The sequence below is a fragment of the Serinus canaria genome, chromosome 1, assembly GCF_022539315.1.
Source record: "Serinus canaria isolate serCan28SL12 chromosome 1, serCan2020, whole genome shotgun sequence".
In the NCBI taxonomy this organism is placed as follows: domain Eukaryota; kingdom Metazoa; phylum Chordata; class Aves; order Passeriformes; family Fringillidae; genus Serinus; species Serinus canaria.
The window spans coordinates 35,106,797-35,250,975 of NC_066313.1; positions in this window are offsets into that span (position 1 = coordinate 35,106,797).

Genomic DNA, 144,179 nt, shown 5'->3' on the forward strand with positions numbered 1-144,179 from the left:
GTAGCTCTGTGTTTATAGAAAATACAAATGAAGCAGAAATAAAACAAAACAAAACAAGATCTGCAACAAAAAATTATAAATTACCTCAAGAAGAGAATTAAGACATTATAGTTGGCAGAACAAGAGAGAGAGAGCCAGAGGAAGAAATTTTAGAAGCTGTTGGAAGATTTAGAAGATGATATTAAGATAGTGGTCTAGACAAGTGTCTGGGGAAGCAGAGAGCAGAGCCAAAGACATGCATGCTTATGGCTCTTGCAAGGTGGCTAGGATGGAATGAGTGATACCATATGGGAAAACAGTGGAGAAATCTAGTGGGATGCCCAAAGAGAACAGGAGAGCTAAGAGCTGACACAGTATGCAAGACAGGGCAGCCAAGTTGCAAGGGTTATTAGAGGTGTTTCGTGCCAGAGGAAGGCAAAATGATGAGGGAGAAGACCTGAGCTATCACACAGCAGAGTTGTTTACATACAGCTTAATTAGCACAAGGACTTCAACAAATCTGAAGGAAACACTTCACCTCTGGGCTTGTTCTCATACCAAGGTTATCACACTGTGATGTGCTACATAAAATTAGCTATAAAGAGTAAGCTTGCCTGAGGTCCTATCCTGCTCTTTCCAGCAGAGTTTCTGTTACTCCTGTCAAGCTGACTAAAGATCATCCTCCTTTCCCCAAGCTTTTCCTCACCTTTTCTTATCCAGCCTTTCATAATCCCAGGGCTGTGCAGGTGCCATACATAATCTTCTGTGTTATCAGAAAACAGCACTGCAGGGTTCCATTTAAGCGGCACAAGCTGTCTTCTTCCATTGCTGCAGCTTTATAACTATAAAAAGACAATTATAGATATTGTGAGACTGCTAATGACTGCACCTTGGAAGGCTGAAAAAATTAGTAGTGACTTCAGTCATCTGGAGTTATGATAGCTTGAAGGTGAAAGTTTGCAGATCGGTGCTTAAGATATAGCCATGCTTCCCAAGTGAATTATTTTGTTATGTATTTTTTATGAGGAATGTCATTAAATTGTTGTCTAAATTTTGTAGATGTTGCTCTTGCTTTGGGATGCAACTCAGATGAAAAACTACTGTATCTCTTTTGTATTGTGGCTGATTGATCAGGCAGCTACAGTGAAGGACAAAACTGGAAATATGCAGACATTAGTTGCATTAGCTGTCACAACCATTGTTGCTGTTTTTCTTGTAACTACAAACTATGGATAAAGATCATAGTTACTCACATAAAATCACTGACATAACCAGAAAATAGTTAGTCTTCCCCTTCACGATATTGATAGATTTATTGTGTGCAGCCTTCAGATCAACTTCACAGATGTTGAATCATCACCTCAAGATTGTGGTCGTAATGTGAAGTAGAAATTTTTTATTAGCTTCACATTCTGTCCTCATATGTCTTTATATAATTATTAAATTTAGCTCCTAAAAGAAATAGTGAGACCTCAGTCACCCTTTAAATAATTGTTCTTATACATTACACATGGTGCCAGGTCTTCAAAAAGAAACTGAATCCAGATGAAATAAATAAATAAAAAATAACACCAGTCAACTGATCATGAACGTCCCACTTCAGGTTAATGCGTACTCAGAGAATTGAGTTCTTCTTTCTTTAAATGTCATTGGAATCTGCACTTACTAATTATCAAAAAGTCCCTGCCACAGTGGCAGTGCAAAGTACCTGGTTTTGTCTCGAGGCAGTGATCTAGCATGAGCATATGGATGCTGATTCCAGAAAGGATCTAAACATTGCTTTGGAATCCACTTTAGGTCTTCGTGCTGCTGGAGACACTTAGGAGAGAAGGGTCACACACTGGACTTCAGGACAGGATGAAGGAAATCAGTTTCCATCCCAAAAACCTAAAACAAAAGGTGTGAATGAATTATCATTATCATTTGGATTTTTGACAGTGTAAGTGAAAATCCTTGTGAAAGACTTGTTTTTTATGCAAGGCAGTCCTATATTCCCTAGGTACTCCCATACTCTAAAAGTAAGGAGTCTTATTTTCCTTTCATGAGCTATAACAACCATGTATTTCCCTCAGTAAAGGACATGCAGAATGTTGAATAGGTACATGGGCACATAAGATTTTTTCCATCATGATTTTTTCCACTATAAATCATAATAAAATGGATGAAGGGAATCCTTATGTTAATATTGCCCTGTTTGATACGGGCAAGGTCAGAATTTTTATGGTTTATGTATTTCATGAATGCTGTGCTTGTCAATTAAAACTGCCTGTAGGCAGATTTAGCCCGTGCACCTGACAGAAAAGCAGATTTGTTTGCATTGTAACCATGAATCGATGCATTTTGCTTGACTTTTATTAACTATTTCCTCTTCTGTTCATCTCTCAGGAGCTTACTAAGCAAAAGTTTCCTGTGTCTACTGCATCTCAAAATTCAAAGAACATTTATTTCTGCTGGCTTATACATTGTATGTATTATACATGCATGTTCAGACCAGCCTTTGAATGAATTGATTCATTTTCGGCCTTCTGGAATCTCAGTCCTGAGGCTGTATTCATGCATAATCAAGCTTTTTCAATTTGGGATCAGTGTATATGGAAGAAAAATCATCAACACATCATCTAAAATTCCCAAGGACCAGCAGACTTCTCTAGAATTCAGAGTAAAAATCTAATTTTGATTAATTTTCTAGAAGACCAGTGTCTCCCTGTTGGCTACAGAGGGAACATAGAAAGATCAGTTATCTATTTTTGGAATCTAATTTATATACCTAAAACAAGGTGATGCGATTACCCTCTGAAACCTGAATTCATCTACCATAAATTAGCCATCTGGATGTTTTAAATGATTAAGTACCAATCCATGATTCACACTGCCTAACCTCAGCCCTCAGTCAACATCAGCATCTGCTCTTCTTCCAGATTTAGGCAAATGAAAGTTTGCACCATAGATGCTTAAGCTCCTTATTTTGCTCATCTGCAGAACTTTTCCACCTCTGCTCAAATTAGACACCCAGCCTTTATTCAAGTCCAGTTCTGATTAATCCCCTTAAGGGCAGCTACCAAAATCCTAAAACTCCCTAAATGTGAGATAGCTCTTAATTCTTGCTGAACCTCAGACCGACATGAACACCCAGTAAGGGAGGGTCTCAGACAGAACCACTCACCGTGTTGTACTCAACCCTGACCTCTTCCTGCCCTCCTGACCTTGGAGTTAATAGGCTGTGAAATCAGAGAGGCAGAAGTGGTAGTGAGTCAATAGAGGGATATGTTTTTTCCCCTAGGAAAAAACCTTCTCTGGCCAACTGTCCATGCAGTAGATTAGATGACCTTTGTATTTTGATTAACTCCTTCTCTTTACATGATGAGACACTGACTTAAGTTGCTTAGAGAAGCTATGTGCTGCCCATGGCAGAGAGATTGAAACTAGATGATCTTTAAGATCCCTGCCAATCCAAACCATTCTATGAATTCCTAATCCTTTTATGGGCTTTGAGATTACTGCATTTTGACACTGGTAGTGCAAAATTCCAGGACTTGTTTAACTTTGCTACTATTCATTCATCTAGTGATAGAATATGGTGAGTAGTTAATGACTTGCCTTTTTTAATGCCCAGTCTAAAACAAGGAAGACTCTGGGTGAGAGAGGGGTCTTTGTTTGTGATAATCTTTGCTAGAGGAGAAGAGAGGAACATTTGCAATCATAAAAATCTTTTTTCTGGCCTTCAGCTGCCAACTGCACAGGTCAGACAAAAAGCCAGATGCCTCATTCAGTATGAAAACCTCCTGATCCAATGTATTGAAGTGGCTAAAGTGGGGAATTGGCTGCTTGGGCTGGGGAAGTGGCAGCGAAACAAAAACCAATCAGCTGCCCTTCAGGAGCTGATTTATTACCCTCTGGCCATCTGACTTAGGAGAAGTGAATCTAGCTCTGCATTCATGTAAGTTTTGTCTGATTATTTCTGGAATGATCAATTCCTATAAAATTTAATCTGACAAGTCTTAGGAATGTGAGATCATTATGTCACAAAGTCTCATAGCAGTATGCATGACATCAATTGGAGGGATCCAATTAAAATAATAAAATTCAGGTGCATGGTAAAGCAGAACACACTCCATCATAGTTCTGTGAAACTCATTGTTATGGAAACATGAGCAGACATCTTCATATCTCATCTACAGAAAGAAAAAGAAAAAATACTTTAAAAGCATGTCACAAATGAAGATCCTGGAAAATAACTTTGTTCTTGTGCCTTATCCTCTGAGCATACTTATGATAAGGGATTTCAGGTTATGAGGTGACTGTGTTTTGAAGTTGTTACATTATGTTTACCACACAGTCAATAAGAGCATAGCTCTGTTGCACAGCAAAAAATCTCCAGATGCACAGTTTTAAAACAGTGCATTTACATTTACCACTATCCCAACAGAAAAGACAGTTCTTAAAAATTTAAAAAAGTAAAATTACCTTGATTTTGATATAAGAAACTATTTTTATTTCAGGAAGAGATGCAACCATACGGTATTCAGTCAGCATAATCTAGATGTAATGGGACAGATGTGGAGAATGAGGGCATGATTATAACAGCAAAACTCTTCATGACGAAGTTTATAATGTAACCTGAATAAACTTTCCATAAAAAAAAATTACCTGGCAGCAAAACACTGCACAGATCTTTCTGAATCCTTGAGACCCTTTGTCTGGATTTTGCCCCTTTAAAGGATGGTAATGTTTAGGTAAAATCCTACCTAAAACATTGGTTGCATTCCTAGTCTCTTTTATGGGCATCAGCTTGTTTGCTGAATTTTTTCCCATGAGATAAAAAGTACCACCCTTTTTGCATGGTATGCACAGTCCTTGGGGGGAATGACAGTAGCATCTCTCCTTCAGAACCATTAGGTTAAAACTGCATTATGCAGTCTGAGTTAGCATTACTTTCTTTTTCTATAAAAGTAATCTTTTAAAAAAATCAGGTTGTTTTTTTCACCCTCATCAGTTTTATCTTTTTTTCTGTGATCAGCCAGAAGTTATACTTTCTAAACAACTTCTTTAAGAAACATGGTTCCCACTAGTTAAAATCATATCCTAAGGAGACAATCAGCAGACTGCTCTGTCTGAGGTTGTGCTCTCAATAAAAGTAAATGTGTGGAGTACTCCCCGTGTGCAAGATATGCAACATTTTTTGGACTTAGTATCTGTTTAAGTTTTTCATTAACTGATTTGCATTTGATGACCCTCGCTTTTTATTTTTGCCTCATTTGTCTGCGAGGAAAGAAAAAATACAATAAATTGTTCCACAGCATTAAGCTACCTTGATGTAATCAAACAAGTCTTTGTGTTTGTCATCCTGAGGGTTAAATACATGGAAAGAGAAGGGAGTTTTATTCAGAGAAAAGTTATATGCTTCATTTTCTTTGACCCACATATTGTTGTTCATAATAGTGTCAAGGTAGTGAGAAAAAGGAAGTGTTTGAGCCATGAAAACTTAATGAAATGCCTTTTTCTGAGCACTGGAACTAAAACAGGGACAAAATAGGAAAGAAGTGCAAACAATACTGAGTGATCTAGTGAGCACCAGTGCTTCCATGACTCAAGAGAAACTTGCTTTATGGTGGGAACTAAAAGAAGCACTTTCAAAGATAATTAGACATTTATTAAGACTGAGGACTGTGCAATTCATCCAAACTCAAACAGCAAGTGACAAAGGACTGAAGGGAAACTTCAGAGTTAAACTCCTTTATTTTGCTCTGGCTGCTAGGCAAATTCCTGGAGAATTATGCTGGAAATTTGCAGCCCAGAATCCAGAGTGAAAGCACAGCCAATTAGATAAGCAATATAAAAATGCTAGTATGAGTAAATTATATCTTGATCATGCTGTGAAACCAGGAACAGTGTTAGTTTACATTTTAAATAACATACATAGCTCAGATCTGTTTGTTTTTTTGGACAGAGAAACCCAGATTAAAAAAAATATAAATAAATAAAGAAGGGGAGCCTGTACTGTTGGCATGGCAAAGCACTTGGCTACAGTAAACCTCAAATTTCATCCCAAACTTAGTGTCAACAAGTCATCCAGATGATTAGATCCTAACTGGTACAAGACTGTCTAATAAACAGAGTGCTCCAAATACAATGCAGCTTCTCAAAGCTACACAATGCTGGTTCTTAACTACATGGCAGCCTGTGTGAAAGGCTTTTCAGTGAGTCAGAAATCTGGCAGGAGGCTTTGATTCCATTAGATGAAAACCAGAGGAGACATAGGAAACCTTGCAAAAAGCATATGAATAGATTTAAATATTGTCTCATAACAGGACACACGAAATTTTATAAAAAAATAAAATGGTCTCTGTCTACTCGTGATTTTTGTAGACACACAAAAATATATTTTATTGTAGTTTGCTTCATTCCAAAAGGTATCTAACAATCAAACTTAGGTTGAAGAGGTCAACATTTATATTTATCTCAAAGGGTTGTGAAACAATGGCTCTCTTTTGCAGCTGCCAAGCTCTGGGAAGTTAGGTTTTGCAGAACAATCAAGAATTGGAGTGTGTACCCAGTTTCTTCCAGTTTCTGCCAAAGATTAATCAGAGATCCCAGGTGCCTATGGCACAGAAATGAAACCATGTGACAACCCAGAATAGATGAGTTCACCAGAGCAGTAGGGTAGGGAACAGGCACTAGGTTTTCATTTGCTATGTCTGGATGGCCCAGGGGATTGCACCTAGCTGCAAAACAATTTTTCTTTCTTTTTTGAGGCCACAGGCTCTGGTTGGTCCTGTCTACATAGAGAAACTCTGAATTCTGCTGACTATTTCATGCTGAATGTCAATACATCCCCAAACCATCAGGCAGAAGGAATAGGACGAGTTGATACAATGAGGGGCAGCAGCCCTCATGTCACAGAGAACTTGCAATTAATCTCACACCTACATATGGATATGGATAATTCTTCCAGTGTATTGTTTGCACACCCAAATAGGAAACATATCTAACTGGAACAGGAGAAGACATGGTACTATTGAGATCTGCTCAGGCTGGGCAGGGAATCTTTCTTTGAATCCCAGATTGTTCATGCCAAGATCAAGTCTTGGAAAAGCGTGGAGAAAATTGTGTTCCTTTTTCAAGTATTTAGTGCTCTGGAGCTAAGAGAAAGATTCTGTCTTCCAAGATGATCAATCTGGCAGGTCTCACTTACACTTTATAAAGAATCAAGCTTGAAACAACTAAGTAATGTCTAGACATGAGAAATTGTACATCGACATCTTTTAAAGTGTCCTGAGGGTAAGGAACAAGAGTTAGGAGTTTTATGCCCCTTGATTTTTTATTTTTTCTTTTCCTTTATGGGGAAGTAAGATCACAGAGCTGAGAGACAGAAAACAAATATTCTCTTAACATGTAAGTGGATATTAAAAAAAAAAAAAGAAAAAAAAAGTCCTCCAACAAATATTATCACCTTGCTTGAATTCAAGAGTGCATTTCCTGACCTAAATTTAGCCAGATACATTTTGCCCAGAGCAAAGGTCAGAATGCAGGCATAAAATTTTCAACACAGGTAATTTCCACTGAAGCATTGTGAGACAGTCTTTCTTTAATATACCCCCGGTATCATGCATCAGAAATAAGTAATTCACTCAATGTATTTTTAACAAAATACCTGCCTTCTCCTCCTCTTTTTTTTTTTTTTCCCCTTCAGGGAGAGGGGCAGGCAAGGCATTGAATACAGCAATCAGAAGTAGTTACAGCCTTCTAGTACCAACTGAAGCACACAGCTAGCCCTGCTGATTAAGCCAGAAGCATCATGGGCAGGTTCCTGTTGATGCTATATTTACATGTTGGTTTTGGGCTCAGGGCTATATTTACACTCTCCCTTTCTGATATAAACAGAAACAGTATTGTGAAAAAAAAATGGCACAACAGAAGAGAGAAGGCCTCTGTGTTAATTAAAGTTCTGTGTAATTAGAGACCATGAAGATGAGGCTACAGAGCTGACACTATTCTGTCCTTCCCTTCAGTGCCTGGTGTGAGCTCACCTGGTGTACCTCTAATCTGAAGACCAGCTGCATCCTTGCTGCTTTTCCATTTACAACTTTGTTTCCTCCATCATTAAAACCTTTCATCCCAAGGAGAGTCGCACTTCAGAAGAGCATTTTGGTGTGAAAATTCAGCACAATTAACAGGGAACTGTAATACCACACTAATTTTGACAGTAAACTTTACTAGATAAATGGCCAGACTTTTCTCTCTCTCATTTTTTTCTTTGCTTTGCTTTATCATCTGCAATTGTACACAGAATACTTGGACCACTAATAGAAAAAGGGTTGGAACCCACTGAGCCAGAGATTTATTGCTCACCCAGTCTGTAGGAGAACAAAGCTCTAAGCTAAGTCACTGGGCTCTTCAACTTGAAAGGATTCTGGGTGTACTCAGATCCTTCCCAGAAAGGTGTGTGGGCCAGCTGGAAATAACACACACCCCCTCACTCTTTTCAAACAGGCACAGGCAGCTGGTAATAGAGTTATTGAGCTAAAGAGGGGAGAGAAAAGCCAGAGAGAGAGAGGTGGAGAGCAGGGATGTATCTGGCTACCCAGAGGAGCATAGGTCCAGCCAGCTACCAGGGGTTTCACCAGCAGGAACATCTCTGCTGCAGAAACAGAGTCTTTAGGGTACAGATTTCTTCCCCTGGAGAGTCTGGCTCCCTTTCTGTGCTCTGTGCCCCCAGTTCACACAGATAACCCTGAGAGGGAAGCAAGCACACACGCTGTCACAGCACTGGCATTCAAAATGTATGAACAAAGAAAAATCTGTAAAGAGAAGCAAGGCAAACTAATACAACTGGAAAAACAATGAAATAGAAAGGCTTTGAGTCATGCAGAGCCTTGAAGAACATTTTCTTGCCTAGAAGTTTTCTGCTTTTTTTCCCACCAATTTTTCAAACAAACATCAATTAGTTTAACATGAAGGGTTACCTCCCAGCACAAAACAGTGATTCTCTTAGATTTGGCAGCAATGAGTCAGTAATGGTTGGTAGACAGCTTAGATGGGAAGCCTATCTAGAGCACAGAGATATTCTCTGAGATCCAGAAATGAACTCATAATCACAGGACGGGACATTCTCATCAAATCTTGTATTTCATTTGCTTTGTAGAAAAACATTCATAATTACAGGTCTTCTAGAACCACATGATAATATGAAATCTAATAACAATAAAACTCCCCAAACAACTCTTTTCATTCTGAATCTCAGAATAAAAGAGGAATAACTTTAAGGAAAATTTATTCCACCTATAATATGCTGGTTTTATCAATTTAGTTCTGACAACTTCCTGAAAATTAATGAATGTCACTGAAATGATTTTCATGCTGACTTGGTGTCTCGGGGATTACCAGCCTGACAGAGAGAGGAAAAATGTAATACACACACTTCTGGGTACAGAAATTATTTTCTTTTTATCATGTATAAACAAAAAGCAGCAGTATTTTACATCCCAATAATTTATGAGCAAATATCTTCACTGACACAATAATTTTGCAGCTACCCACACCAGGAATGATGGCATGATGGGATTTCACTTGAGATGTATAAATTAGAATTTTTTCATAAACCCAGAATATTTAGCAAGGCTTTTTGTCTTCACTAGGGTTAGTTTATATATATTAAAAGAAAAACAAACAAACAAAAATAAGGATCTAAATTAAGGACTACATAGCAAAAAAAAAAAAAAAAACAAAACCAGAAAGGATTTGCAAGTATGGCTGCCTGGCATTACAATATAACTAAATTAAAAATGAGTGATAGAAGATCAGTATCACCTTATCCTGAGTCATGAAAGACTTCAAAGCAAAACTATGAGAAGCAAGAACACAGTGTGCATTTGTGGGTTTACAAATTCTGTCAGTGCTGTATGAAGTGCTGAATACACCATAAAGTGCTGGATTTTGTACCCTTGTTTCAATCATATAAGCCATTACATATTTCTTTGTCCATATTTGCTGCAAAGCAGAACCCACAGACTGCAGCCAAGAGATGGATACCGAGCAAATACAGTGAGAAACATCTTGACCAAACCAGATTTCAGCTTAAATACACAAAACACATGCTAGAAGTTTCCAACAGCAAGATCTTGAGATGGAAATGAGGTATTTTCCCCATACTGAGAGTGAAAAACCCTCCCAAAACATACAATCTTTAGTACAACCATTAAATTAACAAGATGTAGACAGATTTCACATTAGTTTCTCTGTTGGACATCAACAGCATCTTGAGGAGGTTTCTAGCCTTAGATTCATTCTGCCTGACTTCACACTGTAAATATCTACATCTGAGCATATATTCTCAGCTGCCCCTTTTGACAACAAGGAAAAATAAGGTGTTTTAGAGTATGATTCATCTTATCTCTTGCAGACATCTGCTGCAGGCTAAACTGAATTGCCCTGGCAATGACTCAGTCCCTCTGGAATTGCAAAGGGCATTTGGGAAGACCCAGTAAGGTGAAGGGATTTACAGAGGAGACATGTAAATCTGAATGAACAAATCTCCCTCCCTGTGTCAAAAGTGTGAACTGCCATCTCCCTCCCTACACTCCCCACTCCCCTGAAGCAAGAAGCAGAAACAAAGTGGGAAGTGATAATTTGTTTCTACAGTTCTTCTTTGCACAGGTGCCAGTGCAATGTTAAAAATGTAAAGCATAATTTACAGCACAGGTTTGGCCGGGATGAACTTCCTCTCATTTCTTCTGCTGAGGAATACTAGCAGTACATAACAGCACAAAAATGAGCTTTGGAGGATGAAATAAAGGCAATATGCAGGCTGCCCTCTTATTTCTGCTCTGCAAAGAAGCCAAGTTTGCTGTTTACCAAAAGGACTGGCACTAAATGTGATCCCCTTGCTTGAATTCGAGGAAGATGATTATTCTTAGAAGGGAGCCTGATGTTTTTTTTCTTGCAGAGCAAATGATAAGTTGACCACTACAGATTAATAACTTGAGGCTAATTGTACAGGTTTAGATGCTTAGTGGATAAATCAGAGGAGAAAGAACCTTTGCAAAGAGAAGAAATAAAAGCAGCAGTTCAAATTATGTACAAGACCACTAATTTTTTCCTAGTTCATTTGGAGAATAAGGGCAGGACAAAACAAATATATTAAATAGGAGGGAATTCGAAAATGAGTGTGAAGCTGTAAAACTTGTAAAACTTGTATAAAGTAAATGTTATAATGAAAGACATTAAAATTTGGTGAAAATATTTGCAGTAAATCATACTTCTCTGCCAGTTGTCAGTGGGTGGTTCTTCAGTTACGTACTTGGATTAGTCTTCTTATGATTCCTGTATATTTCTTTTTTCTTTTCTATTTTTGTGCTCACCAAGTAAGTTTTTCTGATGAAAAATAAAAGTTATAATATAGTTTGCATAGTAACAGGCTTCACATATCTTTTTAAGAGCCCAGAAGGCATGATAGCTTTCAAAATACATCACCGTATGTTTTTCCACATGAAACATTTACCTATGACTGAAGATAGTCTTCTTAACTACATTAGAGGCTAATTTTACAATTTTACATTCAACTAATCATATTTCTAGCTTCACCACTGTTGTAGTCATTAACTACAACTACCAAAATAGGAAGGAAAAAGCTGTTCAAAAAAAATGTACTCAGCCAGATACAAGACAATGCAGATTTGAGTCCCTGTGCTTTCAGAGTTCTCTCATGGCACACCACTGCCCATTCTCTTCCTCCTGTGCTCATAGGGGAAAAAATATTAATAGTAATAATGGAGAATATTTTAAAAAACATTAGGTAAGACCCGGTAGAAAACAAAACAAGAAAAATGGTTTTAGTCATAAATGTAACAAAACTAGTTAATCATGTTAATCAATAGGCATGCCAAGAACTGACAAAGTGCTGCACGTTTAAAATTGCAAGAAATTGTGTAAAGCTACAGTTCTGTTTGTGAAGCAGAAAGTAGCTGTGTCCAACATCCTCAAGAATGCAGGAGTGAAACTTACTCATGAACTGGTTGTGTCTAAGAAAGGATCTTTGAAAGGATTGCACAAAAAGATCTTGTAAGAGACAATAACTATCAAGAACACTAAAATGCCCCTCAAATGCAGGAGTCTCTTCTTGAGAGTACAGTGCCACCACTCTCCCAGCCATACCCATTGAACAGAACCATGTGGAGAAAATGTCAGTGTCAAAAAGTCTACTTGAGGTAAAAGGGGGTGTAAGGAGTGGAAAAAAACCCCCAAATGTATGACAGTTATGACTTTGATCACCATTCCTACACATTTCTAACATTGTAACTAATTTCTTATAGATTAGAAAAATGTAATGAAGACTCATAATTTCCTCAGAAATATCTTTAACATACTAGCCATTTTACACTGAGGATATTTTATGTACTTTTTTATTTGTTTAGGTCAAGTGGCTTAACATATTCTTGAAAAGCAGTTCACTGAGGACAAAATAGAAATCTGGATGGAGTAATGCATAGATTGTTTCTCCATCTCTGGAGACTCAGATTCAGACTCTAAGGGGATTTCTACAAAAGCATCAGGTACAATATTCGACTAGAAAGATATCTCAGGCCATTATTATTTAGATCTTTTAGGACCTATTCAATATGTTCTGTTGAATATCTTCATAATGCCAAAATCTTGCTGTTAATGGATTTTATAAAACTAGTGCAATATACAATGTCAGACTCAAGTAAAGTACAATGACTGTGAGATTTTCATCTCTAAAAGGGACACCCAAAGCTGTCTTTTTCTTCTTTTCTCTTGTGAGATTTGGAATGATTGAAATCCAAGTCATTAGCATTCAGGTTGTTTATGACACTACAAAATGATGAAAGTAGTTTGAAATGAATAGTATCTTAAAGTGTGAGACATTTTGTGAAATTATGCATCTGTTTCTTCCTTGGAAAATTTGTATGCCAGCCAAGGCATAGCAAGGCAGAGCGAATGCAATTAAATCAGATAAAATTTTATTATCCTGTCCAGTTCAGGGTCTCAGCAGTCCAGGTAAGGATTTTTTAGCATTCTCAGCATGCATAAAAAACACTTCGAAAATAAAAACAAAGTATAAAAAATCTATTATAATCTTCCCATATTTTATTAAAATAACTTGAATTTGTAAATTGACAGGCATTTGAAGGTATTTAGAAAAGGCTCCAAATATCTAATCTTGTGATCATAGTAATCCAATTATTATAATACTCACAAGACAAATATTTACCTGAGAGTCCTTAACAGCTTAACTAAACACAAAAAGGCTACTGTGCAAAATAGAAGAAATACCTTGTAAAAGATCCCAGTCATATTTTTGATTAATTAAAGATGACAGTCAAACAGATAACCATTTTAGACCACCTGTAAAAAGCTCTTCATTCAAACCCTGCCCAAAAAAAAGAAAAAAAAAAAAAGCTTAATTTCTGGGCTGGCAGCAGTCATAGTAGCAGTTTGTCATCTTTTTTGGGTCTTGGTTGAGAAATTAGTTTCCAGTGAAGGAAAATGTGCACATACTTACATTTAATTTCCAAGGCATGTTTGCATATACCTAAAATTAAACATGTACTCAGCTAATGAGATGAAATGCATCTTCAAGGGCAAGAGTCCAAAGTCTTGGTTTGCATATCATATTCAGAGTTGCCTAGACACAGTAGCTTTATTAAATATTACCACTGGATTTTTTTCCTCTTGCTTTCATTGCAATATCCACTTTTTTTCATGCATTTCAAGTAGCTTATCTTGGGTCAGGTATGCATCATGAAAATGCTGCTTTTGCCCCTAATTTTTCCGTGATCTTTATAAAGTCTTTGACTATCTGAACACTGGAAAATACAAAAATTGATACGTTTTAATACTTGAAAATAGAAGCAGATTCATATGTTAAGTTGAGCCATATAGTAAATTTTACAAAGTGTCAGTAAAGCTTTACATTTTTCTATCAAAAGCCAAAGAAATATAATTTACTGCTGATCAAAAACATATATACTACAGCTGTTTTGAAGGGACTCTGGAAGGTTCATACAGATTTAGAGAGACATTAATCAAGGAAAAGTGAAAGATACTGCTGCATTGTATATGTTCTTTGGCCAGAGGAAAATTAATAGGCTGAATTCAGCTGTGTTCCCAAAGGACAGGTCATAGCCAAGAAAAAAAGGACCCCCAAACCACATAATTCAGCAACATCAATGGAACAAAGATGTTAATGATAAATTAGGCTCATGTCCTCATGGCCTCAAGGAATGATTTGGGTTTGAAGGCACCTTAAATATCATGTAGTTCCAACCCCTCTATCATGGGGGACACCTTCCACTAGACCAGATTGCTGAAAGCCCTGTCCAGCCTGGCTTTGAACATCTCAAGGGTTAGATAAGTGCTACATGTGTGAGGCAGATCCTACACATTACATTTCATGGGATGTTCAACTTAGGAATGACTCACCGTATATAAACATCCACCTCCAGTACAGACAGCTCACTTTGCTGAGCTGTTTATTTTGTAAGCATGGGGAAGAGAGGAAAGTTTTCCTCCAAGGCTGGGGTTCACAGAAGTTATGATGACTGTTGGGACATGGAAAACAGCTGAGAGACACCAGATTGTGGCTGCAGAGGCATTCCCCCTGTTGGATTCTGCACATCAAAGCCTTTTGTTTTGTGACTTAGAGCACAAGAATACAATCAATATCGGAGATGAGTAGAATGAAGGTGACCTCCTCATTGGGTCGTTGGCTCCTTGTACCATTTCTAAGTTCTGGATGGTCATTCTAAAGAAAAATACATAAACACAACAAACTTCCCCCCTGCATATCCAACCAGCAGGCTACAGTTTCTTCCCATCCTGGCTATGCACTCATTCAAGTTGTGCAGGCAGTAAATTCTCTGTAGCCTCCTGTCCTGGAAACTTATGTGAGAAACCAGAGCAGTGTACTCACCTCCTGTTAATCTGCAGAAGCTGACTGCTCCAAGTACTAGAACAAAAGGTCTGCCAGCACTATTTTACTGCATTAATTATTTATAAAGTGAGTTAAGATCCAAGAATTTAAGTGGTCTCTTCCTGAAACTCAGGCTCATGTATAGCAGTTTTCACAGCTAGACTTTGGAAAATATTTGTTGATTGTTTAGTTTTGTTTGCCCATAGGAAATCAAAGCCATAAACCTATCCCTACATCAATCTCAGAGAAATTTACACACTTTTTCTCTAATTGTGTAAAGTACTTCATGCTTCAGCTAAGCATGAGGCAATTCAGCCCCAAGGGAGACAGCAGCACAAATGCACCCAAAAAAGCTTCAGAGATGTTTTGTGAAAGTGGAAGACATTTCTTTTTTAATGGTACAGGTGGATGAATTATGTGCTTCAAGCTTTGGAAACAGATCTGTTTTCTGGACTTGATGGGCAAGATATATTCTGGATTTTAAGTTGTGTTTTGATTTTTGAATGAATGGCAAGTAAGAAGTAAGCACTAGAAACAATGGGAATTTCAATTCTGATATTTCTGTGTCCATTTCATTAGAACCAGTTAAAAATTGAGGACAGAGTATCAGCATGTACCAGTACCTTCTATTGTATAATCATCCTGAAAAGATTAAATACAAGAAGAAAAAAATAGAGCTCTGTATCTTTTTGTTTTTAGCAGAGTCAACATATTTGGATCTTGGGTATTGCAGCAACCTCAAAAATGTCAGAACAGTTTTGTAAAATTTGGAAGGAAGTTGCCTAGATTTTTTTTCTATTTTCATTCTCTTTATTCCTGGCTGAAGAAATGATTCATAGCAAACCACTTTATGCATTTATTACAACCCTCAGCACAAGACAGATCTATTTAAAAGTGCATATTGGGTTGAGAGTGCAAAAAATATAATAATGGATCAAAATGTTCCATTTTTTGTCAGCAATTATTTATTATTGGTCAGTATTTATTTTTTTCAGTGTTTATCTTTAAAAAGATTCAATTGGTGTATGGTCCCATTAATAGCAACCAGTCTGTAGGAAGGAATGACACCAACAGCTTTGAGCAAAACAACATACAGAAAATCTGAGACAGAAGAACAGGAAGGTGCTTTTTGCAAGCTCAGGATTAACATCCCCTTTTTCCACAGTCATGATGGCATCAGGAAGGTTCACAACACAGATGTGGTGTGAGTGACAATAATAGAAAGTGGTGCAAAAAGCTCTCACCTATTCCCATTACATCCTCAAAAGGTTAATCTCTGCTCTCTCCTCATGTACTTTCTACTTCCTGTGAAATATTCCCAGTTCTCCTTCCCTTCCCTTCCCTTCCCTTCCCTTCCCTTCCCTTCCCTTCCCTTCCCTTCCCTTCCCTTCCCTTCCCTTCCCTTCCCTTCCCCTTCCCTTCCCTTCCCTTCCCTTCCCTTCCCTTCCCTTCCCTTCCCTTCCCTTCCCTTCCCTTCCCTTCCCTTCCCTTCCCTTCCCTTCCCTTCCCTTCCCTTCCCTTCCCTTCCCTTCCCTTCCCTTCCCTTCCCTTCCCTTCCCTTCCCTTCCCTTCCCTTCCCTTCCCTTCCCTTCCCTTCCCTTCCCTTCCCTTCCCTTCCCTTGGCAGTTCTGTAATTCCCAGGTTTTCTAAGCCATTCTGTTTCCACAGGAACTGCATGAACATGTCTGACCCCATTTCACAGTGGCACTGAAAAACTTGGCATGAAGATTAGAAGAAAGAAAAAAAAAAAGAAAAAAAATACAAACATTATACAATAGAAACCCTAATCATGTAGTTATAAGTTTAAAAAAAAATGTTTGAAAATCTGTTGCTTTTTCTTTCCCTTTTTGCATGGTCCTGCTGCTAAAAAAATTTCCCTGAGGTTCCTTTTGCATCTCTCCTATAAATGATTCACTTTGATCAGAATCCAGTGCAAGCAGGGCTTTTTTTTCAGTCTTACAGAGGCAATGATTCCATATCACAGCAGTGAAACCCTTGACAGCTCAGTGGGGGTGAGAAGAAGAAGCAGGATTATCTAAAAAAGAGAGAAAAAAGAGGAAGCAATTCAAAGTCAGGCCAAAGATGACAGGAGAATCAGGAGAGCAGCTGTACAAAATCATACTTGATCTCTGCCAGAGATGTGGTATGTAGGGGTGAATGACAACTTCTAATTAAAGTTGTGACTGATTACCATGTAAGAAATGACACAATTTGTCGAAGACCTGGATTGGAAAATGAATCACTTTTATTGTGGAAAATGCTAATTTAAAGTTATGAATTTTTAGAGGAACATCTGTGGCTTCTTTTATTTTTTTTTTCTTTTATAAATTTACTCCATAATTTAATCTTTCTGGTTTTTTTAAGAAATTTTAAATTGTCTTTTATCCAAGCACTGACTGTGCAGTACAGTAAGTAAGAGGAAGAAACACTGAAAACAAAATTTGGAAGAGACCTTGACAGCAATTCAGCAGCACTTATTTGAAATTCCAGGAAAGATGCAGTTTTAACATCCACTATCTATTGTTGTGTAATAAATTCACAGATCTCTATCAAGCAACTCAGGATATTGAATTTTTCAGAGATTTTGAATTGTTTACTTGTCACATATGCATGTGAACTGAATTCAAACCCCTTTTCCAAGAGACATAAAAATATGAGCATTATTCAAACACATATGCTGACTCACTTGAAAGCACATTGTGAAACTGGATTCACACTGAGATTAGCCAGCTTCTGTGAGGTTTTCTCTTGAGAGCTGTCTCAATTGTTGTCCAAAATGATATTTTACAATACAGAAGACTAAATTATTGTCACCTTATTTTGCTTGCTTCACATTGCTCAGGCAGGGCAAAACCCCTGGTGAAGAGTTTTCTTAGCATGAAGCCTTTGCATGGCCAGATTCTGCTTTGCCACCTGTTCCAATTTGATCTCACATGGCATTCTTCTCCATGTTATTTTTTTTATCTTTAAATACCTAAACATAGCGTTTAACATTTTTAATAAGATCAGTATCTTAAAACACAGTCACATGGATAAATATTTTCCAAACACTTCTCTTTATTGCCTTGCTCCAGAATTCAAATTACCTTTTACACTTATAGGTAAATCTGAATTCTGAGGCATTAATTATCACATTTTCATGCTATTCAGGGTTATTATATACCTCTAGGCTGTTGTCAGATGATCTTAGCTTTTAAAATGTGGGAATGGAGAGAAAAGATTTTGCATATTTGTTCATGCCACCGTTTATGCTTACAGTTAGCTTTACAAAGCTGAAAGTTAAACTGTGCTCTGATTTTGCAATTCTTTATACTTTGTCTTTATGTAAATCACATTTGGAGAACAGGCAATAAAATGTGAAAGTCAAATTTTATGTCTTTTTTAAAGTTACACATTATCATGAGTTGCCAATTAAGTTACATATGTAAACACCATTTTTCTCAGTGAGATTAAGGAAACAGGTAATTAAGTAATTCACTAATGATAAAAATAATATGTGATATAAAAGGAATTCTGCCGAGTTGTTTTCATTCCATTTATCATAGGAAGCATGGTCTTGCAGCAGTTATGGTTTTCTGTATCAGAATGGCTTAGAGCTATGGCAATAAGATGTGTTGAGCAAGGTTTGTACTGTGCTATTTTATGATACTAAAGAAAATTACAGGGGGAAAAAAAGCCTAGAAAATTCCCTCCCCCCAAAAAAAAAAAAAATCTGGCCAGAAAAGCAATGTGCCTTTTCATATCACAGAATCACAGAATGGGAAGGGTTGGAAGGGACCACAGTGGGTTCACCTCATCCAATTTCCCTGCTCAAGGAAATTTGTTTTTACTCAAGCATTAAAAAGCCCCAAGTGTTAGTGAAACCTACAGAGAAGAGAGAACATGAAATACTTTGTATTCTTAACTGACAGCTCTGCTAATTAGACCTGAATCCCAACTGCTAACTTGGGCTCATCACTGAGGTAGAAACTTCCTGGGTGAGTTACGAACCCCACCTCACACATTCCCCACTTTTCTGTAAGGTTTTACAGGTGCCTGTTTTGTCCTGCACTTCAAATTTCGTCAAGCAGTTCTGGTATGGTGATGATGGTGCACAACAACCCAGCATTTATAAATGTATGGATTTTGTGCTTTCTGCATTAAAGGCATCATTTCTCAGTAGTCCCAGCAAAGATTATTCTGGAAGCACATAGGGAAAAACTTTGCTCAGTACATTGGTGTAAGTTTTAGAGATGGCTTGCCCTTTAAATAGGACATGTGCTTTTGCTTATTGTTTAGCATTAGACTTGTTCCAATACTTTAAATCTTCAACTGAAGGTAAAAAAGACATCACTATGGAAAAAGACAATATTTAAAATGTAATGAATATGTTTCTGAGTAAATATTGAAAATAATATTTTTTAAAGGATAGTATTCTCTAAAAGCTGTGAAGTATTCACTTTTACAAGCATTAAATGCTTCTTTTAGGCTTTTCCTGTATCATAATTTAAATAAAATATGTAAAGCTGACATTTTATGTCATCACTCTACAAAATAAGGCAAGCTCATAAACCAGTCTGAATGCAGATGATAACAATATGCAACTTTGGTTCAGAGAGTACATACTCTTAAATCCAAAAGTGTCTTTTGAAGTTCAATCCCTTGTACTTTTCACAGCCTTCTTCTGCCCTTATGATAGAAGTGTCTCCTCAGTTCTATAAAAATAAGATGATGTGAAACACAATTTTGACACCTACCATTCTGGATGGCATCACAAGGAGCTGGACCTTGTGCAAAGGTAAGCTGAAGAGGACAGACAAACTCCCTTTAGTAGAACTGTATCAGGCTGTCTCCAGATCTGAGACAGGAAAAAACTCATCAGCTTCACTTGTTAATCACTTGCTTCACTGGTTTCATTATCCAGGGACATTTCAATTTCATACAACAGTTCCAGAGCACTTCAAATTTTTCAAACATGTTCTTCCAACTGGTCTCACATTTTCTGCTCCTTCATTTTCCACTGATGGAGGAGATTCCTTATGAGAGGAAAGATACAGTGTACCCCACAGCAACACATAAACACCAGGAATGTGAGAGGCTGGAGGCTGATGACACAGCTGCATCCACTACAAATATCCTTGGGGAAAACCACGAGTCCATTGCACTGACAAGATTCCCACCCAGACCCTCTGACCAGCAAGCTGGCTGATACAAATACTACTGCAGCAGAAAGGATAACCTCCAGAACAGGGTAGCAGTGGTTGGCCATCTGTCACCCACTAGAAGTTCCAATGTCTTCTGGGATTTATTTTGTTCACTAACATCTTGAAAGCAGGTTAGAGGTGATCAAGGAATAGTTTGATATCTTTCCTGGACCAAGATGATACTTTGCTGCTGAAGCAGTACTAAAGAGGCCCACCTACAGATAAGGGTAAGTTCATATCCAAGACAGTGATGGGAAAATATCCAGATTGTCATGAAGAAATGTTATGTTTCTAAATGACCTTGGAAAAAGTTCTTGTATCCCTTGATTCAGAGCTATTCTAAAGATTGTGCTCTCTGTATGAGCAGAGTTAAGGGCAAGAGCTCAGGACACTAGCAAAGAACCTCAGTTGTTGTAAACCAAAGTAACTGAAAAAGAGCAATTTGCAGCATATTATCAGTATGTGCAAGGCAAGAATAAAGGTTTTTAGTGAGATTTCCAGCTGGCCTTCTGTGACTCACATTTCCAGCTGGTCTTAAGCAAGCACTGCTGTCAGCAGAGGTGCATCACTTTCTGGTAGCTGAGAGTTTCATATAATAGCTAGTATTGATTTTCACCAGCTGATGACTTCAGCTACATATTTTTAGTTAATAAGAAGTTAAAGTCTATATTTATTATTATTATTATTATTATTATTATTATTATTATTATTATTATTATTATTATTATTATTATTATTATTATTATTATTATTATTATTATTATTATTATTACTACCACCAGACCAGACATGACAATGATAACTGGGAACTTCACCACTATCTCAGTTTCTGTTGTTCTTATTAGAAGTGGGTTACAATTGTTAGTGAAGTCTGTTTTCACACAAGCCTTCAGGTTTAAAAATGGTCTCATGTAAATGTAAAGCTGAGGTAGTATAAGATTTTATTTTCCTAAGATTAGGAAGTCAAACTAATGAACAAATAAAAGAATTTTGACATGTCCAAATAGAAGGCAGGTACAACCAGAATGTATCTTTTTTTCTCCCTAGCCTGGTCTCGCCCCACAACTTGTAATTATTCCACCATGTACACTATTAAAACCGCATGTTTTATTATTGTTCATTTTTATGTTTTCGGTTTAAGTTTTATAAATTTTTTAACAGGCAATTCTTACTTTAATGATCTAACAGGGCTGGTAAATGTTTAAGTCAAATTGACTGTATCAGGGAACTATAACCAAGCAAGAAAGTATCAGTTACAGCAAATATTGGACACAGATGTTTGTAGACAAAAGGGAAAAAGAGACAGATCTTTAAATAGGGTTAAGTTCATATTACATTTTATGATTTTTTTACAAAAGTTCAAAACACTTCAGGTAATTATTTACTCTGTAAGGCACTTGATCCTAACAAAAATGCTCAACAACTGAATGACAAGCAAACAGTTGTTCCAAAGCCACCAAACATTATTCCCAGATTACTATTCTGTTAATAACACTGGTTTATGGAATAGGACAAGAAAAAAAGCCATTAATGCATGCCTTAAGGGAATATGAAATTATGTTAATTTTGGTAGAAAGAAAAACTAGAATTTGTTATAACAATGAGGAAATCCATAGATTTCAAAATTGTCCAAGTATTCTAGCATAATAAAAAATGGGCTGTGATTATAACAATCTGAAGTGGTTTGTGGGGAAAAAAAAATTCCTCTTTAACACTGTTGCCAAGTATAAGAAAACTTACCCTGACCAAGCTGATTATAGCTGTTCTGAAGTCATTATCTGTAGTTACATTGCTGAGCAAAATAATATGGAGTTATGCAAAGATGAGCTAGTAGTAAATACGAACCAAATAATATCTTTGATATAACCAGTAGTTTAAAATAAATCCCAGAAACTGCAACATCATGTGGGACTCATTTGTATATGAATAAAACAGATTGCCCATAGAGGTGGGAAATGCCCCATTCCTGGAAACATTCAAGTTCAGAGACTTGGTATGGTATGAGGGTCCCTTCCAACCCAAGCTATTTTATGTTTTTCTGTGAAGGACAGACTGATGTTCTATTTTTTCTGTTCTTCTCTTTCATTTCAATTCATAAGAGGCACAGCATACTAGAGTCTATTAACACCACTTGAGTGGTGTTGCAAAGCAATGTGCACGTGTTCTAAAGGAATGTGCCAAAGTGGCCTTTCCTAAAATATACAGATTTAATGACAGCAATAAGAAACCTCAATTCTGTGACTGTCTGCTTATAATTGGGCAAAAACCTTCTATCTTTTTAACCTTAGTCAGAATCCATAAGGAGATACAAGGGAAAAAGTCCCTTACTTAAGTGTTAACTATACTTTGCTACTGTCCCTCACTATACCTGACCAAATCATCAACATCTCTGTAGCTCAAAGTTTGATCCTATTCAACTCATGAGAGAAGCTGAAGCAGATCCAGAGTAAAATATTATGTGTTCTCTTGCAAGAAAATATAGTGAAACAATCTCAAGATTAACTCACTGACTAGCATTTCATGAACAAAACTTTTTTCCAGTAACAGCTGGTTAGAAGAAACTGGCTTATCTTGACAAGCAATCCCTTATTATTTAATACATTAATACCATCTACTTTGGAGTATAGAAGAATAAACAGGAAGGAAATCTTCCAGACTCGGCAAATGCCATCTGGCCCAGGACACTGAAGCATGATTCCATGTTCTTGAAAGAGTATATTGCTTGCCTAAAGCTATCAGTTCAGATTCATGGTCTCTATCCTTATCTTCAAAGCCCACAAGATCCCAGAAGTACCATCTGAACACCAGGTATTCATTGTTCTTAACATAATGCTGATATAAAACTCATGCATGCTTATAAACAGGATTCAAAACAAACCTCTGTTTGCAGTGTGATTAGGAGAGAAAGGTGGTGAATTTAGGCAATATATTTAATGCTGACATTATAGGCAGCCCGGTAGTCTGCTGAACACCATAAAGCTCATGTAAAACAATTGACACTTACTATCAGACTGGCTTCACATGCGCTTGAAAATGATTTGGTCCTTTAAGATTTCCTTACAAACATAATAGCAGAGCATCCTGTCATATTCCCAAACCCTCCTCTTGCAAACATTATTCTGTAATTCTTGAAATAAATAGAGAAAAAAAACCCAAATTGAGTATTTGACTACTGTTGATTGTAGAATACATTTAGAAACATTGAAAAAAAATCTGCAGTACAATAATAGAAATGCCAACCATTAAGGAAGTATGGAGTAATTAATGGGACAGCAAAGAGTTTCCATTATGGAAAAAGACAATAATGACTACATATGTTCTACAGAAAGGATATTGTAAACTATGCCACTGAAGATTAAAGTTCCTGAATTTGTTTTGTTTGCTGATTGTTTTCCTGTGAAGTGTCATTTACACATTCTGTATTGCATCATAAAAATTTCCTGCAATGCAACACTTTCCTATTCAAGCATGACTTGCACTAGGGCAAACAGGGTACCAGTAAAGAAGACTCTACATTATTTCTTAATCAAAACCTTAATAGGTCTAATACAGATATCTTTTCTTAGGAAAGGACTGTCTACAACTCAGCACCTAGGGTGTTCTGTTGAAAAACAGATTAGAAATGGAGGTACAAATCCAAGTGTCTGAAAATTAAAGCATTCATGAGTAGTACTAATAAAAAGTAGATGACACCTGGGTATCTAGAATCACCTCTCACAGGTTAAAGACTGACTAATAGGCTGGAATCATTCTACAGTTTCCAGAGGGAAGTACTGGCCTTGCAGATTAGGAAATGTTGTCATCTCTCTGGAGCTCATTGGAGGCTCCTATTCTGTCGGCCCCTAAAGTGTAAATACCCAGTGGGCAGCATCTTTATCTCTAAGGTTCGAGCGCTTACATTTCAGTGAGGTATAAAAGAGTTAGGTAGTTTCTGTAGGAATAATTTGATTTTTCTGTCAGATGGTAGAGAAAGAGTAGTTTGCCCTGACAGCAAGGTTAGATAAACTGTATGACTCCCTGCTATGGTTTGCATAGGTTTTTATGCCTTAAATGCATGCATGTAATTTTAAAAACCTGAACTAAAATCTAATGGAAGTTATGGTTATGAAAATAATAGCAGCAGCTCAAATTTATTATGGTAGCATCATAATTCAGGCTGTAGGTCTAAACCCATCCTTCACTGATAAACTGTTTTCATCCTGTCACTGATGAAGTAGTAGCTCAATCCAAGAGAGGCTCATACCATCCATAGCACAATCTCATGCTTTAGGATAAAAGATACACAAAAACATAGAGGAAGGACTTAAGCCACAAGCTTTCAGACTCTTCATATCAGTGGTGGAATGCATTTCTCACAGCTGTCTGTGCAACTTTAGTATCAAACTTCTAACTGAAAACACTTTAGATGATATTCACATTCAACTAACATGCTTAAAGTGATTTTCCACAAGCCTCAATTGGAGAACTATGTTCTAAGCTACTATGCTCTCTCAAATGAGGAGTGACAGTAAGTTCATGCATGCATCTAGATAATTATATATAAAACATGAATTAGTGCCACACTAATTGACAACCTTCTCTAAAATTAAACCAGCAACAGTCCATCTCCAGCTGTACTTCTGCTATCTTGAACAGATTTGTGTTTCAGAGATGGGCAGCTCTGCTGGCTCCAAGACCTGCATGTTGAGCATCTCACCTCATCAAGTGCCACAAAGACATAAATGCCACATAACCGCAGAGGTGAAATATGGTGTAGTCTAGGAGTACTTCACAAACTGGAAATGACTGCCCATCTGCAGGGATCCTGGCATTCAAATTACAGGACAAGGACAGTGTAGGCAAGCCTGATGGAGCCAGCCAGCTGCGCCAACCCAAACAACCTCAGCTTGCTCCCTTCTCACAGCCAGGCAGTCCCTGCACCTGCTGCCTTGCCAGCACATGTTGCACAGTGTAACACATCTAATCATGGGTTTCTGTATTGCTTAAAACCCTCAACTTCATCACTGCTTTAATTTCTTTTTTCCCCCTTTCTTTCCTTTATGCCTGAAGATCAATAGAGTACTCAGACATACTGCCTTGCAACTTGATAGTGATCTGCCCTAAGGTGTGGTGGTTCAACCATTTTTTTCAGCCTGAGAGTCTCCATTAGCACCAGGATGTGACAATGATTAGGAGATCAAAGCCCAATATGGTAGAAGAGAATCTCTCTTTTACTGTCAGAGGTAAAAAGTTTGGAATTATAATGCATATTTCTTGTCATCCTCATGCTTTCCCCCATAAATAATTATAGCTCCTGTTCACTTATTCATATATTTAAAAAAATTCACTGGTTTATTTATTGTCTTTGAATTTATTTGCATGTACTGTGCCTTCTCATCAACTCAAATGCTAATAGAGATTCTTTGAATCATTTGCAATAATAATCATATTTTCATTCTTTCGTATTTATTGGTGAGCCTGCTTTGTCTACTAGATTATACATATAATTCTCCTCTATATTCACTAGTAAGAAACTATGGTATGATGAAAATGATGTTTATGAAAATGTAATTTACACTCTTTGTGATAGGGAAAGTCAGTCATACTAAGTAATATGCATTTTAGGAAATTTATCAGATACCCAGAATGGTATTCATGACTGAGAACTCCCAACTGGTATGCTGTGAAAGATTGTTTTGTATCATTTGCAGAATGCTGATTCCTAGGACTGGGATCTCATTTCTGCTATATCTAATATCATTTAAATTTTGGTGAAGGAAAAAAGGAAGTGATCTTTGCTGTGGAGTAATGGGACCAGGTGATGACTGATTTATTATGTCAGAGATGAAGCTTGACTCTGATCTTTTAAAATAACTTTTCCATGGAAAAATAACAGGCCTTTAAGTGCTCTATTTATCTGCTAGATACAATGAAATTGGCAGCACACTTCTGGTATTGAACAGCAATGTTCCCTTTAATCGATAGAGTCTCCATCTCCAGTTCAGTTAGGTCCTCCAATGAATTCTTCCTGCTAACGCTTATGTGGTAAACTGGTTACGCAGGCATCAAAAATTATGAAATTGAGCTGAAAATTCTTCTTTTCATAATAATTGCATGTTTCTATGAAATAACAGAGGACTGGAAGATGCTGCTCTGTCTGACCTTGAACTGTTAATAATAAGAGCTTGTAACCGTGTTTCATCACTCCCTGGCCTGGGGGATTATATCTCCTTTAGCATGCATCTTATAAAAAACCTAGACAAGGTTCAGTGTATGGTGGGTGTGATGGCTGGAAATTTTAGTTAAAAATACAGATTTCATCTAGTTAATATCTTCCTAAAAATGTAATTATAAAAACAATGCTCCTAAATAGGAAAGAAACAATTATTCTTTGCCTAGATTATTTACTAGGTAGGGAAAAGTTGGAAGAGACTTTTCTTAAAGAAATAGTCCTGTTTCCAGAAGAATAGTTGCTCTTATTTTCTCCAAAATAAACAAAGGAAACTGAAGAATGAAAAAAAAAAAATTGGATGCTAACAGATCACTGACAGAGTGTGAGGAATAAATACAGTGGTGTATGAAGTAATCTAAATATAGGATCTACATGTTATTTTGAAACTTATAAAGTACCTGCATCAACCCACATGCATATATGCATATGCAATACCTGGATGCTTGTTTTCACTATCATCACTATTTAAAATTTCTAGGCTTCGTTTGAGAAGTTCAACTACTAATACTCTTCAAGGAAGATGTGGCCATTGCTCTTGATGGAAATAGCAGCATTTCCCACCTCTGTGAAAGGCTTCACAAACACTTAGGGAGTCACTATTTCCCCGTCTCCTGCCCTAACATGTGCCCTTCACATCTCATACCAAACACATGGATCACAGTTCCATCTCCACACTTATTTTCACCCTCTCAGTTACCTGGTTTATTGGGTTTGTAGGGCAAGATCTTGTTAGCAAAGGGCTTGCAGTGTGTTCTGTGAGAAGCTGCTGGAAGTTTCCCCCATGTCCAACAGAGCCAAGGCCAGCTGGCTCCATGCTGGTAAGTCTGGGTGGAGGGAAGGTGTTTTAAGGTTTGGGTTTTATTTTCTCATTTTCTGCTCTAATTCTGATTGGTAATAAACTAATTTGCCCACAACAAATCTTTTTTTCCCATGGCAGTAACTGATAAGTGATCTCTTCCTGTCCTTTTCTCAACTCATGACCCAGTCAGGGTCAACCCACCAAACCTTCTCATATTCCACCCCTCTCCTGCTATGTACCATTCCAGTGGTACATCAACACTCTTCCTTCAACCATAAAACCAGACAAAGTATGGGTAGCAAGAGAAGGGAGGTAACAGGAAGGCATGTGATGATGCACAGCAAAGCTCAGATGATAAAACTTCTGAGTACTCAATCAACTCCAGCTGTGATTCCTTTCCACCCACTTCTCAGCAGGATAAGGTTAGTCAGTCTACCAGAGCCTGTGTTAATGGTTCCTAACTCCCACCCCCTGCATCTCATTTAGGAACTTGCACAGCTTGCAGGATATGGAGCATCATGTAGAGAAGGAGGATAGTTGATTTCATAAATCAGAGGGCAGTTTTGAAACTTGTCAAATGTCTACTACTCTTGAAATAGAAGTATTTTGAAAACCTAAAAGATAACTTAAAAAGACAAAAAAACAAACCAAAAAACAAACAACAACAAAAGCAAAAAACCCAACTACAAGACATTTAAAACAGAGACATTTGTTTTGTAAGGGACAGCAGTAAGAACACTGAAAGCCTTGATTCAGTTCTCAGACATGTACATGAGTACAACAGCCTTGAGGTGTTACAGAATGTAAAATGAACAGAAAGCAAGTAAAGCTTGTTTTTACTCTAATTTATGACCAACACCTAGCCCTGGAGGCCTTCATTCAGCCTAAATTCCACATAAGCTTTGGTACATCTTTGTTGGCTCTGGGCTTTAGGAGGCAGGCAGCCAATGGGAAATACCAGGCTCAGAGATTTAAGTGGAATTCAGGCTGGGGGAAAGTTGGCTGAAGTATGATTTTCATAGATTTGTTTTTCCTTGATATTAAGATAACTTTAAAAATATATCTTTTTGGACTGTAGAGTAGTTTTTCTCAAGTTTTCTCTATGGGAAATCCAACAATATTTTCACTCCTTTTAATTTATTAAAAAAGTCAAGCAACTCCTGTTATAATAATTAGAAAGCCATATGATGTATTTGATTGTTTTTTGAAAAGATAGCTTCAAGTAACAGGAAAGAAGGATTAATTTTTTTACTATTATTTCTAATAACATTTCAATGTGTGATAGAAGCTGCAAGGGGATTTTTATGAATTTCCAACCAGACTGCTGATAAATCCTGGCCTATACAAATAATTAATAGCCCAAACAAATAATTAATAGACATTTGAAATGTGCACAACAAGAAGAAGTCTTGGCTCTGGGAGTTTACTGAATGCTCAGTTTCAGCTTGTCCAGTGTATTGTAATTCTGAATCGAATCCTTAAAAAAATTCCCTCTCCAGTACCACCCTTATTCCATTACCACTGCAATTTAATGGCAAACACAACTCTGATTATGCTGATAACATCTCAACTGAAAATTTAGTGAAGTCAAAAACCAAAAGATGTTGACAATGCTTACTGCAGTCACTATATTGTTCTGAACATGGAAAAAAGAAGGAATTAAAACCCCATGATCTAAATTTCTTTCTGTAAAGTGAGTCCATGTAAGGTAACAGCAACTAGAAATACCTCAGATTGTTCAGACTTCAAATAGTCTTTTCTTATTTTTTTTAGACAATTGAAAATTTTGGGGTTGATCCAAAATGCCCCTTTTTTTTTTTTGGTGATGGATCAGCAACAACAAAAAAAATAATAATTCATTGTGCTGTGCTCTTAGGATGACGGGATAGTAGGGCCAGTTCACCACAAATTCTAATGTCTACAAAAGATACTGATTAAAAATGGTAAAATATTATTAATATAGCAAAATAGCTAAAATGTAAGGATCCAGATGAAATGAGCACTTGATCTTGGAGCAGTCTGGGAACACTGAACAATGCCTGAGAACCAAAATTCTAAAAATCACTTTAAAAGCTTTCAGGCTGTTGTCTTAGTTAGAAAAGCTTGTTTGAGAAGAGAATGATGTAGAGGGAAAATAATAAAGGTCACATTTTTCTGAAGCCTTACACAGTGTGTTTAACAATAACTGGGCCTCCAAGGATGTCAATCTTTTATTTCAGGCAATCAAATCAGTACAGTAAAAGTGAAAATATAGAAAATGGTTTACCCAGAACTGGAATTATTTCAGAAGCCAAAAGGGTAATGTTAGAAATTTTCTGTCTACTGTAATTACCCATATTTAAACACTTGGTAAATTATTTATAAACAGTTATGTGGGCACTCAGAGTACACTTTTCTGAGGAATCTGTAGAGGAATGAATGTCAACAGCAAATCTGGGGGAAGCTTGCTTGACTCATGTGTCACCACAAGCCACTAAGATAAAAAAAAGATGCTGAAACTCCAGAATGGGCTACTCACTCTCCCGTGAGAGATTTGATCATGGTTTGGTAGGAACATGCTCTAATTCCAAAGGAACCAAATAGGATCCCAGTTCCATCAACCTTTTTTTAATTTTCATTTTTGCAGAAAAAACTATAAATACTGGTGAGTGAATCACACAGGGGAGACCACATGTGAGCAACTGGAGGAGTTCAGCATTGTTGGAAATGGAAAATCTGTGTCACTGCCATGTGCATCTCAGTATGGATCATGGATGACTGGAGTTTACACCAGACTATTTTTAATCCATTATATGGCCATCTTCCTGCATTTTGTTTGATTTATAAAAACTTTTTTGTTCATTCATTTTTCCATAGTGGATATCACAGTCTTTATAGTATACAGTACAATAAGAGGTTGGTGAAAAAGAAGGTGGGGAGATAAATTGTGTCAAGGCAAAACATTCTTGGACAGTATTTGCTATCTATGAATGCACACTTTCTTCTCTGTAGTCCTACCAGTGTTTCCTTGCAAATGACCCACAATCAATCTCAAATGGACACTTGAAATACTACTACATTGTGGATTAAAGGACTATGACTCCAATAGGAATCAAGAAGAATTGCTTATCTAATGCATTCTATCATTAGAGGAGGAGATACAGAGGGAAGGTCAATAAAAGGAGCTGTTTGACATCAGTGAAATACTCAGAGCACTTCAAAAAGAAGCCCAAAGCTGTAAGACTAGTGTTAGTCAAGTGTTCAGTAGTAGCAAATTCGTTTTAAAGCTTGGTGTAACACAAAGATGTGAAAAATCCCTGAGATAAAAAAAATAAATAAATATTTATTTTAGGTATGAGAAAATTTTGTAGCAGCAGAGACCAGTCTCCCTGGGCTGCAAGGCAGCATCACATACATCTCAGCTTGTCCACATACAGAATTTCTCAAGTATTTTCCATATTTCCCTCCATTTGCCATTGAGGGCCGCGAATTGCTCCCTGTTTTCTGGGGAGTTTTTCAGTAAGATCAGTTACTGGAATACAATCACATTTCAGTGTGATTTCAAATAGTCATTTTTAATGTGAAATAATAAACTTGCTGATGAGTAATTTTTCCTTCCAAAGAGGTTTAATTATGCAGCCTCCCCATTCTCTTTGATGGATGCATATTACTTTCATTGGCTACCATGACAATGAAGAAATTAATGATGGGATGTAACAAAAACTTTCTGTTCCCTCAGGTATATAACTTTTCTCCAAGTTTTCTCTGAAGTAGCTGAAACAGCAGCAGAAAAAGTCTGCTGAACTATGTAAGTCAATTGTAGAAGTACTGTATTAATAAATACAATTTCATTGAATTCTGGGGAATGTCTGCTAAACTGATATGGAATTCTCTTTCCTTCTCCTAGAACCCTTTTAAACCACCTGTGTTGATCACCTCATTATTGTGTGAGGTTAAAAGAGGCCAAGTACCAGGTCCTGGACTTAGATCCCAACAACCCCAGGAGTGCTACAAGCTGGGGGAACAATGGCTGGAAAATTGTGTGGTGGAAAAGGTCCTTGGAGTGCCAGTCAAGAGAGGATGAACATGAGCCAGCAAGTGCCCAGGGGGCCAAGAAGGCCAGTGGCATCCTGGCCTGGATCAGCCATTGTGTATCCAGCAGGACTGGGACAAGTGCTGCTGGTGGTTGCCTTGGTGAAAAACAGCTGTGCCAGGCTGAGATGATTCTTCTCATTGGGGATTACTTCTGTTTTCAGAGGCTGATGTCCTGATTCCAGATCCAGCTTTCCTTTGAGCAAAACAGTTTTGTGTGTGTGATGCTCTGTAAGCACTGTAGAAATGAGGCTATCTCTTGTGCTGTAATGCAATACACAGGATTTCCTCTCTCCCACAACATACAGAGTACCAAGATATCTTTCATGATAAAATACATCACTGTCTTCTTCTGGCCAATTAGTCCTAGACACTTTCAAATATTCAGTGAAGCAAACAAAACCAAAAAAAAGTAGCAACGTTTTAAGGAAAAGTAACAACTTTCAGTTCCTGGTGCTGCATATCAGGTCATTTAAGATTTTTTTCTCTCCAGGACTTTATCCCCTGGTATTCTCCTGATCAAATATCTGAAGAATTCAAGGTCTACTCTCCTGAAGTCCAGGCCAGCTTGCAGTGTGCCCTCCTCACTGCCCCAAGGATCTCCATGACTTCATAGTCATTGTAGCCCAGACTGTTCTTTAGTTTCACATTCCCCACCCTTGCTGGTGAGAATAAGGTCCAGCGTAGTGAGGGAACAAAGTCTACCACAGCACCTCTCCTTCTTGGCTCCACTATTACTTGGAGAAGGAAGTTACCATAAAGCATTCCAGGAACCTTGTGGAATGCCTGTGCCCTGCTGTGCTGTCCCTCCAGCCGATATTGATTGAGGTGCTGGAAGTCCCCCATGAGGAAGCAGAGTTTGTGAGTGTGAGGCTGCTCCTAATCTGTCCATAGAGGTCCTCATCCACTCAGTCATCCTGGCAGGGTGGCTTCTAGCAGGCCCCACTATAATGCCACCTGTCCCTGTCCTCCTTTTAATCCTTTGATCTGATCTGGAAGATCTTGGTAAGCGTGATGTCTGAACCATTTAAAATTACTGGCATCACAGATTTAAGCCCTTCCAGCTTTATTATTGTGCTTTCTATTTCTGAAGAGGACAAGTCATGTTTCATGTCTGGGAAATGTTCTGCTGAGATTTTAAACCCTAATCCAACCATCTCAGCATGTTAGGATGAAGCAATAACTTTCTTATCTTTAGTTTTCATGGGTGAAACAGGTTATTAGATGAGGCTTTTTGGTCTGGTACAGCTGCAAGAAATAGAGTTTCTTTTCACTTAATACTTCTTGTTTTCATGTAATACGTCTTGTTTCAGTTTTCAAAACACTTAGCAGTGTATCCCAATTTTGTGTAGTGCAACGCCATATGTGAATGTGAATACAGCTGCTCAGTAAAAGCTGATAATTATGGTTAGTTTAGTCCCATAAACATTTGGATTATGCTCAGTCCTGAATCCACTAAATTCTAAAGCACATTCAGAGCTCTAAAGCAGCCGAATCTCCCGGTTTGCAAGTAGTCCTTTTGCCTGTGTGAGCCACAAATTTTGCTTACCAAAGGATGATATCGGGTGAAATGATTGATGTTGGCTCATACCAAAAATCATGCAAGCAATGGAATACATAGAAAAATTAATCTACTTCACCCTGTCACTTTATGTGCCAAGAGGCTGTTGCCAGCCTAGAAATTAAAATCATCCTTAAACAATCACTTTTGTCTGATTAACCCTTCATACACTTGTTTTAAATGATGCACCACTGCACAGCAAGTTGCAAAGGGAATTTTCCTGAAAGGCTGTATCTGTAACAGATACAGGAATTAAAAAAAATTAATGGTATTGCATATTTCCACTACCCTTTGACTCAGAACTTGACATCCATAGGAGAAGCTAATTCAAAGTGGTTTATATTATTTCAATAAGAGATCTTGTATGTCAAATGGAAAAATTTCAGTTGAGAGCTTGGTTTTTGATATCTTCTTTTGAGAAAACTCTGTTTTGTTCCAAAACTTTTAATTCAATATTTTTATTTTGTCTTTCAAATTACTTTTCTCTCAAATGTGTGATTTACTATGTAATAATAGAAATAAAATTTTGAAAGATGAGATAAAATTAATATTTTTTATATTATAAAAGATAAATGCTATCAATTATACAGACTGGAGGCAGAGCTTAATTGCTACGATTGCAGACTTTTCACTCTTTTCAGAAATTTTGCTTTCTTTCTCTGCCAAAAACATCTATTTTCCCACCTCTGCTTATTTTGGCAAGATCTCTTATGAACAAACACACAGAGAACATCTCAATAACTGGAATTTTCAAATAGTTTGTACTGCAAGAAATGCTATTTTTAATGTACTAAAAATGCAATCTGCTTCCTACTGTGCTGCTTTAATTTCTCTGTGTTTCATAACTCAGTGAGTTTCCAACATGCTGACAGTTTACCTGGTAAGGCCAATATATAATGATGTTTATTAAAAGTGTCTCTTTGCCATCAGATCAAATTCTAATGTTGGGCTTAATGCATCCAACTTCTCTTAATAGTTGGCAATGACATACACGTTTTCCTACAGTTCCCACTGGATTCTTACAACAAAGGCTCTTGAAGTGTCCTCTGAATCTACAGAAGCCTGGTTTCCCTCCAAGATAATAGATGTCTGCAGTGTGCTTGAAGAATTCTGCACCTAGACCCACAACACAATGCCCGATTTTTGTCTTTCACTCCCCTTTTATAAGCTGGGAGTAAAACTGGGTTCCCCATGGAGATGAAAGCTGACTTAAGTGTGTCACATGCCCCTATGTGGACAGCTCTCCCCATTGTCATCCCTCAACAAAACATCTTCCAGGAGGAAGATACAAGTGGCATTCTTTATTTTCTTTAGATGCCACATAAGAATGAAGTTGTATAAAGAACTGCAAAGAAAAAATTCTGTGTTTAGAAGAAATTTCTTCAACTGAGGCATCTTTTCAGGAATCAATTCCCTAAAACTAGACGGAGTGGGTAGAATTACCCAATCTTAGTTCCTTCAGGAAGTTTATTTATCTATTTCTTGAGATGCATGCTGTCAAAAATATATTAGAACATTAAGTTAATTAAAGTTCTTTTGTATTCCATCTAAATAAACAAAGATACCTAGCCATAAATTCTACAAAACAACCTCTAAAAGGAGCAAATATCATCTGATCATTTTGGGTTAACAAGACCACTGGATATCTAAGCATAGGGCCCTTTCCTGTTCCCAAATTTCAATAGTTCTTGCTTCTTTCTGTACTGTGTAAAAGCAGAGAGACAGAGTTTGATAGAGAAGTGTCAGATCTCCCTCGGATTCCCTGGAGGGACAGGTGCCTGCAGTAGGCACTCTGAAAACAGCTCAGTTCTCCCTTTTTCAACTTCCCTCGTGCTACATCTGTGAGACTGACAGACCAGCTCATGAGACCTGTGCTGGGACAGCTGGAAAACATTGCCCTGGGCTGCTAATCACAACTCCTCAGGCGAAGATGGTTTGCTGACCTAGTTTATGTTTGTACTGAAGTAGACCACACACGTTCCTACAAACATCTGTCACATCTCAGCTCTTGGGGCTGGCACCTCCTCCTGGAGGGTAAGGAGAAATGATTGAGACTTCTGCAGCGTTGACAGTGAATTGAGGTAAAAGCACCTTTATGGACCAGGGCCTGGAGAAGCATCTGGATGAGTATTTGAATTACACAAAGTGGTGAAGAAATAGAATTCTTGGGTCAGCAGTGAAGCCCTGTGGCAGAGACGCCTTTTTGCCTTAACATCAGTAGTGCTCAGGGCCTGGAGTTTGCAGTTTTGTACTCTTTCCCCTCACATGTCATAACAGTGGCTTTCCAAACTCCCTGTGGCACTTTCCCCTTGTTTCCCCCTTGCTTAAGTTCAGGTGCTGTTGCCCTCACAACATTGTGCCTGCCAAACCTTGATATTGCTGTTCTCATGGGAAACAGCTGTTGCCAGCAGAAGGAACACCAGGCTTCACTTCTCGCTTTGCAGATTTCAGTTTACACAAAAGAGAAACAAGAAAAACAGCACAGTAGATAATAGCCAGTTGTATATTTGATAAGTACTATCCAGGGCTACATGTGAAGAGTCTCAGCAGCCAATGGATGTGCAACATCTGTGCCCAATTAGCATGCTCCAGCCAGGGCTAATAGATTCACAGGCAGAAAAAAGGAATAGGAAGCTTCAGCCATCCCTGATTAAAAGTATTGTGATGCTGAGAGAGCATCATGGAAGTGTCTTCACTCTGTTTCTCATCAATCATCTTTGCTGTTGCTTTTTGCTGCACTGGAGAGAGCCCCCACCCAAGGACACTCATTCTGAGCATCCATCACTGTTCCTCCTCCCTGGCACTGGAGAGCTTCCTCTTTCCTGTTCCCTTCCCTCTTCCTTTACACCACAGCCTTTCATGTTCCCTTCTCTCCTTCTTCCTCCTTTTCCCTGAATGTAACTTCCAGCATTGGATTTGATGTGTGGCACGAGCCCAGCACCCTGCTCACACACCTTCATGCATGTGGATCTGTGTCACCTTCCTGTGAGCAGCAAAGGTTTGTGCAATTAGTCGTGGGCATGTGAACCTGATACCAGTGTGTATCAGCTGAGAGCCCATAAGTTACAGAACACCATGATCTAGAAGTAATAGAATGAGAATATGGAAGATTTCACTATGTCACAGACCATTCTGATTTCCAGTCTGTAAATCAAAGCTATCCTGTGAGCACCAAATTCACTTAATATGTTAAGATATACAGGTACACTGCAGTACTAGAACATTTATAAACTGCATTTTGAATGGCTTTTATTAAAATACCTCCACTATGTCATTTTTTTAAACCACTCTTTCAGCTATATCTCTTTTGTTAATTTAAAATATTCCCTAGATGCTTTTAAAAACAACCTGAAATTATTAACCTCTAGCTTTTCAAGCATGCAAAATCTTTTATTATGAGGCCCTTTGCACTTGGTGTTTGATGTAAGCCTTGATCAAAACCAACCATTTATAAAAATGTATTTTGAAGTTTCTGTAATTCAAATTCCATTGAGCTCAGAAAACTTGCAACAATTTTAAGATAGGAAGTATGGGAAGAAGCATCAAGAGGTGATAGTTTCAAGGTAAATATTTTTCTGGGTTTTGTGCAGCTTTGGCTTCATGTAACTCTTTAATGAAGTACCTGTACAATCCTGTTCCAGCTGTAGTGTGCACTGCAATGGTAGATTGCTACTTAGGACTTTACTTCAGATTTTTTACTAGTCATTATGTCAAGACATAGCATGACCAAATTTCTAAATGCAGATCCTTTAGCATCTGTCACATCTTTGTTGTAGCTTCCTTTCCCACCACACCAGTGTTTTCCACAGATCACCATAGGATCAAACTTGTTATTTGTGAAATCAATGAAGCCAGACTTCATTTCCATTTTTTTTTTCCCAGATGATGACTGAAGACATTAGAAATGGGGATAGGCAGGTTCTGATCCTGGTACTTTAGAATTTTTTTACTTTTTCTATTGAGCTAAAAAAAATTTAGAGATATAAATATTGATGAACTGAAAGTACATCTTATATTTGAAAATTATATTTTTTAATGATTCCTTGCCATCTTTCTCTCTATATTTTCACTAATTGTTTCCACCTCTAACTAGCAGAATCCTAATGCAGAAAAATAATTCCCATTTGATGATTCACAGACATTTTATATACCAGCAATTGAAAAATCATTTATACTTTCATTCTTAACTTATCTGTTGCTAGTTTGTTGCTGAAAAAGTGGGAGACACCTCAGTGAAGTTCTAGAAAAATATCTTCAATTCTTTTTATTGGGCTCTTACTTCAATAATAAGCTCTTTCTGATCCTTTGAAAGATATATCCTAAAATCATATAAAATACTCAACAGAAAGAAGGCCCTCATTTGCTCTTTTCATTTTGTGCCTCTTTTGGTTTGTTTTTTTTTCCCTAGTAAAACCTTGCAACATTTAACAGGCCCATTACATTACAACAGTGAACAGCATGACATATTTCCTTTATCTTAAAAAATCCAGAGGTATAGCTGTTGCTGCCCCTGGCAGCAAATTGTCTGAGGTAATTGATGCTTTGCAGAAAGTCTGGAAGAAATCTTCTTTGTCAGTTCCAAAGTGAGTCATGTATTTTGTACAAGAGAACATTTCTTCATTTGCTTCACGTTTTATGTTCTAAAAGAGCATTCCTGAGTAGTCATAAATGTATTGTGAATTAGCAAAGATGCAATTTACAACAATAAATCAGAAATCCGCAATGGATCTTTTAGGTTTGACTTTTGTATCCTCATTATCTGTTTCACAGTGATGTGTTTCTTCCAACCTCAGCAGGGCAGAGTGTTAGGGAAAGGTGATCCGTGTCCCATGTCTGTACCTATGCTAAGGGTCATCTACATCCACAAAGGCAGCAGGAGGCCATTTGGGACATGGTTCACATCCCTAGCTGTAGTGAGAAAATGGACCATCAGTTCCCTTGTGACACCTTCATGAAGATGCCTAAATTTAGTTATCTCAAACTGAAGCTGCTTTCACCAATTGCTTCTTACGGTGCTATGGGGCATCAAGCACCTGACAAGGGTGGACAACAAAATAAATTAAATTAGTTTTATTGTTTCATCAGGCTTCTCTCTTTCTCATGTCTTGTTTTATACTGAGATTTTGACTTTTGTCAACTATGAACCACTAGATTTTTTAAATGAACAGCACTGGCACAAAGTCTTTGGCTAGGTTTCCTAAGTGTGATAATAATACAATTATATTCTCTACTTTCCTGTCCTGTTACAAAGTGCAACAAAATAGTGCCCTTTTGTCAACTGAAAATAATCACTAGGAGAGAGGCTTTTGGTGCATGGATCAATCCAAACCTTGTGTTGTTCTCATGCTTTCTTATGCTCTGACACGAATTTTTCAGCAAATTATAGAGTAACAAGAATTTGTAGCAGACATCATTAACTGTAAGTAAATAATGGAAGATATTTCTAAAAAACATTTCCAATCAAATTTTATGGAGGAGTAGAGTGAAGCAAATACTTAAGGTTTGTTTCTGCATTTATGTTCAGTATTTGTCCATCTACTGATGAACACTTAATTGACAAAAGTTATATTGAGTGCAGAGCCTCAAACAGCCAGGAAAGTAAAACAGCACAAAGTAATTTTGTTCACCAAAAATGGAAGAAATTAGTGCCTTCGAGTGCCCCCCTTCAAATCCCTCAGCTCTCAGTGTCCACAAGTGCAGATATGGCTCCCTGTAAAAACTTGAGCAACAGCCCAGAAAATTGATTTGTTTGCACCACAAATCTCTCAGATGAATGAAAGGGATGGAAATTGCTGAAACAAAACAAAAAGACTGACTCAGAAAATATGGTAATGGAGTTAATAAAGTTCAGAGTCAAAGTGCAATTCTTTAAATGTCTGGCAAAAGAGAACAGTGTATTAAATGCAGCATGCAAATGAAAATCTTTTGGTTTCCTATGACCCATCCCACTGGCACAATACAATAGTGATTTCTTAGACCACATTCTAGTCGTGATATTTATAACCAGAAAATGCAGTTCTGAACTAAGAATTGAGACTTGGTGATTCCAAAATCTGCAAGAATCTCAAAGAAAGATGATTTTAAGTATCTCAAGACACAGAGTTTTGCTCTGAATATATTAGACTTAGCCTATACCATGTTTTCCAACTTCAGCAAATTTCAAGTAAAGCATACAAAGCATTGTAAAGGAATTGAAATGCTGGAAAATTGAAAATATTGATATTTAAGCACATGCTATAATCCTTCATGACAAAAATTTCTTGAAATTCTTATTCTTTCTGTAGCTGTTTGTTAGAATTTCTCTTCACCTTCCTTTGTTATAGTTTTGTATTATCTTCTTGTTCTGTTGCTCTAAGAACCTTCAGCCTTACAAATTAATATAGGCAGCTATAGAATTGAAATAGAAAATACTTTTACTTTCCCATGGGTAAGCAACAGCTCAAGAATGTTAGAAGTCCGTTTCCCAAATATCAAATGATTCTTACTGCCCTTTTATGAGTGATTTCCAAATTTCTTTTTATATTGTCCATGAAATTTGAGAATCAAGTCCACATATGACTTTCCAGGAACAGTTTAAATCGCTTTATCTATCCACTGCATACAGTAGAGGACTAAAGAAAAGTTAATTTTTCTTTCCTTTTCACAAATACTATGACTTCCACTATCTAGAAAGATGCATTAATCCCTCCTTACCACAAGTGACAATCTTTGCTTACTTATTTAAATTATTTAGCTAGTGGGACACAAGACCCAACTCAGTTCTAGCTCAGTTTGTAAATAAAAAACCTGCAAATAACTTCCAAACATAGACTTCTGCATGGAATTATTACAATTTGTGACTTTGGTCACCTCGGTAACCTTGTATCCTTTTCCCTTCTTTAGTTTATGAGTTGTGCACCAGAAAGAGAATCCTAAAATTATGCGTCTGTAGCAAATTTTCAAATGTTAGGTTCCCCCCCTCACAACTCCTCAGGGAAACAAGAAAAAGTCCTGTAAAACCAAATTATTGTCCCATTTCATTATGGCCAGTTTAGTCTTATTATTTAATTTTTTTAAAGTTGTGTTATAGAAGAAACAAAGAGATTACTATGTCTAAAACTAGCAGCCTGCTGATCCAACTTTTTTGTGCCCCAAAATAATGGCTGAGATTAGATTTTTCAGTTTCAATGATAAACTCTCAAAAACATGCATCTTTAGAGACCTCAGATTCTGATTCATCCTAATCTCTAGGAAGAATGGAATTTTTGGACATTGGTGGACTTTACTCCAGCATTGAATCAATTGTAAATGCCATGTTGTGTGTTGTACATTCCACTGCTATATCAGCCCTTAGACACAGCAAGAGGACTTCATTTCCCTCAGAGGTGTCACAATGAAAACAAAATTTATGCTCAACTTGCATGTTTTACAACACACAAACACAGCCTGAACTGCCTCAGAGCATTTCTCTCAGAAATGAGAATGAGTTGGTTCATCCCTTTTCTTTGGATTTGTTTATCAGTAAATATGATAGGGTCTTTACTCAAATCTGAACTTTTCATCACTAGAACTCACATATAGCTATGAAGAGGAACTCAGATTATCAGCAAGTAGAATGCATCCCTAACCCACTGAACTCTCTGAAATAAAAAATTTGGCCCAAACCTTTCATTCTGTTTCATCTTTATACAGCTTGGCAGGACACCTTCTCCCTGTAAAAAAGGGAGAAGAGATGTCCTTGATAGATGTCTAGAGATGTCCTCTCTAGACATCTATCAAGGTCTTTTCTTGGGTCTGTAAAACATGAAAATATTAATCTGACCATTTTTTAATTCAAAGGTAGTTATAAGAAAACCTGTTAAGTGAAATAGGGTTTGTCTTGCAGTCCTTTATTTTTATGTTGTACCTTTCTGAACATGCTGCACCCACTAAGCCAAGTGAATCATATAATTACAATTAGTGCTCCCAACAGCCCTGTCAGAAATGAAGGTTTATGTAGACACTCTGTGATAACCATTTATTATTTTTCTCTAGCTCACTTAGCTGTGAATTTTTATAGGAAGTATTTAAATAAGTGTTCCACTTGACAGAACTGACTATTTGAAATAAAACCCAAAACACGGAGGAAGCTCAGAGGGATTTATTAGAACAAAAATTTTAACCATTGTACAGCAAACACATCAGTTTTTATATTCTTGTACAACATTTTGTCTTTAATCAAGATCAGGTGTTACAAAATGTAACGTAGACAGAACTAGGTAGGTAATCTGAGACAATTATACAATAATATGTACCTAATAACCATACTAATAAAATAAAAAAAAAATAGCAATTGATGTTTCCCTCCATCTGTCAAGCTGGGTTTTGTATCTTCCCCTTTTCCTTTTCCTTTAGGTTTAAGGCCTCCAAGGGAGAGATTTTCCCCCTGCATCTATAAAATAATAGCACAGTCAAGCACAACTTCAGTTCCCTTTGCAATGTTTGTGTGTTGGCTAGAAATATTTGTATTGTTTTTCTTTTTTTTGTCATTATATTCTTTTTATAAAGTTAAGATTTTTATGCAGTTTTCTTTTAGTAGCCTGTAAATGTTACAGCAACTGTTTTAACGCTGGTCTTTGTTTTTTACATTTTACTTGTATTAAAGAAAAATATTTTCTAAATTTTTGTTTCCATCATGACTTTTAAGGGCAGAAAAAAAATATTTATCTCATTAAACCAAATAAACTAAAATGAAGTTTTAAATTAAGATATTGGAATTCCTCTAGTATAACACATCAAAATAAGTAACTGGAAAAAATATACTCCTTCTCATCATTAATAGCTTTCTAAGAGAAACATCTTTTTCCTTCAACCCATGCCATCTTTAACAGAGATATCAGGGAGTTTTCTTTTTCTTTTGTTTTAAAAATTCAGATTTTTTTTCTTTTCACTAGAAGTGGATTAAAAAAAAAACTAATTTCATGTGACAAAATATTTCAGAAAGTCTTTAGGTGCTAATCAAAACATTCCTGTTTTGATTTTGTTCTCCTAAGACATTTTGAAGTTAAGAATCAAAACATTTCTTTAAAAACACCAAAATGGGACTTTTCAGCACTTCAGAAGTCTGTCATTGCTGGGTTTGATTCTCAGAGTAATTTCCCAACCCACGGACTCAAGCACTGCTGAACTGGTGCACAGTGGTGCCCACAGGAGGGAGCAGTGTGTGCAAGGATCCTTTCCATCATATTTCACCCATAGCTTCATTCACATCCAGCAGGATCTTTTCTAAGAAGAGATTTCATTTTAAAATCATGTGCAGTTCAGTATGAGGCAGATGTTTAAGCATGTGCTTACCCTGCTCTGACCTCAGGAATACATGGATACAGGCTTTGCTGAGTAGGGATACACTTTAATTCCTCCCTAGCATGTCGCAGGGCTGAGGCCTCAAGTTTTTTATTAGGGATGCACAGATATGAAAAGGAAGAGCATCAACCATCATCAAAGGCTTGGATTTCTCATTCCATTGCTAACACATGAAAAAACAAGCGTTAGGAAGATCTGTATCAGGTTAACTACTTCAATGGTGAGATGATACTGATGTAGCACTATCTGTCTTCATCAGTTACAGAAGGCCTGAATTGATTTATAATACACTGCATGGATTCCTTTACAAACCATCAGATCTCTGACAGGGATTTAAAAGTGGGTCATTTCCAAAAGGAAAAGAAAAAAAAAAAGAGAGAGAGAGAAATAAAAGATTAAAAAGAAAAAGAGAATTATGTTTAACAAGTATTGTATGTTTAACAACAGGTGATTTCCAGGCAAATCCTTATTATCAGCTCAGCCATAGAGGTTTCTTTGGATTTGTTTTGTTGTGGTTTTTTTTTTTTTTTTTTGTTTGCTTTTGGGGTTTTTTTTTGGGGTTTTGGGTTTTTTTTTTCCTCTTTGTGAAAGGCTTTGCTTATCCAAAGGGGAGGTAAGATTTCTTTCAAAAAAGAACAAGGAACATGAATCCATCAAGTAAGACATCATGACAGTGTTACTTCATGCTGGTCATATTCCAAAGCTTAAACTGATAGGATAGTGGGTTAGATGGACCTTTAAACAAACTTGATATGGCCACTCTTATTGGATAAGTCATAGAGGAGGGATCTGACATGTTTCATTAGAAGCCTGTTCTTTAACCTTATTTTCCTGTTTAAGCCATTTTGAATGTTGGAGCTAGGGTTTTTTTTTTTTGTTTTTCTGGGTTTGCTGTTTGTTTTTTTTTCATTTTTTAAAAGAGAGGCTGTCACTGTTTGGTGAAGGCTCTCCCAAGGTGTCCTCGCACCTCATCCCGCACCACAAGCCAGCCCCACCCAGCTTGCAAGATGGAAAGTCAGTGCTGAAAGGCCTCTGTACAGATTGCTACTCATGTAACCCCTAACCTAAGCCTACAGAGACCAGAGAGAGACCACAGAGATAAATGAAAACTCCACCAGATACTAATAGAGAGGAGGGGTTCATATCTGTATGCATTGTCTAGACCTGAGTTCACTCTCCTCCTTTTTTAATTTCACTTCCTTTCCATTCAATTTTTTCAGGTGCACACTATGTCATAAAAATACCCACAGGATCAAAGTACTCACTATGCTGAACCCACCAGTCCCATTCCCAGCTTTTAACCAGACCTGGCAAGAACCAGGAAATTCAGAGAAGGTTTTAAACAATTTACATTTTACAAAATGGGATAATCTGGTTCACATTTATATCACACTCTAATAATTCTTCGTTGTTTTAAACACTAACTAACAAGATTTAGCATAATTTTTTGTTCTGCTTATTCTTGTCTTCCAAGAATATCTCCAAACTATTTCTGAAACTTGTGTAATTCTTTGTTTCAATAGCTTATTTTGACAGTGACTGCACAGTCTGTACCCTTGAGAAAAATATATCTTGTATTAATTTTGAGTTTGCCTTGGATAGCATCTATTTCTTAATCATGTCTCTATTCTTACAAGCTCTTCTGTTTTCAGTGTCTGATTCTTTCCACCTGCAAAGACCATGAAGCTACAAGAACATCTGAAAACCAAGACAGAGTGGATTAGGCTAGTAGCTGTCTCTAGTAATGGGAAGCACAGAGGAATATGAGAGATTTCTGCAGCATTTACAAGCCAGTAGAAATCTTCTTCTCATGGCAGCCTCTTTTCTGTTTTGTTTTGGGTTTTGGGTTGGTGTGGTTGCTTATTTAATTTTTTTTCCCTGAGACTTTTCTTCCATGTATTTGGCCCTTTCTTTTTTAACTCATGCATATTTTATAACATACAATATTCTGAGTTTCACAAGTTATGTGAAGTGCCACTCTAGTTTTGATTTTCCAGACATGCCACCTGCTAGTTCCATTTAAATCTCCTTAGTTTTTCTACTGGAAAAGACAGTAAATAATGATTCCCTTTTGGCCTGTTTCTTGACTCTCATCATTTTATAGACTCCTGGTGTACCTCCCTCAGTGCCAATTAAAGACTTGTGCTGACCTATAAGGAAGAAGCCATCATGCCTGGCCAGCTGAGCATAACCTCCTGGACCATTTGAGCTCCCACCCAGGATGGCACAGGGCCACCTGAAAATCAGGAGAAAACCAGATATATAAATATGTGCCTTCTTTGTGCCAGGTGGCTGTGCCAAGGCTCAGGATATATTTACTTCTCTAGAGTACTGTGCCCTGCATTCAAGGCTAAATTAAGTATCTTCCACTGGAGGTGCAACCCAAAAGCAATTTCTCTGAGAAAAGGACAAGCCCTACAATCAACATTCATGTCATTATTTCTGATTATATTTTTCCTAGAGAAAGAGAAAAAAAAAAAATCTATTTCTCTGGGCATTTTTTAAACCCCCAAATGCCTCCAATAAATGGAGATGCCTAGGGAAGATCAACAAATGTCATTGCCATTCTATAAATATGCAGAGAACATCAAAACCAATATGAAAGAAAAAAACAAGTTGTTTTTTTTCATACCCTGGACAGTATAATCCAATTAACAGCTCTGCTGGACAAAGAACTGAAGTGTGCTCCTGACTGACAGACTAGTCAGCTTTGGCTACCCTGGGTCTCATTTTACTGTCTGTGGTGTGACATGCCCCCTTCAAAAGACCGTCATTTTCTTCACATTTCTTATACTTTACTTCAATAATTTTTAAAGTTTGCAGATGTGATGGATCCCTACATGTGGATTGGCAAACCTGATGTGCTGACTGACATTTAATTCTAATAATCAACCTTTTTACTCTTCTTAATAGTAAAAATTGGATACTGAGACAAGTATAGCCACAGGATAGAAAATGCAAAGAGAATAAAAATCCCTGCTTTGGGTAGGGCTGAGAAAATGTTCTTTGTTTTTTTCAATTAAAAGAGAAATTCAATGTAAATTTTGTTTTGTAAAAAAAAAAAAAATTACATGTAGGATTTAATGTCAATCATTTTATTCTCTCTTTATCTTTAAAAAGGCATTTCAGTCTTTTTAAGCCAAAAATATTGGTTTGATACCAAAGAACTCACAGATTTTCTCAAAAGTGTGTTGAAAGTAGCATTCTCATATTTCCATGATAAAATACATCACTTAATATTAGATACTTTAAAAATGTCAAAATTAAATGATTCGGCATTTTCATTTCCCTCCCTCTTTATTTCTAAGTTGGAATTATTATGATTACATTCATTTCCACCTACTCTCTCCAAAACCTTCTTACTGCTAAATTTTCTGTTCCTCAAATGCTTCCTGATTGCATGCGGTAGAATGGGCTGTTCCAGCCCAGCCATCAGTCTCTGCATTGCACTTGGGAGTGGTGGTGCTTGGAAGGATTCCAACTGCAAATCCATCACACCAGCAGGGCAGTTTTAGTGCCCTACTGCATGGGACATCAAAATATCAGAAAATATAAGGAACTCTCTGACCACAGTAATTTTTCTCAGCTTCAGTTCCCACTGACACCAAAAATCTTCTGTTCTATCACTGTTTTAGTGAATGAGCACTTCGTTTCTTCAGCTGAGAAATCCAATTTAAAACTCATCAGGGAATACCGTTATCCTGTAAACCACATACAAGGGAGAAAGCAAGCATGAAAAAACTGCTCAGCCAGGGACTAAAGTAAATGGGTTATTCTGCAAGTAATCCATTCACTGATCAATTTTAGTGGGAGCTGTGGCTAAATCAGGACAGAAGGAGAAGTACACAATGGGTCTGAACCACCACCATCTGCATAGTAATGGTTCTGAAACAACAACCTCATAAGCTTTTTCCAGCAGCTGGAAAAAACCCATACAAGTAATTTCTCAAGAGATTTGTTCCAGAAATACTGCCTTTAATATGTACCATTCCAGTTACTACTGTCTGACCTTGCATATTTTGGGATCTCTGGCATATCCTATAACATAAAATAAATATTTCCCCCTCTAAAGTTGCTGTCTGTTTTAGATTTTGTGCTTTATTTGAAAAACTTTGCAGTAAGTGATTTTTCTGTCCTATTTTAATTTAACAACCTCTGCTTTCTTGGTGTATACCTTGTAATACAACTCCATCCACTTTCTGTGGGTTCAGGTAAATTCCTATTTTTGTCTGTCTTTAATAAGGTCATTCAGATCTTTTGCATTCCAAGGAGACCTTATGCCATTAATTTAAAAGGTTATTAAATCTTTGATTTCTCCTTTTGTTTTTTGTTAATGGCTTTTAAAATTACAGCTATTTCAAGTTCCTTTATTTGTTGCAACAACTCTGCCAGAATTCACTATTCTTTCCAGTAGCTAAGTGGTTTACTTTTTGCTCAACTTTTTCCCTGACTCTTGATGCCACAGAATCAAAATTCTCAAAGGAAATCTCCATCAGTTTTCCTTTTGGAGGGTTAAGCACTTTCTTCTTTCCTTCTTCTTTTTTTAATGCAAAGGCATGGTGAACTTCTGTTCTAGCTCTAGTTTCTTAAAGAAAATGATCAGCTTAAATTGTCTTTTTCTTTTTTTAATGTTCTCAATATTTTATGATGTCATCTTGAAAGACCTCATGGGTTTGATTGTCCTTCTTACAGCAATATTTATAGCAATATTTCTTATGGAGTACAGTCCAGAGCAACCTTCCCTGCTCTTGAGCGGGCTGGGGAACCTCTGCAATGGTCAGAGGCTCAGCCTGGAGAACTCTGCTGTGGCATCACAGGCAGACAGCAGCTCCCTGGCTAATCCTCACAACCTCTGCAGGTAACTAACATTTGTTCTAATCCAAGCTTTTATCCATCAGCTTTTGATATAAAATTTTATCCAATCGTATTACCTTGCCTTGATCTTTCCATCTTCGACTTGCAATCAAAGAAATTTCTACTTTGGCCGTGGACGCACCTCCTACTAAAATCCTTTCCCACCTGCCTCGTCTCTGGCACCTCAAACCAAAGTTACATTGGTTTGACAAAGCCGTCACAACACACCTTTCCCTGTTTCATATTTAGAACTCTGCCTCTGTTTTGCTCAGTTTCTGTGTCTATAAGTGTGAAATTTTTGCTTTCTTCATTCTGTTCCTCCAGGGCCATCATACTTGGGAACAGTTATCATATGTCTTCTTTGTCTTCCTCCCCATCCTCCTTAAGAGTCACTTATGATACCAAACCTGGCAGTGCTTATGCCTGTAGGACACAGATCTAGGACATGAATGCCGGACTTCTACACGTCCCACAATACTTATTCCCATTCACTCTTCATGCAGTACACTACAGCTAGATGGCATCTCTTACAGTGTTGTCATGGAGTTCCCAGTCCCAAAAAGCCCCTTTAGGGGTTATCTGAAACAGGAATAATATTATCTCAGTGCTGTTTATCTTTCCTCTTGTTGAATTTCCACTCCATGAACAATGAAACACAGTTCTTGTTTTCACCTAAGTGTTTATGTAAATTACATTTTATGAAAAACTATGTATATAAACCCATATATACTCAGAAATTATGAAAAATATTATGCAGATTGGACTGCCAGGAAGAGGCAAGCTCATGAACTTGTATGTAGCATGTATTGGTTCTTAACCTGCAGAACATTAGGACAAGCAGATGCAATTCAGCTGGAGATGATATTATTTTTATGAAAGCTTTGTCAAACAATTACTGGTTTAGATGACAGGAAGTAAGAGTTTAGTTATTTTTCTAATTAAATCAGTAATCAAGAATATGAGGTTGAAGAATTTACACTGAACTCAAATGTGTTTGGAGCAGTTAGCCTTGTGCGCTTTCAGCCAAGCCCAATAGCACCATCGGCTTCATTATCACAGAATTACAGATTGATTTGTGTTGGCAAAGACCTTAAAGATCATCAATTTCAAATCCCCCTGCTGTGGGAAGAGATGCCACCCACTAGACAAGGTTGCACAGTATCCCATCCAACCTGTCTTTGAAGACCTCCAGGAATGGGTCATGCAGCAGCTTCTCCAGGCAACGTGTTCTAGTGACTCATTACTCAGTTCTTTGGGTAAAGAATTTCTTAATAACATCTAATCTATATCTTTCAGTTTAAAACCATTCTGCCTTGTCCTATCATTATCTCTCTGTACAAAAAGTCACTCTCACTCTTTTTTATAATCACCCTTTAAGCACTGGAAGCTGCAATGAGGTCTCAGTGGAGTCTTTTCTCCATGCCAAACAATCTCAACTCTCTCAGCCTGTTTACACAGAAAGGGTTCCTCACAGAGGGGTTTGCCCTCTGATCATCTTTTTGACATCTTCTGACCCTTTGACCATGTTCAAACAGGTCCATGACCTTCTTATGTTGAGGACCCCAGAACTAGATGCAGCACTCTGGCTCTTGTGAGGCCAGGGTAGTCCGGGAAAAATAATCATCTCCCTCAGCCTCCTGGATGTTAACATTGTCACCAGCCAATAGTTTCATCTCTTTAGCATTTATGCACTGATGTTGAGCATGCTGTGCCTAATTTTTAATTCTGTGGTATTCCAGAAAAAAGGTATACATTAAAAATTATAAATTTCATTAATTTTCCCAGTGGAGGTCAAATATCATGGATAGAGCATGAGACACTCAAGGAGAGTTTAATAGATCTGGACTTTTTCAGCCTGAAGAGGAGAAAGTTGGGTGGATACCTAACTGCTGTCTTCAACTGCCTCATGGAAGAGTTATAAGACAGACAGACTCTTCCAAGACATGGCCAGTAAAAAAAAGAAAAGGCAGAAATCCAAAGCTGGAGCAAGGAAACATCAGCTAGGAGTGAAGATAATGCAAGTCACAATGAAATTTGTCAAACATTAGAAGAGGTTGTCCAGAGAGGCTGTGTGATCTTCATTTGGGGATTTCTAGAGCTCAGCTGAGGAAGCTGGAAGGCATCCAGATAGAAAATCAAAACCAAAGCTAATTATAGCTTTGAATTGTTTGATTTATCAAATACAATAACTAGTTACTTACACCTGATAGTTTAGCATAAAAAATTAATTTGCTTTTACCTTCTGTCTCTCTATCTCATAATAAGGGAGTGAATTCATGTTGATCACAGTGGCATCTCAATACTCCAGGACTGGTGATATTGAACACACCTACTGTTCCCACACTGTGATCAGGAGGCCCAAGGACTAGCTGGGTGCCTTTCCACAAAGTTGTGAGGGGAAGGAATTTTTCAGACTTGGTGATGGTGAGCATCCCCCAGGGCAGGCTCTGGCTCTCTATCCTTGCCTCACAGCAGCAGAGTGGGGAAAATATCCGTATCACAAGGGACTCCTCAGAAAATAACAATCGCCTTTTATTATTCACAGTATAAGGAACTTGTGAATCTTGGCCCATAAAGGGGCCTCTTTTGTTCTACAGCAGTAAAAATGACAATAAAAAGAAGATTGCTCTGCATCAAAAAGAAAAGAACATTTGTTGAATAAGCTGCTATACCAACATAAATAATGATGTCATGGTCTAGCTCTTTGTCTCTCTTTTGGCTCTTTTTTGATTACCTTAGTCTAGTTTCCTTCTTAGGTATAGAAAAAGGGTTTGGGTTTGGTGGTTTTGTTTTTTTTTTTATCTCTCTCTGTATCTCTTTTACCTGTTGTTGCCTTTGTTTTCTTTTTTTTTTTTAATCTTGTTTTGATTTATTTTATAATTTCAGGTGTCACTAACCTCCAGTGTAAATTCTATGTGTTTGATGGAAGGAGAAGGCAGGATTCTGTGCTCTGCAGGGAATCAACCCTCGAGACATCTATGTTCTCTTTCATTTATTTTCCTCTGTATTTAGTAGCTTTCCCAGACTAAAAATGATGAATCAGGAAAGATCTCAGTTGCTATCAGCTCATCAAAAAGATGCCAATGTTGGAAACACAAGACAGTTCTACCTTTGGGGATTCTGTGCAGAGCTGCACATATGCATGTGCAAGCATAGGTTTGGATACTTTCAAGTAAAGGAGAAGGCTTTGAAAACTGAGAATGCATTAAATCTAAAGCACTCCTTTTGCTTCTCAAAAAGAAAGAGAGAAATGCAAGGGACAATCCCCCCCCACTTTCCATGACAGTGCCCTGTTCTTCCTTTTCATGAGAATATTTTGCAGTCACATTCCTGAAAGCGGGATAAACTTTTCTAAAAACACCTCTCTAGTACTGTGACAAAATTCTGCCCATTAGCTGATCTGAGTGGCTGAACAACATGCACTCATATAAGAGACTTTTCTTTCAGAGAGCCAAAGATAAATGATCCTTACATCTGCTAATCTAGAAACAAAGGACCCTATCCCTGCACTTCGTAGTGCCAGAATAATAATCACCTGACACCACATAATGAACAAAACCTACAAAATGTCTCACTGCAGACAGTCACAGCACTCAGAAAAATTGCTCCTTCTAGCTAAAAAGCTAATAATTCCCATCTGTTTTTTCCATTCAATATTAGCAAAGAAATGTGAGAGTCCCATACATTTTATTCTCTCATTTCCACACTTAGACCCCATGAAAAATTGGACAGTGTCTGTGGCAAACACCCAGCACCCCTTCCCCCTCCTCAGTTTTGTATGATTTCTTGATCTATGGAAATTAATTGCAAGATGTCTTGACTTCTTCCTGCACAAATCTAAGTTCCTGCACATCAGAAAAAATGTAATGCTTTAAAACAAATGGTAAGGTTTGAACTGGATGACTTTGACTGATTATTCAGACTGATTCTTTCCTTACCAAGGCTTTTATAAAGTTATAATAAATTCTTTGGCTTCCCTGTATTTCCTTGAGTTTTACCCTGACTTGAAGAAGAGCAGGATCTCAGTGAGAAACTGATATCATTCTGGCATTACACCATATAACTCAGTTCACTGTAGGAGAGCAACACCTGGTAAGTCTGGACTTCACAACAGACCCAAGTTCAAACTGTTGATTAAGGTATCAAAACTGAAAAACAAGACTCTTACCCTGCTAGGCTATTATTATCCATTCTTTATTGACTTTAATCTCAAAAAAAATAAATGCTTTAGAAAATTGGAATAAAATTTCAATACATTTGCCCTATCATTATAAATTCTTCATCTGTTACAAACTGGAAAAATTACTTTATTTTTTTTGAATTTCAGATAAATGTGGGTTCAAATCTTCACATAAAAAAGAAAGTATTCTGTTAAGCCCCCAAATCTTTCAAGTGATAAGTATGGGTATAATATTTTATATTACATTTCTGTGTTCAGCCATGCCACAGATGGGACTAATTTGAAGTTTTAAAAGGTACATGATCCTGGCTGTCTTTATATTTTATTTTATGTTCTTTTTGAGTATTTTTGGGGAAAAGGTAGACTACAGGATTAACTTTCAGGAGACTGAGGATTAGATACCTCTGTGAGAATAAATCCGTGCAAGCAAGACAATAAATTTGCAAGCAAGACAAGACGTAATATTTTGTAAGTGAAAAAATTTAGGGAGAGAATTATATGCATAGAGGGTGCTGACTTGTTGAGTGCTGGGAAAGCCAAACTGCTCACTTTGAGACCCTATTTACTGTAGTGCTCTACATTTTTACTAGCTTGAGGCAGTAAGTTTCTTCTAGTCTAGGAAGAGCCCTACAGCAGGTAAGTGCCTTTGTCTGAGCAGGGTGGAGCACTGGCTGAGAGCTGGCATTGGAACAAGCAGGCCAACCAAGGGCATTTGCTTCCCAGAAGCCAGGGATACAAAGGACTTTTCTCATTTGGTGCTGGGTGGTAAGAAAGGCTGATAAATAGCCTGCAGTAATGCAAGAGAAGGTGCAGACAACTCCTTGCCCAGAGGGGAAGTCAAGACAACCTGTCCAGTCAGGAGAGATCCCATACTGCCTTTTTGACCACAAATATAAAGTTACCAGGCAGTCTGCATGACTGTTCCCTCATGAACATTCTTAACCTGTAACTAATGCCAAGTGTTCTAATTCAGCTTCAGATCAAAATCTGCCCCTGTATTTCCTGTCCAGAAAAACTCTGAATGACCAGCTTTCTTCTAGAAATGGAATGAACTGCCTGTTCACTCCTGAGGCATAGGGGACACCTACATAGGGGACTGATGCCTGCTCCTCACTGGCTCAACTATGTTGCCCATTAACACAAGGCTGAGTCCTTTTTTCTGCTCCTCTCTAGGGTACAGGCCCTGCAATAGAACATGCTGGGATCCATCCTGACACAGCTGTTTATCACCTAAACTGTGGCCTGTAATCATGTCCTTTGGAAACAACCCAAAGGAAACCTGCCGAAATTTCCAAAGAAGGAAAATACCCAGCCAGATTTAAGATAGGTGAGGTGTGGGTGCAGAGAGCTATGAGACACCTCCCAGAGAATTTTTGCTCTAACTGGTCTATTTTTAATTTGTCAAAAATATCTGCAGATGGTCAACCTCAAATGTAGGAATGCAGCACGTAAGCCCATTTTAAACTGCCTAAGGATACACGAAACAGGAAGCAAGCTTTAACAGCAGTCATGCCCCAGAGGTCACTTAGATTCATTGTGAGGAGTGGGATGGAGAGGGGCATGTGGAAGCAAACCAGGGTTCTCCTGAGAAGACAGGAAATTTTTTGAGCTTCTTGTGACCCCAGCAAGTTTACTGCAATCAACAGGGCACACCCTTTGGTTCTCAGTGTTAGCAGCAATCTAAGGAGCAGAGGGGGAAAGACATGTGAGTTCAAACACAAGTTATATTGAAACCAGTGTCAAGACTCTCAAAAGAGAACAGCTGAGTGGAAATGGAGAATGGACAAAAGGCACATGGAGAGAGCAGACAAAGGGAGGGAAAAGTACATGTTGGAAAGAAAAGAGAAAAACTCTTGAGAGAACAAAAAGCAAAAATGTAAGGTGGAGGTTTTTTATATATATAATGTAGAAGAACAGAGGCAAAAAATAAGCTTTCAGTAATGTCCTTTTGGTTAGTTGATCTAGACAGCACACAAAGGCATGAAGCAGGGCACATAGAGCAATAATATAATTACATTTCTACCAAGGAAGTAAACAAGGGAGTATTCTTCTATACAGAAGAAAAGGTATGGGTGTTCAATTTCGGTGAAGCAAGCTTTGTTAGAACTGACACCGTTGGGTAAAAGTGAAAGAGAATCATGAAAGGAAGGAGCAAGTGAGCGAAATTGGAAGGCATTCAAAGTAAAATTCACGTTTGCCTCAGGGAATTTTGTGTATGTGCATGCTACCTACCCAGTAAATATACTGTAAAGGAAAAGGTGTGCCAATGTGAATGAAAAATGCTCTGTACAAAGTAATCAAGGTTACAAAGGGACCAAATGTGAGAGATAAAATGGGGATTATGGAAGGGAGAGATGAGAAAGGGAAGAGAAAAGAGTAACACGTGAGGAGACAATAGAAGCGATAGAAATGTGTTAGGGCAGGAAGGTCATCCAAGGAGATTACAGAGGAGGATATTGTAAATGTAAGATATTATTAACTAAAAAATAGATATGGCAGTGACACAAAGTTAATTCCCTGCCTCAGTTTTCACGAAGTAAAAATAAAGGACAAATGTTAAAAGCAGACATGAAATTTCCCCAGGGAGGAAAAAGAAGTATTAGAAATAATACAGGAAATCTCGGTCATGCCAGAACAGGTAATCAAAAATAATGGTCAGGACCATATACATCAAGAATATATATAGAAAAAAAATCCCCCTCAAACTACCTCTACTCAAGTATACTTTACAACTTTCTTTATAACGAAGAAAAAAAAAGATGGAAAAAGAGGTTAGAGGAGAGAAGAATAAAAATTTCAACTCACAGCTCTCTTTTAAAACATATTGATGACAAGTTAAAAGCTGTATTTAAAATACCCAGCCCACCAATTCTTCCCTTTTCTGATGAAATAAAAGTCTCTGGAAAAGAACAGAATAAAACCATCCCTCAAAGCCTGTATGTCTCACTCTTTTATAATCCACATACCCATTAAGGACATAATGTTCTACTGCTGAAGCCAATGGAAGCATGTAGTGCTGATTTCACTTGGCATTGAGTCATGCCCCACCTAAGAGAACAATTGGCATGCTCATACTGGAGAAAAGTTTTGGGCCTTCACAGCCCTGTATGCTGACAGTGTCCCCACCACCAGTTCATGCATGTTCACTACTTCTCCACAGCTCAGACTTTCCAGGTGGAAAGTGGGATGTGCAATCGGTGCTGAAGGGTTTGAGACCAGTTGGTGACAACTTCCGGATTTTAGGCATTTGAAGACTGCCCAAAAATCTTCTTCTTGGGACATACAGGACAAGAAATGGCTTCTGTGTACCTCTGTGTTTCTCTGCTTTGGCTGTCCATCCTGTATAAAACTACAGGGCATAAGAGCAGCTGCCTCTAGGCTCCTGCACTTTCCCAGTTACTCACATTCCCTTGTGTGTACCAAAGTGCAGTTCAAAGGAGAGAAAAGTGCTACTTCTGTCCCCAGGTTGCTCCCTAAATTCCTGCTCTGCTGCCAAACAAGTGTAATGACATACTTCCAGTTCCTCAGGGAAGATTGCAACCACTGTGTTTTCAAGCAGTGCTGGGTAAAGATATCTAAGACTCATCAACATAGTAGTCTTAGAAGAATCAGCCTTGAGATGTTACCTCTTTGATGCTTTGACTGAGGTCCCTTGTTCTAAAGCTACAGGAGATTTTCTTACCCTTTTGAAAATGTTCACCAGTGGTAGGGCCTCTTCTCACAAAACTACAGCTGGCTCCTGTTCCGAGTTGTTTTGGAATCAATTCAGACATTTTCTTGACTTCTACATGCATGTAGAGTTGCTCAAAACCCCACCCAGTCTGGCCTTGAAATCTCCATGGATGGGGCAGCCACAACTCTGAACAACCTGTTCCAGTGCCTCACCACCCTCACAATGAAGATATTTTCCTAATGTCTGATTGAAACCAGCCCTCTTTCAGTTTAAAGTCATTCCCCCTGGTCCCTTTTACACGTTTCTTTCCACATGCCCATGTGAAAAGTCCCTATCCAGCTCCCTTGTAGCCCCTTTAGGTACTGGAAGGCTGATGTAGGCTGTCTCCAGAGCCTGCCCTGCCACGAGCTGAACAAGCCCAACTCTTTCAGCTGTCTTTTAGGCGAGATGCTTCAGACTCCTGATCATCTTGGTGAATCTCCTTTTGAATCACTCCAACAGGCCCATGTTTTCCTCGTTAGGGACCCCAGACATGGACCCTTCTGAGAGTATTTTTAAACACTAGTAACTGACTTTGCCACACAGAACTCTTTTCTGTCTCAGCTCCCTGGACTAGATGCCAGGCATAATGTGGCAGAAGCACAGGATGCAGTTTTTGCTCAGTTTTATCTTAAGCATAAATGGTGTCTCATATCTTGCTGGAAAGGAGAACAAATATGTGGAAATGAAAATATACATGGAAATGGGACAAAGAAAGCAGAAGGAATAACACTTTCTAGAGTATACTAGCTTCAAATTTCTACTGAATCCAGTGGAATTGCTGTCTTCTTTCTATGAGTATCAACAAGTTTTCTCTGATCCATCTAAGAATTTAACCAATGTGGTTTCTGTGGATATTTTCAGAGGTGTGAATCCCAGCCAGTGGATTCACATCGGCTGTAATAAAATTAGACTGATTTACACCAGATGAGAAAGATTAAGCAGCAAAGCAGGAAACAAGAAGCAGAATCCAGACTGCCTTGACTCACATTCCCACATGTATCTTTAAGGCCTTTAACCTTCCTGAGTGATCAGTAATACTGATTACACCTTCTGGTGTATTTACCTAAGTATCCTATATTTGAGACTATATTTAAGGCTCTACTGAGTCAGAAGATTCCAGCTTCAGAATAAGGAGAAGTTTTACAAATAAACCAGGCTTCAGTTCAAGAAGAGGAGGCAGAAGAAAGTGTTTTTCCATAAATAAATGACCTTTTCAGCTAGATTTGCAAACAGACAAACATTCAAGCTTTTGTAGCAGAGGCTTCCCTGCAAGAACCTTTTGAAACAAACTGAAGATTCACCTACAAGTGCTCAAAACACCAAAAAGCAGGAAAAGAGTATTTGCTCTGCATTTCAAAAGACAAATGAAGAAGATATAAGGAATTGATAGAACAAAGGGCCACAGTATGGGAGAACATTATTGAACATGCTATCCTGCTTGGGAGGAATCCAGATCAGCACCTGAGCAGCTGCATATTCTGGACAATCTGTTGATGATTATTGGAAGGAAGAGGGCAGGCCATTTACCATCATTTTTTGCCCAGTGCTATGAATGCAAAGCATAAATCAGGTTTTCATCATCTTTTTTAAAGAGCCTCTGTGGAAAACACAGAGTCACTCTCAGGCAGCAGGCAATAAGGGCGCTGTGGAAACTCACCTTCAGGCACAGCGTTCTACTGGGTCTTCATGAAGAATTCATTCAAAAAAGATATATTCATCTGGCAGTGAGCAAGAAGCTGAGAAACATTTGGAAAATCTTGCTGAAATGTTGGAGGAAGTGAATGAGGCCATTCATCAGCTCAGGAAGTCAGCATTTGCACAGGCCTATGACAAGCTATTTTGGCATCTCCAATGTAAGAGTCCATTCCTGACATCCAGGGTTTCTCTTGTTTTTACAGAAGAGGACATTTCTAGGATGTGTTTCTCTGACCTGTTCTAGTTGTCTATTCCAGGATGAGTTTAATTGTACCTAAAGGAGAGAAATGCCCATTTCTCTAATTGATTGGCAGTAAAACAATCTGAGTTCAGGATGACTGTGCAAATGTCTCATTTAGTCAGAGCACGCACCTTACAACCACCAGTAGGAAAAGCTCGCGTTGGGCATTGAATTTTTAGTTTTTAGATTTGGAATTGAAGTCTTCCATCCCAAATTGAAGATATTTGGGATGGAAGACACTGGCTGAGTTTCTTTCCTTCTCATGAAGGCTCTGTGGTTCCCTTTACACGGAGTCATGGAGTGTGATCCAGAGATCCCTCAGCCTGCAGAAGCAGCCCATGTGTGTGAAGGTACTCCCACAGCAAAGCCTCTGGCTTAACACCTCCTCTTCAGAAGTGATATAATCGTGCTGCCAAAGCCAAGGAACAATATGGACAAGAAAATACTGATTTGATAGCTCAGCATCATGCTTTCCAGATTGCTGGATCCCAGGGCAGGAAGAGCCAGTCTGAATTCCTCAGTACACAGGATGCAAAACACAATCTCATCCTTCATCCATTATTGCAATGACCTGATTATGGTCTCCAGTTCCTTCTTTTCTTCACTAGAATCTTGGCCAATGAGGACTTTGGGAAAAGCATGGATTATATAGTATATTCTATATTATATTAGGGGTAGAATTTAGAGGATATTTAAGGTCCTTTTCAACCCAGTGCATTCTACAATTTAAAGGGTTTTTTCTAGAATTAAATGATTTCTTTTAGCTTTATGTTTTAGTGACAGAATACTGGAATAGGAAAAAAAGGCAATATATAAAGATTAAGTTAAGTTTATCAAACAGTTAAGCTAAAGTGAATGAAGCAAAATACAAATTCTTAAAAAAAGTCTGGTTTAACTTACGGTTTTAGAGAAGCTTTCTCTTCCTAAATTTACATTGCATTTTTCAGATATTAAAAACAAAACAAAGCAAAACAAGCTAAATATTTTAAAAGGTAAGTGTTTACTCTGAAGTAACATATTTTTAAACTTTTAAAATTTAATATAAACATAATCATGCTTTTAATATGACTAATTCCAGTAAAAAAAAAGAAAAATTAATGTGAATGTCATCATATATTGAAGTTTCAGATAAGGGGCATCATAATGCAATTCTTTCTGTAGCTTAGAATAATATATATTCTTAAATAAATTTTTCACATGGTAGTGTTCTGATCCAATATTCCATCTGGAGAGGTTAATCACCCTCATGTGGTCTTCATATATATTTGTAAATATGTGCAATATATTTTAAATATACACACATATTTAATAATGTTTGAGGAGCCAAAAATTGTCATAATGGAAGTAAGCTACTAAAAACACAACACAATTCTTGTGTTTAGAAGCTGCCTAAACTAACAAAGAAAAAATTCCTGCATCTCTTCTCATATATTCTGGCTTTCTGACAACAAAAGTGATCTGCTGTCTATATCTAAAATCTGCTTGGTTAGGCCATACCAATATGACAGGGAAGAATATGTCTGAGATTCAATTATCACTTTGGATTTTAGTGACTGATCTTCTCAGATGCTGTACATTCTATCAGTGTCAGAAACTTATGTCCTGATGGGATTTAGATGCTACAAGTAGAAGATGAACACAGGAAAGGATCTGTGCATGCTAACAGATGTCAGTTGTGGTCACGAGTCTCCTTCAGGTACAATTAATCCTTAAGAGGTGAAAAAAAGAGCATCTTTCTCATGCACAATTTTGTTAGAAGAACAGAGCAGAACAATTGGAAGGCAGACCAAGCAAAGCTACTCAGCTGGCTATGCAGCCAAGAGATTGAGTTTAAAAGAGGAAAAGTGCACAATTTGTCTTCTGATTTCCAAGCTTGTAGGGTCCACTTGTTTCACATTGTCAGGATTTTCTGTACACCTGTGACCAAAGAAATTTAATTTTCTTAAACAAAAAAGAAAGCTGAGAATCATATTTAACCACATCATTTTGCAAGCTAGATATGGAACACATAATCCTTTCCTTCTAAGTATGTTCATAGGCTTTCAGGGAATGGTCCTGATTCTTAATGCAATCTCCTGCAGCACTGACTGCACTTGAGTGAGATCACCTTATATAGATCCCAAATCTCACCTTCAAAGCAGAGTTTTTTGTTTAATCTGCCTCACCAAATTTCTGACTGGCCCTTTCTAGTCTGATGTCATGTTCTTTAACTGCTCACATTCTTTCTCTTCAGGATGAATTATTCATCATTCGGACACACTCCAAAAGGCACAGACACTTTTAAAAGACTGGAGATAGTTCATGCCATTAAAAGTAACCATCTCTGGGAAACATGCTTTTGTTTCCTGACTCTGCCTCCTGCTCTCCTGCAGAAAATGCTTTCAGCTTTCAGAGTCTTTTCCCTGAATATGGTCTTCATTCTTCATCAAATTACCCATTCATTTCTCCCTACAAGCATGTGGTCCCACGTTGGTCTGGAACACATAGAGGGTTATTGAATTACATGGTTATTTGTGACCTGTAAAATTGATACCAAGTTTATTATGGTGCAGCTGACTCGGTTTCGGATTTCAGACGTTATTAATCATAATAGAAAAGAGTGTAACAGCAGGAGCAGGTCTGGTGGAGGAGACTTCAGACTGAGGTTTGTCCTATATGCAGGCTGCAAACCAATTAAAACTATACATATTTAAAGCAGAAATTCAAACTTGTGAGATCTCTAGTTCATTACATTTGCTTTTCAGACATTGAAACAGATAAGGTCACTTATGCCCTTGGAAGTTTGCATTGCTTTTATCTGGGAAAAAAATGAAATGAAAAATGGAGCTCAATATAGACAGACAAGAAAAAAATCCCAGTTCAGGTCTTCTTCATTTGCACTAACTGTTGAAATAGTTTTGCAAAATGAAAATTTATGAAATACTGAAGGATAGATTCTGATTTAAGTTACCATGGGGTAAACTTAAATTGTTCCCATGATGGGAGCATATCTATGTAAATGAAAACAAAATCAGAGTTTAGTGATATCAATTACCTAGACATGGTTTATATCCATCCCATTGGAAGTCATTAGTAAAAATCTAACACTTGAGCTGGAAAAAACCCAGGCACACATACTGTGGGAGCCATGGTTAGTTTGTCTTCCAATGCATTTACAGAAGTTGTTCAAAAAAAACTGTCTGAAACTAAAAATTATACTACAACAAGAAGTGCTTTTTCTTCTAAGTAAATATACATTCTTGTGACTTCTGGGAAAATCATCATGTAGGAAGTGTTTAAAGAGCTGTGGCTCACACTAGACCCCCATTAATGCTGTAGTGTGGGGCAACAGCTGTGCTTTTAGGGGCTATATGACCATTTTTATTGTGGGCAGCTGACTCTAGGAGACCTGTTTGAGCAGGGGAGTTGGTTAACATGACCTCTAAACATCTTTGGTGCTGAGGTGCATCAGGGAAACTCCTTGCTGCATAATGACATTGAGGACAGAAATAAGGGAAAGACTCACAAAAACCTTACTGGGTAGCCCCAGCTACTAGTTATTACAATATTGAAGGTGAGGATTTTGAAGAGAGAAAACATGTGATGCTTCAAAGGCACAGGCTAGCAGAAAGCAAGAAAAATTTTCCCAGATGGCGGATACCTTTAAAGCTGCATTCTTGACCCATGGGTTGAATTATGCAGTTCTCAGCATGTCATTCCAGGATCTTTGCACAGACAAAAGGATGTTGGTTACCATGAACCTGTTCAAAATACAGGGTGCTCATCACCATGCTGCTGTGCCTCCATTGAGTCAGTCACCATAAGGGGCTTCTGGAATGGGGACTAGTGATCTACCTCAAAAATTGTTTGGTGCATTAAATTAATGGCTAATTTTGAATTTTGGATTAGTTTTATCAAAGGCAGAAGGCAGAGTTTTACAGAGTATGTGAACACTCGATTGAAGAGACCTGAGGTTATTGTTTGCAGCTACCTGCAAACAATAACATTAAATTTATGTGCTGAATCACTAAAAATATTTGCCCAAGTCTTTTCAAGAGCTCAAAGACAATGTGTTGACACTACAAACACAGTTGTGAAGGAGAACATAACACAACCATTTATACTGTGTTTCTTTGCTCTGTCAGATCCTCTAGTCTGCAGAAGCTTTTAGAAACTGTCATTTTATTTTGGGGATATTCAGCTCTGATAGCAAATAATTTTGCATAAAGCTTAAAATTCTAGTACATACAGTAAGGCTAAATCCCCAGAGTACCTCTCAGCTTTGAACAGTGCTGCTTAGGAAAAGAAGTGATTGCACATGCAAAAGAAAATCAGAAATAAAACCTATCTATGCTGAAAAATTGAAAACCAAATGGGGAGATAAATAATATGCAACTTCAAAGTAAGTCTTGCCACACAAATCCTATAATCACTGTGAGAAAAAGGGATTATGTAAATACATTTGGTGATTATAAAAATTACATATTCCAAATTATTTAATTTCATTATACACTGAAAGTTACACAAGTAAATACCTACTCTACCTGCATTTTTCCAACCTGCCTTTTTGTAATTTTTGAGAATTATCTACAAGCCAGACAATGTATGACCCATGTGACAAGCTAGATTTTGTTTAGCAAATTATTATCATGCATGTGCCATGAATTATTTCAGAGCAGAAAAACTGATAGTGCATGAAAAACAATCAAGAAATCTCTTCACCTTCTTGCATAACTTTTATATCTCATCTTTGAGCTATGAATGATGTGCTGAGTGCCCAGCCACAGGTCCTCTTGATCAAAATGTACTACATAAGATACAGTGAAAGTAAGGTACCAGGAAGATACAGGAGAAGGAAGAGAAGATAATGAAAACTGTGAGGTACAGTAATAATGATGTTTGATGCATGCATAGCCAGATATCCAAGGCCAAAAGGTGAAAGGGACACCATTGGAACATCCCTTTTTCCCTCAGGAAAAGGATGGGCAAGTATAAATATTGAAAGACACTCAATTAGCCTCTGGTGAAGCTACAGAGAGAGAAATAAAAAAGGCCTGGACACCTTGTACATCAGTGTGGGTGAGGTGTTTTCTGTTAAGAAGGGATTTACAAATTGGAGAAAATAGGATAGCAGGAACAGTCTGGGTCAGATAGGTTTCTCTGCATGGATATGCACGGGTTGAGTGGTGACCCACGGGGGAGAATAACAACCTCCAGTGCTTGTATGAAGAATATATGGGATCCTAAGATGAAGAAGAGTCCTCCCTGGGAAGACAGAAGACAAAGAAAAACTCCACTTGGAATCTGTAATGTGAGTGTCTTAATTCACAATTATTTTTTTTTTTTAGAAAATAACTACTTTAAGGTCTGCTAGAGTGAGTCAGAGCAGCTACAAAAGTAAGGCAAGGAATGGTGCAAGACAGATCTTGCAACAAAGAGGACAGCCTAAACCAGCAAGGAACTGTGTGAGGCCAAGGGAGAGGAGGCTGCCGGGTCCTCACCAAATGATGAGGGGTGGCCTTGCTCCCTGGAAAGGCTTAACAACCCCTAAGTGCGGGAGAAAAGTATGTGGAAAGGAAAATTTCAGCCAGAGATTATGTAGTGACCCCTGGGGCTAGGGATTTGCAAGTGACGCCCTAAAATTTGAATCTGATCCCTGATGCTGCCAAATAAGTCACAATGAAGATTAAATATGGGTGTCTGACCCAGATACCTACATCCAACTATGTCAGAGCACCAGTATTTACTGAAAATGTCTTTAGAACTGCTCCCCAAGGCAGGAAAGCATCGTCTTGTAGCAGCAGGAGCACAAAGAGACGGGCAAACTCAGGGAGAGGTCATTGTAGCACAGGGAAATCAAATAACACTGCCTTGTCTTCAGAAAACACTCTGATCACCAAAAGGCCCTTCATCTCCAGCCAAAACTCACATCCACTAACAGTGTGGATATAGAATTTGTAGGAAGTGTGGCTGAGTTTTGATTCAGCCAGATGAATATCACTGGTATTTTACGCTGCACCTAATCCAGTGGCTCTCCACCTCATTGCCAAAGAGACAGTCACCATCTCCTCTCCTCTCTCCTCACCTCACGCCATCCACTGGGCATTATGTCTCCTCTAACATGTGAGATTGAATAATCCCCTTCAGGATTTAGATGAAAAAAGAGATTTCATGGAAATCTTTTTGGTTCATTTGTGTGTTAGTAGTTTAGTTTTTCTACAGATCAGCTGGACCAGCTTCAGTTGCAGCTCTAATGGGAAACAGTAGAGGTGAACAGCTGAAAACCAAAAGCAGAAGGGAACAGCACTTGGAGTGCACTGCTCAGTCATGTCAGTTTGAAACCTGCATCAGGCTACAAACCATGTCTCCCTAGTGACAGCCTCTTCTCAGTAGGACAGAATTAGTATTTTTTTTCCTTCTCTGTAAGAAGACGGGGAAAACACAACTCATTAACAACTGTGGACCACTAAGCAGTGAGGACAAAAATAAGTAGAAAGTAGATAACAGATAGCCCCCTTCTTGAAGGCCTTTCAGTTTAGCAGAGCTCTTGTTTGACTTTTTGATGGGTTATCAGCAGAACTTTCTTTTTATTTTCCTAGGAGGAAGTCCAGAAAACAGGATTTCTCATTTGCGAGAGATTGCCTTTTAGGGGAAGCTAAAATTAAAAAAAAAAAACCAACCAAAAAACAAAACCTAAAAGAACCCCCCAAAAAACAAGGAATAAAGGAATAACCCTGAATCAAGATGAAAATATGAAAATTCCAACATAGCACAGGAGGTCTAAAAGAAATTAATTAAGAAACTATGAATTATTGCATCTCACTTGAGTTTAGTGTTGACAAATGGAATGTCTATCAGCCAGACATTCTGAATGCTCTTTCATCACCTGAGAGAAAGAAGGCTCTCTAGAAGCTCTGTCAAGGTCATAGACTTGTTTTGAGAGGAAAAGCTCACTCTTCATTGCATTGACTGCCTCAAGTTTAGAAGTCTAAGTATCCAAGTCTAAATATTCCTGTTCAAGCACTCATTTTTGTAATCAGTCACTAAATACTTGCCAAGCATATTCTTAAATATTAAAAAAACCCAACATAGTACAAGAGTAATATTGATGACTATGTAAAAGTTAGAACAAAATGAAACAAGAGAAAAGAAATCAAGCTTCCTCTACCTCCAGTGCCATCAGGGGATAACGCTGGAGTCAGTGTAATCTGATTCTCTGACTCTTGCAAGAGTTTGTCTTTCTCATCAGACCTAACACAGAAATTGTTCTCACAGGGTTCAGGTCAGTCTGCCTGTCAGTATCCATCCAAAAAGCTGCTGCAATGATTATTCCATAATTTACTGTTTTCCCAGAGCACCAGTACATGAATCCCTTAGCTGAGTCATCATGCTGTCATTCATCCATCTTTACTCCCAGTGCCCCAAATAGTCTTTGATGCTACAGTTCTCTCCCAAACTTTCAATTCTAAATGAGTGGTAAAAATCAGGAGAGCAACAGACTTCAAAGGAACCACAGTTCTCTTTGTCCTCTTAAACTACTGTTGCTTAGGAGAAACTTACCTTAAACACCTACAAACCCATTTCTTTTTTCTTCCGAAAATCTCTCTGTAATACTTTACTTTGCTATGGTGTCCACAAAATGTCAGTGGTATGCCACAAATTATTATTTCCTTAATAATTTACCATGTCCTGATCATGATGGCAAGTATCATTTCTCTACTTGGTGTTGTTTGCCATTTATGGGCACCTGCCCTTTTCTCATCCATAGACTTTAGGATCTGAGGATAAGGTCTGTATTCTTTGTCCTCAGCTGCATCTTACCCTGGCCAATGGAGTGGAAACACATAATAGACAAAAAATTTGAATCCCATTTCCTTCTAATAAATATTTATAGGTCCTGATTCATCAGTCATGTGTCTTATACTAATAAAATATTGGACCATTATCTTGTGTGGAAAGTTGGCATTTTTAATGGACCTCCATCTGGAATTTCATTTTTATATATGGTCCATACTGATGCCTGAAGTTAATATTGCGCCTACATTTCCACTCCTAAAGCACATTACTACAAGCTTATAAATTTAACCTTTTAAAATAAAATAATGTGTTCTCAGACAGCTGTCAAATGGCTTTCAAAAACCTAAATGTAAACAGTTGTTACATTTGAGGGTGAAAAATCTGTGTCTTATTGTTACAGAATTTTTGTAAACGTTCTAAAATATTTCTGATGGCTTGGGAAGAGAAGATAGACTTGAAAATTGGACAGTGAAGCATAAAATCTTGCCATGTTTCATGTCATCCTAAATAAACTTGCTTTAATTTGTCTGCTTTTTAGAGTTTGAAAATGTCTTTTTCATATGCAGTGTTCTTCATATTTAACCTGCAAAGGACCTGCCAAAGTTCCACTGTCATAGAACATGTATGGAAATTGATTAAAAGCTTCCAGTAAATTGTCAGTGATTGTGCAGTACTTGTATTTTGAACAGAACAAGAAATTAAGAGGAAGACCTTTTAAAGACACATACTTGTGTGGAAAGTGAACCTGAAATACCTACTTACATTATGTGCACTTAAATAGCTATTTATATAAAAACTCACAAAATTTTAAGAGCATGCATGTAAAACAAACAGATGTTATTTATAAAGCTGCCAAAATATGTATTGATGCAATCAGAATTAATTAGAGTGGGAGACAATATTTCTCTCAAAGAATAAAAGTTTCTCCTAAAAATTCCTTCATTCTCAGAAAGTAAGACTTATACTTTATTTATCATTAAATAACTTGTAAAGCTTTTTTAAAAAACTTTGCATCATAGAATATTTCCTATTTTTTTGTTCTTGAAGTATTTAATAATGTAATTTATATAGTTCATAGTTTGTAACATTTTAAGGTCAGGAAGAATCAATAATATAATTTAATCCAAACACCAAATAACCCTGGATATGAAATTTCATCCAGTGGTTTCACATAGAATGTTACATTCACACAGGTGCCTGTTATGGCACAAAAAGTTTTAAAATTGCATCAGGTACAGTCACCCAAAAATCAATTTTGAACGCTTGAAAAGCCCTAACATACTGACAGCTAACTCAAAGGAGTGGAAAACCACCAAGTAACAGAAGCCAAGCAATATGCTTCAGTTGGCAAGAACAAAAAAGTTTAAAATATTGAAAGAGTTGATAGAGAGAGAGGAAGCCATCAGTTTTATAGCCTAGATTCCCACTGAAACTTAAAGGCAATTCACAAAATTGAGACAAGTAAGGGATCACAGGCATGGCAGGTACCTCAGTTAAAGTCCCCTTTTTGTATAAGGAATAAAAATTGGTAAAATTCTTTCATTTCAATATAAACTCCTAATGTTTATACACCTCTAAGCAACAAGCTATGAAGCTATTCCCAGTCTAGCTTTCCCTTTAGCCCCCAAGCCAATGCATGTCCTGCACACTGATGTTCCTCAACACACAGACAGACAAACACATGCCCACTTGAAACAGCCCCTCTGCATGTACAGCTGAAACAAAGACATTTCCAGCAAATTCAGTAAAGTAGACCTAGTGCACATTAGTTTAGCTGTATTTTGAATAGGTCATGAGGCAAACACTTTTTTCTTCTAAGAATCAATTTTAATACTCAGAAAGGTGCAACTTTACTTATAAGTTTTAAGTATTGCATTACATGGGCTTGCCCTCCCTGCATTAACAGCCTGAAGTATTAAGACCTTCCAGAGTTTTAAGGCATGTTATAATAACAGAAGTGACCCACCCTGAGATTTAATAACTCTCAGCCTAGATGTCAAAAGGAAAACAGTAACTCCATGCTGTAGGCACTTTTTCTCCTCTTTATCCTTTAAAAAGCCCTGGGCTTTTTTGATGGCTAACATGACAATCATGTTTGATTGTTCTGCAAGAAAAATACCATAAATAAAGTTTTAAATTCAGTAAAACATAAGAATCACCTTATAAACATCATTTGAATCCTAAGGAAGTTTCCTGTTTCTTGACATTACATACAAAAAAAATGACTGCATTGAGAATGCCCTTGAGAGCACATAAAAAACTGGCAACTCCTGAAATGAAGTGTGAAATATTTTAAGAAAACAGATGTGTCTTTTTCTGATGCACTGAATGACACTGGAACATCATCAAGCTGTAGGCTGATAATTAGCTTAGCATACAATTATAATATTTTAAGAGATACATAAACGGGTGATTTGAAGAGCAAAACATACATGCTGAGCAACAATCTGCCTTCTCTCCGCTAGTTTGTCTTCATTTCTTCTGGAAAACCCCCATGCATATGGTGTCTTTGATTCAGTGATTCCCAAGCTATGTCTCTTCCCTGTGCCCATTTCATCCTCCTGCATGTTCACTGTGAAGCAGCTGTGCATGGACCGACTCATGCATTAAGCCCAGCTTCCAAATCATCCCTCTTCAAATAATGCCTTTTGTCTTACAGTTTTCTCACATCTTCAGATTTCCATTCATGCTTCACAAACTCCTCTTGGTTCTCTTTCCTCGTACAAATAAGATATTCTCCAACTATTATCCAGCACATGCATCTCCACAGAAAGACAATCCAGTGGAAAGTGCCCTGCCCTACTCACAGGGGATGGTTTTCACTCTGTCTTCCCATATGATTCATGTTGTAGTTACTGCAGAATTTGCAGCCACCCAGAAATATTGTTCAGTGAGCCTTCAATGCATTTTTTATCTGTCCAGATTTGATTTAAAGACTGCAAACAGGGAGAAACATTACATTATGGCCAGTTGCAAGAGCTTGAGTTAATGCAATCTTAGTAAATTAATGCCTCTTAAACTGAGGTGGTGTCATTGAGTATTCTCTAAATATTTGGCTTCATTTAAAAGGCTTTAGTGCTTCTCTGGGTCTGTCTGAGTAATGAGTCACATTCAACTCTTCAGCTTTGTATTGCATTGAACTAGGAGGGCAGGTATAGATAAATATAAATGTCAATTTTTCTCTCCATATCTGCCACCTAAAATCATGCCCACACCTAACCTCTGGTAATCCATACTTTTCTGAACATCCAAAAAAAAAAAATCAGATCAGAACTGGTCTGTTCACATTAAAATTTGAGCAGTAAAAATACTTTTGTGCATAAAGACCATAGTCATATTAAAGAAAAAATCCACCCCCTCAATACCAATGTGTTTTAGGGACAGCCTGAAGAAAAATATTTTTTTTCCTCTTGGACTCAATAGAGAGAGTTTGGAATCTCTCCTCCAGGCACTAAACAAGCCTGTCTTCTTTGAAAACCATACAACCAGAGTCAACTTCCAAGTCAGCAGTTATTTTAATTATCTTCAAGTGTAGAACTGAATTAAAGCAACTGCTGTGCTGGGAGTCCCTGATGTGTGCTTCATCTGATTTCGAAGTGTTTGGCATCTCTAGACAACTTAAGGAGACGAAAATCTTTGCAAAATACATAAATAAATAGATAAATAGAGAAAATGCTCTAAAAATAAAGCTATTTAAGAATGAAATTAGACCCTGTTACTGCTCTCAAGAATAAAAATGCATTAATGAGACTGAATCCCTTACACAAGAGATTATTATACGGCCTGTTGTATTCTACAGTCCCTTCTGCCAGGGACAGGGCACTTTTCCAGCATTCCAGACTGCTCAAAATCCCTTTCAAACTTGAATACTTGCCCCAGGAATGGGGCATTTACAAATTCTCTGGGCAACCTTTTCCTGTATCTCCCCAGCCTCACAGTGAAGAATTTCTTCCCAGTACTGGTCTAATTCTACCCTCTCTCAGTTTGCAGCCAGTTGTTTGAAGCCTGGATCCATGAGAGCCCAGCTCTGCAGAGTGGCAGACAGGCTGTGTGCACAAGACATTCAGCACAGAACACCAGGATCATGGATATCTCTCTCTGTAAGGAAGGCATTGAGACACTTTCTGTCTCTAAAATCTCAGTAGGACGAGACCCTCCAACATCCCTGAGCTCATGCTTCCTGCTGACACCTGTTCATTTGATAAAACTCCTTAACTTGCTCGTTACCCCGGTGTGAAAGAAAGGGCAGCATCTTTTGCAGATCTTGTTGGCACTAACACACAGCATAACCACAGCCTTTTCCTCCATCCTTCTTGCCTCTGTCATTTCTCCCGTGGCCTCTTGCACACTGGGCCTCAGCCAGAGTGGCTTAACCAAAGTTTTAAAAGGAGATTCCTGAAATTTCAATCAAAGTTTATTCAGAAATTTTTCAAATGTGAACCACTTAGGTAAAGCCCTGCAGCCCAGAGACTCAATTCAGATTACTTACAATTACCTGAAATGGTTTGAGCAGGGTAAATCTTCCTCTTTTCAAGCTCTTAAAGATCAAAGAGTCAGTATTCACCCTTTATGGCTTGTCTCTTTAAAACCCTGAAGTAATAATCAGAGGGCATCTTTTCTCAAGAGCTTCTATTATATCCAGACTATATAACTGTGCTGCAGTGGAAATAGGGATGGAAAGATATTTGCTTTTTTTATTTCATCAGGTGCCTTTAGCTTTTTTCTAAGGATATCAGTCAAGCTCCCCAAAAATCATCTCTCCTCCTCTCTCCAGAGCTTCATTTTCACAAGTTCAAATGGATATTTATTTCAAAGCTGTAAAACCAGCCTTAAAAACTCCATATTCCTTGGGTCATCTGAGTTGCAGAAATCAAAAATGGGGGCTATCTAAAATCAGAAGTGTGTTTAATAGATCTTTATATTTTACCATGACCTTACAAAACAGAGACCTCTCTTGTGCCTTTAGTGTAACACAAAAATCTGTGCCCTTAAGGGCAGTAATCCCTTGTAATCTTGATCCTCAGGACTCATTCCCCCTTCTTCCTCCTCCCCATAAGTATTTGAATACAGTTCTGGTTTTTCTCTTGCAAAACAACTCTTAGCTGAAAACAACCTGCTTTGTGCAGCACTTAGTGCTGGCAGCACCTACTGCTAGGTTGGAATTTACTGTTCTCTTTTAAAGTAGAGAAAAATGCCTACTGCCTGCTCTAACAAGCTGGGGACAGTAAGACAGCATGAGGCCTCACATCAGATTTCATAAAATCCATTCACGATCGAGCCTGGATTTTGGCTGTAGCTGTTGTGTCCACTGAAATTCCATTTATGCAGTCAGATTTGATATAGCAGAAAGGGGCAGATGACACTGGTCACTGACACAGAGAAGCAGGAGATGGCAGTTCCAGCCAGAGGCCACATTTCTAGTGCAGGAATCATAGCCATAAAACAAAAGAAATGTTTCATATTTTGGCACTGTCATTCTCTCTATAGGGTCAAAAAATTAGCTTTGAACTGGACAACTTATAAGGACAAAATGAATTGTAATCATATTCACTGAGGGCCCAGTGAATAGTTGGTCAGATCAGAAGAAAGGCAAAACAATCATCATCCTATTAGCTTCTGGTTTTGTTTATTTCTTTTTTTAAATGAAGGATTGCAATTCATGTGTCAGAGAGTGAAAATGTTGGTGTAAAATTAATCAGCTCCCCCATGTTGTGAACACTGTAAAACAACTAAAATGCAGATTTCCCTATTACACTGCTGATGTTTATACCATTTTAGACTCGTTAGGTAGATTCCATCTCCAGGAGGAGAAATATACTTTGTCAGATAATGGCAATAATCATCACGTACACCAGTGCTACTGTATGGCTGCATATATAAGCACCTAGCATTTAAGGAGCAGTAATTAAGGCCAAATATTCTGTCTGCTTTTATTTTCCCCACTTGCATATGTGCATTACAACACAACCACTAATTATGGGACACACAATATATTAACTGCAAAATAAAATCAATGCCGACTATATTTTCTCACATCTACCTATATGGGGCAATAATGTAAGACTCTTTTATGGGGCAATAACATAAGACTCTTTTAGCCAAATCTCAGAGCATTTCTGGAATTAAATCACCTGAAACCCAGCAGAAAAGCTACTAATGGAGAGCCTGGGGTATTTTCCCCTGATGGTCCTGAGGGCTTTATTCTCCATCTGTTCTGCAAGTCGCTGTGTAGTCCTCCCCTCCTGCTGCCAGGCACTCCTTCTGCCTTAGGCCAGTCACAGGATTATGAGTGTGAACATCACCTTCTCCTCTGCTTATACTGCTAGGTAAAAATCTGTTACCTTCTCAGGCTTGCTGGCTGTATAAAACCACTCCCTAGTCAGAGATGGGACAGCAGCGGTCCCAAACCAGCAGACCAGAACACACATGGACTGATGCTACCTGGGAGCTCCCGAGCCAGAACCAAGAGAGGTGCTAGTGCCAAGTATGTCACTTCAGGGTTAGTGGCAGAGGCCTGGGCTTTGATGGCATGCAGGTTTCCATGCTGTCCCTGTTCGTCCCAAATAGTTTCCAGGTGGATGTGATTAGTGGTAAAGAAACAACTGTGATGTTTCTAAGCAGCAGTATTTTGCCAAAGGACTGTTACCCTTTTTATGTGTATGCCGGAACTGAGACTCATAACAGCTAGGAAACCAAATCTTTATTTAGGCAACCCAAGCAGTGGCCTGATTTTCTACAGCTTCTACTCCCCTGGAGGGAACAGGAGCTCTGGGGACTCAGCAGGGTTGAAAAACTACCCATTAACTTCTCAATCTACAGCCATTTCACAGCTGTATCTCTGTTTCAACCCATGCTGCTCAGTTTTTGTCGGCAGCAGAGAAGAGCCTCTCACACATAAGAGAAAGGCAGACGGCTGCTCAGTGCAGTGATCTCTGGTGTCCTGCTTTGGAAAATGCAACCCATACGGCTTGGTCAAAGTTGCTCACAGATTGCCTGCTGCACCTCCTCCCACTCCAGGACCTCACCCTCCCAGCATATCCCAATGATATTCCCTAATATCATTGTTGAATGTAAGACAAAAAAAAGAGACCATTTTCTTCATTTACATGTAGAGTATAGAGTAAAGCATAATTAAATCACATGCTACAGATGCACTATAATAAAAAAGAGAAATAGTGGAAGCAATTACAGGCTGGCATACTTACTGCTTCACATTTAAATAATAATGTGAACTATTAAGTAAACTAGGGCATAATCAGCTGAGGTTCATTAACTTATCTCACTGCAGAAATGGTACCACAATTCAATACAATTAGGTACATGCTAGCAGGAAACAGTGTTTCTTGTGCACCACGCTGGGTCCAGTCTTAGAGATGCCGAGGTATTTCACTTCCTGCTGACAGCTCAGAGCCTGCCTTCTCCCCATCAGGAGGCAACCAGCACCACTCTGGATCCATGCCCTGGCAAAGAAATGGGTGCTGCATATGTCACTTCACTCCAGTGCTGTTGATAGCCATGGAATCCTGAAAAATCTGCTAAGAATAGGCTAAGACTAAGCCACATTCATGAGCCTTTTTTGGGCTCACCTAAAAAGAGAGGTCAGATGAAGTTAAAAGAATAAAAGTGGATATATTTAATGAAGGGCCTTCAGATATACATTAAAGGCAGACAAAGCCCCCCCAATGGGCTACACCAAAAATGGATGAGGGTCACGAGTTTTTGAGGCAGATATAAGTTTGCTCCATTGACATATCGGGGTCAATCCTCCAATTACATCTTCAGGTAATGAAGTCATATACCCCCAGTTTTCTCCCCGCAATTCACTTTTGTTTATGCTTTTTGGGGCCTGAGGCAGTAGGGTGTCCTTGAATTTCAGCCTTGGAGGGATTGTTTTGTGTGACCCAAATGTGAAGACAGTAACTAACACTCTATGTGGAGTTTAGAGTTCTACACTAATGCAGTACAGGATTTAAAAAATGAACAAACAAAAATCCTAATGTATCACACAGGCTATTTTCATTTGGGCTAGCATTACCTCTCCACACTTAATGAGAGCAGCAATGAAGGCATGTATGAAGGAGATATGAATGATATTAGCCTGCACACAGTGGGGAATCTGGCTTGAGCAGACCCAGAATTAGTTTAGGTAGAAAATCTCCAGGACATTTCTGGCTTTTAAAAGCCCCAGGAGACACTGATTCTGGATAGTTTAAAGTCAGCAGAAGAAATGAGAATAAGTCAAACAAGCTAGATCCGGCAATGGCACTTTCTGCATGTTACAACCCACAGTAGATTCTGTCCCACCTCCAAAGGACCTATTGAGTCCCTGAGGAACAGGGAGTTAAGGCACAGAGCCTTTGAAAGGGTATCCAAAAAATCTCATTACATGGCGAATTAGCCTCTTCACCAGAAGCCATGTGGTCTCCCTGGCTGTGTCTGCAGTAGGAAAGCAGGGTAGAACTATACCACTGACGCTGAGAGCAAGCAGAATGAACAGAATGTCCATCCAGGCTGAGGTTTTTCTGCTTGAAAAAAGGCAGATTTGGCTAAACTGTCTATCTGGTTAAGTTTCTGCCTGTCCAAACATGATCTGATACACTGGTAGTGGGCACAGGCAAAACTGCACCCCAAATGTCCATGCATTTAAATAATATGGAAAATCACACATCACTGTGACTCAAAGGTTTCACCCATTTATTTTTCTTTGGTTTCCTAAGAGTTAGCCAAGGCAGCATTTTGATGAAGGGGATTTGGCTTGAGTTAACAGAGGATGCTGAGAGATTGTAGTGAGCATCTGGAGGATTGTTTGTGATGAATGTCTGAAGAATTTCTCTAATCTTTCTTGAAGTGCTCCTTACTATCAAAACACTTTTGAACCTCTTGTTTCCTCAGCCTGTAAATAAGTTTGTTCAGTAGAAACTATTTTTCCTCTTCCATCTGTGTTTATCAAGGAGGTACAACATTGGACCAGATGGAGATGCTGAAGGTCTTCCTGAGACCACCAGATGGAGAATGGTCAAAAACTTTTGAAAAAGGACATTATTCTTTTTGGACAGCATTTTTAATCATAATTTCTATATAACAGCATATGGCACAACAGAGTAAAACACACAGCTGTTGAGGGAAAAAATACTCTGTCATTGCAAGCTAGGTTCCATAAGTATTAGTTATTAAATGAATTTATCATAAACTCTTCAGGTCACAGCCCTTATGCATCCCTAAATGCATTCAGTTATATATTTCTACAGGTTATATGAAGTGACTAAGAGTTACAGCTGCCAATGTCTTAAAGCAAGGGGACTTGGAAAGAGATGCTCCATAACATCTTTGCAGCAGGTGTCATGCAGAAAACTCAGCTTAGGAAGGGGGTGGTTTGAAATCTGGTACCAGTGAACACAGTCAGGCAGAAAGTTTGTTACAAAAATCTCAGATGAACAATTCACCAAAAAGTCCTAAGAAAGGATCTGTTCAATAAAAACATGGGTCAAACAACAGGTCAAACAATTGCTAGCACCGAAGGAGCTCATGTTTAAATTAAATCCCTCTCTGTGTGTGACATTAGGGATCAGAAAATGAAGCTTAATTGTCTGAATACATTTACTCCAAATTTCCTACTCAGATGCCTATATCAGGGAGCTAATAAGCTGGAACTCGAACTTCATGGAAAATTCCACAGATCTTCTGTGCAATTTTCCTCCAGACTGGGGAAACAAACAATGAAAGGAAAGGAAAAAAACAAAGTATAAATGTACAGTGCTCTGCAAAAGGTGATTTGAAAGTACAAGGTGCAATTTTTTACTTACTGGAATACATAGTTGCAACAAAATCTTTTTTTGTTGGTCTTGTTTATTTTCAGCTTTGAGTTTGAGTTTCAAAATTAAATTACTCATAATAAAATCAGATTAAGATAAAGGAAAAAACCCCAACTTTCTAAACTGAAATGCTTTTTAAAAAGAATAGCAAGTAAAATCTATTTACAAATGCAAAGTTGTCCTCATACTCTTGAGGTGACATAGCATTTCCCAGCAGAAAAAAATATTCCTTTGGAAAGCATGTGACCAGAATTCAAGGCAACATTCTACAGAATGTGTGTGACAGAGTTTGTTTCTATGATTATAGTGCTTCAGAGGAACTTTCTGCTGTATGTTCTCTAGACATACACCATATCACTGTGGGTAAACAAAGGAAATCTTAGGTCAAAGTGAAAAAAAAATCTAAGCACAATTCAGGAAAGAGAAAATAAGCAGTCCCTCTGGATTGCCATTCTCAAGGTTTTTCTCCAATGCTGCTTCCGTGATGTCTTGCAAATGGATTTACCAGGACTCTGCAGGCCCCAGGTGATCAAACTACTGAAAGCAGGGAAGAATATACCATTGCACATGTGTGAAGTCCATTCTTTAATCATGTGAAACCTCATAGCTTCAGAAATATGTTATAGGCAATTTCAAGCAGCAAAGGCCAACTGCTCCTTTTTTTTTTACTGCAGTTTTCCATATCTAGATCAAATCAGATATTATTCTCTTTTACTTCTTTTCCTTTCTTTGTTAGGTTTGCAAAGCCTTTCAGCTTCCATTAATCACTTTCTACACCCCAATAAATAAGCTAAATTACTGACTTACCTGCACACACAGCTATCTGCCCACTTTTCTACCCTGATGATACAGCTCTGCACATAATGCAAATTAGCAAAACTAATTTGGTATTCATTATGATGTTAATGAATACTTCTTTTATAAAATACTTTGAGATCCAATGACACAAGGCATTATATCAGACTTGGCACTAACATTTACTATGTATTTATGATTATTATACCTCTTATAAATATAATTGATTTTCCATGTTATTAAAATTCTCTGTACACTTGTAAAAATTCCCACTCAAGCATCTCAAAATCAGATGCATTGTTTCTGTTTTTTGGACATCCTAATTAATCTGTTACAGTGTTGTGATTAAAGCTTTTCAGAGTTCTGGTTCTTGTGATATAATCACCATCATTTTTATTCATTAGTAGTTGACGGTAGTGACCACAAAATACTCAGCAATTTCCAGACATTCAGAAGGGAGAATAACTGCCCTAAGTAGCTGAGAGTCCAAAAAAGAGCTCATTAAAACAGTATTTAATTTTTTGGACTCACTGAAAATCTGTATTAGACCCATTCATCTTTTGATTTAAAGGTTTTGCTCTGCATAAGATGCAATATGGGGCTTAGTTAGGAAATGAGACTGTAGAGCAAGAGTGAGTGTGTGCACATGTGCTGAGAAATGCACTGCAGCCTCTCATACTTAAAATCCCAATTTTCTGTCTGGCTAAGGTGGAGTACACAAAGGAAATGCAGTACACCTTCTCCATAGCAAGAAGGTGCTGTTCTTGTGTCACAGGGAACATTTGCCTGCTGCTGTTCTCCAAGGGCCCTTTCCAAAGCCACGGGTGCTCGAGCTGTGGCTTTGTTTGAAAGAGCACAAAAATAATCACATCCTGTAGCTCTGGGTCAGATGCCTGACCTACAAAAGCGTTTTTTCTGGCTTTATGTGGGTATAATGAAATCCCTGCATAAAACACTTCTTAAATATCAGCTGCCCACTTCTGACCTTCTCCCTCTAGAGACTGTATCCCCTCAACTGCAAACTTTCGAGATCATCAAGAGCTAGAAAGGTGTGTGTGCATGTGTGTGGATGGGATTTTATGATTCTGAATTAGCTGAAGGGATTTTCCACTGCCTTTACAAATCTATCACTTTAGTACTGCTACAAAAGATCTCAATCAGCATTTTCTTCAGTCTAAGCATGAAACAATGAAGTGAGTAACTGAGCTTTCATTAGAAGTGGAAATTGTACCTGGCAAGCAGTTTATAGCAGAAATTCAAACCAAAGGACAACATAGATTTTTTGAGGGTTTCATTTAACATTTTCTGTTATTTGATTAACATAGTTTCTATTAGCCTAGCAGCAGCAGGGATTTGGTTCTGTTTATGCAGCAGCTCAGAAAACAAATGGTCCTTTTGAGCAAACTCGTGTCCCCCAAAGCAGTTTTGTGATGTAGTAATAGCAATGTGTCAAGTCCTTCCTTTCACTCTTCTTCTTTCTGTGTCTTTGCTGTTCTTAAAATAAATTTGCAGCCTAGAAAATGTGGTTTATCTGAGACAGATTGAAGAGCTTTGGGGATTTTTTTATTGTTATTTTCAGCATAAGGCCAGAATCTTAATATTCCTTTTTCATAGTTTTAAATCTGTCAGTGGTTCTCTAACCTTCTGGTATCCCCCTGCCCTGTTCTTCTATAACACTGATTTTAATGTACCTGTTTTGAGCAACATTATCTAATTTCCTAAAAATATTTGCAATACCAATCTGCAGTAAGTCAAAAAGAGATTTTGGCAACAGCTACTTATTTAAGACTGGTACTACAAAACATGTATACTCTCATATCTGCTATGTTCACACAATTTGACATATTTACTTTATCACTAAAATTATTTTTTAGATAACTTGGATAATACTTCTAGAAGTGTTTTAATCAGGTGTTGAAGCTAGCCTGTACTCAATGGGACTTAGAGTGCAGGACTATCAGTAAACAAAGAAGCAAATGAAATAAATCCCATTAATTAGGGTGAAACAGTAACAGAGCAGTTCTGGTTTTACAGATGGGCAAGATGTCTGATTGAATTTCCCAGGCTATGCAGATTGGCTGCAGATGGTGTGGAAAGTGGTCCAGAACTCAGAATTCATATAATCAAAAACATGCTTAGATCCAAACAAGAATGTTTTCCCATGTGATGCTGTATAGCTTGCAACCTTATCACAAGCATTTGGTAACTTTTCAAATCAAATCATAACATAAACCTCACACAACAAAGCACACAGCAAGGGCTCTCATTAATGATGCCATTATATCTAATAATTCAATGACAGCAGAGTTCCTGGACACAAGTTATTTTGGCCCCAAGTTATAATTTCCTATTGAAAATGCTGACTGATAAGTGCCCAGGCCAACTGGAGACCTGAAGGGAAGAGCATTCACTGAGTAGGTAGTATATGAGCAGCACCTGTTATCATTAAGAAAATTACCCTGGAACAACTTCCTGCCAGTGAAAAATATCCTGAAAAAATCAGTAGCATATTATTACATTGTAATACATAATATCCTCAAGATCTGAATCTGAAATTTTGGATTCTTATCTTAAACAGACATTAGACTATAATAATATTTTCTTTAAATAATGACATCTCAGAGAACAATAATCTTTTGCAAAGGGGACTGTGTAAATGTGGTGACATCTTGCACCCTGGAAGGACACTGATACTGTCCTGCTGACTTCAGAAATCAGCAAGTAGATGACTCCCCCCTTCAACCCTGTTCAGCTTGCAAGCTCATACTCCTTTTTGTAAGGATGTTGCTTTGGTTTTAATTTGAACGTAATAAACCCTGTTTAAACAGCTATTACACGCCCTTTGATGCTATTCTGATATAAAAAGCCAAAAATATGTGCAACTGCTTGTCTGACATAAGAGCTCCTTGCTTCACTATCCTCCTCAGGAAGAATGGGCAAATCTGCTGAATGCCTGGAGGCAAGTGCTGCGTGGGAAATAATCCTTTTGTGCTTTTCCTTACACTTGCACCTAGAACTGACCCCAGATTAAGTCACACTAAGCCAGCAGGTAGAACATTTCTCAATGAATTTAGCTCACCTGCTGCAGCCTTCACCTCTGCATCAAATCACCTTAATCTAATGGAAGAAACACCAGGGTTGACTGAGAACCAGGCTCAGTGGCTTTGCAGAGGTATCCCTAATATTTCAGCCATGCATTTGGGCCTTTTTTATCATCACTCACTTTCCTTCTGGCAATGAGAGATTCCATCTTCAAATTCGTTAATCTTTGAAAATAGTTCTATAATCTTTGAGATAAGTATCAACCAGAAAAATTAGCACAGTAAGTTATGTAAGATATTAGATCATAAGAAAATACACAGCAAGACTCAGTAATTAACTGGTATAATGACGGCTGTTAATTTTTGCAGGAGCAATTTAGAAAGTTACTGAAGTTCAAGAATTTGTCATTGAGTCTCTTGTAATAGACTGGTACTGCTTGAAGGTAGCAAGACATCCAGAAGTAGAGCAAGAAGGGAAGTAAAAATGAATCTCATATATTAATTTGTACACTCAATTTCAGAGAAGAATCACATTTTATGTAAAGGCAGTGAGCCTTGTCAGAGAGTTTCACAAAGAATGAGATATCAGTGGACGCTTAATTTTTATATTCCTCTCAAAAGGTCTTAATTAGCAGGGGATGATGAAAGTGAACTTAAAAAAACCTCACCAAAGTCACTCTGTAAAGAGAAATGCCATTAAATAAATCCCCATCACTTGGCACTTTCAAATTTAATTTGACAAATGATGGTTTAAAATACAAGTGACAGAAATTTTGCACTAGGGCACCTCCAGAGTTTATGGGACTCACCAGATCTTGCAGCTGGGATAAAAAATTATAGAAAGCCATGAAGGAGAAAAAGGAAAAGGTCATGATTTTAAGGAAAATTCACAAGTGAGGAATACCTTGTGAAGGTATCTCAAGGGGAGTGGGAAAAAGCTGTTTCAGATTTAGCTGTCAGCTTCCAGCCACAAGCGGAAAAACTCAGTCGAATTCCATATCCAGCAAAAACTGAGTTTCTGGCAGAAGGGGAATTTGACAATTTTCCCTCCAGCTGGGCTCCAGGGCTAGGGCACTTAGGGAGTCTTGCTGCCTATGTAGCAGCTCTGCTTTACTTACTCTCCTTTTTTTGGCAGATTCACATAAATTTTGCTTTCTTCCTAGAAACAGAAGTGAATATGACAAGAATCTTCCCAGTTAAAAACTAAAGAGACATAATTTTGCTTTTTTTGAATCCCAACTAACATTTCCAGCAGAACTGAAATTTAAATTTTGAACAGCTCTAGGTTTCCCTGGTGTTGTGAAATTGGAGAAGCCTGGAAATTACTTCTATAAACTAGGCATAAGTCTCTGGACAAGAAGCAACATATGTGGCATGATATAGTGCTCAAAAGTAATGAAGAATAAAGAAACAGCTGTCACTGCATCAGATGATCAGGAAGCAGGTTAAAGAGGGGAGAAAATGGAAACGTATTTTTTGTGGTAGAAGAATTAAACTGTGAAACTCAATAACACAATTCAGAAAAGCCAATGGATTCAAGACCCTATTCCTCATAGTGATGGAGAAGAGTTCCCATTTAAGAGAATGGACCACCCGGTTCAGGAAGTCCCTAAAACAACAAAAGACAGAATCCAGGAAAGTTTATGGAACATCCATCTTGGTTCTTATTCTGTGTCCTTAAGTATTTGAACACCAGCTAGTATCAGACAGAAAGACAGTGGTAAAATGGATCACTGGTCTGAGCTGCCGTGGCAGCTCAGAGGCACTGGCCATTGGAAGCTGCTTTATGTAGTCACAGTGGAAAGATTTGCAAAGCCCAAAGCCTTAACTGATGTTTAGCTGAGACTTATCTTCAGCTTGTTAGGGAGAAGCTACATATTTGAATCATCACATAGAAAGAGGAAAGCAAACCTTGCCAGACAAGTCTACCTGCCAGGTCAGTTTTACCAATAGCCTGCTCAAATATCACTAATTTTCACACTTCTAATTAAAACGTTCAAAGGGTCAGAAGTTTTATGAATCAGAAAAATCTTGTTCCCCACACACCCTTTTCCATTTTGACTTTATTTTCATTTCTTCTAAGACTAAACTTGTCTTCAAATGCATAACAGAAATGGCTTTTGAAAGTCCTTGATTTGAATCTGGTTAGGATCAGGTGTTTTCAGTTGACTGTTACTCTCTTATTAAGACCAACAAAGAGAGAAAGAAATATTCAATAAATCCATTTCCTTAAAAAAGATATTTCAAACTAAAGAATGAATTAAATGAATTAATGAACTAAAGAATGGGTAGACTGAAGAGTACCCCAGAATAATGATAATTGGTTATCTCTTTTTACCTCAGTTTTTTTTTCAACTTTGGCTCACTTGATTCCACTCTTTTTCATTTATCAAATGGCACAATAATTTCCTGAAATACTGTAAAATTCAGTGTTTGCAATGTAAAAAAAATAAGCACAAACTGCTTCTATTCCTCGGAACAGTGAGACAATTATTAAAAAGTCTGAATGGGACTATTTACCTTGAATTAATTTTATGATAATTATAAAAATATCTGGATGGGGTTGCTTACCTTGAATTAACTTTATAATTAATGTTTGCAAAGTTTTTGTGTCACTGGAACCATTATTTTTAGTAAAATGGTGGTTATCTGCACAGTGAACACTTTCAAACCCTTTGCTGTTACATAATAGCATTTAAGGGGTGCAATCCATGCTTTGATTGTCTTTAAAATTGAGATTTTGGACAAAGATATGCACACAAGAACAAACAGACATTTGAAGGCTATGACACATTTCAGATTGATTGCGTGTTTTGAAAGAAGGTCCTGGAGATGAATGCCAAATGGGTGGTCAAATTCATACCTGAAAGTGTGTTATATTCAAAGCAGCTGATAATAAATGCTAAAATGGTCGCTGTTTGTATGCACTTAGTAGCAAAGATCTGCGTACTCACACAGGAGAAGGCAGGTTTATTTAGGTTTTACAATACCCACATGCAAAGTCCTCAGCATCTTTGGAAGCCTATAAACCTTAATAAAAGACTTCAGTTCTTAATAGCATCATGCTATAGATGATCTCATAAATTACAGACACAGCTCACGGCTTCTGCACCCTGAAGGTCACAACCTTTGGGTGGCTTGACAATGCCATGGCCAGGGTTCAAGCTATAAAAGTCAGTAAAATGAGATGTGAGACCTAGCATTGTACATAATGCTAGAAGATCATGTACAGGTGGACATAAAAGTTAAGCCTCTACATAAAATGATAACACTTCAGCACAAAGGGATTAAATTGAAAAAAATTTTAAAAAATAGGAAATTGGAAAAAAAAAATCTACAAATCTGGGAGTTACCCTTGAAATCTACCAAGTTCAACAGTGGGCTTTGACATAGTTCTTCCATTGCAAAAGCACTTCTGTCCAAGGTGTGCTCATGTCCCACTAACTGTCATGATTTACATGCCTGAAGTTCCTGCTCCTTCAAGTACTGGAATGCATTTAACTTATGCTAGCAACTTTCCATGGCATCTGCACCAAAGAGCAGATTCATTTAACCTAGCTGAGCACATCCAAGTGAGATGCATAAATTAGCAGGATGGTCATTTTAAGGAGGAGCTCACTTCTCACTTCCCACTCGCCTTTAGTCATCTGAAGGCCTGACACTTAATCATGGTCTCTATAATTGGTGCAGGTAGACATCTCTAGGAGATTTATCCCAACCTAGACCAGCATCTAAAACTGATAAACGGAGTCACTCCTGGTCACATCTTGCTCTCTTGAACACAGAAAAAATTTATTATTCTCAACAAGACTTAGATAACTTGGATAGTCAATATAAATGAGATGAAATAACCTCTACCATCTTTTTTAGTTAAGGAGCAAAGTCACCACCCATGGATGAAACAATCACCCACTGAATCACCCTCTGGGACATGGTATTCTCTAATCAATGACATTCAAAATAGATTAACTTCTCTTGTGGAACTGCCCTTTACTTTTTTTCCCCCCTTCAAATAAAAATATAGCTTGACATGATTTTTGTTTCAGATTAAAAACATCTCAACTAAAACCTCACTTTTGCCCCCATTTTTATGATTGTTCATTAAAAAAAAACACCAAACATGGCTTATAATCAGAATATTTTGGGGTTTCTTTGAGATTTATTTTGAAAATCCAAAAAATATTATTTCAGTAATTTCTAGTCCAATCATCTGCACTATAAAAATCCATCTAAAGTAAGATATACTATTCTAGTAGTTAAAAAACTGCAGCTGCTTTTATAGGAGCATGGTTAGTACTCTGTCTATGGTGTTTTGGCCAAATTCCAAGCCAAGTAATTACATTTACATACCTAAATTCACCGTGGTTGTTTCATCTGGATACTGCAATATTATGTAAGCTCGTTTAGCTAATTTAGCACCCACATGAACAGCATAGGTTCAAAAGTTCAACTTAAACTTTATTAGGTTTGCAGTCTGCTTAATAATACTTAGCACTTAATTAATCTGCACAACACCCTTGTGAGCTACTTAAGTTAGTATTAGCAGGAGAGTCTGTGAAAAAGGAACAAAAAGACAGGAAGAAAAATGTCCATCCTATAATGCCATCTCTCATTCTCAAATAGGTGTTCAGGTGCCTATAGTACTTATTTTTAGTTCAATGGTATTTAGTCTTGAAAAGACATTAAATCAAAGAAAAGTGTATCATTGGATACACTCGTTGAATAGGGGAATCTGTGACAGGGAAAAAAAGCCAATAATAACAATAAGGTAATATCACAATAATGTGAATAACTGGTTGATGTACTTATGATACCACTGATGCATGGTATCACCCAGGGCAACCTGCAGAACAACCAAAGACCAAATGTCTTTAATAAAAAAAACCACTGAGTCCCATCATCTGATACGTGAGAAATCCTCTGTGCTCCAATTCCTATGTCACCACCATGTCAGTAAACAGGCTGGTGTAATGGTAGGCATGTCCAAATGCAACAGGAGGCAGTGCAATTGCAGGATATCTGAGAAGCTGCCATGTGACAATGAAGCAGGTGCAGGAGGGCTCATAGGCAGTTCTGAGTTTGCTCTACTCTTCTGCCTATACCTTTCATTGCTTAGAGAAGTATTCAAAATGCATGGAAGTTGTTACTCTCTGTGTCTCCTGTATTATGGGAATTCTTTTCTGAGTTGTTTCTTGAGATCCTATTGCTTGATCCAGCTCCACTCATCAAGACTGACTCCAAGTCCTTAAGTCCTGTTTTCTATCTAACGGTGCCATCTTTTCTGTGTCATTGACAGGGACAAACCCTTTTATGCTGCAGGGAACTCTGTAAGAGAAATCTAAATCTACACTGTAAAGGGACTTGTACAGCAACACATATGCATAATATATAAACAAGGCTGAAACAGCAGAAGAGAAAAAGATTTCCTTTTCTTTTGAAGATTATGACCGCAATTGAACTCAATGATAGCCACAGACCACAGTCTGTATGGACTTACAATGAGGTTTACATATGACCCTATCACAGTAGGAACCTCTCACACTTTCAATAACTTTATGTTCACAGAGTGCTTAATAAAGGATATTAATGTATTTTCATATACGGTGGAATGGCATGCACACAAAAAATTAAAATTATTTGCCAAGGAAACATACAGGGTAAATGTAAGGTGTGTGTAAGCAAATCTCCAGTCCCTAGGGAGGCCTCTAGTTACTGCACATCTTTCTGCTCCACTGGACTCTTGATTTTCAGTAATTCTCAGAGGCATGACTGTTACAACGTAATTGGAACACTCATGGCACAACATGAGAAATCCAGGACAGGATCCTGCTAGAAGATCCATACAGGTAGAACTATAGGCTTGAAGTACTTTCTGACTTCAGGTGGGTCTGCACAGACATGAGGGACAAACCTTTGCTGAAGATGAGCAGTAGACATAAATATCTGTACGGCAAAGGAGTTATGAAGTGTCAGGTATGAATCAAACAGAATAACAGCAAACCTGACATGGTTTTGTGATCACATCTTGGTTTCACTGGTTCACTTTGCCTGCTCCATTATACTTGCTCCTCTTCACTGCTCTAGGGAAATGAATTTCTTCCTTTCCTAAATTATTTGATATGAGACAATCAGGTCAAGAACATGAGGGTGGTAACAAAATCTGATATTTCCTATCTCCTCAAGCATATGTATATATGTTGTAAGTCAGGATGTCTGAGGGAAACTTTTGTGATCCATGGTTTTCTTGAGACCAGACAGTATTAATTACTCTCTCTATCTCTCTCTCATATATATATATATATAGTATTATGTTAACTTAGAGAGTAAACAGCAATGACAAACAGAATAGTCAAGCCTTTTCTTACCTGAAAATGTACGTTGTTATCACAAAAAAGTTGCTCCAGTCTTTCTTTCATGCACTTATTAAATTTTTTAAACCCATCTTTACTTAGCATTAATTTCTTCATTGAAGCCTTAAAAAATGGAAGGTTATACCTGTTGAACCTTAAGACATTCAGCCCATCAGCAAGCTTTCCTGGCAGGAGTGGAGAGTTCTCATCTTTAAAGTGCTTCAACAATGTGCTAGAAATGAAGGGCCTTCTCGGGCCAGTGGCACTTGAAATCAAAATGAATTCCAAAACACTGCAATTAAAATACCAGGAAAAGTATATTGAAAGAGACTTTGTAGCCATTCAGTATATCTGAAGGCATGATAAATCTTCCATCTCTGTATAAAAATGCACCCCATTATTCACTCCAATCCACAGCAACAAGCTACAGATGCAGTGTAGTTTAGGGAAAGTCCAAAACCAAAAGTTTTCTGCATTTCTAGGAAGGTATCAATGTGATCACCCAAGACCAGGAGAGCTTAAGTCTTTTCACACATGCTCCTGAAAAGTCCCCATTTTTATGGGTGGAATCAAATTTTTTCAGCCAGGCTGCTTACTTTAGGCTCCCTGCAAATTCAGCTAGAGGAGAAAAGAAGAGGAAAACATATATGTATATATATATGTATGTATATATATCTATTTCCAAGACAAGGACTAGGATTTAATTTTCTATTTTAGAAGGCTGTCTTCTCTACCCTTCAAACTTGGCTGGACCCCACACTTCTCTGTCAGTAGCAGATAGACAAAGTTGAGACAAAATTCCTCCATGGGAGAAATTTATGAAATCAAATAGTACTTTAATCAGGGACTTAAAAGTTACAGGGTAAAAGACACAAATAGAGATGACTCATGAGAAGAAGAGAATCATAATGAAGATTTTTTTTTTTTTTTTAAGTAGAAACAGATGGTGGGGATTCAGCAAACTGGAAGTCAACAGGAAGAGCCAGAAGAACTACCATGCACCATGGATGCTTACCACTCTCTCCCTTTCCTCCCATCAAAGGGCTGCCTGTGCCTCATCATCTTTTGTGCTGCTGATTTCAAGACACCAGCTCTTCAACTTGGACAACTACCATCCAACTCTTTCTGACTTTGCCATGTAGCTATCTTTATTCTCCCTTCTCTTTGGTCAGAGCCATGTCCTGGTACTCTAAACTTGGTCCTCCATAATAGGAGCAGGGTGTAGTTGTTTGGTTTCTCTAGTTTATCCTTGCTGCACTCTCTGTACCTCACTAGAGAGAATAATATTCCATTGGCTACTTCTGTTTCATCACCTCAAAATAGCTACTCTGTGGTCTACCAGTGATGTGTTGCACAGTTAGGAAATGGATATACTTTTCCTGAGAAGACTTTAATGGAGAAAAAAAAAAGTCATTGATTTTGCTAGACACGGCAAGTTACTGCCAAAAATAACATTACATTTCCTCTCATAACTAGTAGTGGCCCACAAGCAACAAAATTCATCCAAAGCTTCAAAATTTGATATAATAAACTGGACAGACAAAAGCTGACATAATTTTAATAAGAATGCAGTCCAGACATTTACTGTGTACCAGGAAACATGAACACCTTTTTGGTTTTGTTGTGAAATTTGCACTTTGTACATTGCAGTCCACCTAAGGGCCCATCTCTCAGACTTCACGTCATATTTCATTGGTTTTTGGGGTTTTTAAAATTATTCCAAAAGGTTTTGTCATTTCCCTGGATGATGTTGTTTATTTTTCCTACTTCCACATGGACACAGGGGATCTCCAGCAGATCAAACAGACTCCATCACCCAGCAGGTCTGACCAGTAGAGCCAGACAGTGGCTCCACCTTTGTTCTGTCACTTAGCATGTCCTTATGATTGTCCCCAGTCCTCCAGATAAAGCTCCTTCTGAAGTTTCCTCTCTCCCCTCTGGTCTTTCTTTCTGAAGGAACCTGAAATCAGGGGAAGGAGTGACAGGGAATTCCCAGCTTCACATGCAGCTGGGACATCATCAACCATTACACACAACAGCAAGACTGCAGTTGTCTCCCATAATAAAGGGACAGCTTCATGGTGCCATTACCATTCCCAGCCTAGAAAATCCTGCTCTCTTCCACCATTGTTCCCTCTCTGTACACAGACACATGCTGTCTCATTGACCTTTGTGACATTTTCAGGCTGAAAATTGTCTCATTATTGCCCATTTAGTTTTCTCAGACTGCTGTTCACAACCTGATCTCTGCTCTCAGGTGAATGTCCAGCTGGAAAAAATAAGCTTCCTCTTCAGTTCCATCCTGGTTTTAATCTGTTGCTGTCGCAATAAATCCCCTGTGGAGGTTTTCTTACTTCCTATTGTTTTCCCTCTTCTGCTATAAACCTCACAAATATTAATCTCTTTTGGTCCTGATTTTCCCTTGCCTCCCATCTTTTATTTGTCTAAAATGCCTGCCAGGACTTTTCACACTTCATCATGTCTCCAGCAATACCGGCTCTGGGCCAATGCCAGAGACTGCAACTTGACAAAATATGTTGCAAGGTGGCTTTTCTTCCACACCGTCTGCAGCTGTCATCTTCTCTCAGGGTCTGATACTACAAATTAGGCAGAGCTGGCAGGAGACCATAAGTTTTTTACCTCCCAAAAGTTAGATTGGGAACAGAATTTCCAGGGAATTTTCCTTTTAGCTCCTTGCATGTGGGAAAAGCAGCCTGGGAATCAAGGTGCTGCTTTATCCTGACATTTCCCTCTCCTTTTGTATATTGTGCTGTGCCAGCTCTTATGGATATTATTATGATGCAATATCTGGTCAATTTGCAGGCATCACCTCATGCCATGCTAGCCTGGACTGTGAAATCTGTTAAAGAGTGGATAAAATTGAGAGGGAAAATATTAGAAGACCAGCAGCTTCATGCTGCAAGAAGCACAAGAGTAAATAGCCTGGGGACTCCTGGGGGTTTTGGTTCATTGATCTACAAGGACTGGCTCATAATGAGCAGGGAGATAGAATAGGTGTTTGTACACCCTAGCAATTTCTCCATCAAACACATGCTACAGGTGCCAGGTTTTGTAGATCTACTTTTTTTGGACCAACAGCTAGAAGTGATGTGCTATGTATAGTTTGAGTTGGGAGGTATTACAGCTTTTCCATGACCTTCCTTAGTCTACAAGTACCTAGGTGCATCTTGTCTAGCTGGATTAGTGAAAATGAAAACAATATTTTTCTGTCACTGGGTTTTTGGGTTTTGGTGAGGGGGTGGTTGTTTGCTTGGTTGCTTGGTTGGGTTTTGGGATTTTGTTTTGGTTTGGGTTTTGTTTAGGGGTACAAATCAGGATACATATAAGGAAAGGCAAAACACCTCTCAGCAAAATCCAGTTATCTTTCAGAGCTCTGTCTGGTCCAAACCTGAGCAGGAAAGAATTTCCAGCATAAGAAATCTGTTGCAGAACTTCTACCAACATGAAGAAGGTGAGCTGCACTGCCTGCTGAAGACTTGCCAGCTGGAGGCTCTCAGGTTGCTGGCTTACAGCCCTGTAGTTTGTGTTTTGATCCTTAGAAAACACAGAGAATATGAGAGTAAAACAATATGTATAATTTAAGCTGATGATAGAGTGGAGAGCTGGTGGCTCAGTGCAAGATCATGGAACAATGAAAAAATAAAGGTACTTGCTCTGTGATAATATCAAACATCTAAACAACAATAAAAAAATCCAGTATTTGAGGTTCCCATGGGATGAATGATGTCAGGCAAGGTTGATTTAGAAGTATTTGAAAAAGAGATGAGTACTGAGAGAAGACTCAAGTGGGCACTAAATGAAAAATAAGGCCACTGGAGGCTCTGGAGACCCCCTTTGAGCTCATCCCATCAGTCACAGCTTATCTTAAATCAGATCTCCCACTTGATCAATGCTTTCTCAGAATATTTTACCTTTTTTTTGTTATTATACTGGTATTGCATTTTGATTTTCCCGTTCTTCTTAAATTCCAGTTTCCTTAAGTTCAATTCATAAATTCTGATGAAAAAACCTATAGCAAATTATAAGTGGTGCAAATAAATTAATATCTCTTGTCTTCAGTGAGGTTTAGTTGACTTCTGTCCAGATTATCTATACAATGTGGATTGAAAATCATCTTTCCTTGGTCTGTTTCAGCAGCATGATACAAAGGGAATCGGCAATCCTGGATTTCCTCAGTAGCTCTGATTCTGATCTGTTGTTTGACCCTCTGCAAGTTACTTCACTACCTTCAACTGTTAATTCCTTTCCTATACATAAAAGTTTAATGAAAGACTTCCTGTTGGAGAGTCTTTATTTTGCTGCATAATCTTCAACTGCCTACAATAACGACAGCCTCAGTCTCCCTACACATGACTGTAATACAAATAAGCAATAATAATGCCTGGTTGCATGCAATGTTGACAAACTGAGAACCAAATTTCTCCCAGGATGCTTTTCCAGCTAATGTATGCCTGTATTTATTTGAAAAAAGTGAAGCATATCCTTGTGGGACCATTACCCACCTACAGCCAGCAGACATACCAGTCCCAGTGGAATGTCAGTTATGAAAACTACAAAAATAATCCAAAAGGATAACACATTTAAGTTTCCAGTTTGAAAGATTTAAACATTTTTGCTGGCATGAAAATCTCTTTTTAAAGCAGACTCATGCTATTTGATAGTTTGAAAGAGAAAAAAAAAAGAAGATGAAAAACATAAATATTTGAAAATCTGCTGCTGTTCTGTGTGTGTTCCTGAACGCTTCCCATCGTAACATTTATCAGCTGCATGGTTAGATCATACAGTTCACAGAAACTGAAGTGAATACATCAGTGTGAAATGGGCTATTTGCTTTTTCCATTTGGATACCTTTGTTTCAATTTTTATTGTATGCAAAGGAATCTAGTCAGATTAACCCACATACTTATTATTTCCCAACCAGACGCATGTTGCTATTTTTTCCCAGAACCTCCCACCAAGGCATAAGGCACATAAAATTAAACTTTGCTCAAGATCAATGCAATCACACATTTTTTTGTTTTATTTGTTACATTACAGCATTTCTACACTGGCAGGGCTGCACTGCATATCTGTATTCAGCAGAGTTAAAGAACAAATGAAACTATTGCATCATGGGCTCCTTTTAATATATGGTATCTCCATCACAGAAACATGCTACATGTTTTACTAATTTTCAGCTGTCTTTTTACTAGGTTGTGTTGATTCTGCATCTTTTCCTAGAAGATGTTTTCTCTAGTCTTTGGATCAGATCATTGCTACTCTCTGTATCACCTCTGATTTTTTGGCTTTCTTCTGAAAATGGAAAAAATTAGACACATGATGCTTCCACCAGTAATTTACACAGGAGCAAAGAGATCCTTAAATACACCATTTCTATTCATTGCCTTTTGGCTTAGGAACTATGAATCACACTGTCTTTTTGGCCCTAGTTTCACATGAGAATCTGTATTTAGTTGTTAGCTCACTGTGATGCTCCAAGCTCTTCAGGATCTGTTTTCACAAGAATGTGAAAAGAGAACATAATGTTCAGAAAATATCAGAAATGGAGGGAACTGGAAGGACACAGACACAGCAGTGTAAGGCAGGTCTTTCTTGTAGGTCTGAACCCACACTGATTGTATGCTTAGCCCAGCAAAAGACTGGTATTTTGAGGCTGACATTCCTTTCTACTGGGAGGAATATAAAACAGATGTTTTCAAAAATTGATGCATGGGACAGGTTTGTAAAAAAGATAGGTGAACTGGTCCTAAAGAGAAATCTCTTTCCCTTGCTTAATAGAGTGCTACTAGGTTTTCAAATGTTAAATTTTGGTGACATTATTCTGTGTCAGGCTTGTGCCTTCACCTGCTTCTTCTTTGAAAATTCTGTAAACATATCTTTCTATCTTTTTGGCCCTGAATACACATTTTGTACTTGGATGCATTAAAGAACAATTTATTTTAATAATCTCAGTTTACCAAGTATAGGTCTGTAGGGCTATCTTCTTAACTGAGAAAAGCTTCCTATACTTTTTGCTACTTGCCAAAGTTAAAAGTACTGATATATTTATTCTTAGTTCATAGAATCATAGAATCATGGAAAGGTTTGGATTGAATGAGGCCCTAAAGAAAATCTAGTTCCAATCCTCCTGCCATGAGCAAGGACACCTTCCACCTTCCAAATTTCTTCATCCACCCTGGCCTTGAACACTTCCTGGGATGGGGCATCCACTTCTCTGGGCAACCTGTATCAGTGCCTCACCACCCTCAAAGAGAAGAATTTTTCCTAATATCTAATCAAAACTTACTCTTTTTCAGTTTGAAGCCATTCTCTTTGTCCTATTCCTACATGAATTTGTAATGAGAGTCTCTCAACAGAGATTAAATAATTTAAAAAAATAGTTGAACCTAATCCACAGAACTGCAGGACAAAGGGAGAAATATTTCCACTTGATTAATTACTGGGATCTACATTTGGACTACACTTGTCACACAATTTCTTGTTTATTTCATGTTTTGGGGGATTTTTTTCCTACATTATAATAATCTTATTCTTCATTGAAACCAAGGTTAAGGCTTGACAGATCGTTCTTATAACAAGTAATTTAATTTGTATAATTAAAGGCAATGCTGATTCAGGTTTTCAAGGGCCCTGTGAGGGGTTTACTACTGAATTTTCTTAATGTCTTGAGAAAATGCTGGACCATACTAAATTAGCATTTCCATCGTAGTGTCCCAGAAATGTGTTTGCAAGTCACAGGTTAGGGCAAAACACGTTTCTGCACATAACATTCCCTCCCCCTCACACGTGCCGTGTGACTATGTGTCAACAAACTTACAATTTGTTGTGCAGAACCTTTCACAGAGAGGTTAGTATATTTGTAAGAAATGCAGCACACATTTGTCTTCAGCAACGTAATGGAAATGGAGGAAGAGACAGCTGAGAGAAGCTATCATTCCTTCACTCTGCTTTTCACCAAATACTAAACAAAGGATAAACTCTTGTACCAGATGTTCATATTGTGGTGTTAGGAGGACAGAAAAGAGAGTAAAAGTTTCTCACCCTCTTATTATAAATGCTAAATTCTCTGCAATAGTAGTACTCATATGTTAATATTTTGGACTGATTAAAATCTGTCTGGAATATTTTAGAAGGGTGAGGTTTTTCCGACTGCGTATGGGTTTTCATTCCTTCCTCTTTTTCTTTAAATAATCAGGAAAAAAGCAACCTTATTTTGATTAATTGAACAGTTTCCATAGCAGCTGTGAGCCAGGTGGTTGGAACCAGTCACTTAGGATGCTAAAGTAAGGGTAATTAGTTTATTTTTAATCTTTCAATTCTGTGGGAGTGGAGTTTAGTGTGTTAATGGGAGAGGTTTTGTCAAGAAGTGTCTTGACTAATCTGTTATTATCATTTAGTTTTATTGATGAAGCTCAGGCTTTACATGAAAAGAAAATGAGTGGAAAATTCTGAGGCAAGGCAAGCTACAGTTTTCATACTGGCTTAAAAGTCCCTAAAGGGCTTTTTAATATTTTATTCTTATCAGGATTTTTTTATAACTGAAAACCTGAGGGATTTGGTTTGGTTCAAAGAACAACTTTTGTTCGTGCAAAAGGACCTGCTCTAACATAACAAAAAAAGGGCATTAATTGCAGAATGAGAAGGCATGGAAAACATATTAGGTGTTTAATTCTTTTACCAGCTCCTATTGTTGAAGGAGGGCTGATTTTGATTAATTTAAAGTGTGTACATTTGCTGAGAAAAAAAAATTTATTACTTAATAGTCATGTTTCTTAGCTCAACTCCCCAACCCGTTTGTTTTTTATAATTCCTCCCACTAACTTCTGATTTTAGTTTTAAAGCTACTTGTTCAATTACCTAGATTTCCAGGTTAAAAAAATACATTTTTTGGCTTAAAACATGAAAATGGATCGATGCATCGTTTCAGCGTTTTCCATGTTCTATGAAGGCTTTCTTTTCTGTGGATTAAGGCCAATTAGCAGATGGAGATTTGTGAGCTGGAGAAAGTCCAAGAGGGAGGAGGTGTTTTCTTTCAACTAGAGGCTCACTGACTTTACATCTACTATCAGCTAAACATTTTATTAGAAGAAAAATCCCTTTCTCAGGGGTACTCTTACTACCATTTCCCCCAGCATGTCCTAAAGCTACCTGAACAACTGAAGAATACTGAGTTTTCCAGAGCTGTGCTCTGGACAAGGATGAGCCCAAATTCAGACCACCTACACTATTTCCTGACTTAGGCATAGTTGCCTCTTGCCTCCCCTGTAATAGGGGAGTTGCAGGTTTGAAGTTAAGTTTAGGAAAGACTTAGAACTTCTCCTGATCATCTTGACTTCGCTTATCTGAATTAGAAAGCTGAGTCAGGTAAACAAGAAAAGCTCAGAGTGTGCCTGTGATCTGCTGCCCTTGCACATCAATTGTGCAGGCTGTGGTTGCATTTGCTTTAGCTTTCTGATTCTCATCTGACACATATTTCTGGATTTAATCTCTTAGTACTTATCATTTTCTGAGTTTTGCTTCATGACACAGAGCAGTCCCAAGGCACCTTTTTGGTCAGAGTTAACAAAATGTGCTTCAGAAGCACACCTATTGCATTCTCATCTCCAAAAGGTGGTCAGTTCAAGGAAAAAGGAACAACCCAAACAAGCACAGTGTTTACACCAGGTCCTCAGCACCAACACCTTCACTCTATAGATCTTTTTGTTGGTCTCACTACCGAAGTCATAGGCTAACAGAGAAAGCAAAAAAGCCATACAAACAAGAAGATTCTTTATCATTAAAAAATCCCAAAAATTCTTCTTCATCTTCACGTTTAATCCTCTTCACTAACTACTGCAAAAGGTCCCTGGCCCGTGGCAGGACTATCCCCCTCAGCTACATAAAGACTGTTTTCTGGGAGATTGCTTGTTCTTACTCACCTAAGAGGTACCACAGAGTATGGCAAGAATTAAACCATATGGGTGACTCTGTGCCAGTGCATGACTACGATGCCAGAGCAGCATGCCAGAGCACGACAAAGCGTTACCCTAGCACAGGAGAAAAGGATTCTTTGCTTGTTTCAGACACTGCTGCATCTTCACCCAGCTGATATGCATCTTCCCCCAGATGAGTGCTTTGAAGAATTATTTGCCATCAACTGGATGCTGTCTCTCAGAGCAGCAAAGGTGTTAGAAAACAACAAAGGGAAAAAAGGATCCTGATTTTGGCCCGGTCTAGATGTGGAAGCACATTATCTAGGTTGGGCATAAATAAAACTAATAAATAATTTTAATTGTCTTTTAAAAAGAGCTTTTAATTAAACCTAAGTTACAGAGGTCATGTAGTAGATATTACTACATGACTCTACATCCACTATCACTACACTGTTAAAATGTAAGATTTTTGTAACTAGATATCTAATTCTAAAATAATCATGTAGATACGGCCAGCATTTTCATGTGCATAATAAGTAAATGCTCAAAAAACTTTTCATTGGACTTATTTTGAATCTTCTCATTTCAATTTATATAGAAATACATTTATTTAAAAAGTTATGAAGGAGCAATAAACTGGGGCATCTCAGTCTGAGCTCCCAGAATGCCTCGTTCCTCCTTTGTTGTTCTCTCTCTGGGCCCTCTTTCCATACCTCCATCTCCCATTTGCTCACACCTGCTGCTAGTGAACAGCTACATTCGCAGAACAGTTAATTGTAACCCTCATCCTTCCCTCACTGACCAGGGCTGGGCCAGTCACCGTAATAAGCAGGTTGATAGGCTTCTCTTCAAAAAACTTAAACACAATGCCATAGCCTACAACAAAGAGCAAGACTAGTGAAAGTTCAAATTACTTCTTTTTTTCTTTTTTGTTTGGTGTATGATAAAGGGCTCTTGTTCTCTTACATAATGTAACCAGCTTGGTTTTGTCTTACTGTATTATAGAGATAGAATTTTAATTTTATTCAAATATTGATCTTAAAATAGCAAATACTATAGATTCACCCTGGGGTGATGGAGTGTTCAGCATGGCGGAGGTTCATTTGGTGTAAGAAAAGGAAAAGCAAAAGGAAGAGAAATCTTTGGTGGCTACATCAAGGATATTTCTTTTTGCCTTGAAGAAGCCATCTGTGTTTCCAAATATAAATATGTGAAGGTGAGGGGTCTCCTTATTATGCAGGTAGGGCAGAACAAGGCTGAATTCTATCCAGCTGAGCTGGTTCTGTTGCTTTGAACCCTCTGGAAACATAAAGATCACAGTATTCCACTGTGTAGCTGCTGCATTTCTCGGTTTGTTCTGTCAGTTGGCTTTCTCTTCTCTTGGAGTATTTTTGGACTGCATCTTCAGAGAATATTTAACTCTGCTTCATCCACACTGTAAAGTGTGAAGGGTATTAATGGAATGCTTTTATTTAACTATATTAAAATCTACGAAAACTAATTTAGGCTTCTGTTGCAACATTTGTTTAACCAGATCATTATTTACAAAGTATTCCATGCAGTGGAAGAATGAAATTCTTGAAATACCTCTACTTTCAAAGAAAAAAATAGAAATGAAATGTGTGTAAAGGGAGGCATAAAAGGCAACTCTTGGTTCAAAACTACAGATTTAGGTTTGGGCTAGAAAGGTGTTAAGTTCGGTGATTCTCAAAGTAGACAATAGTTCTGAACAGGACTCATTAAAGAAACTATTTCTACTACTATCTGAGTTTAGATTCCAAATAAAAATTGAATGTTACATCCCCATTCTGTCATGAAGCGGTCTTAGTCCTCACTATAGTCCTGAAGCTGTGGGGAAGGGTTATGGAATTTAAAAGCTGTAGTTCACTCCTTTTCTTGCTTTCTCAGACTCCATTCTCACAGAACTTTATTCCTGTCGTGCCTTGTTTGATTATTGAAATAAAATATATGGCTGTAGAAAGGCTGGGGGGGCTACAGAAATCAACGAAGCCACAGTAATACGCCACAGCTGAGGCTCTGGCTCCTGACTTAACCTTTTATCCGTCTCGTGATGTGCTCCTCTCCCTCTCCATTCCTGCAATCTGCAGCCTTTTCCAACGTAATCCAAGAAATCCCTCTAAGGAATGATATTCTACCATAATTTCAGTTTATTTTATCCATTTCTATATTTTTAGCAATACATAAATTAATATATATATATGCATGTATAAATCTATACACTTAACAGAAGATGGCACCAGAACAGCTGTTGGCGTTGACAAACGACTGTATTTGCCAGTGGAGCACTACTTAGAAAGACTTAGGAAAAAGCCCACTTTCATTTAATTTAAAAAATTGTATGGATGGATAGAGGTATAGGTGCATGTGTCAGTAGAATTTTATTTTCTCACTGATTGGCCAGGGTTTTTTCTTAATATTTTCTTTTCCTCCTTTGAGAAAAGCAATTCTAGCAAGCTACCGTATCCTGAGACTGAAAATGAACTTGAATTACATTTAATTTTCATTTAGTGTTATATTTCATGGTTTACTGTTACACCTTTGGAACACAATCTAAATGAATAATAGAAAAGACAATGGTAAAGATAAGGACAATCATATCAAGAAAATGCTGTAGGTTTAATGTCACTATTTAAACAGCAGCTTCCTGCCCTAATAGTCTAAAGTGAACAGTGACAGCTGCCTGTTGTTTGAAGACTTCAGTAGACACTGTCATTTACTTTGAATAGGATTCAGAGCACATGTGAAAGAAAGTATACTTCTCCTATAGCATGATGACAGTAAAAGTATGTCTGGAAGATGCTAACTATATCCTAGGTATAAATTAATAATTCTCCTCAGTGAAGATATATTAATGAAACAGCAATGCTTGAACAGTAGGTAACACTTTTTCTTTTTTTTAACATCTCATTTCTCGTAGGTACTGACAGTTTTCAAGCTGAGGTATATATTTCAGAGAGCAAGGTCTTGATGATATGAGCATATTGTACTATATAAATAATAGCTTTTGTGAGTGGGTCTTGGCACATTCTTTCCAGTGCCAGATTCTTTTGCTCAAACTGTTCATGTGGTGAGGGAAAAAAGGACTTGCATTTTTCAAACAGGCTTTGTTCTTGTCAGGCTGACAACATTTAAGCAAACATAATCATCTGTTTTGTCATCATTCTTGAGTGCAAATAACTTCTGAGAAAAAGGTTTGCCTCATTTTGAAAAAGAAAAAATGAAAGATGTATGGGCCTGAAACCCCAGGGCCCTGCTTAGATGTCCTTACAATTTGCAAAAGCACATTTTATTAAAGACAGGGAATTGGCTTCATGGTACCATTCTTCTTTTATTGATGCCCTCATTACTGCAGGATAATGCACGATTAAGGCATGAGGCCAGGATCCCATGTCTTTTTCCCTGCCCATCTGTGGTGGTAAATTCAATTTCCTCTGTTAACCTATGTGTTTTCAGAAGTCATTTCCTTCTCTTTGTGTACCTACATCTTTTTTCCATATTTACAATCAGAAAAAGGACTTGGTAAATGGGAAAGTGCTGTGAACCATTAATGGAGGAAAACCACTACAGCAATTACTACTTTCAGAATTTGGGATACATGTTTTGAAGTGTTTTATAACATTTTATTTTCATCCTGAAACAATGACATCTCATCTTCAAATTTTGAAGAAATTATCACACTCTACTTGTCCCTTGGCAGGTCACACCTGAAATACTGTGTTCAGCTTTGTTCCCTGCTATAGAAGAGATATGTGGACAGGCTGGAGAGGGTCCAGAGAAGGGCCATGCTGGCTCTGATTTTCTGAATACTTAATAGAGCTTGAAAGGTTTAACTTTACCCTTAAAGTTGCTCTTGCCAAACTGAAAAAACCACTTTTCTCTGTGCATGTACTGAAGAAGAATATCCCTAAAACTACCAAAAATTTAATTGGCTGTAGGGCTGAGACTGGAAATAGAGACTGGGAAGCCTGTTGCACGAGAAAAAGCTGAGAGAACAGGATATAATCCCTCTTGAGAAAAGAAGGCTTAGGGAAGGTCTTGTCACCATGTTCCAGTATTTAAAAGGTGGCTACAAAGAAGATGAAGACTCCTTTTTTAGAAGCAGTCACATGGGAAAGACATGGGTAATGTGTACAAGTTACTCCTGGGGAGTTACTTCTGTCTTCTCAGAAGGGCACTCCTGAGAACAAGCACAGAATTATCTGAGAACTTTTCTTTTCACATTTGTTTCAGATATGGATAAAATGTGATTTTCATAATGACTAAATAAGGCAATCTCTGTATGTAAACATTTCTACAACATTCAGAGAAGGAAGATCTGGTGATTGTTATAAGAGAAGCTTTGCACACCATGTACAGTAATGAGGGCAAGGAGATTGCAAAAGCAGAAGCATGTGGTACAAAGCCAAAGCTTTTATGACCAACTGTAAAGAAGTGGTGAAATGCATTCCATCTGGAATGGATTATGACCCAGAAACTACTAAAATCTGGACAGCCATGAGGACCTGACCATGTCTGACCTCCAAGTTTTTTGCAGAAATATTCAACTGATTCACTGTAAGAAAAACGTTAAATACTTGAACTATAAGCTTGTTTTGAGTCTTTGTATCTCTACAGAAGTTTGGCAGGGGATCAACTGAAGGATTTTGAAGTAAAGAAAAATTTCAGTACAACAGTGGCTAGTCTCAGAATCTATAATATATATTTTGAAATATTTTTTAAAATCTTATTCCCATCATCAACACTATTATTGATCAGGGCACCGGGAGCTTTGTTGGATGAAAGATTTTGCCCTGAAATAACTAGATGGAAGGAAAAATATCTCTCTTCCAGTACCACTTCTTAACAGTATATTGCTGAGATATTTATAGATTATTCCTCCACAGGCATCACAGAGCAGACCTTTGTAATGATTTCCTTTAGAAGATGTTTTTCACAAGTAGGCATTCTGGGGAGAGAAACTGACCTCTTGCCTAGCATGAGAGCTCCCCCTGATATGTCTAATGGGTCTATTGTCTTCAAGGCTGGTCAAAATTCTGTTCAGAGAAATGTATCTGTGGCTGGGTATAATAAAAATTTCCAACATTAAATCCCAAGAAACAAAACCAAGACATAATATCTTGGATGTTGTGTGTAGTATGTCCATTCAATTTCCTGAAGGTTTTCAGTTTCAGGGCAATTTCCTTATAGCTTTAAGCTTTAACACTTTCAGGTACAGTTTTTCTTAGGGAAAAAAAAAAAAAAAAAAGGAAGGAATAAAAAGCCTAGAAAGCAAAGAAAAATGGTACTTTTTCACCAGGGAATGGTAGGTTATAACCCAACAGTCTATCATGAAACAATACTGTCTGATTGCATCACAATCTGTTTCAGTATGATTTATGTGTTCCCAAACTACTCAGTACCATGCCGTAGGAAATATAATATATTAATTCCCGAATAAAACACTTTATTAACTTGCAAGTAGAGTACAAAACAACTAGTAGACATTTGATCAAGGATCTCTTTTCAAAACACTGAAATACATCCAGGATAAAGTTTGGAATTTAAAATTTAGGTTCCATTTCTCAGGAACAAAATACTAAAAAACTCAAAGTACTAGTACACAAAAGCTCAGCCTTTACAGTTTATTTATTGTGGTCTTGATCCTGTTCTTCAAATAAATGTAGCAGATCATTTATTTGGTGTAACAAATTCTTTGAAAGCAGGCAGAAGTCCTACAGTGACGCTTAGCTCATCTTAGCTTAGATTCTTCTCACACTGGAATTTAAAATGTAGAATATTTTGTTCTTATAAAGCTTAATTGTTCTACAACCTCCACAGTCTCTTGTAATCTTTTCTCATAGCTGGAAATGGGTCCTAAACCCTATGGAATGTTCTATCTTGTACACAGAATGTTGCATATGAACAGGTCTTGCCAGTGCTGTTGTGAACTTGTAAGTCAAGTCTAATGGTCAACTCCATTGTGGGGGGGCTTATGTGTGAGAGGTGAGCAGATTACAAATTGCTATTGATGAACACAATAAATTGTGATTGTACAGCTCCCAAGTCATTTTGCAGTAATAAAACAGACACCTCCCCTCCTTCTAGCCCTCCACTCCCAAATGTTTAGATTTAAAACCCTCTTTTGTTCTAAACGCATCTCCAATTACAAAAAATCCCAAAAAACAAAACCTCATTTGGTCTGTGAAATGTTGGGTATTTTACTTGAGTTTAGATCAAGTTATTCGGTAGTGAGGAAAAAAAGGTCAGAATGCAAAAGAATCTGTCTTCATGCAAAAGCTAAACTAAAGCTGCAGTATTTCCACTATGTAATATTTCATTGTCCTATGTACCACACTTTCTGGTACACAGGATTCTGCAGCCAAATAAGGCAGTTCAATCACTTTAGAGAGAATGCATTATTTATTGACCAAAAGGTCAAAGGGGACCATGTGGTGCAGGGAATTTTCAGGAGGAAAGGTGATCATTTGTCAAGAAAGAAGAAATGTACATTGATATGTGCAGTTATTATCCCTCTCCTGATCACAATTTGACCTTTGTCTTGCTAGGACTATATATCATCCTAAAGGAAAGGAAAGCAGCAGACAACCCACAAGCAGGCAGGAGACTGAAGGGACAATTAGAAGAGCTAAAATGAATGGAAAAGCAAGAAAAATGGCCCATTTGTACACACAAACATTACATTTGTTTTAAAAGATACAAGACACTTTGATCACAGAGGTGTAGTCCTTTCAAAATCAAAGGTTTATTCTAAAACTCAAAGAACACTTTTCTTTTGCTTTTTTTTTTAAAGTCAAACATTTGAAAATATTGCAACTCATAGACATCTTCAGAAAAGTAACTTTTCTACTAAACCCAGTTTATTCTGTTCTTAATTTTTTTTCCTCTCCACCTCTTTCAGGATGTGCTATTCATAGGTATATGATAAGAATAGAGGAGGGAAAAGGACAAAAAATGTCAGGTGTGTGAAAGGCTGCGTAATCCACAAATAGAAAAAAGCAATTATGTTTTGTGACCTATTGGAATACAAAGATTGTACATGTGGCAAGGTTAAGAACAAAACACATCTTCTGTTATGATTAAACTTGTGACACACTATTCAAATGACAGGTTCTATGGCACCCAAAAACATGGGGCAGATGTGCAGAAAGACAGGTAGAATTTGTCACTTTGGAACTTGCATTTCTTTCTGTTTCTTATCATTTTCAAAACACTTAGAATATGTCCAAAGTACTAATTGTTGAGAAAAAAAATATTTAAGGGTAATTTCTAAATCCTCCCTTTAGGCTATGTAATTTTGTAGCAATAGGAGTCATGGGAGGCAGAGATCAACAATACATCTACCACTGTGTGCATAGATAGGTATTTCACAAAAGTTTTACATTCTCCTAGTGGGTTTGCCCTGGCTCCAGCTAAGCCTCATACAGCTTCTCACTTGCCTCCACCCCTCAGCTCAGAGGTTTTACCTTAATGCCCTCACTCATCTATTCAGCAGCATAGATGGAGTTTATCCAACTCCAAGTCCCATTTTGCAGTTCTTTGTCTCCTACTCAGGTGCTTTAGCAAAGTGCAGGAAAATAGAAATTAGTAAAATACAACATTGTGGAATATTCAAATGCATCATTAAAGTACAACAACTGGGATTGTTGAGTTGTTTTCCCCATTGGTTGGTTCTATTTCGAGATTAAAAGGCCTTAGAAAACCAGCATTTTATTTCTTATCCTAAAATACTAACCCAACCAAGTCAGTAGACAGTGTATCTTTTGTCTGATGTATTCAAATTACAATTTAGAACCTTATCACACCAAAAAAAAGTTAGTTTTGGAATAAGAATTGTCTTCACACTCCAAATGAAGAACAGTTTTTCTGTTTAATGTATTGCTGAGCATATTGGTGGTTAAATGCTGATAACTGTACAGAATCCTTTATTTCACTGGAGTTAATGATGATCAAACTCCCTTCTGGCAAACTATAGTAATAATCATTTTCAACGTTGATTTCAATTTCATTACAAAGCCCTCTGAGGAGAAAAGGAGAGAAATGCCTTAAGCATTTTATAGTGAAAGGAAGGCATCAAATCTAGTACAGAACCTCCTAGCACCAGCCTTTTTTGAGGATGCCATTCTAAGATAACCTGTGTAGTAACCCACTACTTAGTCAAATCTTTGGAGGGAAATATTCCACAAGGTGTGCCTGAGAGAAGTTAAGCTTTTCTAAAAGCATATATTCAGCCTCACATTTAAAATAATTTTGCTTATGCTGAGTCAAACAAGTAAACATTTTGTTTGCAAAATTATAATTCACAGAAGCTTGGGACTGGCAGTCTGTAGAGCAGATCCATTTTTTCTGTCAAAACTATGATTTTCACTTATAATAGCCAAAGGTTCAGTTCATATTTAATTATTAATGCCTTAGTTAAAGGTAGGCTTAAAAAATCAGCAGTGCTGAGTCTGCCCTGTATGAAAGTAAGAAACTCTTCTTTTTCCATTCTTCCAGCATTTGCTCTTCAGAGCTCCAGAAAATTTTGGCAACAAAGGAAAAATTTCACTGTCTGGATAAGGATACACAAATTTCAGAAAAGACTGTGAATGAAGAGACTGAAATTAGGTGGAGTTTGGTCAAGGGTCATGCCTGCCATCTACCAGAAGGTAAGTCCAGATGAGTAATTGGCAGAAGGATAATTAGTCCTGGGAGTAGTTTGTGGGTGAAATGACAAGTCTGCACAATCCTATTAGAAAATATCAAACTCAAGCCAATTCACTGAATAATTCCCAAATAAACGAATCTTTTCCTGAGGAAGAGAAGTGACATTAAAGTCTCATCATTTTTATGCTATATGAGTGGTGTATTTTTTGTTTTTTTGGTTTTTGGATATTCTCTGACAAAAAGTCTCACCCACTAAATTGGCATCTAAAGACTTAAACAAAAAAGCCCTCAAAAGAGTCCAAAAGCTGCAGGAGAAAGGATTTTGTAAGGTAGATTCCATCACTTTGGAACAATCTCCTAGGAAGGTGTAATATTTCAATTAAGGACAGCAATCCATCTAAGAATACACTTCAAATTTGACTTTTTGTAAAACATTTAAGACCAGAAATTGTAAAAAAAAAAGTTTCTGACATCACAAAAAAGAGAGAAGCAGTATAATAGGTATCATAAAACTCTGAAAAGTGTCATATGGCATCTGTATTATGATGCACAGATATCTCCTCCATCACTGCTTTGCAGTCATTCTGCTACTTCACAGTTGTTTCATGTCCCTGCCAAACACTTCCAAGATTTGCCAGTATTCAGGAAAGAGTAGAAGAACTTGGTAACATCTGGACTCAAGAGGTAACTTCAAAAAATTTATCAGTACACCCTATCTCAAACTTTCAAGGTGAATGAGAGAATAGAACTCATCTGGAGTAGCTCTATATTTTTTCTTAATATAAAAGTCAGAATTACTTGAATGAAGATAAACTCCAAAGTTATAATTTTCCCCATTTTCAAATTACTGAAGTATCAATCATAGAGGTCTCCTGCCTCAATCAATGTAAAAACTGAAACACTGTTGATGGGATCTTTATCCTTTAAAAAAGAAAAATCTGTAGGCTTTAAAATGAAATTGTAGAAGAGATTCAGACATAACAGAGGCAAAAAAGGAGAAAATTTAGTCCTGAATAATTTAATAATGATTCAAGATTTTTAATGAAATAATATGAATTTATCTTTTTTTTTCTTTTAATAAACTTCTTTTAAAAACTCTAGATTAATTGATCCATAATGGATGGAGGTTTAGAAAAAAGTTGAAATTATATGTTTTGGTACTTCCAAATAGAAAATGAAGAAAAATTCAGTTGTTTTATTTAGCTCACTTCACTTAGTTTCATTTTCTGTTAAATTCAGCAAAAAAAAATGTATTTGTAATACTGCCCCAAAACATAAGAGCTTTATGGCTGTCTGATATATATATCCAAGAAACCACCTTGAATGGCTGTATTCCCCTTCACCCTTTTCTGAAAGAACAGGTATCCAAAAATAATATTTTTAAAAGCCAACAGGTTGATGGGGAAATTCAGTTTAATTCTCTTTTTGAAGACAATAAACACAAAATATTTCAAAATATTCTAAATTGACAAGCTGCTAGAAAGAAATTTAAAGGTTGTGTTGTGGGTTTTTCCATAAGCCATTTCTGTAAGAAATTATAAAAATGAAAAATTTCCAACCAGCATATGTGTTCTAAGTCAGATAGTTAATGTAGTCTGCATTGGTTGACTGCATTCCAATGTGAAATTTAAAAATAGTTGGGCCAAGAAAGAAAGGGGAAGGCACAGATTCTCCAAAGAGAAATATCCACTAGGTTAAGGAGGTTGTCTGGGAGGACTGAACATAAAGTTCCAATATTTTGGTGAAAATTTGTTTCTTTTCCCCATGGGTGCATGATATAGTTGATGGCATCATAGGTCTTTAGCGGTGTGTAGAACTAATGTGCATAATTTTTATCAGTGAAAGAAAAAGTAGCAAATAAGTAAGAGAAATTAAACAAGGAATATTAGTAAGGAAGATTTCAATAATAGTTTTAATCCCTGACTATGAGAAGTTCGAATTTCATTTTGAGGAAGTTCTGGCCACTTCTTCCTGATCCTACTCACATGTCTTAGTCATGTCTATGCCATCTGGGAGGCTGTGCCATGCATTGGATAGGTCTAATGAATCACATCTAGTTGCAAAGAGGCAGATTCCATGCTGTCGTGACAGGGATATATAAAGATGGTACCACCTCTCAATTTCTTTCACCCATAGAAGTGCAGGTTCTGTAATTCAATAAGTAGAAGTGGAATCAATGCAGAATTCTTAAGAACCCGCAAATATATTGGGCAGAAAAAAAAGTGCAGAACTGATGAATGCCACATATGACAAAACACAGTAATAAGAGTCCTTCTGTTCCCTCTGCAGGTGAAGAATGACTCTATGAGAAAAGATAAAGGGTGCCTGGCAAAAAAAATTAACCATATGCTCCTGCCACCCTCCTACATCACTTGCAATTTGTATAAAATATGAGCCAGGTCAGATGCAGCAAATGGATAAGGTGACTGCAGCAGGGTTCTCCCACCCAGCAGTGGGTACCAATAAAAATCTCTACTCTCAGAATCACAGGTGTGGCTTTACAGCCATTTACACATTTATGTGTAATAGATAACTTATGTGCATCAGAGCCTGCAAGGAAAAAAAGGCAAGAGAAGATTTTTACAAAGGAGGAAGGCAGCGATGTCACCAGTGGAAACATTCTAGCTTTGGTTCATCTGTGGTTTCTTATGCTGTCTTGTCATGTCATTTAATGTACCTACTCTCTACTGATTTCTGTATAAAGTGGGATGGTATTTGCTAGCTCTATGGAAGTTGTGTTTAGAAAAAAAAAAATTAAAATTTGGTCTTGTTGACTGTTACAGATACAAGTCATAAAAATAGACCAAAGGAGTCCGTTCAAATTGAGAGATATAATGCATATAGAACGTTATTTCAAATTTCATAAATTGCTTTGGCTTTATTCACTTTCACTTATATATTTTTCCTTATTCAGAATGAGAAAGATTCAAGAAAGCCCTGTAGGTCATGGAGCTGTTTCTGTTACACTTTTCTCCAGTGCACACTGACTCTAAGAATGGTATTGCAATGACCAAATAATGTGGAAATCACAAAGAATTCTAAAATATATATTTATATGTGGGGGATTTCCATGAGCTTCACAATTCAAAGCTTTCTTGTTTTTACAGTGAGCAGGAGAATCATACCATATGACTCATAGAAACACCAGTACATAATCAAAGCTTTCTGTGGAAAAATACATGCTATAGCTTTAGAATTTTCAACAAATGGTAATGTATTACAGGTTTTAAAATGTTAGATGTGATTATGTAAAATTTTCTTTCTTTCTGAGAGACTCAAAACCCTTTACTTCAGATAGTATATTAAAAAATAATAGCTAACAAAAAAAGAAAAGGAAGAAATACTGTAAAGGTAACATAATAAAGTAGTATGACTTATTCTACAGTTGTACATTAGAATGTGCAGCTTTCTTATCAGATATATTTTGGCCTTAATTCTAACAAATAGCTCAAGAGAACTGTGACACGTTGAAGAATTAATCCCACTTGAAAAGAGTATGGTAAACAAAAATCCTTCAGTTTGCAGCAGCACACATCACAGAGAGCTAGAGTTGCTAAGAAAAACAACAAGTTAAACTAATGGCAGCAACTGGTGGTTAATATCAAATAATACATATCAAAATATGGTAATTCATTTTCCTTCACTGTCTTCTTTAATTTAGGTACTTATCTGTATCTTCATATGAATTGAAATTTCTGGGAAAGACAAGCTGTATAGATCCATGGAATACACCTATACCTCTAGTTAATTAATAATGTCAGAATAAAGTGTAGTATTCAGAAAAGTAAAAGGATGCAAGTATAGCATTCCTGACCATATAAGTTGGAAAAAGTAAAATGCTCACTATGCTACAGAAAAACATGGAATTTTAATCCACTTAACCTTGCTTAAAGCTCTTGAATCACTGAGTTTCATAATGCTCACAAAATTTAGAGTACTAGACTGTGGATTTGGGTGAGGGGGTATAGTTACATTGACCTAGTAGCTACAGTAAAAGATGGAAGCAGGGCTTTCTTTGTTATTTTTATGGTTTCATATGTTCACAACATAAAAGTCCTCCAAGGAATATTGAGGAGAGCATGATGCATTGAGGATTTTATGACCACCTGATGTATCTGTAAGACCTAAGGTTGTACTCATCCTGCTATGAGAGCCTACTAATACCAGCTTTGAGAGAGCAAGATGCGTCTGAGGAATTCATTTTGCCATTTTGGAGTTTGGGCATCTAGATACCAAAATGAATCAGTGAATCTAAATACTAAGTCCACCCAACTTCATTCAGATGTCATGGGTTCACAGTCTGAGAACTGTGACCTTTGCCTCACTGCTAATAATTTCAGGAAGTTTGGACAGGAAAAAAAAGCACTGAAAGTCTTGATACAAAGAAGATCTGGGGTATCAAAAAGGTTAAGAAACATAGGAAGCATAGATGATTTAAGCTTTTTCTGAGAGGCAAATTTCTGAGTTCTTAAATTCTGTTACATTTGTGTTTTCTCCATTTATTATTATCATCCTATGAAAAGACCACATGAAAACCTTGAGTTGTGAATTACGCAACCCATCTTTTCTTTTAAATGACTATACACTTGTTAAATGAATTTCTTTTTCTTTCTCTCTTTTTTATGTCTTATTATGGTACTATTCATATGTGGATTTTAAAAATAACTTTATTTTCAAATATATTTTGAAAATATATTTTTTCAAGTATATTTTGACTGAAATATGTTCAAATAATTAGTCTGTCAATTTGTAAAGATAACATGAGAGCAAAGAGCAGTTCCTACTTTTCACAGTTTGCATGCTTTCTGTCTCTTTTTGCAGGACTGTGTAAAGGCAGGAATATTGCTGTTCTGTATATTTTCATTAAGGACAGAACAATAGAATCATTTGGGCTCAAAAAGATGGGCTCCTCTAGTCCAACATCCCACATTTTCAACTAGATCGGGTTTGTCAGAGCCCAATCCAACCTGACTTTGACTGTTCCTAGGAATGGGGCATCTACCACTTCTCTAACCAAGCTCTGCCAGTTTTTGACCACCATGATCTTAAAAATTTTCTTCCTTATTTCTAATCCAAATGGACCTTCTCATAGTTTTAAACCCCTACCCCTTGTCCTATCACAACAGGCCCAGCACAAGAGAGATGCTGACCTGTTGGAATGAGTGCAGCTGAGGGTCATTAAGTTTTTCACAGTTCTGGAGCCCCTCTCCCATGAATACAGGCTGACAGAGCTGTGGCTGCTCAGCCTGGAGAAGAGAAGGCTCCAGGGACACCTTCTAGCAGCCTTCCAGCACATGAAGAGCGCTTAAAAGAGAGCCAGAGAATTTTCATAAGGGTATGTAGGGATAGGACAAAGGAGAATGGCCTTAAGCTGAAGGAGGGTAGATATTTAAATTAGATCCTAGGAATAAATTGTTTACTGTGAGAGTAGTGAGTCACTGGAACAGGTTACCTAGGGAAGCTCTGGACTCCACATCCCTGGAAGTGCTCAAGCCCAGGGTGAACAGGACTCTGGGTAACCTGGTCTCTCAAGGTGGCCCTGTCCATAGCAGGTGCATTGGGCTTAGCTGATGTTCAAGATCTCTTCCGACATTAACCATTTTATGGTTCTATGATCTTTCTACAGCCCCTTTTAAATACTGAAAGGCCACCTAAGGATTCCCCAGAGCTCTCCTACAGGCTGAACAACTCATGCCATGCTTGAGTATGTTGAGCTGGGCTTCTTTGCAGAAATCTCTCTTCTGGGACAAATGTCTGCATTATTTTCAAAATGCACAATAAGGAATTTTTGTGTTATGTGTTTATATCACAGAAGTTAAAGTAACTCTGCTATTAATATTTGAGCACTATATCTGAGTCTGGTGCAGAAGCAAAGAAATAATCTGGTGAAACTATTTTAAGCAAGGAAAATATGCATAAAAATATGTCATGTGTGTTATATTATAATTCAGTTGCCTGCTTTTCACACTGCACAAGAAAGAATACTAATGAATATGGGCATAAATAATCAGTGCACTCATCAAGCTATAGTTCACTAAAAACGTGAATTAATGAATTAATGCAAAACTAAAATCATGACTTTCTATTTATCCCATGCAGATTAATAGATATATGATTAGCAAGTATTCATGAACATCAGCTATTTTTTTCTCCTCCCCAGTAACAACTCTGTAGGTAAGATGTTTTTCTACATTCTAGGATTGATAGAAAAGGGAAAGAGACAATGCTATTTAAATGCCGATGTCGTTAGCAATAGTTTTCTTTCTATCTGTACTATTTGCAAATAATATTAAGTAAATAAATAAAATGCTCTCTTTGGGTGAAGGCTAGAATTCTTTGTATCAGTGTTCAAATGAATACTTCTGTAGTGAGGAATGAGCAGAACAAGTTTTATTAATGTCTGCTGTACAAACTAAAGTAACAGGAAAAGTTCATGTGTGTGAATATAGTTTTCCTAAAAGATGGAAAAATGCAGTTATTTATTTATCTGAATGTCAGCTGGAGCATGGAATAGTACCAGAGACTATCTGGAGACTAAAAAGCAACATAATCATGAAAGAGCGTGTTCATCAGTTTTAGTTAAATTGATTAAACTGCTTCTCAAATAGATATTTTGGTCTGTAGCAGAGTAATTGAAATAAAGGGTCTATTCCAAAGAGACCAAAGCAATTACTAAAATAAAAGACATAAATAAATCATAATTTATTATGCTTAATAAAGGGGTAATTAAATAAAATGCAATGGGGTGTCATGTGTTATACTTAAGAAGCCATGACAGATGGCCTACTGATACCATCTTAATTTAAACTTCAGTGACATTCTAGAAAGTGGAAATTTGAAGTGTTATATACCGCTTCGCTATTTCAAATATGATGGAAACACACTGCAGATACAAGCACTTAAATAATTTCAGAAATATTTCTTAATTTTTTTCCAAATTAAATTACAGGTTGCCTTGTAACTAAAGCAAAAATATTTAATTTTCCTATAACTAATGCTATTAAAAGCTGAGGTATAATAATGCCTTCAGTAGAATAATAAGCTGTGTTGGAAGGGATTTATCAGTATCATCACGTCCAACTCAGCCCTGCACAGCACATCCCCAACAGTCACATGTGTTTGACAGTGTTGTTACGATCTTTCTTGACCTTTGTTAGGCATGGTGCTGTGACCATTTCCCTGGGGGGCATGTTCCACTGCCCAAACACCCTCTGGGTGAAGAACCTTTTCCTGATATCCAGCCTAAACTTCTCCTGACTCAGCTTCATGCTGAGTTTCCTTGGGGTCCTGTTGCTGGTCACCAAAGATATCAGTGCCTGCCCCTCCTCTCTCCCTTGTAAGGAAGCTGCAGACTGCAATGAGGTCTCTCCTCAGTCTCCTCTTCTCCAGACTGAACAGAACAAGGGACCTCAGCCGTGAGTGGGTATTGAATTCAGGTATCGAACTCCAGCATCTGGGAATGACTGGTATCTGTCTCCATTGATTCAGAATGCTGAACAATTGCTTTAATAAAACTATACTGTTACATTAATACTATGTTATTACTATACTATACTATACTATACTATACTATACTATACTATACTATACTATACTATACAAAAGATACATACTAAAGAAAAACCTGTGTCTGTCTGCCACAGCCAGGACGCAGCTTTGACCCAACTGGCCAAGGAAACAAAGCAATCCTCAGCAGAATCCAATTGACAAATTACTTCAGGTAAACAATCTTCCTAACACATTCTACATGTGCAAAAACAACAGAAGCAGAGAATAGAGAAAAGACTTGTTTTCGCTTCTTCTCTGTGATTCTCTAGGAAAAATCCTGTGAGAGAAAATTATGTCTCTCTCTGTTCAGAGAATGTGAATGCCACAAGTGGGGCTTTCCCTACAAGGCCCTTTACCATCATCATTGCCCTCCTTTGGACACTCTCTCCAGTTAAATGTCTTTTTCTATTGTGGCACCCAAAGCTGCCCCCAGCCCTGGAGGTGAGGCCACCACAGTACAGAACAGAGCAGGACAATCCCCTCCCTTGCCCAGCTGGCCATGCTGTGCCTGATGCCCCCCAGGACATGCTTGGACCTCCTGGCTGCCAGGGCAGGTTCGTGTTCACCTTGTCATCAACCAGGTCCCATTTCAAAGCTCTGCTTTCCAGCCTCTCCCTTCCCTGGTCTATAAAAATACCTAGGGTTGCCCCATCCCAGGGACGGATTCTGGCACTTCCCCTTGTTAAAATTCATAAGGCTGGTAATTGTCCATCTCCAATTTGTGGAGGTCTTTTTGCAGCAGTTGTACTAATGACGGGCAAGCATTTTAGCCAGCAGTTAACACCCTACTATAAGTAATATAAAACCTTACAGTTTTCCAAAATTTACCCAGAACACGAATGTATTCTGTTTGCTATGTAAGGAGTTTAAAGTTACATTGAAATTGTGAGACTGAGAACATTTCTCAGAAACCAGCATGCACTGCTGCTGTTGCATTTTCATGAGACAAGTGAGATGAGTCTCAGTGATATAGAACTTCATTTCCCTTCCCCTAATACAAATAATGCAGCTGAAATCAGGTTACAAGGCAGACAGTCATAGTGTGAGCCAGCAGATTTGTAAAAGGAGAGGGTCATGGAGCCAGGACTAGTGATTGTATGGTGTTGCATTGATCATGACTCCCCAGTCTAAAATGTCTGCAATCAAACAATGTGAATGGTACTTGTGAACTTGTATAATTAATCTATATTTCTAGAACAGATTAAAAAATTGTGTGTGTGTGTATTGCACCACTCAAATTTTTATATTGTTGTGGGATAAGAGTATGAATTTTTCTGAAAAGTTTAATAAGAGTATTAGAATGTTATAATATTTTAGAATGCTTTTTCATCCAAGAATTCCAGGCTTAAGCACATTAATAAAAACAAACAATTAGGAAAGTTTGAATGCATTCTGCTTGTGGATTCCTGTTTGAAGTGGATTACCAGGTGAATTACACATGGTTGCAATTGGGATTTTCTTAATTTTTCATTAGAAGTATTGGACTACTTTTTAAACATACACTTAATCCTCATTAAAAGCCTAGAAACAATTTCTCCAGCATAACTGGAGCCAATTGATTATTATTCTGAGAGAGTGCTCATGTATCCTTTTACAAACTACAGAAGAGGGTATTAGAGAATATTAGGATCACAGGATACTGAGCTTTCAGACAGCCAGAGAGGCACTGGGTCAGTATGTCAAACACTTGAAGAGCTCCCCAGTGTTTAGACAACACATTTATTTGTCTGCATCCTCATGCTGGGCTCCACCTCCCTCTGCCCCAGCCCTGACAGTGAGACCCAGGGGAGGTGGGGTGGGCTGGGAGTGATGAGGGTCTGAGATGTGGCCACAACCCTGGGTGTCAAGTTGTCCCCACACAGATAGGAGTGACAACAGGTTGTCCATGTTGGTCATTGTCCTCATATGCCTGAGTTATCAATTGCTCCTCTGCATTCATGCAAATCTGACAAAGAACAAAACTTTTTCTCGGGAAGCCAAGGGCTGGGCTGGCACCACTCTTGCTCACCCTGTTATGATAGCAGCGCTGTCACAGCAGGCAGAACATGGGCAGGGGCTGTGTCACCAGGGGCTGGCGACGGTGGAAAAAGAACTGCACTGTATAAGATTTATTTTATTATTGCAAGGCCCAGTCTGGCCACAGTAGTCATGGACAAGGTGTAGAAGCAGGGAGCTACATTCATGGATGTGGTGGGTTAGCTTTGGCTAAGGGCCACAGTGCCACCACAGTGTTCATTCTCTGCTTCTCCTCAATGGGACAGTGAGAACAGTGGATGAAAAATCACTGTTGCCTGAGATAAAGCCAGAGAAGCTGCTGAATGGTTACTGTCATGCGCAAAATGGCTTGGAGAAACTTAATTTAATATATTGACAATTAAAATAGATTTTGGCAGTAAGAAACTGAGGCAAAAATTAAAACTTTATCTTCCCCTTTCCCAGCTTCAACTTCATGGTGTTGGGGGGTGAGGAATGGGACTTATGGTCTCTAAGTGACTCTGACTCTGCTGGTCCTTCCCATGCTCCTGTAGTCTACTGGCTACAACTGCAGTGCATGTCCTTAACAATGGCTGCAGTGTGAATTTCTGTTTTACCATGGACTCACTGTGCACGGCCAGGCAGCGCCTGTGACAGCACCTGGAGCACCTCCTACCCCTCATCCTGCTCTCTCCTTGGTGCTTACACTGCTGATTCTCAATTTTCACCCCTCACTCCTCTGCTCTTCCAGCTTTTTTTTCCGTCTCTTAAATACGTTTTCACAGGGGGACCCCACGTTTGGCCCAGTTATTTCCTGTGATGGGTCTGCTGGAGCCAGCTGGAGCCAGCCTGCCTCTCCTGACAGAGCCCATGCAGCTCCCCTCACCAGCATCTCTCCAGAGACAGCCAGCACACGTGTCACATACATGCACTTTCATGTGGCCCAGCTCTCTGCTCTAGAAACAGTTCTGGGTTCTACGTGACTGCACTGGAGAGTTTGAACTGCTCACCTCTTAACGTTAGCAAGAGCACAAAAAAATTATTTACTGAGTCAGAAAAGGTCGTGACAAGAATGCAAGAATACAAGAGTGCAAGATGATGCAGTGTATACCAAAACTTCTGGTTAACCAGGAAGAATCTACTCAGAAAAGATATAGCATATCTATCAACTTGCTGCTTTAATATCTCAATGACAATGTTTCTATACCTCACAGAGGTTATATGAAAACATCACCCGTGTTTTTGCGTCTTAAACTGAAGTGCAGTGAGATTGGTGGTGTAATATAGAGTACACATACCTTGGGGTTACAGATATGCATAGCAACTGAGCAAAGCAAGAGCTAGTTAATGCACTTTTAAATTACTGTTTTCAACCCAGGCAATTAAAATCACTCTTACTGAGATTTACTGTGTTAGCTGGTATTTCCCAGGAGTGTAGGATATGAAAAACATTCCAAATATTATCAAAGTTAACTTTTTAAACCACAATTTAAAAAAAGACACTAAGCTATTAAAATGTTATCCAAAGGAGAGCCAGGGGGATGGAAAGAGGTCTGGAGGGGAAGCCTTATGAGGAGCCCTAATGTCACCTTTTTTTCAGCTAAGAGGAGTCTGAGGGCTCACCTCATTGTGGTCTTCAGTATCATTACAAGGGGAAGTGGAGGGGCAAGTACCAATCCCTTCACTCTCGTGCCCAGTGGCAGGACCCGAGGGAATGGCCTGAAGTTGTGCCAGGGGAGGTTTAGGTTGGATATCAGGAAAAGGTTCTTCACCCAGAGGGTGCTTGGGCACTGGAACAGGCTTCCCATGGAAGGGATCACAGCACCAGCCTGACAGAGTTCAAGAAGTGTTTGGACAATGCTCTCAGGCCCATGGTGTGATTCTTGGGGTGTCCTGTGCCGGGCCAGGAGTTGCACTTGATGATTCTTGTGGGTCCCTTCAGCTTAAGATATTCTATGATTCTATGATTTTATGGTATTGATAACAGTCCTTGAGCATTACTTGAGCTCAAACTTTCTCTGTGCAGGATATCTGCCCCTACAAGAAGCTGAACTATGTGGTTTCTTAGCAGCAATCTTCTTGGTCTGTGCCATGGGAGAACAAACAATTCTTCTTACTCAGGTATACTTCACCTAGCAGCCAAGGTAGCTGAATGCATATGTTCAGGCAGAATGTTAATTTGGGGAAAGAAAATATTCTTCCCCATCAGCTCTGCTAATGCCCCTTTAAGAGAGGGGTTTTTTATTGCAGATGTTATAGTTGGAAGGTTTTGCTAATCTTTCTAAAGGTGAACTAGAGAGCTCTTCAGACAGATCATTTGTGTTCAGTTGTCATTCTAGCACAACGCAAAATCTGTCTTAATGGCTGTTGAGAAAAAGGGTGAAAGCAATTCTTTAAAAGCAGTGTAAGTCACCAAAATTTAAAATCCAGCTTTTACAGGAAAAGCAGTGTTTTCTGATCTCTGTATTTTCTTTCTTTTTGAAGGTCTGTTAAGCGCAATTGTAGATTGAAGGTTTTTCTACAGAAAAGCTATAAGATACTGTAAAATTATAGAACTTCCAGAGCAGCCTGTAAAGAGAATTTCCTAACAAATGAGTGTTTTTGATTCCAACAATCAAAAACACTCATTTGATTGTTGCATCCCCTACCCAGAAAAGCACATACTTGACATATCATGAACCAAAAGAGATGCCCAATTGTATAGAATTTCTGAGTATTAATATGTTAAGTATATATCAAGAAAGCTGATGCAGCTGCACATGGGAACTATATATATTCCTGAAATATGTGTATCACCAGAGTTCATGAAAATTTAAACAAAGACATGGTAATTTACTTTTTAATTGGTCCCACAAAATGGTAGATTTTGGTAAAGCTGGATAAAGTTTCAATGTCACTCAGTTCACACCTAATTTTGAATAATTTTTCCCTCCTGGGGTTTTTTCAGTTTTGCTTGTTATATGCACTAAATGTGATGACTTTAAGAGATCTTCTAATTAACCTTTGTTACCATGGAAACAAACAGTTTTACCTGTTCAGTATGTTCAGAAAAAAAATTATTTGGTCAGTTTCAAAGAAAGAAACCATTGCTCTGTTTGTCTAAAAGCTAGAGACATTCCTCTTCAGTTTAAGCACCGAAAAAACTAATTAACTTCAGTGATAAAATTTATTTTACAAGTAAGTTCTATAATAGAACTGTTCACTTAACACATAAGAAATATTTGTTTTAATCACAGAATCTTGTAGGTTGGAATAGATCATTCATCCCAGCTTTTAACCCAGCACTGCCAAGTCTACCACTACACCCTTTTCCTAAGTGTCACATCTACACCTTTTAAACACCTCTGGAGACAGCAATTCAACCCCTTCCCTGGGCAGACTTTTCCAATGTTTGCAACCCTTTCTGTGAAGAAATTTTTCTTAATATCTCATCCAAACCTCCCGTGGTACAAACTTGAGGCCATTTCCTTTTGTCCCACCTCCAGTTATTTGGAAGAAGAGACTGACACTTTCCTACAATCTGTCAAAATGCAGACTTCTTTAAAATGACAAAAAAAAAGAAAATAAAAGCCCACTAATTTGTCACAAAAAAAAAAAAAAAGTGTTTCAATGACTACTATCTGTGTATAACTGATTTAAACATATATGAAAGTGGCTGTAATTTAAAATATTTATTTTTGATATTTAGAAGCAGGTATACATATATAGAAATATATATATTCATATGTTTTACATCTGCAAGCTGGGGCATTAAATTATATCTAAAAGACATGTTTGAACTAACACAAAAACATTGAGGAAAAACCATTGAGGAAACTTCCCTTTTGCCAGGTTAATTCAATCAGAATTGATTCTAGTATGCTGCATGCTGGACCAGCATGCTGTACATCCATGAATGAGTATACTCTGCAAAAGAGATTTAATTCTGGTCTCTTATTTTTATATTGGTACATTCTAAAGGAAATTTATCTATTTAACTATCAGGCAAGATAGAATAAGCTTTTTTCTCTCACTAGAAAATGTTCTCTGTTCTATGACCTGAAACAAACACATGCCTTCTAAGTCTCAATTATCCAAACCCCATGCCACATTATTTTAGTAGAATTTTTCCAGTAGTGTGTTTCTTTAATTCAGACTGGTAAATGCTGAACCTAATAGGTGGTATGGAACCAGGAACTCTGAATCAAGAAAAGTTAGATTCAGAGTTTGTGTATCTTCAGCTTCAGTGATTTAAACACTTTCAATTGTGAACTGCATCCTGCTTTTTCTTTGCAACGCGTGTAAAAGTTTTGGGAAAAGTAACTAAGTATGAGAACCTTGATTAAGGCCCCATTCACTACCAAGTAGATAATTTCATGTAGCCTACAGTTCGTTTTTTGTGTACTCAGCTATTTGTGGCAGTATTATGACAACATGGTGACTAAAACTAATAAAACCCCTATGGATCTCAATGAACTTATGAGTACTTGATGCTACTTGAAGTGGGTCATATTACTTAATCCCAATCTTAAGACGTCACTCAGAAAATGTTATTTACATAGGAATTCAGCCATAGAATAAAACAGGTTTAACAGAACATTTTCTTCCAGTGAAGGACATCCTGAATAAAATGGAACAGTGTGGGTAGTGCAGAAAATCTGGGCCCTGATGACCATAGCAATGCTGTAAGGCCCTGAAATAAGTACATTGACAAAAACCAGGAGAAAAATATAGACCTCACATGTAGACTGTTAATATTTTTATATTCTCTGGTCATCAAAATGTCCAGTTTCTTTATATTTGATTTTTGTGTTCAGCATTTCCAAATCTAAGATAAAAACAGAAAATAAAAGTAAAAAGAAAAAGAGAAAATTATTTTTATATCATTCTAGGATAGTTTCTGCTTTGGAATTGAAGGGAAAATGTTTGTCTCTACAGTTCAATTTATAGACTAAAATAAAACCTTTATAACAAGGAAATAGTCTCCTCTGCCTTCAACAAGATGAAATCCTGGCTGCATTATGTCACAGAGGAACTGTTATAAATCCCAGATTTCCCCACAGATTTTCAAATTAGTTGTAATATTCAGTAGATCACTATGTCATTTCCACTCAGTTCTATCTTCATGCACTTCTATGAAAACACTCAGCAGAAAAGGACACGCACTCATATTTTTCTGGCCACAGTTACCATGGTGCTGTCAGTCTCAAGAACAGAGCCATCACAGGTCAGCACCTTAAAATATTTATCCTTGGCCAGCTGTGATTCCGTGACTTTACTACTCTGGCTCTTGCACATGGAAAAACTTACATTGCTACATAGAGGCAAGAAACAGTTAATAATCTTCCTGAAAATGAGAAAGATTTTATGCCAAGTCCCTAAGGAAGTATATTCCTTACTAAAGAATTGGAAAACTTCACTATTTCTATTATGCTATTTTTGCTTCATCTGCCTAATTGATAGGTTCATTAAAAAGGAAAATATAAGATGCAGGAGTATGCAGAAAAAAAAATTTACATGCAAAAGCAAACACAGTGTATAATGCTCTTGGAAGGTCCCAGTCTCTAAATCCTGGCTTCCCTCTGCCTCCAAGACATGACTGCAGAATAAGCACTTTTTTCAACAAAGCTGTTCAGCCAAAGATGGAAGGAATAATTCAGGATTGTATTCCCTTCCACTGAGGCTGTTGATGACAGTTCCCATGAAGTGGAAAGCCTCAGATAAGGACGGTTGTGACTTAGGTATTTCTTAATTCAACTGAGTGTTTTAATAACTTATTTCCTAATAGGTAATAATTAATGCTCCCTTGGATATTTAAGGTGGAAATGGTAATATTTCAGTGACAAATAGGAAACCTCTCAAGGTTATAGTTTTGGAACAGAAAATGGATTGAATTCAGTATATAACCAAGGATGATGACAGGTTTCCAGTATTAATTTAATTCTCATCTACTTCGGAGTGAAACTGTTCCACTTTTTGCTTCAAAAAAGGAGTTTTCCTTTATAAACTGTTCTAACTTTTAAAAATTCAGCTAAATTTCTTACATCAGTTCAAAAATAAATAAAAGGGATTCGGGATGCCACTGAGAAAATGGGATGGGAGAGAGGAGTATCTTTATGAAAAACAAAGGAAAATTTGCATTTTGGCTCAAGACAAATAACTATCCCCTGGGAACCTTTTTGTTGACTCATCATGTCCTGTGCCAAAATCATGGGACAGTGAATCGGAGCACTGTTTTTTTCTGTATCCTATTGCTCCAAAATACTGTTTGGTGTCAGTGAAATCATATTCTAGACTCTTGTTCCGCTTTTGGAACATCAGAACATTTGGAACAGTGTGCTTATTTAAGGTTGTGAGAAAAAAAAAAAAATTAAAGAAGGCTTTAACCATCTCCATCAGCATAAAAGAATGCAGAAAATTTCTACATACCTAGCATGTTTCTAAGGGAACTGAGAAGTTTTCCATGTTTCACTAAACAACCAAAAAACCCCTATAAAATATAATTATTTCAATGAAAGAAAAATCATGACATCTGACCCCTTGTTCTTTTTAATTTTTGTCTTTTGTAATCATACTGAATAAAAACAACCCCAAAACCAACAAACACAGAACTTGAATTTATTGCTTCAGTTACTGCATGAATAGAGCTTATTCCATATAGACTCTTATATACATGATACAGAGTCTGCCATATTGACCAAAAATCATGTTAAAGGAATGAATGAAAAACTGATTCCCTAATCTACAATCAATGTGAAATCTCTTCAATATCAGCAATGCTCCTACGATTCCCAGCATTATGTCCAACCTGCAAACCTTCTTTTCCCTGCTCTTGCAGGCCCCATCTTGCAACTCTAAAAAGGTCTTACATTTTTCTGATATTTTTCCTATAATTTTAATCTGTGATGCTTTTGCAAGTACAGACTATTATGTCCGAATTCTGACCACATTAACCAAGCAATGGTAAACCATTTGGAGAGACACCATTTTTTAAAAATTGTTGGTAAATAGGATGCAGCAGAGGCAGACAAATTTCTCCCACTGAGTGGGATGGCTGAAAGATAGGATGAAAACTGTAATTTTGCTACAGAACTATTCCTCAAAAGTTTGACTATCCATTAAAAAATATTCCCCAGGTTACAGTTCATATTTTCCTTACCCATACTTGGAGATACAGGTGACAAATGTAACAGACAGCAGAAAGGAAGGGTGGCAATGTAAAGAGTGTATAATCTATAAGGGTGTGCAATTATGTTTTCTTAGAAATGTAGAAGAAGAGAAGGCTTGTAAGGAGGAGGATGGAGTGGGGTAATATGCTGAGTTACAAAAGGAAAACAGAAAATATTAGGGTTTTTAAGCATCATTATAGAAGGCAAAGGTTTGATCATTATTAAGAATTTTTTTTTATATACTCCAGGCTGTTGAATCCTGGTTGACTGTGAGACAGAGAACATGATTGAAAGGATTCTATACAAGTGCTATCGTGTGGGAAGGGAGGGCCCAAAAGGAATCTAAGTTTCCATTTCACTACTTGTACTTTCACTAACCTGAGGGCTCTTCTTATGTCAAGTCCAAGGCTAATAATGATACTTTTTGCCTGGAGTAATATAGAAGAGAGGCAAGAGAGCCACTTTTTCATTCTTATATTCTCCAGGGTAATCACAGATGCAGTACAACAAAGTAGAGTGGATTGGAAAGCCATCCATCTCTGGAACTCAAATTAATGGACTTACACATATAGCACAAAGGCTGTGTCCTTCTATTAGTTGGGGCCCCATCTCTCTGGCCAGAGGGTGCCAGCAACAGGCAGACCTTTTCAGGAAGACTGAGGAAGGCTGTGAGCTGATCAGGGAAGGGACTGGTCACCAAGATATGATATGCCGTGACCCCAACACAGTGATAAATAAGAGGGACCACAGGACCCCAGGAGGCCAAGCAATTGTTCCACTATGCCATACATATTAAGAAAAACACCACCCTTGCTGACAGTCTGATCCAGATTGGACCGAATTGGTCGCCGAATCCAAACACCAGCACCACTGGCCAACAAGGAAATCACTCCTTAGTAAACAGATCTTCTCAACACGTCCCACGTGTTCTCATCTACAGGTGCAGCAAGTGAAGATAAGAATTGATTGCCAGTCCCTTCCCTAATCAGCTCACAGCCTTCCCCTGGACAATGCCCTAAAAAGTTCAGCCTGTTGCTGACACCCTCTGGCCAGAGAAATGGGGCCAAAATTACTCACCTACCTATTAGATCCTGACAGAGAAATACGGGCTAAAAAAAACCCAAGAAAGCCCAGGACTGCCACTGGAAAACATGAAGTGCAGGGACAAAGACCACAGCTTGCCCAAATGATCCCCATTAAAATCAAAAGATTTCAATTCACTTCCACAAAAAAAAATTGTATTTCCTTTTGGGAAGGGAAATGGGACCTTGCAAAACAGAGAAGAAAGCTAACAAACACTCTGAAAGGGAGATAGGATCAAACAAAATGCAAATGAAAAAAAAAAAAAAGCGAGAAAACATTTAGGGACTACAAGGAAAAGGTCTGGAAGGAAATGATGTGCAGTGCAAAGGACCAAAACTTCCAAAAACAAGCTCATGGATGCTGCAAAAGCATGGGAAAAAAATCAAAGAGGAAGGCACACCTCTGATGGAAAGAGAAAAAAAAACATGGCATGGTAACTGGATAGAAAAAAAAAAACAAAAGACCAGAAAAATCTTGGCCAAAGTGAAAGTCTCACAATCCTGGAAACAGAAAAAAACGACAAAAAAACACTCTGGAAGGGAGATACGATTAAAGGAAAAGAAATTGAACAAAAAAAAAAAAAAAGGGAAATATAGAAATCACAAGGAAATGGAATCACATGAGATCCAGTGCAAAGCACTAATACTTGCCAAAACCAAGTTCATAAATGCAGCAAAAGCAGAGAAAAAATCCAGGAGGAAGACAGAGCTCTGAGAAGAAAAGAGAAAAAACATAGCATGCATACAGAAAAAAAAAAAAACAAGGTTACAATGAAGGCCCCCGAAAGGCATGGCATGCCATCCCGGGCAGGAACTTGCACAGTGGGCAAGTGTTTTCTCTCGGCACGGGAAACGAAATCTTGCGATTTCAACGGGAACCAAGGGGACAAGCTTTGGTGCAAGTCCCTGCCCTGGATGGCATGCCATGCCTTTTGATGCCTTTGATTTTGGAACAGATCTTTTTTGTTTTTTTAAGTTTTTTACTATCCACGCCATGTCCCTCATATCTTCCCCTCCAATTTGTGTCTGCCTCCTTGATTTTTCCCCTGCTTCTGCAAAAACTCTGAGCTTAGTTCTGGCCCTCTTTGGTTCTTTGCACTGCACATCACTTCCACCCAGGCCACTTTCGCATACACACTAAATTTCCCAAATTTTTTTTTTTTTTCTTTCAATTTCATTTCCTTTGATGCTATCTCCATTTCAGAATGCATCAATAGTCCTTCTTATTTGTTTTTGCCTTCAGCAGGGATCAATTTTTGCAAGACTGGGGGAATGTGGTATTTCTCCCTGCACTGGATGGCATGCCATGTCTTTTGATGGCTTTGACTTTGGACCAGATTTTTAGGTTTTTTTTTCATTTTTTTAAGTATACACGCCATGTCCCTCATATCTTCCCCTCCAAGTTGTGTCTGCCTCCTTGATTTTTCCCCTGCTTCTGCTAAACCTCTGACCTTACTTCTGGCTTCTTTCCGTCTTTTGCACTGCACATCACTTCCACCCAGGCCACTTTCGCCTACACACTAAATTTCCCAAATTTTTTTTTTTTTTTCTTTCAATTTCATTTTCTTTGATGCTATCTCCATTTCAGAATGCTCCTTAGTCCTTCTTATTTGTTTTGGCCTTCAGCAGGGATCAATTGTTTTCAAGCCTGGGGGTATGTGGTACAAGTCCCTGCCTTGGATGGCATGCCATGTCTTTTGATGGCTTTGACTTTGGACCAGATTTTTAGGGTTTTTTTTCATTTTTTTAAGTATCCACGCCATGTCCCTCATATCTTCCCCTCCAAGTTGTGTCTGCCTCCTTGATTTTTCCCTGCTTTGCAACAGCTCTGAGCTTAGTTATGGCCTCTTTCCGTCCTTTGCACTGCACATCACTTCCACCCAGGCCACTTTCGCAGACACTAAATTTCCCATTTTTTTTTTGTTTTCTTTCAATTCATTTCCTTTGATGCTATCTCCATTTCAGAATGCTCCTTAGTCCTTCTTATTTGTTTTGGCCTTCAGCAGGGATCAATTTTTGCAAGGACTGGGGGTATGTGGTGCAATTCCCTGACTGGATGGCATGCCATGCCTTTTGATGGCTTTGACTTTGGACCAGATTTTTAGGGTTTTATTCATTTTTTAAGTATCCACGCCTTGTCCCTCATATCTTCCCCTCCAAGTTGTGTCTGCCTCCTTGACTTTTCCCCTGCTTCTGCAACACCTCTGACCTTACTTCTGGCTTCTTTCCGCCTTTTGCACTGCACATCACTTCCACCCAGGCCACTTTCACCTAGACAATAAATTTCCCAAATTTTTTTTTTTCTTTCAATTTCATTTCCTTTGAAGCTATCTCCATTTCACAATGCTCCTTAGTCCTTTCTATTTGTTTTGGCCTTCAGCAGCGATCAATTTTTGCAAGACTGGGGGTATGTGGTACATTCCTTGCCTTGGATGGTATGCCATGCCTTTTGATGGCTTTGACTTTGGACCAGATTTTTAGGTTTTTTTTTCATTTTTTTAAGTATCCACGCCATGTCCCTCATATCTTCCCCTCCAAGTTGTGTCTGCCTCCTTGACTTTTTCCCCTGCTTTTGCAACAGCTCTGAGCTTAGTTATGGCTACTTTGCGTCCTTTGCACTGCACATCATTTCCACCAGGCCACTTGCTGCAGTCATACATTTCCCCATTTTCTGGTTTTTTGGCTTTTTCAATTCCATTTCCTTTGATGCTATCTCCTTTCAACATGTGAGCCTTCTTTCAGGTCGCAGATTCGTTATTTGATTTTGCCTTCGGAAGGGAACGAATTTGCGTTTCAATGGGAACCAAGGGGGCAAGCTTTGGTGTAAGTCCCTGCACTGGATGGCATGCCATGTCTTTTGATGGCTTTGACTTTGGACCTGATTTTTAGGGTTTTTTTTCATTTTTTTAAGTATCCACGCCATGTCCCTCATATCTTCCCCTCCAAGTTGTGTCTGCCTCCTTGACTTTTTCCCTGCTTCTGCAAAACCTCTGAGCTTAGTTATGGTCTCTTTCCATCCTTTGCACTGCACATCACTTCCACCCAGGCCACTTTCGCCTAGACACTAAATTTCCCAGTTTTTTTTTTTTTTTCTTTTTATTTCAGTTCCTTTGATGCTATTTCCATTTCAGAATGCTCCTTAGTCCTTCTTATTTGTTTTGGCCTTCAGCAGGGATCAATTTTTGCAAGACTGGGGGTATGTCGTGCTTGTCCCTGCACTGGATGGCATGCCATGTCTTTTGATGGCTTTGACTTTGGACCAGATTTTTAGGGTTTTTTTTCATTTTTTTAAGTATCCATGCCATGTCCCTCATATCTTCCCCTCCAAGTTGTGTCTGCCTCCTTGACTTTTCCCCTGCTTTTGCAACAGCTCTGACCTTACTTCTGGCTTCTTTCCATCCTTTGCACTGCACATCATTTCCACCCAGGCCACTTTCGCCTAGACACTAAATTTCCCAGATTTTTTTTTTTTTTTTCTTTTTATTTCAGTTCCTTTGATGCTATTTCCATTTCAGAATCCTCCTTAGTCCTTCTTATTTGTTTTGGCCTTCAGCAGGGATCAATTTTTGCAAGACTGGGGGTATGTGGTACATTCCCTGACTTGGATGGCATGCCATGCCTTTTGATGGCTTTGACTTTGGACCAGATTTTTAGGGTTTTTTTTCATTTTTTTAAGTATCCACGCCATGTCCCTCATATCCTCCCCTCCAAGTTGTGTCTGCCTCCTTGACTTTTCCCCTGCTTTTGCAACAGCTCTGAGGTTACTTCAGGCTTCTTTCCGCCTTTTGCACTGCACATCACTTCCACCCAGGGCACTTTCGCATACATACTAAATTTCCCAAAATTTTTTTTTTTTCTTTCAATTTCATTTCCTTTGAAGCTATCTCCATTTCAGAATGCTCCTTAGTCCTTCTTATTTGTTTTGGCCTTCAGCAGGGATCAATTTTTGCAAGACTGGGGGTATGTGGTGCTTGTCCCTGCACTGAATGGCATGCCATGTCTTTTGATGGCTTTGACTTTGGACCAGATTTTTAGGGTTTTTTTTCATTTTTTTAAGTATCCACGCCATGTCCCTCATATCTTCCCCTCCAATTTGTGTCTGCCTCCTTGACTTTTCCCCTGCTTCTTGCAAAACCTCTGACCTTAGTTATGGCCTCTTTCCATCCTTTGCACTGCACATCATTTCCACACAGGCCACTTTCGCATACATACTAAATTTCCCAAAATTTTTTTTTTTTCTTTCAATTTCATTTCCTTTGATGCTATCTCCATTTCACAATGCTCCTTAGTCCTTTCTATTTGTTTTGGCCTTCAGCAGCGATCAATTTTTGCAAGACTGGCGGTATGTGGTACATTCCTTGCCTTGGATGGTATGCCATGCCTTTTGATGGCTTTGACTTTGGACCAGATTTTTAGGTTTTTTTTTCATTTTTTTAAGTATCCACGCCATGTTCCTCATATCTTCCCCTCCAATTTGTGTCTGCCTCCTTGACTTTTCCCCTGCTTCTGCAAAACCTCTGAGCTTAGTTATGGTCTCTTTCCATCCTTTGCACTGCACATCATTTCCACACAGGCCACTTTCGCCTAGACACTAAATTTCCCAAATTTTTTTTTTTTTTCTTTCAATTTCATTTCCTTTGAAGCTATCTCCATTTCAGAATGCTCCTTAGTCCTTCTTATTTGTTTTGGCCTTCAGCAGGGATCAATTTTTGCAAGACTGGGGGTATGTGGTGCTTGTCCCTGCACTGGATGGCATGCCATGCCTTTTGATGGCTTTGACTTTGGACCAGATTTTTAGGGTTTTTTTTCATTTTTTTAAGTATCCACGCCATGTCCCTCATATCTTCCCCTCCAAGTTGTGTCTGCCTCCTTGACTTTTCCCCTGCTTTTGCAACAGCTCTGACCTTACTTCTGGCTTCTTTCCATCCTTTGCACTGCACATCATTTCCACACAGGCCACTTTCGCCTAGACACTAAATTTCCCAAATTTTTTTTTTTTTTTTTTTCAATTTCATTTCCTTTGATGCTAATTCCATTTCAGAATCCTCCTTAGTCCTTCTTATTTGTTTTGGCCTTCAGCAGGGATCAATTTTTGCAAGACTGGGGGTATGTCGTGCTTGTCCCTGCACTGGATGGCATGCCATGCCTTTTGATGGCTTTGACTTTGGACCAGATTTTTAGGGTTTTTTTTCATTTTTTTAAGTATCCACGCCATGTCCCTCATATCTATCCCTCCAAGTTGTGTCTGCCTCCTTGATTTTTCCCCTGCTTTTGCAACAGCTCTGACCTTACTTCTACCTTCTTTCCATCTTTAGCACTGCACATAACTTCCACCCAGGCCACTTTCGCCTAGACACTAAATTTCCCAAATTTTTTTTTTTTCTTTCAATTTCATTTCCTTTGATGCTATCTCCATTTCAGAATGCTCCTTAGTCCTTCTTATTTGTTTTGGCCTTCAGCAGCGATCAATTTTTGCAAGACTGGGGGTATGTGGTACATTCCCTGCCTTGGATGGCATGCCATGCCTTTTGATGGCTTTGACTTTGGACCAGATTTTTAGGGTTTTTTTTCATTTTTTTAAGTATCCACGCCATGTCCATCATATCTTCCCCTCCAAATTGTGTCTGCCTCCTTGATTTTTCCCCTGCTTTTGCAACAGCTCTGACCTTACTTCTGGCTTCTTTCCGCCTTTTGCACTGCACATCACTTCCACCCAGGCCACTTTCGCATACATACTAAATTTCCCAAATTTTTTTTTTTTTCTTTCAATTTCATTTCCTTTGATGCTATCTCCATTTCAGAATGCTCCTTAGTCCTTCTTATTTGTTTTGGCCTTCAGCAGGGATCAATTTTTGCAAGACTGGGGGTATGTGGTGCTTGTCCCTGCACTGGATGGCATGCCATGCCTTTTGATGGCTTTGACTTTGGACCAGATTTTTAGGGTTTTTTTTCATTTTTTTAAGTATCCACGCCATGTCCCTCATATCTTCCCCTCCAAGTTGTGTCTGCCTCCTTGATTTTTCCCCTGCTTTTGCAACAGCTCTGAGCTTAGTTATGGTCTACTTTGGTCCTTTGCACTGCACATCATTTCCATCCAGACCACTTGCTTGCAGTCATTACATCTCCCCATTTCCTGGGTTTTTGGGGCTTTTATCAATTCCATTTCCTTTGATCATATCTTCTTTCCTCAATCTTGTCAGCCTTTCTTTTCAGGGTCGCAAGAATTCGTTTCCCTTCCCGAAAGGAAATTTCATTTCCTTTCGGGAAGGGAAACGAAATCTTGCGATTTCAATGGGAACCAAGGGGGCAAGCTTTGGTGTTAAGTCCTTGACCTGGATGGCATGCCATGTCTTTTGATGGCTTTGACTTTGGACCAGATTTTTAGGGTTTTTTTTCATTTTTTTAAGTTTACACGCCATGTCCCTCATATCTTCCCGTCCATTTTGTGTCTGCCTCCTTGACTTTTCCCCTGCTTTTGCAACAGCTCTGAGTTTAGTTCTGGCCTGTTTTTTTTTTTTTGCACTGCACCTCATTTCTGCCTAGACCACTTTCTTGTAGTCATTACATCTCTGCATTTTGTTTTTTCTGATTTTTTTTTTTTTATTAAATTGCATTTTTTTTGATCATAACTCTTTTTTGGAGTTTTTCTAAGCCTTTCTTTTCAGGGTCGCTAGATTTTGTTTTTCATTCTGAAAAGAAATTTCATTTTGGAAAGTGTGGCTCTTCCCTTCAGCCACGGGATCAAATCAATCCCACCTAGCTGCTTCCCAAGCTTAGCTGGGGGAAGCCATAACATTTGCCACCTCCAGATTCACTTAGAGGACCCCAGGTGGTGGTGCCATCTGTGGCATGGGTGACACAGGCGAGGAGGAGACCACGAGGAGTCCAATGCAAAGGAAAAAGAGAGGACACTTGCGTGGCTGTCAAAGAGGCTTTATTCCATAATGGTTCCAGAGGCAAGTGACAAAGCACACAGGATCGGGGGAAGGGGGGGGGGGGGAGGGGGGGGGAGGGGCTGAGCTGATAGAGGGAGTGGGCGTGGAAGGGGGAAGACTCAAAGTAACCAATAGGAATAAGGTAGGGGAGGAACGAACAACATATCTGAACCAATAAAGATCATACATGGGAGGGGAAAAGCTCCAGGGGCAAATCATACAGCACAGTAAGGGTGACTGACATGGAAAAATCTGGAACAAAAGGGGGGTGGTTACAGTGAGTGACAAGGGGAGTAGGCGGCACCACTGGGAGGGGAGAGGACTTATAAGGGCAGGGAGGGAGGAGGGGAGGATCACTGGGTTTGATTGGCAGGCAAGAGGCGGGAAAGCAAAGAAACAACCTGGGACAAACCATCATGAGGGGAGAACATGGGGGGAACTAAGGACCAAACCATTTTCTTAACACAAAACAACTAACACAAATAATAATAACAAATCTTTAAAAACACGATGCCACAGGAAAGGATTCGAAATCTCGCAGAGCAGTAAAGAAAGGTTTACAAACACTCTGGGAGGGAGATAGCATCTAACGATATGCAATTGAAAAAAATTATAAAAAGGAGAAATTTGGGACAGTTAGGGACTACAAGGAAATAGTCTAATTGGAAATTAGGTGCAGTGACAAGGATGAAAACTTGCCAAAGTCAATCTCACAGATGCTTTTAAATTAGGAGAAATAAATCAAGGAGGAAGACACACCTTTGATGAGAAAAGAGAGATGGCATAGATACTGAAGAAAAATAAGAAAAATCAAACCTTTTTTGTTACAGTGAAAACCATCAAATGACGTGGGACACCATGTAGTGCAGGGACATGGACCAAAGCTTTCCCAACTGATCCCCATTGAAATCTTGCAGATCAGAAAAGGAAGACTTACAAACACTTTGCAAAAAGACATGATCAAATGAAATGCAATTGATAAAAAGAAAAGAAATAGAAAATTGGGAATTTTAGTGTGTTCCAGAAAATGGTCATGGAGGTAATGAGGTCCAGGACAAAGGACCAAGATGCCAAAATGAAGCTCACAGGTTCTGGAAATGTAGTGGAAAAAAAATCAATGTTGAAGACACAACATTGAGGGGAAGGCTTGCAAGACATGGCATAAATACTTTAAAATGAAAGAAATCATCGCTGAAGTGAAAACCATTTAAAGGCACTGGATGCCATGAAGTGCAGGGACATGGACCAAAGCTTGAAAAATTTATCCCCAAAAATCGCAAAACTTCGTTTTCTTTCCCAAAAGGAATTATTTTCTTTCAGGAAAGGAAACTAAATATTGCAAATTACAAAAATAATGACTTATAAAAACCCTGGAAAGGAGTTATTGTGAAATGAAATGCAATTGAAAAGGAAAAAAAAAGAAAATTTTGACATTTATTGACGGTAAGGAAATGGACCAGGATTACATGGGTTGCAGTTGAAAAGAGAAAAATATGCCAAAACTAAGCTCACAGGTGTTGCAAAACAAGTGGAAGTAATCAAGGAGGAAGACAGAACATTGAGGGGAAGGTATCAATGAAATGGCATGCAGACTTTAAAAAAAAATTTAAAACTTTGCTGAATGGAAAACCTTCAAAAGGCAGAGAATCAGCATGAAAAAGCTGACTCTCTCTGTGAAATTTAATTTAATTCTTGGTTTTAAAGAGAAGGCAAATAACATACAGCTGCTAATGACAGGCCATTCACTTTTATAGCTATTAAAAGACCAGACACTACTTTTCTAAGAGAAGTAATGTTTCAGCTTTCACAACACACAGGAAATTCAGACAATGTCAGATAACAAACAGTGGGATAATTTGAGCTATTTCCAGTTTTGCTGATGTTATAACTAAGACAGTTATAACTCCTCTCTCACAGTGAGGAGTTGTACTATACTTATATGCTCTAAGTATAGTAATGGTACAATTGTTATAGTGTCATTAATTATTGGATTAATTTCTATTCTTTAAAAAGACAGTAGTTAGAAGGAAACTAAAACTAAAGACATGAAGGGTATTTATGATTTCAAAAAGCCTGTAAGGACCAGCCCAGAGCTCAGCCCAGAACTCCTCATTCTTTTGCCAAGTGACTCAATGAAAAAATTTCAGAGTGCTGTAACTGTGCAGCAATGTCCAATCACAATCCCCCAGTGTGGTAGGAAAATGTAGGGAGAGAATGGCCTGATACCATTAGGCAAGCTGCAAAGTAAGATGAGGCCTGATCATTTCATACATTTGTTCTTTAATAAGAAGTGAAGAAACAGACTATTGCACTGAAAATGAGAGTTTTGCCTTCATTTACATAAATATGACACATTCTTTGCAGAAACACATCACTACTGCTGCCTGGGGGAGCCAGCATAGAAGTAGAAAACTGGAACTGTCTGTGATCTGTCAAGAAATGCACAGAAAAAAAAATTAGGATTGACTTAGAAGTTACAAGATTTTTTTAAAAATACGAAGTATAAAGTTATCTCCATTTGTCTTCTACTTTCTCAACCTTGATTCTAGTTTTATACAATTTTTTGCAAGTTATTTTTTCAAAGGAAGCTGAAAATGCAACCACATTTCCCAGATACTGGGCTTTAAGAAATCAGAGTATTATCATTCGCATTTATAAGGAGAAGTACTAGAGTGACAAGGTAATCTGACCTCTTACACAGCATAGACCTCTAGGAAATCTTTGACCAAATTCAGCATTTAAATTATAAGCAGCTCTTATTTCAAACACCACAACACTGAAGTGTTATTGCAAGTGCTAGTCACACTTTGGTTTTAAAATGACAGCCTAATTCCAATTTTCTATACTTTAGACACCAATTTAATCCACTGGCCAAGAAAATGGCCTTGCTGCACTAAGGCTATTTAGCCTCTGGGAAGAGGGAACTACCAGAAATCCTCCATGAGAGGAGCTGGAGGGAATGGCTGGCATGAAGCGGGGGGAAAATATGCATCCATGAGCATCTCAAAGTCACTGCTTCGAAGGGAGAGTCCCTTTGGGGAAGTGCAGCTTTCACTCTCTCTTCTTGCATTCACAACTTTCCATCTCCATGTAAAAAGCCTTTACTTATGACCTACTTACTAAAAGAACTCTTTATCTCATTCATTATTTATAGTTTTATCAATCTTTCAGTTTCCTCCATATGGATTGGTAATAATTTTATGGAGTTGTTTTGTTTTGTTTTACTTATATAGGACATGACTAAAAACTCTGGGCTGTGAAAGGGACAACAACCAAGACCTCTGGACCACTGTGTGCCTCCAACAGACACAGCCCATCCCATCTGTTTTCTGTGAGCCATTTATGGCACTTAAATAAGTGCCTCTGTGGAATAAAGTAAAATTCAAAGGAAAATTTCTGTACATTTATTTACCCAAAGTTTATTACATTACAGTACATTATTATTTGTATCCATGTGAATATTACTTTAATCTAAACAAGTTAGTCAGCAGAAATCTGTTTTCCATAATTCTGTATTGCTTGCCATTACTTATGTCTTCCTTTACTTTCTTATTAGTCAAGCCTCATACCAGCTGTTTCATTGTTTTGCCTAGGCTAAATTTAAGACTGATGAGCCTGTAATTCTTTGTGTCTTTCCCCTTCCTCTCTTTTTAGATTTGGCACGGCTTTAGCTTTGTGACACTTCGCTTCCCCACAGCTACTAGATTTAATAAAAAATAGCTTAATTTAATAAGAAGGCTTCTTAGGAGCAAAATTAGAATGTACACAATTGTTATTTAATTTTTGGAACTGTATTAAATTCCTTCAGATTAAGAACTGAAATTCACATCATTTGCTCTGTACACAGAAATTGTCTTTATATAATATTATAAAACAAGTAAACATACTTTTAAAATGTATTTCACTAACAAAATATATACACAGATAAAAATACAAGTAACTTTATTTTGTGCACTTACATGTATTTTGTCTGCTACAGTATTTCTGAAACAGATGAAATTATTATAAAAACAGTGTCTTCATGTTGTTTTATAAAGCAAAAGAGAAATCTAAATTTTTTGAGAAATAGCAATGTTTTGCAAAGCCTATAAATGTAAAGCATGGACATGTCAACAGAGATTCATCCAACCAAATGCAACATATTGAGATTTTTGGTTTTTAAATATTTCACAAATTTTTTAATTTTTCATATCAAGCCCTAGAAGGAAAAAAGAGAGGAATGAACTGCTAAAGACTAATATTTTAGTCTGCTCTCCTAATTTTTTATTATTTTACCTTTTTTAAGAAAGAATGAGAATAACACCACCTTCAATAGTGTTGTTACTTGTATAAATTATCACACTTGGTGTTGGACATAACTCTCCTCAGGTACTGCTGTTTCCATTAAAATCACTCTCTACATTTCCATGTATATTTGCTGCTAAATTTTGCCCACATGGCTGGTTTTTTATATTAATATTTTCAACCTCCTATCATTGCAACAGGTAGAAATACCGAGAGCTAGACAGATCACTGGGTGCATTTTTAGGTATGTGTGTGAAAATATTGTATATGTATTCAAATACAGGGAGATTAAGGGAAATACACATCTTGGTTTTGTGTATCCCTTAAATAGCAACATAAGTAGTAGGTAGTAATTCCTTGTCAGCTTGGCTCTGCAATATGAGGGATCAGAAGAATCTAATCACATACATGATTTTGATAAAAAATGAAGTTCTGTAAAAACAATGGAAAGGCAAAGCTTGGAGGATGCCATGGGAGAGAATCACTGAGCAGAGGCTGCAGTTGAAGAATCAGGCTTTGACAGGCAGATATGGGAGAGGATGAGCAATTTAGACCTGATTCATTCAAGGGTGAAGCAGGGATGAGTTACCTGCAGAGTACTCAGAATTACTAAAATCAAGATTTGTCCTTGGTTAACCCAAACTTGTTTCTGTCTCCTTCTTAGTAACTATGCTTTCTCATTATTGGGAGCCTTGTACTTCTTCCCATTCTTCTCTTCCTAGACATTTGAAAATGGATCTTTTTGAACTTGGACAGCTTTTATGTTGTATGGTTCAGTGTTGACCATTTTTCTTATTTCATTTTAAGTTTTATGACTTTGGGATTTTTTTAACAGGTTCTCAAAACAGTGGGTATAATTTTTAGTTGAGAAAAAATATAAAAGACCTACAAAGTATTCAACCCTGTTTCAAGTCCAGTTGGGAGAGAAGATAAAAATGTGCTCTGAATGTGCAAAAGCTGCAAGACAATAATGAACAGTGCAGAAATTTTCTCATTATTTCTAGTCCAAGCTTTTCAGTTTTATCTGTAGTCAAATTCATGACATTTGAATTTCTATACTGGAAACACTGGCTTTTTTCAGAGTGAGGGCCTGCACTTTTCAAAAGTGTCTGAAGAGCTGAAAACATGGACTAGTGCAGCTGCGCATGGCTGGGATCAGGCAAGAAGTTTAAAAAGTTTTAAATTACTTCTTTATCACTTAGCTCCTACCTTCATGTTGTGGTAAATTCCTCTTCCCCATGGCAGGAGACTTGCTTTCCCATGTGGTGAGCTTATGAAACAGATGTCAAGATCTCTATCAGAGAAAAGTTGTAATGTTGTATGTCATACAAAAAGAAAGCAAGTCTCCCAGTTTGAAATCTTGTGGATCATGATCTGTCTTATGTAAGCACATCTCCTATGGAAAGTATGTGTTTACACTTCATACAAAACAAGAAAAAGGACAAGGATGAGGTGGACAAACAGGTGTTACTTGAGCTAAACAAGCAAACATAAAACCCCAAACAAACAAACAAAAAGCACTGAATCATCCATCTCCACTTAAAGCATGAGCCTGTCTCTCTTAGTTGTGCAGCAATAAAACTGCAAAGACCAAGCTTTAATCACACTAATCTTACCCTGCTATTTATACACATGTAGAGTTTCTCTTTCTTGCATCCAACATGAACTCAAACTTCCTTATATGTATTGTCATCTCGTCTTCCTCAATAATTACACATACATATTTTTATGTTTTCTATCCTTCCATATATGCACACAGAGGGAGGCAGAAGGGCTGGTTCTCTGGATAATCACTGCAAAGAATGTCAGCTGCTAGATTATGCAGCTTCTGAGCTGGCTGAATGGAAACAGTAGGATGGGTTCCCTATCCATCCACCTCAGGTGAAAAGCTAAAACGTTGGAGAATTTGTATAATCCCATCAGAATACACTGTCAGCTTGGTACAGGCTTTATCTGCAGTGCATGTCAGGTGTATCTTAGGAAAAAAAATGTCTTTTCCATACTATAACTGGAGGATGAAATGACAGCAATGATGTGGAGCACAGTTTCAGATTAGGTTTTATAACCTACAAGAACTGATGTACACAGTTCTAGGAACAGGAGGCTGATGAGATTGCAAGAATCATAGAGTAGTTTGTCTTATAAAGAACCTTTATAAAGCATCTAGTCCAGCCCCCACGCAATTACGAGGTACATCTTCAATTAGACTAGGGTTCTTAGAGTCCCATCTGCCCTGACTTCACATGTTGGAAGGGATGGGGCCTCACAATTCACAGTTTCACCACCCTCATCATAAAAAACTGCTTCCTTATATCTGGTCAAACCCAAACTCTTAGTTTAAAGCCATCTCCCCTTGTCCTTTTGCTAGAGGCCCTGCAGAAATAGTCTGTCCCCATTATTTTTATACTGAACTTGTACCTTCTTGTACCCCTTAAGTACTGAAAGGCTTCAATAAGATCCGCCTGGAGCCTCCTTCTGGCTGAGCAGCCCCAACTAGCCCAACTGGTCTCTTAATAGGAGAGAAGTTCCAGCCCTCTGACCATTTTTGTGGCTCTCCTCTGGACCCATTCCAATAGGTCCATGTCTTTCCTGTGCTAAGTGTGCCAGAGATGAACACAGCACTGCAAAAGTGGCCTTACCAGAGAGGAATAGAAAGGAAGAAGCCCATCTCTCACCCTCCTGGCCACACTGGTTTTGATTCAGCCCAGGATGAAGCACTTTTTGGGCTGCAAGGGCACGTGGCTGGCTTATACTGAATGGGCTGCAAGCTCCCCTAAGTCTTTCTCCTCAAGGCTGTTCTCAATCCTTTCATCCCCAGCTTGTAAATGAGGCAAAGATGGACCCAGACTCCACTACCCATAAGCTCACTGTTACCCATGCAAGGTACGATACAGCTAGGACTGCTGTTCATGCAGCAACCTAGCATCAAATTTGAAGAAAAGGCAAATCCCTGGTTCCTGAGGTTATTCCACTCATTAGATGATGGAGAGACTCTCATCGGGCTTACTAATCACTTCAGCTGCTATAGTACTTTGGGTTCTGCAGAAATGAGAGATAACAGAGCAGAAACTCTCAAGCTCATTGCACAGAGCTGCCAAATCACAATCCTTAAAATGGAGACATTTAGAAAATAAAATGGTAGCAATTATTGACACTTGCCAATAGTGCTGAAGCATGACATGAATGAATCCATGCATGCAGAACTTACAGTATTACACATCTAAGAAAAAAATAAACTGCTTGGGGTAAACCCCAAATACAAGATCAACAGATCATTTCCAACCATCAGTTTGCATTTCCCCTCACTTTTTCTGCTGGCAACAAAACATTTATTAATTATATAAGATGAGCTATGAGCTATGGTGCAATTATGCCAAGTTCAGTATTTGACAGAAACTATTTGGGACACTAATCATTGATTTTGACTGTAGCTAAAAGGACAGAACATGTTTTTTTTTTTTTTCTCCTAATCATTTGAATGTGCACAAATGTATGAAAAATGGGTTCTGCCATCCAACTGGGAAGCTATAAATTCACCCTTTTAATTCTCCCAGCAAGAGCATGTGTGGGTCTCCAAATATAGCTTGTTATGATCAGTGGATTGGCACATCACTGCAAGGAAAAAAAAAAAAGCCACTGAAGTAAAGCCACATTAGGAATATGGGTGAGGACTATCAGGCCATGTGAATTGCGATTTGTTAAACATGCATTACTGTATAGGTTTAGGGACCTTCAAAATGTGAAAAATTTTAACAGAAGCGAAGTAATACCTCTTATTTAGATAATTCATTATTACTTGAAAAGCCTGAGGGAGCTGGAGAACTGCCATAGCAAATGGAAATTGTCTTTGCTAATATAAATTAATTATGATTCCAAGAAGGCACTAATGGGAACAAGCAGAAATATCTAACATCACTCTGTAAGACAACAGCAGAATGACATCCAAAGATCCAGCTTCACTTCAAGTGACAGCGTGGACTAATCAGACTGGAGAGGCCAACAGAGCTCAATTTGTCTCAGCTTTCTTTTTCTCTTAGATCTTGCAGACAGCTGATTTCACACTTCAGATACTTGCCAATTGTGCATGGTAGCCGTGGTCTAATTTAAGATAAAAACTCATAAAAGATCTTTCAAACTTTAATGTACATATGTACGTGTATAGTGGCCTGTGTGGTACTATTCCCAGGTCAGACTACTTGGGTGTCTTCAATTAATTCTTCCTTAGAAAAATATTTTGTAACATGCATACACAGACAGAGTTGTGCTGTACGTTTCTCTTCACCCTTGCAAGGCTGATGCAATGCTCTAACCCTCCCACCCATTCCATTTTAGAATATTGCGTTTGTTACAGTCCAAGCCACAGTTTGAACGCACTACATCAAACTGAAAAACCATGTGTGAAGCCTAAAGAGCTTTAAAATTTATTTATCCTGGGGTAATTATTTCAAACTTCTAAGAAGAACGTATCAGTGTTGCATATGTTCTAGTAATTCCAGGCTAGCTAAGGAGATGTTTGTAACGTGCAGTGGACCACAGTTCCAAGAGCCCTGATCCGGCAGGGCAGAGCAGAAATGCAGAGAACCCTAGACCAGGTTTTGAAGGCAGTATGCCTCCATTAGAACAACTCTGCTCCTGACTGCATGTACTCCTCAGCAAAGACAGTCATGTTGGCTACTGTGTCAGGATCACTGGTCTTACTGACCACCTGGGCCAGGCTGGCTCTGTTCCTATTCTCAGAGAATAAATATTCTCTCTAACTCCTCCATACATGTTTCTACTGAAAACTCGAATAATTATAGAAATGTAAAACTGTACTTCACCTCCTTTTCAGACATAAGTCATGAATAACAATTTGAGGATAATTCTTAATGCTATATACTTGTATTCTGGGCTATTTTGGGTGATGAAGCAGATAAATTCTTTTTCGAACAACTCTGGAAGGTGGTTAGGCTTTGAAAATGCTTCCTAGGTATGCTGTACCTCCCTACACAACTCTGAGTTACAGCTTCCAGGAATTGTTGTGGCCAAGAATGCAAGTTACTTTTCTGGTATTGCACTAAAGAGCTTCGTGTTTCCATATTCTTACTTCTATGTTCTACTTTCAAATGCAGAGTGAAGGAACAAAGATTTTTCAACTGTTTCTCCAGCCTCTACTGCTAACAGGCTGTTAGCATGGGAGAGCGTGCACCATCTCTCCAAGATAGTGAATGTGGCTGGGTTCAATCCACTGCAGGCACAGAGCTCTGCTTGCTGCCATCATGTGTCTAGAGGACAAAGAGGAGCTACACAGCTGTAGTACAGCTGTAGTGGGTTAACCTCAGCCAGCAGCTGAGCCCTTACCCTGTCTCTATGTCACTCTCCCTAGCAGGATGGGAGAGAGAATCAGAAAGACAAAAGCAAGGGAAAAATAAAAAGATGGATTGAAATAGAGACAGGTCAACAAGTGTAGGTAACAAGAAAAGGGAAAACCCCATCCAAAAAAGCAAAAAACCCCAACCCTGAAACAAAGAAAAAAAACCCCAAAGTAACACAAAGGCAATCATGCACCACCTTCCATTAGCTTACTGATGCCCTGCCAGTCTCTGAGAAATGGCTGCTTTGGAAAAATTTGGTCCTCACTTCCCCTCAGGTTTATTGCTGAGCATGATGTTAGACTATATGGAATGTATTTTTGGTCAGTTTGAGTCAATTGTCCCAACCATGTCCCCTCGCAGTCTCTTGCCCACACCCAACCAACTCACTGAGGGGGCAGAATGGGGTACAGAAAAGGCACCAGCACTTATCAAATACTGTTCAGCAGCAGCTGACACACTGATGTGTTATCAACACACTGGTTTGGCATCAATGAAAAGCACAGCACTACATGGGTTGCAATAGGGAAAGCTCCATCCTAACCAGACCCAGAGCAGTGGTTCACCACAAATGGCACAGCTGTGATAAACTAGTAAACAATAGCTTCAGGTAATCAGAGGAACAACTGAGGACAATGGGGCTTCACACTGTAATGCACCCTGGTGTCTCTGCCAGTGGGACTACCTTCAGGAGTGTCATTTCTCTGGGCTATGTATCCTACTGACATGCAGTAAGTTAAGAAAATAAATATTTCTGAGTGTATATGAAACTTAGTATCCTGCCAAACTTTCATACCATACAAGAGACATCACCCCGTTTTTCTATCAGTGTTGGGAAGCTTCTTGCCTGCCTGAGCCTGTGGTTTCAATGACTGATTATTCTCTTTTCTGAAAGAGCTGGATGAAACAGGTTTTGTCTAGAAATTGATAGTTTCTTGGAGAAACTTTGAGCAACTTCTTCCTTTGTCTCACAGTCAAGCAGCAACATACAAAGAACTAGTGAGAACAACTTTTTCTTCTATTAATGCCTTATTGGGTCTCAGCACATTGGGAGACAATTCAAAGAACCGAGAATAAAAAGTACATAAACATGGCACTGCTTTATAATCCACAGTGTTGAAGGTACTACATTTCTGGCAGTATTTCAAAATATTTCAGAGGTAAACCTGTGAAAGAAGAATCATAGAATCATGGAATGATGTGGAATGGAAGGGGATTTAAAGATCATAAATTTCCTGTCATGAGCAGGGACACCTTCTCCTAGACCAGGTTTCTCAAAGCTCCAACCAACCCAGACTTAAAACAGTTCTCACCGGAACTGAGGCATCTAGTGCGATTTTAGAATCTCAAAGATTTTGAGACCTCTACCAAGGAGTAAAGAATATAAAGCAACGTTTAAGGGTGAGGCATGCCTCTCTGAAATAGACAGGACATCCTGCAGCATCTACAGTAACTCAGCTAAAATGAGGCAAGTGTTCCAAGCGTTTGTGTAATCCAGGCACATATTCAGTTTGAAAATATTAAGAGCTTTTATTATAGAACAACTCCAGATAAGAGGATTTTGATTTGCAAGAGGATAAAACAATTTTATGAGAAGCCAGAGGGTTTTCAAAAACTATTGTGTAGTTATTAGTCCTAAATACTGTAAAAGGGCAGTAAAGAAGCTTTTCCAAGTCTTTCCTAAGCCAGACATTTAGTTTCCTTATACTTCAGTAAGACAATGTACAATGGCTTGTATCTGGTTATCCAAGATTACATAACCTGGCCAAAGGTACAGCCTATGAATCAAAATAAAAACACCCAGAAAAAAAATTGCAGCTTCCATCAAATACCAAAAGTGAAGAATAGGAGTTTTCTATTTAGGTCTTTTGTAAAACTTTAACACCTTCATGGAAAACATCAAGCACAAGGGAGAAAAATAAAAAAATGAAGGTGAATGGGAAATATAGGTAAGAGATTATTTGCTGTGTTTCAGCCAAAGAAGTTCCTTTAAGCAAGCTACAATACCTTCCTTTCTATCAATGTGATTTACGTTCACTGAATTAAATGAGCTCAGACAGCACTACAAACTTCCATAGTCTCACAAAAAGGAAAAGAGGAGAAAGAAATGTTTAACACTATTTAGTGTGAAAAGTAAATTCCAACCTGGCCTGAGATGTACACTTATCAACATTAAACAGAGACAGCTGTATGTCTCACAGAGTTGTTTTTTGTCTTTAAAATTACTACAAAAGAGACATGATGGATATGCAAACAAATCTTCATACAAAATTGCTTTCGAATACAATCTTATTGTAAAGACTTCGGAGATGGGGAAAATGTGGTCACCTCTAGGCAACCCTGAAGAGTTAGGGAGGGAGATAGACTACGGAAACTAACCAAATGGAAGAGTGCCTGCTTAGGTTGTTTATGAACTGAACACTCTTAGCTGTCTCTAAAGTATTAAAAAAAGAGAGAGAACTGCCAAGGTGAAGTATCATTCCATTGAAGGGAACTCATTTATCATTGTGTTTAAGAACTTGTGCTGTCAGCCTCGATAAATGAAATGGTCCATTGATATAACTCAAATCACTGATGTGTGGCTCCAATATATAATGCTTAATTAGGTGTACCAGATTAACTTACTTCTCTGTAAAGTGTTTGTGTTTTATGGAATGAGCCATTTAATTAAAAAGACCCAGATAGAACATTGGCTTTTGTCATAGCCAAGCCCTTTGATTACCAGTAAAATTTCTCAAACTAAAAAATCAAGTGAAGGAAAATTTAGCTAACAGTTGAGAAGATTTTTGTCTCCCTGATAATATATGAAGTTCTTTACTTATTTTATATGAGATGTTTTGAAACTATTCTTTGAAAGGTGATTTCTTTCTTTGGTCAGTTCACGTCTGGAATTTAGTATGTGTAAATGGGCAGCAACTCATATTAGTTACCTCAGCTGGTACTGGCTACACTGAGCAGAGAAACAAACTTCTATAGTGCCCATCCAATTCTAGAAGATGTATCTAAGATAAATGTGAACTGTTGCCCTTTTGGGATGCCTTCTCTTTCCATTTACTCTAGAGAAACTATAGACAATAGGTAACTACTAGCTCAGACAAGACGTCTCACGTACTAATAAAAAATTCGAGTTAGATAAATACTGATGATACAAACCACTGAAACAAAAACTTCCAAATAAATTATAGGAGATTTCAAGCTTACAGTGAATAATTCCTTTTTTTTTTTTTTAAAGGGTTGAGCATAATAGCAATGGAGTATTCAACACAGGGCACATTAATATGGCCACGCACACTCATCAGGCTTATGACAAGAAGGAATTCTGAAAGCAGGTTGAAAGGGTAAGCTATTTGATATGCCTTTCCTGATAAGAAGATGGAAACATTCCATTAATATATCTATTTCCTTGTGACTGTTTCCTTATAAAGGCCTTTTTGTAACAAAATCATGACATCATAATTTTCCTGCTACATCATCCTTATGGTTCATCAGCATAAATTTAAATTAGAAATCATTAAAAGTTACAGTTGAAGTCAGAGTCACTAATGGCTTTTTTTTTAATTAGAAACTCTCTGTATCTGTTTGTAGTAACTGTGACAAAGTCTTACGTTAAACAGAAAGAACTGGGATACAGAAACTATGATATGACACCGTTATTTGCCTTTTTAGTACTTCATCCATCTTCAGATTTAGAGACCCTCAGGAAGGTACTTGTATCCACTAGCACCAGTGACGAAATTTTTGGCGGTTGTACTGGCTTAGGATATAACTACTAGAAAGTAGCAATATGTATCTCTAGGCAACAGAAAAATGTATCTCAAGTCTCTTCTAGTGAAGCTTTCTGCCCTTTCAAAACCTTCAATATTGTTAACTAGAAGGGAAAATATATAATAAAATCCAGTAAAAATCAGATGTAAAAGTAATATTTTCTGATTAAAAGGTCAGCCTATGACAGGTAATTTGCATGGATTAAAGCATTTATTTTCTGAAGATGTGTTTTACTGAAGTTAGATATAAATTAAAAATAATTGATTTTCTAAAAAATATCATAAGGTGTATCTTCTCACTCACATGTTTCTATCCCTGTACATATTTATTTTACTTATCAGATTCACTAGAAATCTTTAAATTCACAAGTACTCTCTGTTGCTATTACATTTTACCTGATAGTTTCCTTGGAATTTTATAATATCATTCAGTCCATGTGAGTGGAACCTAACTACCACAGACCAGAAATTCATCCCCATGGAGCAAGTCAGAGGAGGAGTGTAGGCATTTACTTCTAAAAAAACTTTAGATATGTTTGTAAGTATATAATTAAATTAAGTCATCCTTAGCAAGGTTTTTCGTTGTTTTGTTTTAGTTTTGGGTTTTTTCTCATTTTAAATTAAAAAAATCACAGTCAAAATGACTGAATGACAGGAAAGCCGCTTGGAGGTAATGTTCATCAACTCCCAACCAATTTCTGTTTGTTTATTTATTGTTCTGACTTTTTTGTAATGGTTCAGTGTAACATCTTTTTTACTACAGTCCTCAAAGTATACTTCATCAACAGAGGAAATTTTGGAGCCAGACCTCCTCCAGCTATTTTCCATCCAGGATCACAATGTTCTGTAGTTATAAAGCTGTGAGAACACATCTATGGAAACTGTGTAATTTAAAATTATTTAGTTGTTCAGGAGTATTTTGCAATCAAATTTAGGTTAAATATTAAGCAGACACCTGTTCTCTAAATAGGGAAGGGAGAGAGAAACATTGGTGTATGGAATGAGTACCAGTGTCAATGAAAACAGTTTGACATAAGAATGCCTAAAAAATAACTCTGCAGTCATTTTCTAAGTGTTAAAAATGTATATCTCAAAAACTCAGTTAAAGCTTCCTGCTTAAGATTTAAAATGAACAGATGTATTTTTCAGCTTCTCTGGAACATAGATCATAAACTGAGAAAAATCAAAACTTTCTGTGCTTGCTGAAGTCTCTCTCTTTAAACAAAGAGATTATCAATAAACAAGTGTTCATCTTCAGGTTTTTCTTTCTTAGAAATATTTTACTCTCATCTTCAGGGCAGCTGAGCTCACTTTTCTTGTTCAGGTGATAATGCCTCCATCGTTGCTCCTCAAACACTTGAATTTACTTTAACATTTTTTCCAAGACAGAATTGTGTTCCCCTATTTTACAGGTGAAAAACAGAGGCATTGAAAATCTACGAGAGAGCTCAAAACCCCTCATTAAGTACTTCTTATTTAAGTATTTCAGTATCTCAGGACTGGGATTCAGATTCATCTTAATTTTAGCAAGCAAGATGAAGCTCCTAATTTAGAAACCTATTTATCTTCACTGGATTTTGTTGTCAGCCAACCGAGATAGGTTTCATCTGACTGAACATTTGAATGACCCCCAGAGGACAGTTAAGCTGCTGTATGTGATTTCCTCACTACAATGCCCAGTGTGCAGTGGGGTGAATCTGTGCTTTGATGTGTGGATCCAGGGCACTCAGAATGGCTGTGCAGGTGTCATATGCCTCCTCTCACTAGGAGTATCAGGAAAGCCACTCTGCTGGGTGCCAGGCACTCTTGAATTCAAGCACTCTGGTCACTACCAGTGGATGTGAAACCTCCAAATGCCATCTGAATGCCAAATCCCTCAACTGCCTGGGAATCAGAGCACACACTCTCCAGTGCTTGTTAAGTAGTCTGACAATGGAGCCTCTGAATTACATTTGTTCTTTTTTGTCATCCTTCTTGCCTCAGGGCTGTAGCATTTTGCCACTGCTTCCAAAGAAGCTACCAGTGTCCCTGTGCAACCTGCTCTGTAGCCTACTGCTTTGAACACTGTGAAGAGGCATGACACCAAGGAGGACTGAGAACCAACTGATGTCTCCTGCTTTGCAAGAGCTCCAAGGGGCTGCATCTTTGCAGGAGAGGATTTCTTTCTCAGTAACAAAACAAAACCAAACCAAAACCAAAACCCAACTAACCAAACAAACCAAGATACCAAACAAAAAAACCCACACAAGAATGACAAATGTCTAAAATGAAAACGATTGCTTGCCACCAATCAAATGATGCCCAGCCAGTCCCAGAGGACTGATCCCCCCCACCACCACCCACCCCCCTAGTTTACTGACGAGCATGATGGCATATGGTGTGGAATATCCCTTAAGTCAGTTGGTGTCAGCTGTCCTGTCTTTGACCCCTCCCAAGTCCTTGCGCACCCCCAGCCTCCTGACTGACAGGCTGGGATGGGGTGAGAAGCAGAAAAGGCCTTGACACAGTGTTAATGCTGCTCAGCAACAAGTGAAACATCCTGAATCATCAACACTGTTTCCAGCACAAATCCAAAATACAGCACTACACTTACTACTGTGAAGAAATTTTGCTCCACTCAGGCCAAAACCAGGATATTTTTATTCTAAGTGGATTTTTATGAATGAATGTTTTATGCTCTGTAACACCTCAAATGCTTTTAGTCAAATTCTTTTAACACGTGTGCAAAGTGCATTTATTCAAACAAAACAGGTTTGCTGCATGTGAAGTTTTATTTTTGCAAATGTGACATACCCTTAAAATTTGTGATAATGTTACTGTTATATGTTAAACAAGTACCAGTTTGGTAAGACAGTGAGAAAATTTTCACTGTATTTTTAATGTTAGAACTATTCTGCTAGTTTCCCATGCATCATGCTGAGTTCCATATTTAATTGGCACTAATGTGTTAATCAGAAATGCAAGAAACAAGTTTATGAATGGAAGATTGTTCTGGAGGCTCTAATTTATTTTCCTATCAGTCACTGTAACAAATGGGAGTATTGCAAAATAATCAAAATTCTCATATATTTAAAATTTCACCAACAACTGAAGACGATCTTTTCTATTGCTGGAATATAATCCATTGGAGTATCAAACAACAAAACATTGTCTAATTGTCAAATAATCTTTGACATTAAATTTTTTTCAGAGTGGCACCTGGGAAACTAGGACAGAGCTTAGTAAAAGGAGAAAAATATTAATTACATCATTGTCTTCCTAGAGGTGAGAAGAACAATAATTTTCCATATCCCATGTTCTATGCAGATGACTAATCTGTAGTGTTCTTTGATGATCTTTAAAATGCTAAGAAAAAGCCTATACAGTCACTCAAAATCACCACAAAGACAGATAAAACTCTTGCAGAAACCATTTGTACCATGGGCAGCACAGGGCAGTGTCCTTGCTAAAGGTTAGTTCATTTCCAAAGATTCTGCTCCAGTGGGTCTGAGAGGTCAGTTCCAGCTCACATCTGAGTAGCAGAGAGTTGCATCTCTATGGAGTGAAGATACAGGGCAGGTTTAGACTCAAATATAACCTCAAGCTGGTGCATTAAATCTGTGGCCTTGGATAATTCAGTATTCATTACACTTAATCTGAAGACTCCTGGGAAGGGAACTACTACTGCGTAGGGTAAGTGGCCCATAGTCTTTCTCATTCAAGGCATGTTTTTGTGTTTAAATAATCATCCTTGGGCACTGTGGAAAGCATCCTGAAACAGAGATCATCTCAGCTGTGTTCTAAGAACAGCAGTGAGAGCATTCAACAGAGATTTGAGAGAAGGAGAAGTAATCTTTGCTCTTTCTGATATGTTATTTCCCACTTCTGTTTCAGCCTCATGTACAGCCATGTGCAAGACACTGTTCAAACTTGTTTTTAAATTCTGGAAGTATTTATATTTTGACCAGAAACTATATCCATTTTTCACACTGATACTTGTATTC